At 44.5% G+C, this 144,179-nt stretch overlaps 1 protein-coding gene across 1 annotated transcript; it reads right to left on the reverse strand.

Annotated features, from left to right (window-relative positions):
• Positions 1-12,247: 12,247 nt before the first annotated feature.
• ANKFN1 (ankyrin repeat and fibronectin type III domain containing 1) lies at positions 12,248-120,901 on the reverse strand. The gene is made up of 18 exons (XM_019494366.2): positions 120,778-120,901; positions 106,934-107,138; positions 97,492-97,702; positions 90,988-91,182; positions 89,166-89,279; positions 72,353-72,450; positions 70,592-70,682; positions 63,790-63,897; positions 55,615-55,714; positions 53,940-54,072; positions 52,041-52,157; positions 40,087-40,302; positions 38,036-38,202; positions 36,045-36,195; positions 33,491-33,659; positions 29,314-29,480; positions 25,103-25,322; positions 12,248-21,607 (listed from the first exon to the last, which is right to left on the reverse strand). Exons 2-18 carry the CDS (start codon positions 107,120-107,122, stop codon positions 20,814-20,816), a joined length of 3,240 nt encoding a protein of 1,079 aa, XP_019349911.2. The 5' UTR covers positions 107,123-107,138; positions 120,778-120,901; the 3' UTR covers positions 12,248-20,813.
• Between the last annotated feature and the right edge of the window lie 23,278 nt (positions 120,902-144,179).

The raw sequence follows: 144,179 nt of genomic DNA on the forward strand, positions 1-144,179 counted from the left end.
ATAGTATGGCAGGTGGGCTAATGAGCTTGCTTTCTCCATGGGGTAGGTCTGGCTTCACTGCTGCCCCCCCGGGAGGTAGCCTGTACAGAGGAGCGCAGCATTTGGCATGTGCCGCTGTCCTTGGTGGCAACGCTGTGGTGGAGGCCTGGCTTGTTTCATTGAGCAAGGCTTTGGGGAACGTTTCCCCATTCTCGCTATATAAAAAGACTCGATTCATACCATTGTGTTTATTACCTGCACGGGTGATTGCATCCAAAGAGCTCTGCACTCTTTTCCAGCAGAACTGTATAATGTTTTGGGCAGGCCCTGTGTTTGAGCCATCCTTATTTGAAAACAGAAAGAGCTGAAAGCAAGGGACACAAATCCATGGATCCTAAGTGCTTTTCTCCCTGTCTATCACTATTGTGAACATACCCGTCGCATAATATATTAATTTTCTTTTTAAGCCTGTGGTGTTTCCATTTAAGTAAGGGGACAGAGGTCTAAAAGCAGGGGTTGTGGTCAACATGGGAAAAGGAAGCATCAAGCAGCATGCAAAGGTGAATGGGGCCCACACTTAAGTCTTTGGCTTTGAGATGTGATGTTTCAGTGTTATTAACCTATTTTTGCTTCTGGAACGGACACCAATAAAAGTGCTCTGGGGAACTGTGCGAGGAAAGGGAGATAAAAACCAAGCAGGCAGAGACACAGGCACATCTATCTACAAATATCTACTGCCTGGTTGATGTGCCCTTCGCTCTAGACATTTCAGGGATCACCTCCAAGTGGAGCTCTGGCTTAGCGCTGGCTAGGCCAGCGGTCCATCTCCTCTGGGTCTGGGATTGGATGGATTTTGGGCCGTCTGGAAGAGATCTATTTGATACCCCAGCATGACAAAAATGCTGTTGTTGCTCTGTAACACAATAAATAGGTCTCTCTCTCTCTCTAACATTTATCCTGGAATCCTTGAGTGAATCAAATGATACTCAGTGGGCTGGATTTTCATCTTCATTACACTAATTGTATTATGGAACAACTCGCAGGAATTGTTCCTGATGTGTCGATAGATGTCAAAGAAGAACATCCCTTGTAATAACTCCTCTTTTCAAGGATCTAGTTCTCATGTAGTGCTCTCCCAAGCAGAGGCCTCAAAACTCGTACAAAGGGAAGCAAGAGTGGAAACTGAGACAGAGCGGTGCCTAAGGGCACTCCACGGGGCAGTGACCATGGCACGAATAAAACGTATTTCTCCTAAATCCCAGCCCAGTGCTGTATTTATTAGGATCTCTCTCTAAGCTCCAGACCCTTTTGGTAGGAAAAGTAAATCTTAGTGCTTTGAACCACTACTTAGGCCCTTTCAGTAACGGGATAGTGCTGGACGAATCTCCATCAAACCGTCAATTGTATCGAATTTTAGGAACCAAAACTCAGTGTATGCTACATACACGGAGGAAAGAGGTGCCGATTTTACTTTTTATGTACAATGAACATATCCGAGATGCTTATTTACAGTAGATCAGTACCTAAAGACCACAATTGGCGATCAGGACCTCAAGTTAAGGGGCAGAATAAGCACATACCCTGCAACCAGTCTCTTAACAATTACTCGCCTTTCCAAAGGTAATTTGAGAGGCCAGCATGTATTTTAATTAAAAAAAACCCTCAAGTTCGAAGCTTGCAGAACTCAGAGCTCTTGAAATGAACTGGGGAATCCAGCGAGCAGCAATATATTATGCATAATTTCATTGCATTGTTGGCAAGTGCTGTGGGACCGATCTGTGGGTTGCCTTGGAAATGTTTATGGAAGGGTATTCTTTCAAAATCACTACCCAGCTTTTTCCCTGCCTTCTAGTATACCCTTTTCAGAACAGGAGTACATATGCAGCTCTCTCTTTTGCTTGGCACCTGGACAACTCTCCCACTGTCACTGCCCTGTAGTCCTCAGCTGGCACAAGGCTTCCAAAATAAATGAACGTGTTGTAATCAGGAAAAAAATATTGTGTCCTTGTGGTGTTGATGTTTTTGCAGCTCAGCTCCTCAATGGCCACCACAAGTTTAGCTGCATATTTCTTCACAAAAATATGCTTGCATTGGTAACCTGGGAGGCTTCTCATTGAATAGATATTTGAGCTACTTAAATGTTCGCTGCAGCTGACAAAGTGCTGTTGATGAACTTGCATGATGGGGAGGGGGAAAAGAGTCTCAATACACAGCTTACAGTTTGCATCTAGGGGTGTCTGTGGCACAGGCAGATCTGTTGGCTACAAGGCTGTCCAAAGCACTAGTAAAAGCCAGGAGCAGATGATAAAAGACAGGATTTTGGCACAAGAATGTCTTAAGAGCAAAGCTATTGAATAGAAACTTTATAGGCCCAGACACATTTCAGCAAGTAATTAAAAAAAAAAAATTGTCTACTGACAATTAAGGAGCATTGTGGGAAGAGCACAAGCAGCTATTTAGGAACAAGGAAGGACTCAAGCATTGGATGCTAGTGATATGTTAACTGTGCAGAGAACTGAAGGGCAAGGGAGGGGATTTTCAAGAGCCTAACTCTGCTACTTCCTAAAGGGTCCAGGCTGAATCTGAACCACCCTCCAAAAACCCCCCAACAGATCCCCTCAATGTAAGCCATCAAATCCCAGCACATCAGGGCGCATCCACAGAGCAGTCTTAGCTAGTGCTACTATACATGTGTTATACCCCAACCCTCCCATCACCCCCAAGCAGCCATGCTCAGGCCTATCAAGTGCACACTTATTTGCACTCTGACCTCTGTTTGCATTGGTGTGGATTAAAGCCCGAGCCGTGCATTACCTTGGCAAGGACTTGCCCATATCACAGTGAAGATGCAGGCCAGGTCACTCCAGTGCTGATCACCCTCCAATGCTCGGTTCCTGACCAACTAACAAGTTCTCTCACATCTGACAGGGACACAATCCTTGCCCATCTCAGCACATAGACCCATGAGATAAACCCTCGAGTAAGTGCAGAAACAGCGAGGACACAGCAACGTAGAGCTTTGCTATTTGCACACTTCTATTCATGCTAAACAAACCAGCCCCACGTGCCGATCACCTGCGCTAAATTTGTAGCGTGAAAATATACCCTTAGGAGTTCTTAAATAGTAACCTTGCCCAGAATACAATACATCGAAGACTAGCTGCATTAGAGGCAAGGAGAGGTGGAGGACATAGCTCAATTTCTCCATTGCTTTCCATAGTCTCCTAAAAAAAATAGTTCCTGGGTGATGCCACTGCAAAGGAAATCTTCCAGATGTGAAGCAAATAACCGAGGGAGCAATCTTTTCTGGAGTTTGCAGACAGCCCGAAACAATACTTGTTAGCTAATAACTCCGATATCAAGACACTTTCAACATCACCATTGTTAACAGATTCACTGCTGAAAGTAAGGAGAGGATTATTATACAGACTGACCCTGGTAGGACTACGAAGAACTAGATGGGCAGACAGCAAAGAGGTATACAGACATCTTGGTCAAAATACCCGGGGATGATCAAAGGGGAAAAGTCACAGTTGGTTTTTTACAAGAGGAAACCCAGCTTTTTTTAAAAAAAAAGGGAATTTCTGCCCTACACAGTCTTGCTAGAAAGCATTCAGCAGAGACATCTGGATGTAAATGAAGGTGCAGATGTTACTAAGAAAAAGTTCAGTTCAATTATATGGGGGTTATATAAAGCTATAATGCTTTTCAGTTCACTTTCAGGAAAAACCAAACAAAACGGGTCTTGTGCTCATCAGCTGGGCCGAGATGTACCAAATCTACATTCATTCTTTAAATGAGTTCATCTTTATTCTACTCTCTTTAGTGGCACATAAATAAGTTTGCTCATGAATAATGGATACATGGGCCAAAGATGCACAGACTTCCTCCTAACAGGTTCTTGTAGAAGTGCTTTTGAGAATACATATTGCGCTATGCATAGGTTTGGCAGGGGGTGTATTTATGTATAGTGTTACATCTTATTAGCACTGCACATCTTCCCCCTTTTCTTAAGTACTAGAAATGATTGGGTAACTTCTGGGTGAAATGCTTGCTGATTTTCATATCTGGCATAAGCTCAGAATTAAGTATAAATTTAGTTCTGTGCAAAAGGCACAGGACTCGGAGTCAGGAAAGTTGGGGTGAGCTTTACACCCCAGATTTGACCCCCCTGTGCTCTGTAAGAGGGTCAGAATGGGGGACATTCTTTAGCTACCTGCAGAACCATTCTCTGCGTGAAGGCAGAGTGATAGACAGCCGAAATGCTGACCACCTAGGATACAACCAACAGTCCTGGTGCAGAGAGCCCGCGGAGCAGTGTTGCGAGGATGGGGCCAGAGGGTCAGGGAATGAAAGCCCTGGGGGATTTGGTATCATTTAGGGTACATCTAAGCAAACTACCTTGGGGATTGGGAGCAGTCTAGGTAGCTTGGGTATGTCTGCACTGCACGGTGTGCCATCAGATAGCCCCCCTGCCCCAAAACCATCTGCCTGACATGACATTATACCCCTTTACCACTCTGTGTCTAATCTGTTTAGACAGTGAGCTCTTTTGGGCAGGGACCATCTATTACTCTGTTTACACAGTGCCTAGCACAATGAAGACCTATTCTTGGCTAGTCCTTTAAATATTATTGGCCATTTTGACAGGCCTTTCCAGCCCCTGGAGCAGTCCCAGTTTGGGAGGATGCAGAAGTAGCTTGCAAACTCCTTCCTGACCCTGGATCCTGTGGTCTGCAAGTTTAAAATCTCGAGTGACTGCTTGCAGCATCACGAACCCAGAGTCTTGCTTCTGCAGTTAATGATGATGCTGAGAACAGACCACCAAAATACACCCTTAAGCTTAAAAACAAATCCCCCACACAGCTCCATAAATTGTACTCATCAGCCCTGATAGGAAGAAAGTTTTCTCTACTTGTCCTTGGGATTCCATACACTTATTTTCCATCGTGATGGCCTGATAAAGATCTATACCTTTTTGCTTTTCTTTTCACAGACCTTTGAAGGTCTAATTAGGGAAGTAGTTTTTAAAGATGGCTTTCTTAATTTAATTGCTTTACTAGGTCTTCATCTGCAACAATTCAGAATAACTTCTGTAAGATAATTGCAAGGTATGTTCAAGTCTCCAATGGAGCTGGCTGTACAAGGCTCTATCCATCTGTACCTCCAGCAGATGTTAGAAGCAGATTGAGAATTATAAATTCACAGGCTTCATACAATCTCAGCAGCTTTAGCCTGATCCCCTGCATATAATAAAGTCCCAAGAACCTCACCTCAGAAAAACCTGAAGCAAACCCATCCTTCTTCTTGAAGATTTATGAGAGCGCCAGTTTTGATCTAAAGACTTGAAAAGGTAGCATATCCATTGCCCAGAAGTAACATATTCCAAAGATGACTGTTTTCAGCAGTGATGTGTTGTCTCTTATTTCTTGTCTAAATTTTGCTAGCCTCAGCTTCCAAATGCTGGATCTGAGGATGCCTTTTTCCACTTGATTAAAGAGCCACCTATTATCAGATATCACAGCCCACAAATTATTTTGTGGGGAAATTATCATCATACTTTTTAAGGCCATCCCTTGTCTAAACTAACGAGAATGAGCTTCTTAAGCCACTTATTATACAGGGTGCTTTCCAAACACTTGTGTAGCTGTTAATTGAAATTACAACAATCAACATCCTTTTTAAGTTTTGATGCCAGAACTACATGCAGTATTTCAGAAATGATTTCAGTGATGCACCAGTATAGAATTACATAGATTAATCTGATCTCTTACAAAGGTGCCAAGTCAAGACAGAATGGCTCAATCATAAATAAGTGACACCTTGCAGGACAAAACATCTAGCAGGGAAAAGCAGTCATTTCAACCAGGATTTAAAAAAAGGTCTTGAAAATCCTGCTGTTGCATCCAGAGTTATGCCCCTAAATAGGCAATTGCTTTGCAGAAGTGCTGAACACCTGCCGGCTCCAGTAACTGTGGAGGATGCTGCCGAGCAACCCGCTTAGTTGAAAAATAGATGCAGAAAGGGAAAGGTTTTTTTTTCCAGCATTGAACTTGAAACTGCTTTTCCATTGAACTTGCTTGGCTAATCATATGAGGTGCATGAAAATTTAGATGATTATGTACCAGGCCACAAGCCACAAAATTAGCACTCTTCCCCAGCTGGTATACCAATGGTTCCAGCTGTGCTGATCTCCCCCATCTTGCATCTTGCTCCCCAGGAGAAAAGGGCAGCAACAGCTGGTTAACAATGTTCTCTTTGAATGAGCTAAGTATTCCCTTTGAAATGATTGTAAAACACAGCTATAAAAAAACCCCAAAAACTAGCAGTTATTGTTGAATTTGGCAATACGTGGTGCTGGAAAGGCTGCTGGAGAATGGTTGGTATTTTTTTTTTAAATTGTGATTTGTATTGGAGATACTGGGGGAGTCCAGCAAAATATTCTGTAGTGAATGGGAACCCCCATACACATTCCAGCAACATAAATGCAGTTATAAGTGCTTGTTGCTTTTCTTTCTGCATGCCTACATTTTTGCCCAAGTATTTCCTCATGCATTTTGAAATAGCCAAACTACCAAGGTTATCATGTTAAGTCCAGGATTGTACGTAAATAATTAAGACCTAACCAGATGAATAATGTAAAGTCCTTTTGAACAGGTACCTCCCCAGTCTTCAGTCACCTTTGAGTTCAGCCATGCAAAGGACATTGTTCGATTTGAATATACGGGAAGAAAGCAAGCTCGGTTTTTCAGGTGCACAGAAACAACTCAGAGTGAAAGTCAACGGTTCCAAACTCATTCTCGGTATTAACCCCATTGGCTATGGCGGAGTTAAAGTGTCAGGGATGAGTTTGGTCTGCTGCGACTACAGCTACTTAATTTAATTAGCATTTACAGTCGAAAGAATCCCATTTGCAAGTGTTAAGTAATATGGTAAATATGGAACAAATTATCAGCAACAGCAGGGGAGACTTAAAATATGCATTTTGAACTGGGAGTAACTCAGAAACCTGTAGTGATGCAATCGCTCCAACAGAGTAATCTTTGTGAGTTTAACTCTGCCAAGAATGTGCACACAAGCCATGTTACAGAGAGGCAGTCTATAGGGATGACACACAGGCTGCCCTCGATTGTCAATAAACCTCACACACAGGTCTGAACTCAGATGGTTTCATAGGTCAGGTGATTCCTAATGACTTGGAGCAAGCAGTAGCAGGCCTGGGTACCCTGGGGATCCAATCCAACGGCTGCTGAAGTCAGTGGAAAAGCTCCTGCTGACTTCAATGGGCCTTGATTTCCAAACAGCAGTCAAAACAGACCCACCGAGTGTGATAGTCCATTCAAGGTGACTTGGCAAAACTCTAATTTAAAGAAAAATGAAGCGTGCCCTCCCTGAGAGAGGCATTTTAATTCCTTCTTAAATCTGCCCATACCACGAGGATCCCAGACAGAGCCAAATGTGCCCCTTTAAGGACAATTATTGCTGAAGCATAGGCAGGTCTTGCTTCCCAAGAACAGGCACAGATAAGGTCATGGCCACCAGCATCATGAAGACTCCTAAAGCGCTTCACCAGCGTCTATGGACAGTGTTTGGAGATCGCTTGGCTCATTACTAACTTGGAGCCACCGTGAGGAGGAAACCCGGCAGCTCTTCCCTAGAGCTCAGCGGTGACCTCCAAGGACTGTGTGGTGCCCAAGCAAAGGGTTAACTGAGATTTCCAAACTGGGACAAGACACTGGATCTCATGCTTCCAGCCTTACAGAAAGTTTTCCAGTGCTTACCTTGCCCAAAACTAATCTGAATTTCCCACATACCCCAAACCCAGTATCCACCACTGATTTGTATTCCTAGGGTAAACTCTCAAAATTATACTGGAGAAAGAGATACCTGTTGCACCACGTCCTGCAAAGACAGCTTCCTCTATGCTCCTTCCTTTTCATTGCAGAAGGCGCTATGATCATAGAGGAAACTAGTTCTGGCTTTCCTCTGAATTCAAGGCCCAGGGCACCACTGGTTGAGAAAGGAGGCCATTTTAAATGTGCATGGGTGAGCCACAAAGGAGGACTGCTTTATAGCCTTGTAAAACACCAGGCAGAGGCAGAGATGCAGCATTGCAGCTGCCCAGAGAACAAATGAATTGCTGAGCTCTGGGTGCCTATACATGTGCTGGGGAGTTTAATTAGAGCATTTTCCAGACAGCTGCTCTAATTAAAACACAGCAGCATCATGCATATCAAGCCCCAGTATGTTTAAAAATGGCTGCAGAATGCTTTAACTGAAGCTCATTTGATGAGCTTTAGTTAGTACCCCAGCAGCCTTTTTTACACACGTAGTGGCTTATACACATGATGTGGCGATGCTAAAACATTCTAATTAGGATGCGGAGCAGACTTGATTAATAGATCAATTAGTTGCTTGTATTGCAGTGAAGGCCAGACACCAACTAGGGATGGAGTCTTGCTAGTCAAGCTCTGAATATGTATTTTTTGCCCCAAGGAGCTTAGGGTCTGATACTACTTTGCTTTGGAGCTTGAGGTTTTAATAGCAACCTAGTTCCTTGCAAGAGTTAAACTTTACCAGAGCTGTTGCTAGTTGAAATCAGGAAAACTGATTCCATTTGGCTTTTTTTCCCCTTTCTATTTTCTTTCCTAAGAAAAATACACGAATTACATTAAATACAAACGCACAGTTGTTGAGAGAGATACAATGATACTCTGGCAAAGTCCAACCTGTGGCATCCCTTGTTGTTAGAAGAGAGAGAGGCCTTACCTGTAGCAAATGTAAAGCTTTTGGGGCTGCATGGTTACCTAAAGCTTGCTGACAACCATTTGGATTACAAGGCGGGGTCTGCTACAGATCATGTAAACGTGGAAAGGATTGCCAATGACAGTAGCTTTCTCTCGCTGGCAGGCTAACTTGGTCCGTTGTCTACACTTTGCCTATTCCAGACCCTGTAGGAAAGGTACTAGCCTGGGGATTTAGGAGCACTCCCCCATTTCTGCCACAGATTACCTGCATGACCTTGGTCAAGCCATTTGGTTTCTGTGAGTCTAGGTTTCTCAGCTGTAAAATGGCAATAGTGATTTTTTTTTTTTGTGTGGATCTGTTCAGTGTATTCAGACTGCAGGTTGTTTGCACTAGAGACTGGTTCTTAGGAGTTGTTTGCAATTGAACTAGAACATCTTTTAGGAAGACATCCAGCCTTCAGTCTTCAAAATGAAACTTTGCTCACAGAAATGGTCAGGGCAAGCAAGCAAAAGGGGAGAAGATATGGGCAAATGGAAAATCTCTTTTGTAGTTGCTGAGAGGTCTGCAAATATGTTCACCAGCTCCAGTATAAACTCAGACTAACACTGTTCTATTCTGTCCGCTGTCTTCATTACCACAATATCCAAGTCCTTTTTAGTGGAGAACTGTCAAAACCAGCAGAGTTAGTACAGATTTAAACCAATGTAAATTAGAAGAGATTGTGACCATCTGCATTTATAGTGTTCCTTGAACGAAGAGCTTTATTTTGGGGAAAGTGTTAGCATTTCAATGTACATTAGGTTGTTGTGATGGGGGGGGAGGGGGAAAGAAAAGGACTGCATTATCGGAGCATGGATAATAGATGAGAGAGAAAAGAGGTTATTTTATTTAAGATAAACAAAAAGTACCCTCTCAACCATCTGTATCCCTGTAATACTGCATGAGTGCCTGCATGCCGGCGAGTCTCCAGCCGGGGGCCGGGGCACCCTGAGGTGCCACCCCAGATCCTTTGAAGCATGCATGTGAGGAGATAAGCAGATAAACTAAACAGATAAGCCAGGCTTAGGCTTGGACGATCCCTCACCCATACTGTGCAGCCTCTGTATAAGGAGGTAAGCACTGTAACATCGAGTTTTTGAAACTGGATGCCACTCAGTTCACAAAAGTTATGGAGGGGTGCCTTGAGTCCAAAAATGTCGAGGACCCCTGATCTATGCACGCAACTAATATAGAAGGGAAGGCAGCATATTCTAGCGTGCCAGGCAGCTACAAAACTGGGGCATGATCCAAATCAGCAGAAAGATTTCCTGTAAAGGAGATTTGGATCAGCCTCGCCATGTTTCGGGTAAAATAGCATAATGTAAATATGTAAAAAGGTCTCTATGTGAGGCCGATAACTTTTTGGGTTGACTTCGAGGATTCTGGCTCTTCAACGTTAAAGGCTGCTCTGCTTGAGCTAAAACACCAGCCTGGGTATCTGGGTTGTGTCACAGGCGTACGCACCCTCCTGGGTTGGCCAAGGGAGAGTCACGCAACGTATGATGAGCTCGGCTCATGGTACGTTGTGCCTCTACCTGCATGCATTTACATGCAGCCTCTACCTGCAACACTCATCACAAAGCAGCAGCGTAACACCCCATTTAGGCAAGTACTTCCCTTTAAGGTAAGGACTGGGCTCAAACCAAGGATTGATTCCCCACGACAGAGATCAAGACTCATGCTCAGCCTGACAGGGGTGGGATGGTGTGTGTAAAGTGTTGGTAATACATACGGAGATTAGAGACAGGTGGGAATCACACAGGGGCCTAGCCGTCCTTATAAAGCACAGTGTACCCTGAGACCGTTTCTTAAAGGTACCCGAAGCTGCAGTCTCTGACAGCCCGCGGCACATGAATTTACACCGGGTGCATCTTATGCACATCTGGAGACAAGTAGCAAATCAGCGTGTGCACGGCTCAGCCCCTGGTAGTCGAAGCAGGATCCCTGGTAGCACTCATGATGGGAGGTCAGGCTCGATGAAAGAGCCCTAGTCGTTTCAGAAGCGGCACCAGCACCTCTCCTGATGGGAGGTCAAGCTCAGCGAGCAGGGCCCCCTCGTGCTGGCAGCTGAATTCCAGTGCTTGGCCGAGCTCCAGAACATTAAAATAGAGCCCTTAGACGGTCACCTCTGCAACACTGCCAGCCCCGTCCTGACAATCCTGGGGTTGTACTCACAACACGAGTCCCTCGGGAGACTGCGCTCTGCCCGAACAGCCGAGGCACCGAGCGTCAAAGCGTTCAGGGTTAGTTCTCCTGCGACTCAGACTCGGGGCAGAGAGGGAGCAGGATGGAGCCGGGAGTGGGAAGGAGATCCGAACAAAACCACCAGGCAAGAAAGAGAGAAGGAGAAAGCGTGCCCCAGAAGGACCCTTTAAAAAAAAAAAAAAAGCCTTGCTAGTTTGGGGCCAGATTCAGAGCAGACACGAATAGCTTAGCTCTGAGTCAGTGGAGGTGTATCTCGATTTGGCTCTTTTTTGTGTGTACGTTTCAGCAGAAAAAGGCCAAGGGGCATGAATAAACCACCTTCCCTGCAAAACCAATAAAAAAGGAACGCCAACAGCGATAAAACATTACTCTCAGTCCTCTGCAAATGAGGTTTGGTCCTTCAGGAGAGGGGTGAGCACCGTGCGGGTCCAGCTGTAGGACCCGGTGAGCCTGGCTGTTTCTCATGCGTGATCCTGGAAGGAGATGGATGGAGTGAGCTGACCGGACCTCCTTTTTCAGATGTGTGAGATTAAAATAGGCATTAAATAGACTTTTTTCCCCCAGAGTTGAGAAGCACCCACCGCTACCAGGAAACTAAAGGGAGCTGTAGGTGTGGGGCAGGACTAAGAATTGGGGTCGTCTGCATCTGCATGTATGTGCTTAAATTTAGGAAAGAGCATTTGAAGATTTTTGCTCAGAATGAAACTTTCAGAAGCGTCTAAGCGAGCAAGAGAAACGCCGGGCAGAATTTTCCATCCGCAACTTCTTTTTCCTCGAAAAACGCACCTTGGGGTGAAACAAAGCTTTTCATGAATTTGTTGCAGTTTTGGTCCAACACCCCCACCTGGAAACCTTTAATTTTGGTATTACTAAAGCAAAACGCTCCTGTTTTCTGATTTGTTAAAAATCTATTCAAATTTTATTTTTAAAAGTTCAAAAAATAGAAGTTTGATTCAACCCTAAGAATTTTTTCTCCCCAAAATATTACTTTCAGTCAATCTGAAACGTTTTTTTAAAAACCTTCTTGGCAATGGCAAATGGACCATAAATTTAATTGTTTATACCGTTCTAATTAAGATCACAAGTCCCCTGGACTCCTAAACTCAATTTCTATAAAGTGGGTTAATCTGAAGGTACTCGGATATTTGTCAAACCTTGGTTGAAAATGAGTTAATAAGCTGTTTCTTAATTGATCAGTAATAAATATACTTTTTTCTTATCTAATTTAACAGTATTTGAAGCATGCTGTTATTAATAAAGACGGAAGGTTTTTTTTGCGTGTTGGAAAAAAAATCTTTTATTTAAAGATAGAATTAAAAAATAAGATAATAGGTTGCTTGGAAAGATGACAGTTTACATAAGAAAAGATAACACATCTGGATAGAACAACAAAATGGTTATCTGTTGCTGTCAGAAGAACAAGTCACAAACATGCCAATAAGAATTGGTTATTTTTTTTCCCCAGTTGGTTTAAAAGCATTTCAGTATAACAGTGAACGACATAGAGGCAATTATACAACAGCACTGTCCTTCCTCTTCAATAAACCATGACAAACTTGCTGTAAAATTTTGCAAGGCTTGTAACGCTCACCTGGATATCTTCTTATGCATAAAAGAAGGCTCAAATCCCAGTCAGCAAAAATGTACAAACAACCATATCCTAAAAATGCATGGTACGTGCAAGAATGCACCACAGTCATTGGAAACACATGCACATGAAATATTCCTTCTTCGTAGTGGTGTTGTTTTCTGGACAATCCCCTTTGTTCTACCATAAATGGTTAATTATACATTTTTTTTTGTTTAGCTCAGCACAAATGATAAAACTGTAGTCATCAGAGATCAGTAATGAAGGAAGGAGAAATGACCCAGTGACATTTTATGGATATTTTTTGCCTGTTGTCTAACACCACCTTGTGCGCTATTTTGTTGTCGTGTTTTTCTAACGTATGAAAAGGTCCAAGGCTTTTGAGCGGGATGTTGTTCTGAAGCTTGCAGCGCGATAACGTGTCATGGTTGAGATACGGGCACATGCTGATTTGTACGACCAGATCTACTTGCACAGGTGCCTGCTAGAAAGAATGAATGATCCGGGGCTTAGGGTACTAACCAGAGACTTGGGTCCTGCCACAGGCTTCCTATGTGGCTCTACAGAAATCATTCTTCCTTTGCCCATTATTTTTGCCCCATGCTTCTCCTAGAAAATATGGATAATAATATATGAAACCTTGTTCGATGCTTCAATATTATGGCAGTGGTGGCCCTGAAAGGGTATGAAATAGATGGGCCAACCCTTCCGTTTCAGAAACTATGGTAAAAGAAACTCATCTCATGTAGAAATCACTTAATTTCATTATTTAAAAACAACAGTGGTGTTCTCTTGCTTGCATATCATAGGCTTAACCTTACTCCCCCTCCAGTACTATCAGATTAGCATTGGAGTCCTTTCCTGGATCCGTCGGGGAGATGTAAGAGGAGGATAAGAGAAGTTACGACAGAAGACCTTATTTCTTTTTTGGGGCAACTCCCAGGAGACAACGCCTGCCGTCTCTCGTGGCGGCGGTCAGATTGTACGTTACACCCGCCGTAATTGCTTTGACTGTAGTTTTGCAACATGGTTTAAACAGTCCGTCTGGGCGTTTGGTGCGCACAGCTGAAAATGATACGGCCTGTACGACTTGGGGGAAAGAATGATTTTCGCAGAGTCAGTTTGCCATGTGGCTAGATCCCAGTACGTCAATGGACTTGCAATAATCGTGCCTGCGTGTTAGTAGCCGCTACAGTACCCTTCTTCTCTCGACTAGATAGACTAAACAAAAAAGCATTTTGAAAACCGGATCCTGAAGCACAGCTCCTAGATCTTTATTCAGGCACCTAAATGTAAGCAGATGGATTCTCAAAGGTGTATTACATTTACAGTTTTCATTGACTTCAGTGGGGTTTTTTTCTCTCTCCAGCAACTCGGGCCAATTCTGTGCAAGTGTCTGCATAGGGATCCAGGATCCAGAATTTGGACACCCAGATTTGAAATTTTTGGCTTGAGAAGAATTAATTTTCCCCATAATAAGTGGATGGATGGGGTGAAGCTCAAGGGTTAGAGAAGCTTCTGTTTGTAACCCATCAGTAGTTTTGTGGGACATTTCTGAATATATGGTAATATTGAGCTTTAGGGTCTGAAAAGGTTATTTAAAAGAGTCTGTGTTATAAGAATGCAACAGCACTTCTCATCTTCTAAAATGCAAAAGAACTAGATTTCCATGATGTCGGATGAAACAAAAATAAATATACCATGTTAAGAACATTGTGACGACAATGATTCACTCGAATAGATCTAATATTTTCTTTTGGTGACCAATTTTTTTCCCCCCTAAAATAGTATTAAACATCTGAAGTTATCAAAAATACCTGTAGTTTTGAAAATTATTTCCATCTTCTATTTTACTTAATGTACATGCCTCATCCAGAAATTATTAAAGAAGCATGAGTCATACGGCGCTCATTTATTCTTGGCGCACAGCCATCCTCAATATACATATTGGTATTTTCAAACTGTAGATACATATGCATGAAAATATTATGTAAAGTTCCAAGATCACAGTTAACACAGCATACATTGTTCATCTGTGTATTTACAAAGTATTTAAAGCACACAAAATTGTGCATTATAATGTACCAAATTTAACAAACACTTGGTTGCATGTAGAGCAACAAGTTACAATAAAAATCGGAACAAAGACAACCAATAAACAGCCAAATTGCTATGTACAAACAAGGCAGGAAGCAATTAAACACTGCCTTGCACACTTCACTTCAATTACTTTTTCTCTGAGGAAAAAAGCAGCAGTCTTACATCTTTGTCATTTTAAAGAGTTTGAGACCAAAACCTTCCTCGGGGCAAGTCTACGCAACTCCCATTGCATTTAATGGAGGATTCATTGCATAACCTGGAAATCACATTTGGTCCTTTTTTTTTTTTTATGTAGTGTTTTAATTATGCAATATTTGTTTCCAGCACTGGACCATGCACGGCACGGCACAACACTGCAGCATGTCGTGTCCTTCAGTCCTCACTCAGGCAAAACTCCCATTGACTTCAAGGTGACTTTTGCCTGAGGTAAGGGCCCTGGATCACCTCTGGCTTTTGTCATTTTTAGACAGGAATTAATCTATTGGTTTCTTGATTCAGTCTTTGGGCCAGGTTCTCAAACTCGGCATTGAAACCTTGGACTTCATGGAGATGCCCTATGATATACCACTGGAGAATCTGCAGCGCCCGCAGCATTTGGACCCCTCTTGACTTGCATGGCACGAGAGGGGGGACTTGGGACCCAGGAACGGTAGAACGTGGCCCAAAGTGACATTAATAGAAACGCAAACACCAAAAAAGAAACCTGTGCAATTTAACAGAAAACGTGCTTAAGTAATTCACAGTTTGAAGGAAAATGAATATTAATGAATTAACATTAATTAACATTAACATTCATGAACCACAGTTAAACACCCCCTGGCAATGATAGCAAAAGGAAAACCCCATCTTTCTAAACAGGAGGTTTTCCATTGCCTAGTAATAAGATAAACTTAATAGCAGTGTACTTCTTCATCATAGGCAGACAAGGTTCTTTGGGTGAATATGATATCTTGTATTAAACCGACTTAAATAGTTGGGAAAAAAAAATGTTATAGATGAAAAATTCTTCATCATAAAATGACCAGCTTAAAGGCTAAATCTTGCCCCTGCTGACAGGGTACAGAAAGGCAGGGAGATGTTCAGGCTTTTCTTCCATCCAAGAAGTGGGGTGTGCCATAAGAGACAGACAATGAATATAAAGACTCATACATAGTAGCTCTGAGGGGACTTGCTCTGTGGGTTAGAAAGATCCCCTATAGCTTCAGCTGCCTGTGGGGCCTGATCTATAATCAATGGTGAAAGGCTGCAATTACCAGCTGGCAGGAGGCATGCCTGCACTGTGCTCCCGCAGCGTACGCTAGTGCTCATTGCCATGGTGTGAATCTTGGGGAATCGTGCCCTGACTTCCTGCAAAGGATACTATGGCCCAGTATCCTTGCTTCCCATCTCTGCCAGCAAGGACAGGATTTAGCCTCATGAATCCTCCTTAGTCAAAGTAGAAGATAAATATCTATAGATATCTATATCTATAGATATATCTATAGATATAGATATATATAATGATGTGTGTGTATGTATTTGCGAATAGACTTATGTGCTGCTATAGTGGAAAAAAACAGAGACCAGAACTTGATGAAATCCATGTTGTATGAAAATTCATGGCCCTTTTCTAAAAATACTTTTTGCTGATGGCAAAGTTCAACACCTCAGAGCACTCTGAATCAAGAACTTAGAACAAGTTTCCAGGGTGTACAGCAGATTTTCAAATACACTACACCCCTTGTTGTTTGTAAGGCTGCATTGAATTTTTACATAACAGTCATGAGCCATGTGTTTAAACATTTTAAAAGAGTTGACCAGCAACTTAATGCATTTCTTTATAACCCACTGAACGTAAAGATGCACCATCTCTTTCCAAAACATTGCTATTTAAATACTGCAAACATAAACGTTCAGGATAAAATATTCCATTCCCTTCTTCCCACCCCCCTTACTGGCTCCATTTTAAAATATTTACACTTCAGCAATGAAGTAGTAATTTATAGCTTTCTGTGCGTGTGCCTTTGCTATATGGCAAATCCAATCATTAATTAATGTGTAAAGGTTAATTCACAAAGCAAACACACAAGCATGGAAGATGGATGCTTTTAGCGATAGGTCTTTTTGAGCCAAATTGTCAGTGGGTAGACCACCTTCTTGCAGATGCAATGAACTGCGGGCGCGAGTCTCTGTACTTGCCTATCTGGCTACTAAGTTGCCAGCACAAAATCGGGAAGTTTTAGATCTACAGCTGTGAAGACATGGATCCACACAATTCGTTCGTGGGTACACAAAATGAAGGCACATTTTTCTTGCAGGCACACGTCACGTCTGCAAACGGAAAAGGTGCGGCCCAGGTGAAATTATACTCCTTTGTGAAACACTCCAAATGAATAGGGTACACTTGGCTTTATGGGCCAGGCACAGACATTACACTTTACTGGGATAAGTGATCAGAAACCAGTTTATACCCATAACAGAACAGAAGTTTGGCGCACAGATTGGTTTAAAAATGGCAGGACCCAGTGTATGACTTGTGCCCCCCGGCCAAACGTGCGTTCTGTCTGCTACCGATCTAAACTATGCTCCTTACAGAAAACTATGCAACTTAGACCAATTTGACCACAGGCTTTTTGAATGTCTATACCTAACCTATATGAATAACAGATATTTATCCAGATGTGTGTGTGGAAGCCTATTCAGGCCCATGTCTATGCTCATTTATAGCAGCTGATGATCTAGCTAGCAATATTCAGGTGCACAGGAGGCACAGACCTCTGGCCTGTCATGTGTCTATGCAAGATTCATTACAGAAGAGACTGTGTTCTGTGGGGAGTGTGGTCTAGTGATTAGATCAGGGGACCAAGATTCATCCCTGGGTTTTGTTCTTTACTGTGGGCCCTTGCTCTTGGCTCCATGACCGGTTTGTGATCTTGGGAAAGTCACTTAACCTCTCTGCCCCGATTTACCAAACTCTAAAATGGGGATAAGATTTACCTACTCTGCAGGGGATTCTTTTAAGTAGATTGAATCAGCATCACCACTTACGAAGCACTTGAGACACCCCGTCATAAAGTGCTACAGAAGTGCAAAGCACTATAACTGCTATTCTGACTGTGTTTTGTTCTTTATTATCGAAAGACCTTTTTTTTTTAACGATTCATTTAAATTACTGAGGACTTGCTAACACTCTTAAAAGGCACTGGCTTACCCAATGGCTGACTTGATACCTAGGGGCAGTAATTAGTAGGACAGATATTTAAATCAAATGACAACCCAAAGTCTTACCCCCACCGAAGTATTTATGCCCAGTACCAATCACTCATTACTTTGACCGTCTGTTTCCAAATGAAGTGATGACATGTGGTTATGCTTCTGAAAGTTAAAGTATGTGTGAGAACCTCAGCATGGAGGTAATGGGATGAAGGAAGTATGCCTTGAATGTTATTTAAACACAGTTATATGAAACAACATTGGAATCAAGATGTAGGGCTGAACTGCAACTTCGGTTTGCAATCTCGGGGTCAGATTTTCTGCTGGTACAAACAGGCAAAACTCCATAGAAATCAACCCCTTCACAGCAGCAAAGAAGTTGGTCATTGGAGTCATATTAAATGCAGGGCTGCTTCTGGAAGAAATAAAGAGCAGAGGTGGAAAAAAATAAAAGGTCTTCTATCATCTGTCTAACTAGCAGAGTGCAGCCTGTTTTGTTGGGGTGGGGAGCAGGGGGACGGCTTGTGATCACAAGCCCTAGTCGTGGGGGGCACCCTTGGAGCACCAGAGCAAGACAGGATGTGTTTTAGGAACTTCTCATTTTAGAAGAGCCCAATAAAAGAGAGATCAGAGCCCAATAAAAGTTTATTTTTATTAGCTATAACCATGGTCCTTTTGCTTACCGGTCAAATGGGTCAGGGCCCCACAGGACTAGGTGCTGTACTGTGCACTGTAAATTGTTTTGCCTGCACAGCGCAGGCACCAAATTGTCCTGGTCCCTGTTGATAAAGAACATTTTATCAATGACTGCGAGTAACAACTTGGCACAATCTTTGCCGCCAACGCCCTGGTCTGGCTCTACGGTGTATTCAAAGCTGTCTCACCTTACACACTGCTTTGTGTGATGACACAAGCTTCAGCTTGTGCTACATAAATCCACTTTAGTTAGTCTGTAAGGTGCAGATCTATCCTGCCTTCTACCTGACTTCAGACTAACATGGCTAACTGCACCTCTTTGCCTTCTAGTGGTTTGTTTTCCCCCTATCCTGTACTTCCACGTGGGGTAAAGCCTGAAACACCTACTCTTCCAGCTGTAAGCAGGCCTAGCATTTCTCCTTGCCTCCTCCCCTCTGACACGAATTTCCAGGGCAGGCCTGATCCAAAGCTTCTGCAAGTGAATGGGAGTCTTTCCGTTCTCAGTAGGCTTTGGATGGTGTCCGTGTGATAGGTGAAGACATGGATATGTATGAAAAAAACACCACTAACAACACAGGGAATTACAAATGTAAATGCCTCCGAGAAAGTGTTTTCCCTAAGTTCAGAACAAAGATACTTTTCTTGGCCTCTACATACTGCCCAAATGTTACGGGTGGGATTTTAATAGTCCGGGGCTTTATGGAAATACTAGTTTAATAAGGAGCACAGGTTATGTGCCAAGTGCTTACCTTCATCTCAAGGACTTCTAAACCTTCGTATTAGACTCAAATAGCTTTATGGGAAGCCTTAGAGTATATCCATGCGGAGGCTGAAATACTGAAAGAGGAGAAAGCTGGGCAAACATGGAGCGAGCAAATTTTACCAGTAGGAATGTGACCTATAAAACTAAGCTTCAAGAACTGTATAAGAAAAATTAAAAGTCAAATGCCTGCACAGCACCTGGGGGTCTCTCTCCACTTCTGTTAATTTGTCCAAAGCCTAAGAAGGTTTGCACTAAAATGATCCAGGGATTATGGCTCTCGTTAATATGGATTTAGCTTTCTAGGGCATCTTCTGGAGTTTAAGAGTCTGTGAGCCATACTTCATGTTGGAAATGATAAAATAATGGGACTCATTTTGAGGTGTCCTTAGGGAAGTCGAGCATGTCCAGATACTATCTTTTTCCACGACCTTTTACAGGGTGACCAGATATGGACCCGAATCAACACCCTAGATCCAAACTGCCCAAGTTTTCTCCGATCTAGATGTAAATCTAAATTTCTAAGTGTCCAAATATAAAATAATTGATTCACACGCCCTGGGACTTTAGAGGCAGACCTGAAAAAAAGACAGGCTTGGAACTAGTTTTTATGGATTCATCTCTAATAGGACTGACAATACCTGTATATAATCTGTGCAGAGGGTCAGAACAAGGCCTGTGCTCCATTTAAATCCTATTAAATCTTCGATGTATTATTCATTGACCCGTCAGGCCAGCTCAGGCAAACCTAGCTAATTCCCTTGGCTCTTGATGTTGAATGGCAATCAGTCTTCTAGGTTTGGAGAATAATACTGTCAGATATTTGTGTTTCCTTCAATCTAAGGGTTTGAAACAAATATGAAGGACCGCAGTTGCATTGGGGTATGCCAGTGTTCGGAGTTGGCGCTGACTGTATGTAGCACAAATTGCTAGATTTAATTTCTCTAGAACTGGGGACAAACTGGAAAGTACGTCTGGTATCTTCACCGTTCAGTGCCTTTAGGTGTCTACAAACCAAATCTGCAGAAAGTGCATGTTGGGAAGTGGAAACATTTACAGGGAAGAAGAGAAAACACATCTTTTGTTATCCTTCTCAAGTGACCTTAACCAGAGATGGAGAGGAGATATATCTTAGAGAGCATCTGCTAGCTTTATAGGCAAAATCATTTGTGCCTGAAATTCTGCATGCCTCAACATTTGTGGGAGTAATTAGGAAAATGTCAATGCCTAATTACCTATTTGAAGTCACAGACCATTATGTTAGATGATGGATGTCTGTCGCATGTGCCTGAAAATGATAATTTTGGCAAAACTGCAGATGCAAACGATTTTGCGCTCGCCACCAGGGACCAGTGTTTAAGGCTGGATCCTCGTCTGAAGTCAGTGTGCATTCCAGATGAGGATCTGAATTTTAAAGGTTGTTTCGAAAATACAGCGCTATATTCAAAATGCTCTCTATGCCGCTTCCGGGCAGTGAGGGGCAGTGCAATAACCTGATACAAACTCCTACAGTGTGCTACTGAATATTTCAGAGAGGGGAGAATTCGACTGGTCATCCGAACCCGTTTTTTGTCCTGTGGCGTTGTGCAAATCCCCGCGTCCTACGGATTGTGCGTTCAGGGCCCAAGGCTTGCCTTCTTCGTCCAGTAGCGTGGTCTTGTAAGGTTCAACGTATATCCTGCGGATGTTCTGCCTCGATTCCTCATACTTGCCTTTCCCGTCTTCTGGAAGGCTTGTCGTATGAAGTAAGAAAGTGCTCCGAGGCCCATCAGCGGGAAATTGCTGCTCGCTGGAGGTAGGCTCTTGGGATAATTCGGTCGCTCTCATGAGATGCTGTGTGTACACCCCCTCGGAGAGCGACGCAGGCTGAGTCTCGCTGTGCACGCGCAGCCAGCGATGGTGCCGGCTGAAGTAGTTATAGTGCTGATGCTTCCCCAGCTTTTTTTTCCCCAAGAAGCTCAGAGCCTGCCTGGAGCTGGAAGTCTTCTCTGTGCTTTTTGACGTCAGCCCTGCTATTGTCAGACTGTTCATGTACTCCGTGCAATATTCAGCGTTAGCATCCAAGGCACTGCTCGCTTTTGGGTCCTCTTTCAACGTCAGACAAGGCTTCATGTCGTGTACTTGGAGAACATCAGGTGCGCTACCACCCAGGCCACCGCCTACCTGCTGGGATATATCATGCGGGGAGGAATACACTAAATCTAGTTCTCTGGGGCTCAATGCATCGCTGGAATCGTAGTCGCTGTCGGTTGGAAGAAACACTTCAGAGCAGCCTTCTTCATCCGAGCAGGGCTGGGAATCTGAAAACAGAACAGATTAGCTACTAACCGGACATGCACTTAGAAGAGCTGCTTAAATGCCATTAGCGTATATTCTTCTTAACTTGGAAGCAAAACGAATATTGGCCAAGCTTCTGGCAATATCTGTGTATTTCCTTTGTGGAATTTTCCACCCAGCCAGATGACAGTAGCACAGACAATAGCGGTGGTGGATTTATGGCTGGTAGAGGACAGCAAGAACTAGGAAGGGCAGACAGAATTTATGTGGTGAAAGGAGGACAGCAAAAGAGAAGCACTGGGGATGAGATGAAATTTTAAAATGACTCATTTTCTGTCATTTGATTTTCACTAAATATCACGGGGCTTGACATTTTAGACACAGAGAATCCTGTCATTGGAGTCATTCTGGTTTTACACCTACTTAACTGAGAGCAGGAGATGGTCTTGTGTATTTTTAATGGGAGCGGCAAAAAACAAAAAAAAGTTTGACAGCAGGATGAACAAACTGCTTTTGTCTTTCTCGGGTTTAGAAGGCATGTCCAAATCCAAAACGGACCAATTGCACCCAGGGGTGAATGTGGTAATCAAAGTTCAGCCCAGCTATAGCACCGAAGTCATTGCAATTCTCCAACCATGGCAAAATACGGGCCAAACGCTACAGCTGATGTGGCATATGTGCCATGGCACGTTTGATTCTCTAGTGTCCTTCACTATAGGTAGTCAGTTGTATCACATCAAAGCACGTACAAACTGGGTATAAAATAATACCCATTACTCACTTTGCATTTGTATAAGCTACCACACACCATGGGGAATAACACATTAGTTCCACACAGGGGACAGAATATATTCTGAATTGCATGGTGTTAATGCCAAGTATCTCTACTGAAGTCAACAGGGCTATTCTGCATTTACTTCATGTTACGAATAGCAGAAATTGGCCCAGAGACCGGGGCGGGGGGGGTGGAGTGTGGAATCATCACTGTATAATGGATTAAACTGACATATGCTTGTACAAAAGCCACAGTTTCCACTCAATTTCTTTGGGTTTTCTTTTAATCTAATAAGAGCAGATTTACGTGGTTTCCTTGGCTGTAGGAAAATGCCACTGAGGAGCTGAAATAAGTTATTACAACTGAAATGGTCATGGCAGTTGTTCAATGCAGCGTCTGTAGCTTTTGTTTCTACCATGTCATTAACTCATTGTTAATGACAACTCAGCAGAATGATGGTTTACTTCTTTTCCCCCAAAGTCCTTAGCCTATTAAAAATATATATATAAAAATCAGGTGCTGCTGCTTAATTTGCTTCCATTCTCCGTGCTGCAATTCTTTTCTTTCATCAGTTTAATTTTCCAGCTATTCAGAGAAGCAATAACAGGCAATAAAACGGGTTTAACGTTTCACTTATTTGCTTAACTTTGTGTTCTGGAGGGTCCGTGTAGGACACGGGAGACAACAAGCTAGCCGAATGAATTAAGCCAAAGTGGACCCAATGGCTCTAAGAAGTCAGCTGTTCTGTCAAACCAAAACTGAATGATCACAGGAAAGAATGAGTGCAAAAACAGAGAACTGTCCAAAGGTGGAAGGAAAGGATGGCCAGGGGTCACCACAAAACACTTGGCTCCAGTCTTCTGCAATATTCTTTGGTGTCTCTAGGGAACACTGAGCTCTCACATAGAAGATACATTTTCAGCAAGCTTTTAGTACTTTTATTTCCCATTTTATGGCTCAAAAGATTGAATTTCTGTGGATGAAATTCATCCTTGCACAGGCCAGCCTGGAAACCAGATCCTCAAAACAGGGATTATGATACCTAAAGATACCTACAGTGCTTGCTCTGTGCATAGGGATGCATATCACCTCCGACTGATTAGTGTTTTACAGTATGCAGCCATTAATTCAGTGTACAGTCTTCACCAAAGTCATTGCCTGAGGTCACGACTAAGTGACAGGATCTAGGACATTATGCCTCCCAGTGCTGTGGTCCTTCCTACACCCACTCTGCCTCCTAAGCACAGCATGAAGTGAGGTGGCTAATGAATTCACTAATGAATACTGATCTTGGGTTTTAGGCATGGGATTCCTGGGGACAGGAGGCTGGGATATCATGGCACAGCAGACAGCTTCAGCATGCAAGGCCAATCAATAACTGCAAGTCGTTATGTCTGAATGGCTCCTAACTGCTCAACAACAGAACAACCGCTTGCCTAGCTGGCTGGCAAAACTTGTCTGAGACACATGGCTGGCTTGGTAACAACGACTATTACGTAGTATCTTTATTGGCACAGGTATATGAGAAAAAGATCCCCCAGGGAAGGGAACATGTTAGGAGACCCGCTCTTCAGGAAGGGAAACAAGACCAGGCTGGGTCCCAAGAGCTCAGGAGCTCAATAAAAGATTGTAATCTTGGCCTGTTCTATTTCTGCAACTCAAGAGGGAAACCGTAGCTAAACGAATGTGTAGTGAAGCCTAAGATTAAAATTATACTAACTTTGCTGTTTTGGAGTAATATCCCCCGTGTTTTGCTACGCGCATCAAACATTAGTTACTATCTCACTGGTTGCGAGCTCCTGCAGGTGTCCTTGATGGTGTCCTCTTAGACCTGGATGGAGCATCCCCACTCCAAGAGTGGGAGAACTGCAAAACGCTACATCAAGACAGATGGGACATGGGTCTTCCCAACTGAGGAGATGTGTTTAGAGCAACGAGCGATGAGTTGGAAGAAAGGGTAAGTTTTGAATAAAACAGCCACCCCAAACCCCGGCAGATAACATCTGTGCGCCCAACAATTAGCTACTCCAGCTGGGATGCTGAAAGGCGCCAAAGGACCCTAAGCACCAAGGTCATATTGGATTTTTTAGGTTCATTTGAAAATCCCAATGTATATGTTAATTTTGCCTTGTCTGGTTGACTTCTTATGAGCAGAACAAATGAGGGATAGAGATCTCTGTTGCCCACTGGGAATCCATCCACTGACTTCAATGGGCACTGGCCTGGAGACCCAAAGTGAGAGGCATGAAAGCAGAGAAGACCATTTTGAAGCTGTTGGGGTGGGAAAGGCATTTTGTGGGGGGGTGGGAGGGAAGTGGCCTGACAAAGCAGTATGGTGGGAATGGGGGAAGGAGAGGAATGGGTGTCACTGGCACAGCGACGGAAGAGAGTGATTCTGCAGTGACTGGACGACCGTATTAGAAGGTTTCTATAGCTATAATTGCCATAATTTGTGATTATGCAATTTGACAGGCCGCTGCTGAAGGTAGGATTGGAGTCTACTGTCATCGGATACCTCCATGCTTCCTTTAAGCTTATTTTATTCAATGTTTGGCTTAAATTAAAGAAAGACAAAACCAATTACAACCAGAAGAATTACCAAAACACCTCAATCAGCCTGGAGATAATATCACTGATGAGCTCCCAGTGTAAAATGTGGAGTTCAATGAGTTATCCTGATTTTCTACTTTGTTTCCCTGAGCAAACTGAAACAACAGGGGAAAAAAAAAATCTCATTCCTTACCACTCAAAGCTTTTCTCCTCTGGCTCCTAAGTTCTGGTGATGGTGGTGGTGATGGAAGACAGTCTAGATGGGACGATGTTGAACTTATCTTCTTCTGAATCTGTTCTTCTGAAAGGTCCACAAGTTTCATGATGGGAAATCCAGCTGATGACTGCTTGTATCTGGCATACTGCAGCGCTTCAGTGATCCACCGCATTTCACGCCAGATCTCATCAATTTGCTTCAGAGGAAAAAGAAAAAAAAAAGGGGGGAGAGAGTGGTAAAATGCTGCAAATTGCCCCATATTGAAGGTAATCATTTTGGCTTCCTTTGAAAGCCTACTGAAATTTTTTTTTTGTATGTATTTATTTTTAAGCCAAAGCTTTGAGAGGCATAGAATTGCTGCTTGTCCAAATCTGCTATAAAACTACTACAACTGATGGAGCATAGATGAGAAACAGGTCCAACCCAACCTTCAAGGCATATCCCTCTAGCCAACATTCAAGGTCTGGCCTTTCCTTAGGGTCAGATTTATTTCTAACCCAGGATGCCTGTTCATTACTTGAGGCAGCTTGAGGGGTTTTAAAAGTTGGTTTTATTCTGCAGTGAAATAAAACCAAGACTCTTTGAACATTTTTGTCACAGGGGTATGTCACAGCGCTTAATCTGATTTTTCAAGCAAAACCTGAGCTGTTCAATTGAGGAAGTAACTCTGCACGTGTTTGTGCTGAGGGTTAGGGCGCCCGCCTGGCCTGGCAGAGCCTCAGACTCAAGTTTCTATTCAGAGCAGAGTTTTTCATCCCAGATTGCTCTGAATCAGACAGAACGAGCACTTGAAAGTAAGAGTCCCACATCCCTGCCCACTGCAGTAAGTGCCAGTCACTCTGTCCCCCTTTGGCATTACTATGCCAACTGAAATCAGTGGGTGTTGTATAGGTGCACTCAAAGGGGTCCCTTTAAAGTGACGCTTCCCAAAAGCTGTGAGCTTTCTCCCTGGATCTTGGATACACTCTACTTACATTTCTTTTATAAGATTATAACAAATGTCCATTGCCGTCAATGGAAAGACTCCTAATTTCAAAGGGCTCGGGGGATCGGGTCTATAATTGGTAATGTGGGTAACAACATAGCGGGTAAAGAGTTTGAAGCAATATGTTTGCACTTTAGATCCCTGCTTTACAAAGAATGGCCTTGATTCAGCTCTCGGTTGCCCCAGTGGTCTATTGAAATAGATGAAGTTAAGTGGTGCAAAATGAGAGAATTAGGCTTGCTGTTTTATGAAATTATGGTCCAGAGCCACACAAAGAGCAACACACTAGAGAATTAATTCCTCTATGCATCCACAGAGAAGGAGTAACACAGACAACAGGCTTTTACCCTTCTCCATTTGCTGGGCTAAGGGATCTCAGCATTGACCTGCGAGGCCCAGCTCCAGGACTGACTACGAAGCAGTTCAGGTTTTCCCCCCCATTTAACCCTGGCCTTTTCAGCCGAGACGGCTGTCCAGGGGTTAACCAGCACGGTGGCAATATTCTGGGAGCTGGACCAAGTCCGCTAACATATTTCTCCAGAAGCACTAAGCAGATATTAGACCTTATTTATTTATTGTTTTGGTTGCTCTGAAAGACAAAACACCCATCTCAAACTCTAGTATACCGGTTCATTATTCATAAAGGGAAAGCTGTAAAACTGCACTGGATCAATAACCCTAAATCCCTGGCTTTATCTTCCCGTAAGCATTTTTAGTCTGCACCCATTTCATTAAGACTAATGGGAATTGGGTCTATACTGAGCCCTAGTTCCATGCACGACACCCTGGCCCGTGGCAGCATGTTTAAACCGATGGCAGGATGACTTTAAGTGTCTGTCAAAGCAAGACATGGGCCTTACTGTGGATCATGAGAGTCTTTTGATAATAGCATTCAAGGGTTATCTTTAATCAGTTCAAATGTTTTGAAGGCTAAATGGATGGCATTGCAGCTGGTTCAAGGGATGTAACAGTGGGTGCAATACCCCCCGATGCAGTACCCTTCTCTCAGATCTCTCCGGAAAACCACATCGCTGCATCCTTTTAGCACAGGCTCCTGTTCACAAGGCAAGACCGAGCACTAAGGAATACCTCCAAAAATACTTATATCAATTATCCTCAAGTCAAAGTAGTCAGACGCAACAGTAAGGTTAAGGACAATGGCAGGAGAAGGGTTCAAGTGTAAAGGGTCTAAAGTAAAATAACTTGCAATGAACTGGCAGTTGGTGACCATGCAGAAGTGAGCAGTATCCGGGTGTGCTGGGTGTGGGAAACAGAGGTGCAGTGCAGGAATCAAGTTAGTAGGAGGCTGCAGTTTATAGTGCCTGTCTTCCAGCACATTCACAGAGTTCATTTTACACTCATTTTGTCTTGGTGCAAATGACTGCAGAAGAGGCAGGACAATGAACCATCAGATCCTTTATCACACTCATAGAATTTGGCACACAGACTCCCTCCACGACAGCTGCAGCCTCTTACCCTAATTAGGATTCACAAGGGCAGTATGAAATGTGCACAGTGAAAATCACAGGGGCAATACTGCAGCTCATCTCCAAACTGCATGTGGAAAGATTAATTTCTTTATTAAAAAGCATATCCTATTGCTTTTCTCTCTGATGCCATTGTAAAGCATCTCCCAGGATAACGGACCAGTCATATTTAATGAACTGGGCGTCTTTTTCATCTTTAGAGTATTTGAAGTTTTTCACTGTATACACGATAACTCAGCTGCAATTTCAGCATCGGCACTCGAGTACACGTTTGCCTTTTCATTCTGTCTAACGTGCAGGTTAGGACTCCAAGTACCTTATCTACTATTTTATTTTTGCTCTTGCTTGCCCTCCAACTCCTTTTCAGAACAGCATTTATATAGGCTCCTTTGCTCTTTACAACGTTTGGTTTGTGTAGTGACTTCAACACTGTTTTAGATCTGGGATCACACAAATGCTCTTGCGGTTTTGTGGTTGCCACTGAAGGCTGCGCCATGTGGCGGGCTGAGAGGTTTTTTTGCCAATAGGTAGAATACAGATGGTTTTCATTTGAGAGGAAACCTGACAAGGCTAATACACTGTCACAATCATTCAGTACAAAACCCTGAGGTTTGAAATACTCTCCTGTGTTTTCCTGAGAATTCGATTAGGAATTGAAACACCCCAGAGGTGTAATACCTATGTCTATAATGCCCATGCAATTAATATACATCTGTTTTTTTTCTTGCACGAAGGGTGAAAGTCACCCTGAAGCCCTCCAGCACTAGGATTCATACGGCTGATGGAGTGCGGGGTTGAGGGGGAACAACTGAGGCAGAAGCACAATAGGACGTGCCGCCATGCAAGGCCCCATAGCAACTCCAAGGAGTCAATGCAAAGGGGGATCTGGGTACAGGACAAGGGACAGCAGAAACACAGCCAACAGGTATGCACATATATGTGCCTGCAACAAAAGCCCTTCAAAGAAGGTCAAACAGTAATCTCAGCCCCTCTTTTAATTAGTGTCGGCCCCAAAAGAAGATCATAAAGGCTGTATAGATTATTTGTGCCCTAGGTAGATTCAGTGCAAAGCCAGCATTGTGCTGAGGTTGCACCCTGGTAGAATTAATGACCAAATGGTTTGCAAAAGCCAAGCCCGACATAAAAGAACCCCTGATGGCTAACCTGCCCCTGCTTTCTTCTTTGGGATGTCACTGGAGAAGACTCTATCCAGATCATTTTCATTGCCAATAATCTCTAGATAAAGCATATGCTATTGCCAGAACTTTTCATTTTCTTTTTGTCTTTGCAACCTGGCAGTGAAAAAAAGAAAAAGCATCCTCTGAAAGAGAGAGAAGCCACACTGCAAATTCAGGCTTGCTGCCCGCGTGGAAGAGAGAACTCTTAGAACCAGAACTCGGACATTTTCTTGATAGCATTTTAGTGCAACCATCACTTGATTTTTATCCATATTTTTCTCGCTTTCTTTTTTTTCCTCTCCCTGTTTTTTTGTGAGGTTTTTTTTGTTTTTGTTTTTTTTTTTTGTGGTAAAAGCAACAAACCAAAGGAATCATGTTGTGGGGCTGGATTTCATAAAAACAAAATTGTACTTCTGACACAAGTGGTCTTTTAATAATGTTGTGAATAATTGTCCATTGAGTTTCCATACAGCTCCATGCCACTTTTGAGAAACATCTTAAAAAGTCTCCTTGAACTAGTCAGAAACAGACTGTTACCTGTATATAGTCTAACACTTGCTGGTGTCTTTGTTTGGCTGCAGCGACTTCACTGTCTGAAATTGCTTCCCTTAGGGACTGCTGGGTTTTCAGAGAGTCCAGCTCTATGACAGCAGAAAGGCGGCAATACAGACTAATAAATTTCTCCTTGTAACAGCAAAAATGAACTGTGAAAAGGGCAGAGCAAAAAAAGAAATAGTGTTATAGTCTGGTCCTGAAATGCTGAAATCTTTCTTTCTCAACACCAGTTCTAATTAACCGTACGTATTAAAACCCTTGATAGAATATGTTCAGGCAGAAATAAGTGACAAGGGCTGGATTCCCTTTGTTCATACTCTGGTATAACCGCACTGACATCCCATATAGTCCGACAAACGGCTCCTGTTTGGGGATCTACCTCTGTCGGCTGTCTCCAGACTCCGCGTTTCCCTGGCACGCACGGTGTGCTACACAGCCGCGGGCTTGCTTTCACGACAAAGTTAATTTGAGCTGGACCTCAAGTTGTTGGTCCCGTCCACAGATCAACACCCTCAACTCAAGGTGGCCGGCCCAAGGGCACCTCAACAGGTGTTAACAAGACAAGTTCCCCCCATTGAGAGAGAATTCAAGGACGTGCCACGGAGAGGTGACGCCAGCCCAGACGTGGCAGCGAGGGGGTTTTCCTGCAGTGCGGCTACCCTCGCTTTAGCTGGGCTACGCAAGGGCCCTAATTCACATGCAGTAAAGACAGTTGAGAAAACGCCAGTCTGAGTGGATTAAGCTTTTCGTATGTCCTTCACTACATATCATCTTCTGCCTGCTTATGCAAAGAGAGAGAAGGGAACCCAGAATTAAAGCTTCGCTTAGTGAAGATTTGATACTACCCTTGGGGGCTGCCTACACTGCAATCTGCATTATTCAAGCTGACTTTAATAGATATTAGGGCCTGGAAGGGACCCCTTGAGATCATCAGGTCCAGCCGCCCCACGCTTGGGGTCAGATGACCCCAGCAAGGTGAGCGTCCAGGTGTTTTTTTGAAGATCTCCAGAGTCAGTGATTGTACCACTTCTGCGGGGACTATAGTCCAGTCCCTGGCCACTCGAGTTGTAAAGAAGTTTTTTCTTATGCCTAATCTAAAGTGGTCTTCTAGCAATTCATGACCGTTAGTCCTACTCTTCCGTTGGGGAGCCTTGATGAGGGCTCAATGGAGGCCCTGATGAGGACGCAATGGAGGCGGTCTACCCACAGCAGCACAGAGCGTCGGGTAGGCTGATTTACCCTGCTTTTCAAAGCTAGGCTGCTCATGGGGGTCTCTACACCACACTGCAGTCTGAAGCATAAGCCTGCCCTAAAACTGGATGAAGGAGACCAGACATTAAAACACCATCATGTTCCCATTCACTGACACAGTCTTGGGCACAGGTTTGTCATGGCTCTGAGTGGCAGCTGGCTTGCTAATGCTGGTACCGGTCGGTCCGCGCTTTAGTCTGGGTTATTAACTATGTACCAAGGTAGCTTAGCACATCTTAGGGGTCTTTGCACCCAATCCAAAACATGGACATAGAAATAAAAGAGGGCATCTCTCTCTCTTGTGCATGTAACATGATAGTCAAAATAGAAATTAAGCCATAAAAACTTTGCTACCCCAACAAAGACCGAATCTGAGTGAAGGGACCCCAAAGACGTGAGAGCTGAAAGAGAAACTTATGCTCAGCTTTCCGCTCTTACGCCTTGGTCATGCAGAGATCTAGTCTGAATAGTGTGTGGTCTTCCAGTAGATATGCCATATGTGGTGCACTCTTGAGTGAATTACAGCCGCGGTTTCAGCTTCAGTGCTGGAGTTTCTAGCCTTTGTGGTTTTAAGTCAGACCCTTTAATGTTACTTTAACAAATGTTGCTTCAACGTAGTCTTTTGTGGTTAGGCAATTATGCATTTGGTAGCCGCCAGCTAATGGGGAATGGAAGCTTCTAATACTTTAGATGTGAATCACAGCCATTTTATAGAACATTGGGGATACAGAAGTAATAAATCAGATAGAAAATGTCACCTGTGCATGGCCATAGGACTGCTTATTTTATTTCAAATGTAGAGCTCAGCTCTCAGTGCTGTTCCTTCTGCCTCACTCCAGCTCCCAGGAGCCCAACTGTGCAGAGCGAGGTGGGCACAGACTGCCAGATTAGATATCGCCCTTGTCCTGCTGCCTGCAGCAAAGTGCACTGTCTACATTTCCCCATCCATTCCCATGGCCAGTGCCTAGGCTTTTTTCATCCTCATCCATCTATGCTCTGCCAGATTTTCTCCTGCCTTAGGCCACAGTGCAATTTAAGAAGCATCTGAAACCTGTGGCTGAATTCTTCATTCCTCCGTTTCTGCATCACAAGTGGCATTAAATGCCATCTCAGGATTTCAAATGGTTGGACTCTTACCCATTGCCTCCTGCTAGCTTGCTGCTAGACTCTCCTTTGTACACAGCCGGATTGAAAAACATGATCCTAATTCACGTTCACTACATGCTTTTAATGAATGCAGAAACTGGGCCATAGCTCACCACCGTTTTCTACTGTGCAACTAAGTGCACTCTTAAATCTCTACCTTTGAGATTGCCAACATGCAAATCTATGTGACCCACTGAAACGCAGGAGAGCTGATCAAGTGCAGGACACCCGTGGCCCAGCGAGCATTGGGCCACGAGCTGCGCTGCATATTTCCGATGGAAAATAAATGCCGTTTGTAGAGATGTGTTCTCGTGGTGTGAATCGCATAAATCAGGCCAGCAATCCGTGACAGGTTAATGGGGAGAAGGAGGTCTGCAGACTGCAGCCTGGTTTTGGTGCTTCACGCAGGGGGGGAAAAAAAAGCACCCTTAAAATCGAGGGATATATTTAAAACTATCCTGATCTGCGGTGTACAGTGTCAGGTACAAGGGGTTCCATCTTTTGCAATCAGGCTTCTCACCTGGGCCCCAGGCAGGTTTGGGAATGGGGGTCTTTGCCTTGGCAACTGCACAGAGCCACATCCCAGCTACCAGGCATTTCATTCACATACGGTCTGTTCTCGCCACCAAACTTGCATCTCGTGCTACCTTCCCTTTTCATCGCTGAACACAAGGCACCATCTCCCCAGCCCAGCGAATAGTAGTTTTCCTCCACAGCCCCCCAGACTCTCCGCCTCAGCAAACACAGCTAAAGCACGGCTTGGACGAGCACCTGGCTGGGGTTGTCTGACCCCAGCGCTCTTTCCTGCCCAGGACTCGATGGTCTACCGAGGTCCCTTCCGACCCTAAAATCTATCTAAGGGGAGAAAGAGGGAATAAACAGGGCCCCTGCCTCCCTGGCTGTGTACAATATGTCAGGCTCAGCAGCTTCCCCTCTTCTCCTGTCCCAGCCCCATGAAAAGCACTGGGCGCTCCTTCTGGTCCCTCCTAGATCCTTCTCTTGGGGCAAAGCGGGGACAGAGACCTCAGGGGCTGTGCAAGCACATCTACCTCTTCACTTCCCCATTAGCCAGGCGGGAGCTCGCGCTCCTGCGAATGCCACTCCAGCCAGCAGTGGGGCAGGAAAGCTGGACGGGTTGCCATGCAGTTACAGGTGAGAGTCACTGTCCAGTGCCTTCAGTATACAGTGATATTAGTCTCATAGCACTAAGAAGTTTACTGCATTTTGGGCCTGCCACTTCTGCAGGCTGAAAAGCAAACAGCTGCCTGTAATCTGGGAAATTTAGCCCCGTACTTCCACAAAGCTCCCATGGAGCGGGACCGTCTATAAGTAAAAAGCTGCACTAGTTCTTCAACATAAAACCACCAGCTCTTTGCCTTGACCTTTTCCAAGATGATGCAAATCCTACTTCAGAATAAAGACTTTTAAAAATTTTAACACATCTGTTTTCATCAGGTCATCCCTGGCATCGAATGGGCCATATTCTTTTAAAGAACATCGTCCTGCATAACACGTGAAGGCATGTGTTTGATAACTATGCTCCTCGCTCTATGCTTTGCATGGCAATAATGGTGGCTACAGCAGAAATGCCAGCCGCTTTGCTCCCTCTGTAACTTGTACACAGTTCTCGGGAGCGTTGCTGCCAAAGCGATCATGTGATTTATTGACTCTCCACTGGGACAAGAGGGAAAACAGATACAACTTTGTGATTTTATTATAAGGAGGCTGGGTTAATATTTCGAGGTAAAGCAAGCTACTATACCGAGTTCAAACATCTGAAGAGGGAGGTTAAGAAATCCTGAGTGTGGGGTGTAAGGATTATTCTGTCCTGGGGCAGTGCAGACGTCGTCTGAGGCGGGGAGCAGGAGAAGAAAGGAGACATTGTGACCCAGTTCCAACACCTCCTGTGTATACAGACGGAAGTGCTTAGCCTACAGAGGGACACGCGCAGGGAAAGGAACGGGAGAGAATTACAACATGGCACTTATACAAACAACACTCCCAATGATATAAAACATTAAAGAAAATTTGCACGACATCAAGCTCCGAATTTTTATAAAACATAAATATTAGGAGGCTTAAATGCGGGTTAATGTCACTACATAAAATACAGATTTAAAGCTGCAATGTTCCACATTAAAAAAACCAATGCACACACATAAACAACCCCCGCCCCCCCGAAAACAACATTTATGTTTCTTATTAGGCAGAAAATGATCACATGCCATGCGCTTTTCAAGATTATGATTGTATAATTATGTGAAAACATGAAAATGGATTCAATTAAAAACCTTTAAGATTCAATTTAGAGTCGGTTAAGAGAAATATGCAGCTTTCCCCCAACAGGGCACTGAAAAGATTTAACAAGTGCTGCAGCAAGAGAAAAGGCACATGTAGTGGGTGGCTACAGGCTTTTCTGTAACCACGATGTAAAGCGCTGTCTTTGCTCTGCAATTGTCTGGACCGTGACTTGGCCTCCGAGGTACCGCTGCAATCGAAGTAAGGGCTGCAAATAATATTTCCCAAGTACTTGGGGTGAATCTAAAATCAAGGTCCCTAATTCAGAAATAAGGTCCTGATGACATTACATGTTTAATTTTCAAGGATGTGCTTATGCATGTCATGGGTTGGTGGTGGACTTAAGCCTGGGTTTAAGGGCATGGTTTTTTTGCCTCCCTACCTACCATCTGACACCTCCAGGGAAGGAATCCGACCTGATCAACACATCAAAGAGCTACTCAACACAGCTCACAAAGACACTCTCATGGACTCAGAGGGACAGACTTCCATCTTCAGCTCCCTCTGTGCAAAAATGAAGTTTATTTCTAACCTATGGGGACTTTTTGCCATCTTGTACCATCTACACTTTTCCCAGAGCCTGACGAAGGGACTTTGATTCCCGAAAGCTTGCAGAAAAGGACAATTTTCTTGCCATTTTCCAGTTGGTCTAATAAAAGGTAGCATTTTGGAACCAAGAGTTTTGGTTTTTTGTACGTCTGGTTGAGTGGAGGCACTCGGGACAAACTGCACGCTGACTTACACCACCTGTGCACGTCACTGATTTCAGCAGGACCCCACAATTTTTAACTGAAGTGACTTGGCGCGAAGGCTGCTAATCTAACCCTGAGCAAGGATGCATTAGCATGCAGCCCTGCATTGAATGCCCTTGACATCAGTGCGGCTGGCAACGTGTCAGCATACAAACAGTGCCTTGCATGGCTCTTACTTGGATCCTGCCTGGGCAGAGCAAGACTGCACTGGTAGATTTTACATCTGAGCCAGGCTTAAGCACAACTCTTCAAAATGAAGCAAGTTTCACTGAAAACGGGGAACGTGGTTCTCATTTGCCACGGGGCCATGCTACACGTCTTGAACAGTGTAAACAGGACTTGCAAGGAGTGCAAGGCTGATTCACCGCTTCTTTTAGTCCCCTTGAAAGAGCAGCGGGAGGGTATGGACGTCTGATCCACGTGAGTTATCAGACTGCTGGGACTTACCCTGGAACGTGGCGGCTATGTGTGCGTGCAGTTACCCGGTGCTAAGTGAGCAGCTTCCCCTGCAACGGATCGCTTCCCATGGGCTAAGTGAGGGCACAAATTATGACTTGTTCGGCAGCAAGTTCTCAGCCTCTCTGAACTCACTTAAATTTGATTGTTTGCTCATAACCTCCGAGGGCCTTCCTGCGACATCCTGGCCCCATGAAAGTCAATAGGAATTTTGCTGTTGACTTCAGCGGAGCTGGGATTTCACAGACGCTGCAGGGAAGCTGGAACCTGCTCCCACCTACCATGTCCTTGGTCAGGTGATGGAGGACTGTAGTCTTCAGGACTTTCAGTCTGGAAGACGAGCTACATTTGCAGAAGCACTAACTTTGCACAGGGTGGGAGAGGATTAATAGAGAGTTTCACGCTGGAGTGGGTGTTTTCAACAGGCCACCTTATCTGCACTTCCAGGACCGGCAGGTGCCAGGGTTTGCAGGAACATGCAAATACCTACTGGTCTTGGCTGGGGAAAAGTGCTTCCAAACTACCTGATGTGCATGAAAAAGGGTTTCTATACATGTAAGTCTGGATGCCTATTCAATAGCTGCCCGTGTGAACAGTTTTATTCCTATACCTTCATAAATCCGGAAAAAGAGTCTTTCCTGAAGGAGCTCTTCCCATCATACAAAGTAGCCTTAATTAAACTTCCCTTGCTTTTCTTTTGCAACAATAACAATGAATCCCTTGTAGAAATATATAGGTTTTTAGCTTTCGTACAATTTCCCAAGCAGCAGCTTTTTAAAAAAAAGTGATAAATACCACCAAGCATAATACCTGGTGTAGAGGTAGATTGATCTGTTTAAGGAGTGCTTTCACTGCCATCTGGAGCTCATAGAAGAACAATTGAGTAGGGCAGTCTGATGCGTGATCCATACTTTCCACAGATTCTGAGCCAGAAAAGGTTTGGATCCATTCCCACTCATCTCTGTATGTTGAGTCAAGTTAAAATTAGAAATAAAACAAAAGTTCAGTGCGCAAGGAAGAATTTTACTGTACGTGCATTTGGGATCTGCTGATAGTTTTCTGCTGATCTTCATATAGTAAAATGTTCTAAAATTATCCAGTCCTGGTCGTTTGTAGTTAAACATCCAATTTTGAAAAGCATCCTATTTAATTGCTCTAACACGTGCATCAAGTTGAGCATTCTTGCTAGCATCTGAGAATCAACACATTTCCCTTTGAAATATTTCAGTAAGCCTTTCCCCCCCAAACATGCACTCCAGTCTGCACCTTCTACTACCTTGTTAAAAGCAAATACTGGATGGACTGTAGTGGTATACAATGATGATTTCAGTTTTATCTCTGCCTCCTGTCCTCCCCGTCTCTGGTTAGATTTCAACCCTAGATCCGATAAGCACAGGAATTTTCAAACCCAGGGTCTAGTTTTCCATCTCTGACAGCAGCCAGATGCTTCAGAGGAAGGTGCACAAAAACCTCACAATAGGAGGGATAATAGATGTGAGGATAACCTACCCTTACATAAAGGGCTGGTCCTAATCCTTAGTAGTTAGAGGTTGCTTTAAACCCTGAAGCATGAGGTTTTATATTGCTTCCAGAATTGTTGTTAGCCTTTACTACTGTGCTCTGGATATTTCTGCTATCCACATAAATATCCAGCTGCCCTCTGAACTGCACCATATTCTCGGCTGGTTGATGGAATCACATGAAATTAAGAAAAGAAAAGAAAATACACTGCCCCATGCACGAGATCTTGGCAGTCTCAACCGGAAAAAGCAAAACCCCATACCATCCCAAAGCATGGCAGTTCCAGAGCAGATAGCATTGGTTTGAGCATGAGCTTTCAGTCCTCATGTAGCTGATCTATTTTTTTAGGGACAGAAAGAGGCTAGATACAACGAAGGTATCACTGTGCAGAGGGTTCAGCCTCCTGTAAGCCTACATAACACACGCACAGACCCTGATCCAGTGCCTCTGGCAAGTCAGTAGAAAAACTGTCACTGAACTCACCGGGTGCTGGACTACATCTGTGGGCATGGATAGCTTAGTTGCTCTGGAGACCCCTTGCACTGAATGCAGACTCCCTAGATCATGGTGTTAGGGCTTGAGGGATATCCTTTGGAAGTGGATGGCATTTCTGACCTGTGTGGGCTTTGGATGAAGCCCTGAGTGTATTGGAGGGATGGACATGAACACATGCACATTTGAAACCGGTAATGATCTCATTAGTACACAGCTTGCACTAAACTGTGATGATAATATACTAGATCAGCCAACAGCAGATTGACTGGGGTTACCCGGTTATGGCAGAGAGGAGAATTTGACCCTTTGTTGGAATGAGTAGACCGCCATCCTGGCAGACTGTTGATAAGCAATGTGCAGTACAGTTCAGAAATAAGTAAATAATAGACTCCAAGGGCTTGATCCTACAAGGCGCTAAAGTCCCTGGTCCTGATCCAGAAGATCATGTAAGCGCATGCTTACTTTTAAGCACACGAGTCGTTCTGCTGACTTTGATGCTTTGGTGCTCAAATGCCTCTATAGTTCACAGCCAGGTGTCTCAATGCCTTGCAGGATGTCAGTCTCTGAGTTCATGTTTTACCTATTTAATTCTGTACAATTCTTGACAACACTATTATGATGATAAGTATTAACATTTAGGCATCTGCATCTTCTGGTTCTAGTTATACTGTGGATTTCACACTGGGTTCCCACACAAACAGAAGTGGTTCACACACTTGGGATTAAAATTATTTCAATTCAAGCAACTGCTTCAGGCTTACTGGGAAAAAAAAAAAGGCACTTACTTGGAAACGTTGCTGTTGTCTCGTATTTTAACATGACACAGGATGTTGGGCAGCTTTTGCAGGACAAGAACTTTGATTTGATCGACAGAGCTGCAGAGTTTAAGGTAACCCAGGTACAACCCGGGAGAGAGGCGCTGCTGACTTCTTTTGTGATAGGAAAGTATGTCCTGTTTGAAGAGAGAGACAAAAATCTGATTTTTTTTGTCCTGCACAAGGGGAAGGGTCTGGAATAAAAAAGCAACTAATGGCTTTTACAGCAGGCCAGTTCAGCAAAGCAAACCCCTCTTCGGGGTGGAGTTGTTCTCCTCGATGCACCAGGGGAAACTGGTCCATGAGGTCAAGCACACATGTAATTGTTTCACTGGATGAGATGCTGGGAGAGCTCCACTGCTTGGAAACAACCGTCCTTTGAAACAACTATTCACCTGATACAAGAAGTAGGTTGCAGTGTTGAGACTGTGTTTGCTGGTCTGGGCTCTGGGTAAAGCGTCTAGGGAACTTGTTCTACATGGTTCTCTGTATGCATCAGTAATGAAGGATGTAACGTTTAGCAGAAAACACAATTTACTGTCGAGTGACTGGCGGCATTTTCAATACAATGGTCTTTGTCATCAGAAAGAGCTTAGAAAGAATTGGCACTGAGGGTCCGTGTACTGAAGCCATGAGACATTTACTGGGCTATTTATAGCTTTCCCCAAAGACTGTTTTTATAAATGAAGTTGACTGCCATCCGGAGTAATGTGTGCCTTTGCAACGGGTGAGGATTAAGCCACCTGGCTTTATGCCTTCACCCTTGGAACCATCAAATTATCTGCCAGTGCTATGCTTGGCTCTCACCGGTGCAATTAGATCCTCAGTTTCACAAGCACTTCATGAACAAAATACCCACATGACGATTAAACAAGTAACACAAGAAAGGGTGGGCATTAGATAGGAATGTGTAAGCCATTAGGGCAAAAATTTTTTCCACTAGGATCTCTGTGGAAACCTGATCAGACTTGTATTTGGGGTTTCCTAATATAAAACTTCTGCCCAGATTGGGATTTTTCTGCACCTATAACACATTTTAAAGCCGTAAGTCTAGTGTAGGCCAGGTATATTTTATTACCCTTTGGAAATCTTTTAACTTACCCCAAACTGTAACCTGATTACTTGTCAGTTTCTGGTACCTGACAGCAGAGAAGAAAGTGATGCTAATTAGCCACAGTAGTCAATATTTAATTGAACTAACGAGAGAGGCAAGGCAATGACTTGGCTTGAAGTATTTCTAATGACTCTTGTGATCTGTTAGGTTTAGAGATCAGAGATATTTTGAGATGCGCCCTACTGTCAGAAACTTCTATTGATTTTGATCTGATTTGTGTGCATAATGCAATAGAAGGATGAATCTCTAATAGACGTGATTCTGCCCAGTGCCGAGAACTCCCCAAATCCCACTGATGTGGGATAAGAATCGAGTGTGCTAGGCACCCTCCAGGATTAGCCCATTATTCCAACATCAATCCAGCCTAGAAGCCCGAGAAGAATTTAACCTGAAAACTAATGGGAGGATGGGTCAGGAATGAATTTAGGAGGGACTGATGGCAGGGGAAATTGAGAACTCTTAGCTCCTTATAGCAACAGCCATTAAGTGAGGTTGTCAGATTTCAAAAGCAAACATGGTTTTCACAGTCAACGTAGAAACTACTTATAGAGTGCAGAAAATAATAGGTGCCCCTGTGGGCACCTGGGGCTATCCTAGATAATTTAATGGAACATTGTGTTTTTTGCTATACGCTTCTACAGCTAGGCTCCAAAAACCAATGGAAAAACGTATCATTCTCTAGCAGGTCTTTAAAGTCTAGATGTTCTATAGATTTTTATTCATACTAAAGGCCCAACCCAATGCCCACTGAAGGCAATGGATGCCTTTACTCTCAGTGGGAGCCTGGCCATTGATTTTAATGGGCCCTGGATAAGGGCCTAATTCTAAAGAACTTTTCCATAAAGCAATGCTCAGTCATAGGCTTTTAAAAATTTAACAGCATAAAGTATGTGAAGCAAAGTGCTACCTGGATCGTTATGAGCAAGATGTCTAGTGCCGTTGGCTCCTCTGGAGTTGAAAGGGATTTCCTCTGGCTTTGCAGCTTGGATATCTGCATCCATTTGCCATTAAAAAACGAATAGAGAGTCTCCACTTCTCGTATTGTAACTATCAGGATATTGCCGTGTCTGTCTTTGATCGGTTCGTAATAAACTCTGCCCAAGTTGTGAGTTCCCAACAAATTCTAGAAAACAAATGGATCACACAAAGGGCAATATTAACCATCTTATGTGAGCAGAGTGGCATTTTCCAGAGCACTGAATGGAAACTTTGCTCTGTTCCCATCACAGTCAGCCTGAACTTTGCCCTGGCTTTACTGGGGGCTGAGTTCACTCAATGCATAGGGTGGTTGTTTTTTTTTAAATCCCACCCTCTCTCCACTTCACTCAGTGCAATGCAGCAGGGAATTGTGCCCTGGTTGTGTCTGCAAGCTGCATGGAGAATCTGGGGAGCAGACCACTTGCTGGTGTAAATGGAGGTTAGTGGCAAAGACTAGCCCGATGATTAGGAGCCAAATGTCTTCTTGAAGGACCAAACAGCAGTGTCACTGGCTTGTACAACCTGGAACAGAATTTCCTTCTAAATGCAACGAGTCATGTGGCTATCAGGTAGGAAGTTCAAAAGCATTCAGTGCTAGTCTCAATGCCGTCCCATTAGCGTCAATGGAGCTATGTTGGTTTATGCTAGATGTAGATCTAGATATGCCTCTTAACCTGGCTTGATCCCAACATGAAATGCAACAGGTGTCAAAGATGCAAAGGGAGAGGCCCAAAAGGTGGAATTTTCACGTTGGAAACTTAAGTTTCTGTCACAGAGCATGAAGGTGCCCTGCTCCTAGAGAGGGGAAACTGCCAGGGAAAGAGCCCTAGCAGGGAATAAGGAGCCCAGCTGTGGGTTGCCAGGGCAATCAGGAGGTCAGCTGACTGGAAGGGGCAGGGCCTGGCTCCTATATAAAGCACAGACAGGAGGCCAGAGGCAGTTCCCTGCCAGCAGCCAGAGAGGCAGGAGCTCCCTAAGCCAGGATGCAGGAAGAAGCCTGACCGCAAGTACAGCTTACGGCAGCTCTAAGATGCTTGAGCAATGTTGTTACAGCCAGGCGGCTTATGTTTAGGTTATAGCCAAGAGGCTCGAATTTCTTTTTCATTGTGTTGTTACACCGGTGGTTTGGGTGAGGCTATTAGGGGTTGGAGGAGGCCTCATAGGGAACCCACAGTAGCGTGGGGACCCCAGCGCCAGTAAGGGTGCAGCGTACAGGGTACATAGATCCCAGCCCCAGAGAGGAGCATTTGAGAAGCCCCAGTGCGGGCGTGGCGAGCCCCAGAGAGGGGGCACTATTGAGAAGCCCTAGGTCGAGCATGGCGAGCCCCAGAGGAGGGGGAAACACTTGAGAAGGCCCAAAGAGCGGGGCAGCGTTACAGAGAAGGCCCCAGAGAGGGTCAGCTTTACTGAGGAGTCTTAGAGAGGGGGACAGCCTTACCGAGGAGCCCAGTGCGGGCACGGGGAGCCCCGAAGAGGGGGCAGCATTGCTGAAAGCCCCAGAGAAGGCGCAGTGACTGAGAAGTCCCAGTGTGGACACGGAGGCCCCAGAGAGGGGGCAGATCACTGGAAGGAAGGCCCGGAGAGGATAAAGAGGGGCCCGACTGTGATAAGGCTGGGACAATGGCTATTCCATTGGTGAGGTGTGGACTGCGGTGTAGGGGAGGAAACGGAGCTGCAGATAGTGCCCCCTGGCAGCGGGGCAGTACAAGGGCAGCCTCCCGCTAATTAACATCAATTAATTAATTAACAGCAAGGCATGGCAAGCAAGAAGGCAGGCGGTTGCCCCAGGAGCAGGTGTGCGGGCCACATTTTAGCCCGGCCCCGAGCGGCTACCTGTTACAATGGTGCATTGGCCGGGAAAGTTTCGTACGGCCGTATGCATCATGGGACGCTGGTTTAGCCGTATGAGGAAAAGAAACCTTGGGTCCAGAAAGAGAGAGAAGGGAGGGCGGATGCCTAGCCCAGATCCAGAGTTACAACCACAAGTTGTAGTGTTGCTACAGCAAGCAATACAAGGCCTATGGGAACAAGCTTCTAGACAACAGGCTCTGTTAGCCAAAAAAATGGAAAGCATCCACACACGACCGGTGATCCAGGTGGGGATGTGTGGCTATGGAGCTAGGATTGGCCCCGAAGTGGGAAATGAGCCACCCACGGTCACGGTTGAAGTAACAATGGAGGGCAAAAAAGGTACGAGCTATGCTGGATTCAGGCTCATTGCAGACCATGGTGCAGAGTAAGGTGTTACCGACAAAAGAAAAGGAGATAGTGGATCAGGTACAGGTGCAATGTTGTTGCGGGGACTCCCTCGGAGTCGACAGGGTAAGGGTCATGCTTCAGGTAGGCGATAGAACCCGGCAGATGCTAGTCGGGGTCATCGAGTGTTTACCCTACCCAGTAGTACTGGGTTGCGACTGGCCTGAGCTGTTGGGGGAGATAGCCAGGGCGAGGTCGAAGGAGAAGGTTGAGGGTTTCGTGGTAGAGACGGAACAAGTGCCCCCTGAAGAAGAGGCTAGATGAGAGGTGGATGTCACCGCTTTATGGGAAGATGATGATTTTCAGCTAGAGCAGAGTCGGGAGGCAGACTTTCGCTATGCGTTACAAGAACACCTGGCTCGACGAGATGGCGAGGTCTTACGGCCAGAGCTGATGAAGGTGACACCGAGATTCGAGGTACAGAATGGTTTACTATACCGAATTGAGCAAGGGAAGCCTGGAGGGGAAGAGGTCATACAATTGCTAGTACCTCGGCGGTACTGGCGAGCTGTCTTGAAGGTGGCTCATGAACTCCCTTTGGGGGGACATTTGGGCCGAGACAAAACCGAAGCCCGCATTAGGGCAAGATTCTTTTGGCCCGGACTGCTGCGAAAGGTGGCAAGATATTGCGCCTCCTGTCCGATGTGCCAAAAAGCAGACCTGAGGCGCCCCCCAAAGGCCCCTTTAATTCCTATGCCTTTGATAGAGGTTCCGTTCGAGCGAGTAGCCTTGGACATCGTGGGGCCACTTCCCCGAAGCAGCACTGGGAACCAGTATATCCTAGTACTACTAGATTATGCGACCAGGTACCCGGAGGCTGTGCCAATGCGGACAATATCAGCTCCAAAGGTGGCAAACGAGCTATTGAAAATATTCTCTTGGGTAGGACTCCCTAGGGAATTGCTGACGGACCAGGGGACAAATTTTACTTCCCGCGTCTTCGAGGGAGTGAGTAAAGCCCTAGGGATTAAACATCTGAAGACAGCTGTCTATCACCCCCAAACAGACGGACTTGTGCAACGTTTTAATCAGACTTTGAAACAGATGTTAAAGAAGTTTGTGGCCGAGAGCCCGCAGGACTGGGATAAAATGATACCACCTTTGCTATTCGCGGTAAGAGAGGCGCCCCAAGTCTCAACGGGGTTTTCACCCTTTGAGCTATTATACGGCCGACAACCCCGGGGAATACTCGATTTAATTAAAGAAAGTTGGGAGGAACAACAGGATAAAGACCAGAACTTGATACAGTATGTGATACAACTGCGAGAGCACCTTGAGGCTGCTCGGAGTGAGGTCGTAGGAAATCTCAGAGAGGCACAGCAACGCCAGGTGAGATATTACAACCGAGGTGCCCGGGAAAGGAAGTTTGAGGTAGGGGGCCGCGTGCTAGTTCTATTACCGGACCGGGAGAGTAAGCTGCTCACCCGGTGGCAGGGACCCTATGAAGTTATACGCCAAGTGGGGCCCTTGGATTACGAGGTGTTTCAGGCCGACAAACAAAAGAAGCAGCAGGTATACCACATCAATCTGCTGAAGAAGTGGGAAGACAGAGAGTGTATGTATCTAGCCTCTCTTCTGGATGAACTGGAATTAGGACGCTCTTTGACAGGGGAAAGTGGACTAGGCGATGTAGAACTGGCCTCGCGATTATCGGAGGACCAGAGGGGACAGGCGGCCAAACTAATCAGGGAGTTTGAAGATGTGTTCTAGGGAACGCCTGGGGAAGCTCGGGGTGTGGTACACTGGATAAAAACTCCTCCAGGCCAGGTGATTCAGGAGAGTTGGAGACGGATTCCCCAGCAACTACAGAGTCAGATAAAAACAGAAATTGAAATGATGTTGTAGAAAGTCATCGTATGGAGGTCCCACAGTGACTGGCAGAGCCCCATCGTGGCAGTACCTAAACCTGATGGAAAAATTTGTCTATACGTTGATTCCCGGAAGGTAAATGCGGTAGTGAAGTTTGACGCCTACCCAATGCCGAGAGTAGATGAACTGATAGAGAACATTGGTCAAGCTCGCTACATCTCCACCTTAGACCTGACAAAAGGCTATTGGCAGGTGCCAGTAGCACCTGAGAACCAAGAGAAGACAGCATTCACCACCCCGTGGGGGCTCTTCCAGTTCCGACGCATGCCGTTCGGACTACATGGAGCCGCAGCTATGTTCCAGCGTCTAATGGACAGGGTTTTGGCCTCCCATATGGGTTATGCTGCAGCATATATAGACGATATTATTATCTATACTGAAGAATGGGCTGAACACCTCAAAGCACTAAGGGCAGTGGTACAAGACTTGAGACGGGCCGGGCTGACAGCCAATCCAAAAAAATGTACCATAGGGAAAGAAGAAACGCAGTACCTGGGTTTCCTAGTAGGAAGTGGGAAAGTGAGACCACTATTAAGCAAGGTGGAGGCTTTGCAAAGGTACTGAGCCTCCCAATCAAAAAACAAGTGAGGGCTTTTCTGGGGCTAGCCAACTTTGTAGTCCACTTCGCAGATCTAGTAGGGCCGTTGACAGAGATGACAAAGGCGGGGGCCCCTGCCAAAGTAAGATGGACGCCGGAGGCGGAAAAAGCATTCCAAGCAGTGAAGGAAGCATTGTGCTTGCAACCTATGCTATATACTCCAGACTTTAATAAACCCTTCCTGGTGCGGACCGATGCGTCAGAAGCGGCAGTTGGGGCGGTGTTGATCCAGCTAGAAGGGGAAGAAGAACGCCTCATAGCAAATATAAGTAGGAAGTTATATCCACCAGAACGGAATTACGCCACGATAGAGAAGGAATGTTTGGCAATCAAATGGGCAGTGGAAACACTCTGCTACTATCTGCTAGGAAGACGGTTCACGCTAATTAAGGACCACGCGCCCCGATGCTGGTTACAGAGCATGAAGACTGACAACGCTAGACTGATGAGATGGGCCCTTAGTCTGCAACCCTATTGTTTTGAGATAAAGCATTGCCCAGGCATTAAGAACATAAGTGCTGATTTCTTCTCGAGGCAGTATGAAGAAGTGGGGCCAGGAGGAACAGAAAGACCGCGGCCAAGAAAGAGGAGGGGGGGGTCAACCCTTTGTAAGTGGCGAGTGAAGAAGGCCGAGGGACGGCCGAGAGATGGACTCCTAACCGTTCACAATTAGTTAAAGGGCGTAGGCGAAAAATAGGCCGGAACTGCACCCTACCAAGGGTGGCTAGTGTGGGGGGACTACCTGTGGCAGCGTAACTCCTGACAAATCCCGCATGGTGCGCCCTTGGGTAAAAGGCGAGGAAGAGGCACCTGAAAACCTCTGCCTCCTGTATCCGAGTTGCTGGGTGTTAGAAGAAAAGCCAAGGAAAACCCCAGATAGGAGCGACTCCTGACCAGAGTGAAGATCCGCCTCGGTGAGTCGGGATCTCAGAGGGGGAGGTGTCTCTCAGAGCATGGAGGTGCCCTGCTCCTAGAGAGGGGAAACTGCCAGGGAAAGAGCCCTAGCAGGGAATAAGGAGCCCAGCTGTGGGTTGCCAGGGCAACCAGGAGGTCAGCTGACTGGAAGGGGCAGGGCCTGGCTCCTACATAAAGCACAGACAGGAGGCCAGAGGCAGTTCCCTGCCAGCAGCCAGAGAGGCAGGAGCTCCGTAAGCCAGGATGCAGGAAGAAGCCTGACCGCAGGTACAGCTTACGGCAGCTCTAAGATGCTTGAGCAATGTTGTTACAGCCAGGCGGCTTATGCTTAGGTTATAGCCAAGAGGCTCGAGTTTATGTTTTGTTGTGTTGTTACACCGGTGGTTTGGGTGAGGTTATTAGGGGTTGGAGGAGGCCTCATAGGGAACCCACAGTAGCGTGGGGACCCCAGCGCCAGTAAGGGCACAGTGTACAGGGTACATAGACCCCAGCCCCAGAGAGGAGCATTTGAGAAGCTCCATTGTGGGTGTGGCGAGCCCCAGAGAGGGGGCACTATTGAGAAGCCCTAGGGCGAGCGTGGCGAGCCCCAGAGGAGGGGGCAACACTTGAGAAGGCCCAAAGACGGGGGCAGTGTTATGGAGAAGGCCCCAGAGAGGGTCAGCTTTACTGCGGAGTCTTAGAGAGGGGGACAGCCTTACCGAGGAGCCCAGTCCAGGCACGGGGAGCCCCAAAGAGGGGGCAGCATTGCTGGAAGCCCCAGAGAAGGCGCAGTGACTGAGAAGTCCCAGTGTGGATGCGGAGGCCCCAGAGAGGGGGCAGATCACTGGAAGGAAGGCCTGGAGAGGATAAAGAGGGGCCTAATTGTGATAAGGCTGGGACAACGGCTATTCCATCAGTGAGGTGTGGCCTGCGGTGTAGAGGAGGAAACAGAGCCACAGATAGCGCCCCCTGGCAGTGGGGCAGTACAAGGGCAGCCTCCCGCTAATTAACATCAATTAATTAATTAACAGCAAGGCATGGCAGGCGAGAAGGCGGGCGGTTGCCCCAGGAGCAGGTGTGCGGGCCACATTTTAGCCCGGCCCCGAGCGGCCACCTGTTACAGTTTCATATTGCTGATGGACATTATTCTTAGCAAGAAAAAAAGACAGGATGTCCCATCCATGCCGAGCGCAGCTAACTGTGGATCTGAGATGAACAATGTCTCCTGACAGAAGGTAACTTGGGGAGGAATGGATCTAGCCTTTTCCCTTTGCACACCACAAGTATGTTTGATGAAAACAAACTAACAAGAGATCCTAACCAAATACAAGGGCCAAAGCTTTGCCAATGAAAAAAAAAAATTAAGAGCAAAATGATAATCACCTTGGTCAAAATCCTCCTTCCTTTCTAGAGCAAGATATTTGCTTGCTGGGGTGAGCACACTAACTTCAGTGACTAGCCTCCGAGGAGATTCCCACGTCTTAAAGAAAAATGCTTACCATTTAAAATATTCCCACTACTTTGGGAGTTTTCAAGAGATCTACAGTAAGCTGCTAGGGGGCAGGGGTTGTTTAAAATGAAAAACTGAATTGACAATGCAGCACATTGTATGTTTAGGGAAGTGCATAGCTGAACATTAACTTAATGACATTCTGCACCGATAGATTACCCGGAGTGGACTTATCTGCACTTAGCAGACACTATTTACTTATAATCTGTATTATTAAATTGTTTATAAACTAAGCACTCTAAGTAGTCAGTACAGTGGCTGCCATTTATAAGTGGCTTTAAGTAGCTAGTTTAGCTTTATGTATCCCTCTCCAGGGCATACTGTACAAGTCTATAGCCCCACATCCTACTCTTTCTGACTTTTCTGCCTACAGAGATAGTCCTCAAAAGCCACTTGCATGATGCTGGGCATATTTCACAGCAATATACATGCCCACTGAAAGGGATGGGAGGCATTATGCCATCTTTTCACTGTTTTTAATTAAAACTGTTGTAGTATACGGAAAAGCCGAGGTCAATGGGCAAATAGCTATCATTTCTTATTGACAATGCTGGATTCTGAACCGCATTCCAGTAGGTAGAATGGAAGAATCTGCAATGACTCAGGAACATGTTGCCAAATGACAGGATACAAAAAGTTTTTAAGCCCTTCTGGCTTGCCATTCCACCCCATGCATTTTATGTGCTCTACTTGTCTAACAGCAGGCAAAATTACAGTCCCCAGGGTCTCAGAGTCTACTGATCAAGTCTCTCACCAGCTGTGTTGTCACCAATCTCTTTCATTCGGTCCTGAATGCCTACGGAGTCAGGCTTTTAACAGCCTCAGTAAAATGTATTCAACCGTATACACTTTATCGAGATCCTCATTGGCAGATCCCATTAGGCGGCATACTGCTAATAGGTTGGCAGATCAGTGTCAAGCCGATATTCCTCAAGGGATTGAACTGACAGAGCAAGCGTTTAGGACGATAAATTTGCCAAAAAGCTGGGAAGCAATAGACCACAGGGGCAAACATACCATATTTCGGGGCCGGAAACTCTACTCTTATCACTGCTGGTAATGAATAGCAATGCAATCTACACGGAATCTCAAAATGCACTTTAACAGTACTATTACCAGTGGCTTATTAAAGATGATCTGCACTGGGAAAGTGAAAGTGAGCTAACCACAGGGATATGCGCTACATAAACTCTGCGAACTGCCCTGGAGGGAGTATTCGGCAAACAGAGTGAAATCTGTCTCAAGCGACAACTCAAAGAGCTGACAAGCATCTGCTTCTTAATGCAGGTGGTCCCCTAATAAAGCTATAGCAGGTTTGCTCTCTATGTAGTTGAGGGTGCTTTGGAGAAATCAAACAAGACAGGTAGCTGTCTGAGAAGGCTGGTCTTTTGTGCAGCTATCATTGTCGACGCACATAAAATTTGCCTTATGTTGCATTCAGAAGCTTGTCTAGGTCTAGCCAAACTATGCAGTTAGTCCAGTAAAAGATATCACCCATAAAAGATATTCTTGCTTCATAAAGATATTCTCAGTAATGCCCATAACGTGAAAGTTTCCCACAGTGTTAGGCCATCATGTAGGTTATAAAAGCTCAGTTACTGCTTGAGTCTCTTGAGTAAAGCACCTGTCTAAAACTAAGAAAACCTGAGTTTTCCCCATGTAACTCTGGCAATTCCCTCAGCCATTCTGTGCTTCGGCTTCCCTGTGTGAAAAATGGAGGTGGGAGAAATAGCCCTTCCCTACCTCACAGGTGTCTTGTAGACTACTGAAACAGCAGAAGCCTAGAAAGATGAAGTGACTTGCCCAAACCCACATGGAGTGCCTGTGGCAGAGGTAGTGCACCCCGTCTTGCAGGGGTGACACTAGTGCCTGAATCACGAGACCATTCTTTCTGGGGCATCAGTAGCGAGTGCTGCACGTGGTACTGATTAAAGGTAAAATCTGCTGCTATGCTGTCGAGGGTGAGCACAACTTTTGTGCACCACTTAACCCGCACTTAATCTCTATTTTAAGGATTTAACAAGGCCTCAATGCTGGCTCTCTGCACAGAGGCGCTTTCACCCCCAATATCTTGGCAGGCTCAATTAAGAACTTAATGAAAGGTGCATTCATATTTATTTCCATGCTGACTTTCCCACAAGGTTTGGCCATTGAGGGTATTCAGCACATCCTTCTATGCTTAATGCGTAGCTCACTTTTTATGTGCCATCCCTTATGGAAAAGCTCCATACAATTTAATCTGGGATGAACCACCTGGGGATCTATAAAAAAGTAAATAGGTTGCAGCAGAAATTGTTCTAAGACATACAGCATTTAATAGAGAATGACCTACCTCACATGTAGGTTTTAGCTCAATCTCTAGGATTTCCCAGACAATTATATCCCTGTGTAACAGGGAACCCTGGCCCTGTTACTAGAAAGCGGGGCAGCCCCTTTAAGGACAGAGTCTTCAGGGCACAGCCTGCCACCAGAGCAGGGGTTAAAGTCTGGCCCGTGGGCTGGCAGTGGACACCATTTCCCTGCAGCCCCTGCTTGCATGGCTGGGGCTGGTCTCCATGGAGACCCCAGCCACACCTGCGTTGTGATAGCGCAAGGCTGGGGTTGCCATGAAGACCGGCGCCAGCTGTGCTGGCAGGGCATGCAGCAGACCAGGGCAGGGAGCTGCTCTGGAGCTGCTGCGATCTTGTGGCGGGGGCAGCCTGGTCCAAGGCCAGGGCAGAGCTGTGATCTGCAGCCTGCATGCTACGGGCAGGGGCATGCAGGCAGTGGGTTGTGGCTCTACCCCAGCTCCTTGCAGCAGTGACAGTCTGGTCTGAAGGCAGGGAAGAGCTGCAATCTGCTGCCTGCACACCCCTGTCCAGAGCATGCAGTCTGCCCTAGCCCCAGACCAAGCTGCCCCCACCACAAGATCCCAACGGCTCCAGAGCGCCCCCCTGCCCTGCCCTGCCCTGCTGTGTGCCCTGCTAGCGCAGCCTTGCGCTATCACAGCACAGCTGTAGCTGGGGGCTCCATGGAGACTGGCCCCAGCCATGTGGGCAGGGGCTGCTGGGAAATGGAGTCCAGTTGCCAGCTGGATCCATCATTTTGCCCACCCCTGGGTTAAAAGGTAGCCCTGCAGGCCGATCAGCTGGCTGGAGACTATCACCTGACTAGGAGCAAGCTCAGGCTAGAGCTACATAAGCCCTGGGTTGAGACAGTGGGGGCCAACCAGCCCAGGCTGAGGCAGTGTGTAGGCTCCAGGAGACCAAAAGAAAATAGCTCTGTAGACACAGGAGAGAGTGACCCAGAGAGAAGGAGCCAAGGGGGAAGCAGGTGCGCTGCCTCGATTATTTGGTTTTTAGTGTTTATGTTGTAGTTTCAAATGGAGGTTTGGATGAGGCTTAAAGTGGAGGTTTGGAGGCCTCATTAGTGCCCAGAGGCACATAAGTGCCTTGAGCCCTGCCAAGGGCAGGCTTAAGGCTCCAGTGAGAATTGAGCCATAGCGGAGCCTGGCAAATAGTGCAAGGCCCAGAGAGATATGGTGCCAGGCTGTCTGGCCCCTAGGTGTGCAGCAGACAGGGGCCAGGTCCCCAGCGGCAGGAAAGGAGGGAGATGAGCTAGCGCCTCAAAGCCAGGTCCAACACAGTGGGCTTAGGCTAGACAACCTAGCCACATTAAAGGGGCAGGGGCTGAATAGGCCGAGGCCCCAACAGAGGTGACAACAGTCGTGTAACACCTGCAAGGCATGGGGCATGGTGTAGGGTTCGTGTGGAGCCATGCAATTAGCCCTTAAGGCAGGAGCTCCTCACCTCCGGGTGTCCTCTGGAATGAGGACCCGATCTGGGAAGCTCTAGGGCAGCATCCCATTTGAGAACCAAAAGAAATATCAAGACGTGGCAGGCGAGTGAAGAGGCGCCTGTTCCCAGAAGTGGATTGAAATAAAGGGGACTCTACAGCACTTCTAAGAGTTCTTAACAGGGCATGATGCCCTGTTACACCCTGCTTTACAATTGTGCAGGTTGCTTTAAAAAAGTAAACCTACCAATGTTTGCTAAACTCTATTCAATTCTATCAGCATCTATTGAGCAAGGGTGGTCTTTGCATTTGGCACCACACTATGACTGTGGAGAGCAAGATTCAAGATTCCCACTAGCCAAACAGACTTCATAGGTACCCTTGAGATTCCCCTACTATTTGATAGGATTTGGCTGCCTAACTCCCTTAGGCTCCTCTGACAATCTCCACTTTAATCTGTCTATACCATAGAGATAATTATGTTTTACATTTTAGTCTGGCAGCATTCTGGGACAGAAGTTTTCTTCTACAATGGATGTGCCTGGCACACATCATGATGCAGCCCTCAATGCAGTAAGCAGTAGATGCTACTTTAACTGAAAAATTGGTAAGAAGTAGGCATTTACTATGAGAGGGATTTTGCTTTTTAAGTGACAAATGGGTTACAACTGTGGCAGCCTCCACCTTACAACAGTTTGCAGATTTACTGCAAATTTACTGATAGTATTTGCTGCATCATGTTGGTTTTTGCTGCTGTCATTATTTTTTCTTTTCTTTCTTTTCCTGAGATTTACTTTTAACATAAACCCCTTCCTTCCATCTGGGAACACAGGCTCAGCTGCTTGCTTTGTAGTAGGCAATACCGCTTCTCCAAAGAAAAGGCCTAGTGGGAGCGCTGAAGCAAAGGACAGCTGGCAGCAGCTTCCCCCAGAGACCATAAACGCACTAAAGTTAAAGGCTGAAAATATGCAGTGCAACTAACCTGTAACTGTGCTGCTGCTGAAAGCATCTTTTGCCTGGCTTGAAGTGCTGTTGACGAGGACACGGATATGGACATATTCTGCCTCAGCCACCTGATATCATCCCACATGCAAGACAGCTGCAAAATACATGTCACAGTTTAATCTCCTTTGCTTTCCATATTTACAAAACCAGCATAATTGTCTGTATGTGTGGCGGGGGAAGGGACAGAAAAGCAGACCGCACTTAGGAAACAATCACCAGATATTCTTCACCTTGACTTTCTCTGAGTGATAATAAAGCATCTAGTCAGACTTATAAAGCATCTAGTTTAGTACAAATCCATCAGGCTATAGAAAAAGAGGTGATTCCATGACAGCATGTATTTATTTCAGTTAGTCTGCAAATGCTCATGAAAGTTTGTGCAGCATCCTCTGGGGTTCAGCGATGCCCTTACTCCCTAGCACAACCATAATAGCAACTCTTAAAGCCTCTGATCAACCATTAACATTCATTTAGTCTTTCCTTTTTCTCTGGCCTGCAAAAACCCCTTCACATAACCCTGACTAGAAATAGTTTATGCGAGTTTAGATATTTTTCAAGGAATGACTGCTGCTGTGGCTAGAGCCATCCACACTGATTGACTGGTTAAGCGGGGTTTAACCCTTAAAAATGTCATAGGAAAAAAACCCCTGTGTTAACCAAAGCAAAAAATAAGGCAGATCATCACTGCCTTATCGACATTTACTAACAGGTTAGACAATGAATGTGTATACAATGGTTTGGATAGGAATGATCCTGCCTTCAAGCAGGGGGTTGGACTACATGTCCTCTGGGGTTAGGAACAGAAGTTACACATAAACCAGTTTAAGTCTTCAGAAAGTGGTTTAAACCTGTAACAGAACAGAAGTTCAGTACACATAAGCCAGTTTCAAAATGGCTGAAATTGGTTTAAGATAAACTTGGTTGAATGTAGTATCAGACATAATTGATTTGGATCAAACTGGTTTATGAAACTTCTGTCCCAGACCCCTTCCTAGTTTAAGTTAAATCAGAGTCCAGCATCCCAGCATGCTATCCAGCCCTCGGCTGTGCTGTTCCGTCTGCTCTGGTGCTGCCTTAGTCAGGGGGCATGTGCCCCTCCTGTGACCTATCCCACTGACTGGGGGGGGGGTCCCCATGTGGCTGATCCTGCCAACGGGGGGGGGGGTGCCCCCATGGCCAATCCTGCTGAACTTCTGGGAGTAGTTGCAGCTGCTTCTGGGAGCAGCTGCAGCGATCAGCTGACGCTTGCAGGGGGGCACCAGGGCGGAAGCCAGGGGCTGCCCCTCACAGGCAAGCCCTGTCTGGGGTCTGGTGCAGGGAGGAGGGTTAAACCCAGCTTCTCTCAAATACAGCACTTCCCTGCTCTGCTAAACTTACTGAAAGTTACTGCTGGCTGCAACTGTGGACTAGAAATCCAAGAGGCACCTGGAAGCAGGAAGAGGAAGTGATGAGGAACCCTGAAGAGTCCTGCTGCTGTGATTCTGGACTGCACATCCCAGAGACCTTGGGAAGAGCAGCAAGAGGAAGCAAACACACACCTCATGCTGGACATGTGCCAGAGAGCTGTGCTTTAGTGCCCCCCGGCTTCTGGCCTGAGCCACTGCAGGCATGTGGCTGCATTTCTTGAATCAAACGTAAATGTGTGTCCAGTTGTTTCTCAGTTTAATCTCTGCAATTTAGACTAACCTGGAAAGACTGAATTGACTCAGCCTCGAGCTTTTTAACTGTCTGTACTTAGCCTGGAAGTCTCTTCCAGCCCTACTTTTCTATGATTCTGTGATCACTTAGCTTGTGTTCTGGTAACAAACATCCAACATCTCTGCAACTTCTAGTACATGACAGTGGGAAAACACATATGAAATTAGGTTCCTGTTACCTTGGTGAACCACAGAAAATCATGCATAATGGAACTAGTATGAGAGTCATCGATTTCCACAATTGGGATTTGATCTTCATTGGTTACTAACAAGTTGTCTTTGTAATAAAATATAACAGCTAAGTAGAGCCCCCTACAAGGAAAAAAGAAATATAATTAGAGATCTCTCACGGTGATATGAACCAAATGCCCCGGATATGCAAAACAGAGTAGTTTGTAAGGTCATAAATGGATGATTTTGATTATCTGATTAGACCCGCTGCATAATCAAAGCACTGAACTTCCCCTACTGATTCAGGCAAAATGTTTGTCATTGCAAGTGGTTGGAGACTACTACAACACAGTTATCTAGGGACCTGATCATGCACTCCCTGCCCATGTAAAACCAGAGCAATTTTGCCCAGTTGGGGTCATTACATCATTTTAGATCAGAATATTTGCTAGTATTTTATAACAACAATGGGGTTCTGTTGTTGTATAAATCTGGAGACACCGACAGGATAATTATGTAACCCTGTAACCACATGATTTGGCCACCAGATCTGAAAAAAGGTTTAGAGAATAAATACTGAGAGGAATCCTTTCTCATACTTAGTTACATTCATTAACCAGTCACTGCAGAGCAATGGAAGATCCTGGAGGGTTTGTTCTTTTGTCAAATTCTTATCAGAATACAAAGAAGGAAAAGCAAACTAAGTGCTTCTTGTAATGAAAGAAGAATTAATCCAGTGTGGCTAACTTCCAGTGGCTGAAACCAAACCATTGTGGCTTAGAGCTGCCTGAGTCGTGCCAGGTTGCAGAACTAACCTGAAGTCCTTGGGACTTCTCAGGGGGTTGCTTGCTGCTTACAGGGTATTAAACATATATGTAAACGGGTTGTGGGAGCCCTTAATTTTATGTTCCCAATTATGAAATCCCATTCATGAGCAGCAGCACCAGAGTTTCAAGAATATTAAAATCACTATACTGTAGGCCTGTGTGAACTAGCTAGTATTTGCTTCGGATTTGGACGATTTGGGGGACAGTGATTCGAATCACTGTCCTGAATCGATTCAGACGAATCTGATTCAGAGATTTGGGGGAGTGGGAGTCAGGGGGGCTGGGGGTTGGGGAGGCTGGCAGGGGTCCCCCCCAAGGTCCCCTCTCCCCTCCCCTAGTACTTACCATCTCAGAGTCTGCTGCAGGTCCCTGCTGCAGCTGCCGGGGACTGCCCAAATCATCACAGCTCTCCAAATCTTTTCCCAAGATTCGGAGAGCTTTGAATCAATTCGGACCTTTAAACTGGCCCCCTGATTTGATTAGGATTTGGAGATTTGGCCACCGAATCCGGCCAAATCTCCTCCAAATCGAATCAGCACCCGAAGCGTCACACAGCCCTACTATACTGTATTTTTGCATAAAGGGTGACAATTCCAACCCAGCTCCCACTGATAACAGTGGAAAGATTTCTATTGACTCCCAGAGGAGCTGGATCTGGCTCAAGGAGCTTGAATTTCCATCAGACATACCAGTTTTCCACCGATGTAACCTTATCACAGTTATTTCTGATGTCCTGCCATTTAAATCAGAGGAGAGGCTGTGTGATCTCATGTCAAAGATGCCAATCGCTTTTGGATCCAGACATCAATTTTTAGCCAAACTCGGCATATTTTAGAAGTGAAATCAATGAACAAACCGTTTCAATGTCTTCACAAACTTGTTTGAAGAGTGGAAAAGATGCTTCAGGCTCCTAGAGACTGATTGCTTGCGCCCGGCGTTCTGCAACTTAGACCCTTCTAAAACAGAAAAACAAGCAAACAAAAAGAGGAGACATCAATTGCAGTTTCTATTTAAAGAAAAACCTTTTGTCCCTTCTATTCCTGATACAAAATTTCAAAATGTGCCTGTGCTGATTTCTTACAGCAGACAAGGAATGCAGAAACTCACCCGTCTTTGCTTATGTTGGCATAGACTCTTGGTGATAAGATAAAAGTGAACTCCTCATGCCAATGAACTCAGACCTGGAAAAAACATCCCTGTTTTGTTCCCCAACCAGAACAGGCCTGACCCATAATCATGCGTTTCTGTTTGGGCCAATCAGAAATGGAATCTGAACTTTGCAAGTAATCTTTGTAATTACAACGGGCAGAAACCAGCTGGGAAGATCTCATTTTGAGGTTGTCTGGTATTTTCTGAATTGTGCAGCTTAAGCTATCGGCAATGTCAAAGCTGCTAGTAACAGAATGACAGGTCTCCCACTTCGGCTCTAACAAATGTGGTGATACCAGGGAGAGATTTAACAACGTATTTGTCTTCATTTCAATGACATCAGCTGCCACTTGACTGAGAAAGATCATTTCCATCTTTTTCTAAGCAACAGTTTGTATTTTCATAAACTTTTTTTCAGCAAATTCAGGACTTCCTAAGCTAAATTCGTTCTACAGTTACCAAGAGTCCAAGCAACAGCCATCGAAGTTGTCCTTCAACCTCTTCACATCCAATTGGAAGTCTGTGATAAAACAGCCAGGCTTCGGATTGGGTAGAATTGGATTCACGTTCCAAAAGATCCAATCGGATTCCAAAAGATCAACGCATCAGCGTCAGCCCGAAATTCAGTCATTTACTGAGGTTCTAAAAAATTATATTAACCATTTATTGTTCAATTGCGTTTCACTTTTCCAGATCTCTCTGCTTCATGGTATTCCTAGGGCCTGACTCCGCTTTTACGTAGGATCCAGTTTCCTTTGAAGCCAATAAAACAATTCTCAGCGGGAGTTGGGACCATTATGAAAGCTCTCTACGCTGTGGAAATGTAAATACTGTTAAAGGATGTGCCAGTAGATGGTGATCAAGAGTACACAGCATTGTTCATGGCTTTTGAACGGCCGCTAGAAGTCATTGTCATTGCAGAACTGGGAAGTGCAGTATGCCATATGCAGGCAGCCCCTTAAACTGGTTTGCTGTTGAGGAAACTCCATTGACTTGAGTTCTCATTCCTGTTTAATACTGGCATATGAAAGAAAAGAATCAGTCCCAGAGACATAAGTCTTAGGGCAGGGTGGGGGCACAAATTGGCCCTGCACCCTCCCCAAGTGCCACTCTGATCCCCTTCCCCTCCCTGATCTGTTTTCTGCTTCCTGCCCTGTGCTCTCTCCCAATCACTTTCTGCTTCTTGCCCTGTTCCTTCTGTGCCACCTTCCCCCTTCCCAATCTGCCACGGACCACACAGAGGCTGCCCATGCCACTTGTGGCACCTGCACTGCAGGCTGGCCACCTCTCTTAGGGTATTACTGGTTGACCTGGAAAGAAAGACGCTCAGAAAAATGTAATTGTGAAATGACATCCTGCAGGGCCAAGATGTTCCAGTCATTCAGGGGACTCATTCAGGGGATGTAAGGATAAGCATGCTTGAGCCTCCAAATATCTGGAGGTTAACTTATCTCAGTTGGAAAAGCCTATTATCTTCCCAGGTCTTTACAGAAACCTACTCGCAGCACGTTGCTAATCTGTCTCCTTGAATGTTCCCAGAGTAACATATTTCCCTTGTACCATTACTGCTAAATAGGAGGTGTCTGACTGTGTCTCCTTAGCAAGTTCTAAGTTTGAACATTTAAAGAACATCTAAATTTGTTCTTGTCAAAACCCCATCTGTGTAAGTGTTCAATATATTTTTTAAACGATGAATAAATTTGCACCATAATTTGCACATCGAAGACCACAGAAAGAAGACACATTGTTAGCATAATTATTGCTCTGCTGAACAGCGAGCACAAAGAGAACACGCTTCTAGTGGAGGTGAAATTATTATAGAATCAGACAATTCAGACACGGGAAAGACTTATTAGATCACCAAATCCGGTTTCTTTCCAGTGCAGAATCGTTCTCAATGGTATTTTCTCCCATGGTCTAGCCCCGGTTTAAATGCCTCAAGCAAAGCCATAATGACAAGCGCATTCCTTCTCTCAGACTCTCTCTATACTTCTTTCTTGATACTAATCTTCTGGGTTTTGTTCCTCAACTTTTATTTCGAGTTACACCCCTCGCTCTCTCTTCAGTATTTACCTCTTTCAAATGTTGGCTCTACCTGCCCTCCATTAGAAAGCAAATATCTGGAGAACATTTACATGGCTCATTCTTACCTTCCTGTGAAGCTACTTCAGTGCAGCACCCTAATGTAAACCAAATGGTAAATGCATGTCTCAATTCCCCTCCTCCTCCACTCGGACCAGTTTAGGAATACTGTTTCCAGCCTAATTATGCAAGTTAGATTTTCTCTTGTATATGGGGGGAGGAAGGTCTGAGTTGCTAAAGGCAAAGCAACATAACTCCACATAAAACACCCAGAGATTATAGCACTAAAATAATAGGGCATGTTAAATGTGAAAATATACGCTATTGGGCTATTCAGTGGTTTGGATTCAGTCCACAGCTTCTTATATGCCAAGAGCAAAAAATAAAAAAAGGTAAAACTACACTAAAGACCATAAACTTCCCCACATTGTTCTTTGCTTTTGTTTTACAGTCTTGTCTAAGTAAGAAGCCAGAAAAGCAGAGCTGGGATTAGTGGATAATTTGGATCCATGGGAAATGGAATTTTAACAGTCTGTTATTTAATTAACTAATAAATAACATGAATTGCCCGGAATTGTAAAATATCAGCAGTAGCAAAACAAGGCGGTTTTAATAAATGATAAGGTAATCGAGTGTTGAGCCTTAGAGCCAACACTCCCTAGACGAGATGAGGGGGGTGGTAGCGATTGGGTTTAGGTCACAAACCTTAACACCGAGATAGCGTCGAGCAGTTAATTCCAAGGGTAAATTTATGATTTTTGCAGGTTCTCTCTTTTTATTCTGGACATATAAAAGTATCTTTGTTGTTTCCTAAATACAAGGGGTATATAAAGAACGAGATAAATAGGCCTGTGGAGGGATAGGAGAAAACTGCACGCGGGCCCTTCCGGGACAGGAGTGGGAGCACTGGGCTGTGAAGGACGGATAGAAAGGGCTGGATGGTTTATAATCCCAAGGCTAGAAAAGGGAGTACCACTCCCATAACTGGCCCACAGAAGTGAACCGAACGGTGTAAAATCAGTGAGAGAGGAACATCTGGCCCACAATAATCCCTGGGCTTGCCTACCAGCTCTAGTCACTTTGGGCGGCATTCAGCGAGGAAGAGGTTAGCCGGACACATGTACACCACTATGAGCCCACTTCAACCCTTTTTTGAGGGCATACGTGAAGACTGGACTTTGCACCGACGCTGTCTATGAAGCTGAATTTTCCCCTTTGTGAAAAAAGATCTCACAGTTGGACGTTGATGCCACATACATTCAGATGAGAAATAAGGCCACAGCTTGTTAGCATGGATGGCAGATAACCACGGGAACAACTTACCTAAGACACAGTAGATTCTTTACCATATTCAGTTCGTAAATCAAAGCTGGGTGTCTTCCTAAAAGGGATGTTATAGCTCAAGCAGAAGTTATGAGCTCAAAGCAGAAATTTACTGGGTGAGGTTGTAGGGCTTGGGTCAGATGCAGAAGATCCAAGGCAGTGATCATAATAGTTCTTTTTGGCCTTAAAATCTTCCATCTGCAATTCTCAGCTCACAGCACAGCATAAGCCCGTGAGTTTTATTGCTGCATATTCATGCTAATTATTTATTCCATATAAACTTTTAAAATGGTCTGTGAAATCAAAGTCCTCTCTCTTTGGTAAATACAGTAAAAACAGGTTTTCCTGCTTATGAATCAAATGACTCTTAAACTCATTTTCAAAATTAACTTCTGACTTGTCCAATAAAATATATTTACAAGTAAAGCTCAGAAAGAAAATATTTGGGAAGCATTTCAATGAAGGTGCGGGTTCCCCTCTTAACAAAGCATCACGTAATTACTTAATCTGCACAAAATTTGTTTGGAATGAATGATCGGCAGGGAAAAAAAACACTTAAAAAAACCCAAAAACATTTGAAGTGTTGCCAGGACTTGTAATTGTAGTAACTTGGTTATGCTATTCTGCAGCACGGTATTATGAAGACAAATGGATGACTTTGTTGTTTGTAATCATCACGGTTTTCCAGAAGATTAAACATATGAAAGCGAAGCTTCCTAAGCGATTCCTTGAGATAATTCATCATTTCACAGAGCAGGTTCAAAAGCAACAGCTGATCTAATTCCCAAACCTCTTGAACTCACTGTACATTCCTATGTATCCTTCCTGGTGTTCTTGGGAGCCTGTTTCCTTCAGCGTCTGAAGTGCTTTGGGCCACACAAATGAACAAGGTCTGGGCTTCCCTGCACAGCCCAAGTGAACAGACTTTGTGCGGGGGATCTCAACGGAAACTGGGGAATTTAATCCTCTCTTGTCCAGCTGCGACACTGGAGCAGCTGCTGCTCTTGAGCTCCTTTTATAAGTGGGGTTTTGGTAAGCACATCAACCAAGCCACTCGTCTTCTCTGGCCTGTCTTTCCACACTTCCAGTACCCCTCCCTTGCACTCAGAGGGAGGATGAGACATGCATGCCCAAAGGGGCAGCATTTCTGTATGCGAGGGCAGGGGCCAAGAGGGCCCCAGTTCGAATCTTTCCTTGGTCATTGTCTCACGTTAACTCTACTGCTCGCTAAACACTAGCCCTGATCTCACTCTTATTTAAACCAGTGTACATGATAGGATTCACACAGGGAAAAAACAGTGGTCTGGGATCTGATTCTGGCCCATTGTTTAGTTGTGCCTCACAAAGAATGGAAAAGACAGATGCACTCCATTGGGTCCTTAGCTGATGAATACTAGTAAGTGCTGTAGCTCTCCATGGACTTGTGATGATTGAAACCAGCTGAGGATTATGAGTATAAGCATTTAGCCTGAGGGGTACTATGTGGTGTAGCATTTTTCATAGGTGACTTCTAGGAGGGTCACGGGGGGGTACGTGCCCCCCCTGAAAGGGCCATCCCCACCACCGACACTGCTGGTGGCTTTTGCGGGTGCTTGCCAGCCCCATCCCCGCTGCTGCCACCAGCTTCTGCGGGTATTTGCCAGCCCCGTCCCTGCTGCTGCCACCAACTTCTGTGGGTGCCCCCCCAGACTCAGGCGGCACCAGTCACCCATGGTAGATTTGGCACAGGGCTGTTTCAGAAGACCAGTATCCTGATACGGACTCAGTCATGCAACTGTTCTGAGCCTCAGCCTCTTCCTCTGAGAGATGTGATAACAATATTTACTTGCACAGGGCTGCTCAACCTCTTGCCGGAGGGCTAGGTCTGGCTTATGAGGCCATGTCTTCTGGGGTTCTCTGCAGGTCTGAAAGTTTGGCGGCTGGGGAGCAGTGGCAGTGTTAACTGCAGCTCCCCTTCTGCCAAATTTCTGGACCCATGGGTCAGATGGCATGGCCCTGCACACTGGATTGCACCAACTCACAGTAGACAATTGAGCTGCTGAGTGGATAGATCTAGTGGAAGGGGGCAGCTGGATCGCACTCATGGGCCAGCCCTGCATGCCAGATCTGGCCCCTGGACTGGCCTCACACCTCTGATGTGGCCCACAGGGTCAGAAAGTTGAGCATGACCCTTACTGACAAAAGTAAATAACAGGCCAAATCCTTCAGTTGGTGTAAAATGGAACAGCTCCATGGACAACTCTGCAGCGGTGTTGGTTGATGCTCGCAGACGTTCTACATCACAAAGTTTTACACGAATGGAAACAATTAAAGGACTCATGAGATCCTTCTGGCCCTGTGCTCCACCCACTAGCCAATCATCCTCCCTGGACCAAAAACACTCCTAGCTTTCAGTTCACATTGACAGTTCCCAGCTGCAAATTTCAGAGGAAAAGTAACGTTGTGATTCCTTCTCCCCTTTTCAATGCAAAAATGTTTCCAGTTTCCCAACATTTCACAAAACTACTAAACTGCTGGCGCAGACTTGGAGTTTTTTTTGTCTTCCCCCCTGTAGTGTGAGGTACGGTCCTCTTCCTTGGATCTCTTGAGTATATTTTAATAAACTACTTCCATTCCTTGCTAGAGGATGTTGACAATGGCCTCAACCTCAGCTTTATCTGTGGCAATTTAAAGGGCGCTTGTGATGTTTCAGGCCTTGTGTCGGGTACTTGTGTGTCGGTCATTTCCAAAGCTTTTAAGAACAGGTTAGACAAACACCTGTTTCAGGTGGTTTTGACAGGGATGATCCTGCCCTGAGCAGGGGGTTGGACTAGATAACCCGCCAAGGTCCTTTTCAGCTCTATTTTCCAATGATTCTTGTGATGGGGATCACATCAGCTGCACGGCTTAGCTACGCCTCTAATGTGCATCGAGAAGGCCCTTCGTAATGGTACAATGCGGATTCAGCCACATATCTAATGGCACGAGGAATTAATTTTACATGGCCAAAGCAAAAATATTGTTATGATAGGCACCACCAGATGGCACTGCTACCCATCGTCTTCTAAGGGGGTTTTGGGTTGGTTTTTTGTTTTTTTGTAAGCGTGTGAGAAAATGTTCAGTCTTTGGAAGACTGCTACAATGGTGTTAGGGTTTTTGTTCTTCTAAAATTCAAGATCAAGGGAAACGTAAGAAGAGCGGAAGAGTCTCTCAATTCTTGGTGAAGCTCTCCCCCATGTCGAACTGAAGACTCCCGAAAGAATTGCCTGCACGTTGGTTGTGGACATTTTTTGTCCCTAGACTGGGGTCCAGGTGTCATTCCCGTCACACCACTTACTACTCTTTGATGAGGAGGCTGATCTGGAAAGGCCTGGATATGCACTAACTCTCAGGAGAGAAATGGTACCATAACAAAATGCCCTACCAGATTATCACATAGGAAGGAAGCTATTTAAGAGCCGTAATGTGCTACCTCCACCTTCCCTTCCAAAATCCCCTACAAATATTCATGTCTGTGTAAATCCTAATGAGAGGAACATGTGCTTTCTTTGCAATATCTCTTTTCCCTGTCCAAATGACAATAGTTTAAGTTGCCATAGTTACAACTGGGTTTTGGCAGACCTTTGATCGTCATGATTGTGGAATATTTGCATACGAAGAACTGAAGCCGAACCTATCAATTTTAGCCAGATGATTTTAGCCTTAGGTACTTGAATTGCTTGTTGCAGTTTGGAATATAACAGGCAAACCAGCAAAGAAAAATGATAGCTTCGTGGCAGTTTGATTCTTCCTTTTAAACCAAGTTCCTTTGCCATTAGGCATTATTCTGGTTAGAAATCTTAGCTTAAAACCCCCCAAATAGTAATATTTCTACAGCCCACATAAAATGAGGGCATTTAAAATGCTTTCCAAAGAACGCTAAGTAGCTGCTGCAGCCTGCGAGCCATCACAGACCCATGAATGAAAGAGCACTTAAGTGGCTGAGATTCAAACCCTCTCCCAGATTTAGGTTTTTTCCATTAGAAAATGTAGCAAACTTGCCTTCACACAGGATAGTGCAACTATTTTTCATTACACATCGGCACCACCTTTGCTAGAATACACAGTGCCTTCCATTTGGATGCAGCCAGGTCCTCTGTTGATCCAAAACATTTGTTAACTTTAACTGGGGTTGTTTTTTTGGGGGGAGAGGGGGAAAGCTCCTTGTAACATTTTCGTGGATTCTTGCGTGAAATGCAGGGAAAACAATTAAATACGCACGTGGAATATAAGGGGGAGGGTGCATTTGTGTCGTTGCTGGCTTTAAAAGTGGGTTGCCTATTACTTATTTTAAGGGTTAAAAGCAAGATAGCGCGCTAAAGTGATTCCAGATGGGCCAATATTAATATCTTTCTTTTCCTGATGAATGAGAAGGTATGACCTAGTTAGGAAACTGCTAAAATTACAGGCGCCACAGAGGCTTCGGCTGGTGCCTACCGCACAGATATGTTATCCTTACCTCTGCAACTGTAATGCTGATGAGACGCTCGGACCTGCTGAAGGAGATGTTCCAGGGCTTCAGTGTGTCCCCTGTGTCGAGGGTCTCTTCCATCATAGTCTTTCCAGTCTGGTGAACAAAAGAACCAAGCAGAACTAAGTGTAAAGGGACAGGAAAGGGGGGTTTAAATGGTTTTCTCGCTTCTGATACTCCTGAGCTTCGGAAGACATTTGCATATACGCAGGCAGGCGGAAACAGCAGCTGCTTTTAAGTCTGTTGCCGCCGCTTACGCAATAAACCTTCCTCTGCAAACCAGATGATAATATGAATATATAGGTAGGTACCTGTTCAAATTTGATCAGCTCCCAGGAGCTCCTGTTGTGATAGCTGGACACTGTCTGTCAGATCTGCTATATGGCTCCCATTACTCTGGTCAGCGCTTCTCAGTCATTAATGTAGTCACCCTCCCAATGCCCCGGTGTGGTAGGGAAGTGCTTTTATCTCCCTTTTACAGTGCAGGGACGGAGGTACACAGAGGATAAATAATGTTATCAGAGTCACACAGGAAAACAATTGCAGAGAGGAGGGTTGAACCTTGGTTCCCCACGGCTGAGTCCTATCTCTGTGGGACCATTCAGACCAGTTTGGTCCATGCATGGTGGGGAACCCTTGAACTTCCACCCGTGGCACTGACTGTGTGCCAGGCACCGTCCTGGTAAGACAGGGAGCCAGAGTTTCTCCCCCGAACGCCTTCAGTCTGAAAAAAAGGCTTTGCTTGTGTGCTCTCACTGGCTTCTGGCTATGTTCTCAGTCTTAATAAAACCTGTTAGCATAAGTTGCTTTAGTCTTCTTGTGCTCTCAGCCCAGATCAGCCAGGCTGCTGAGTTTGCAGCACACAGGAGATTTGCGATTTCAAATGGCATCGTTTCAGAAGTTGTTTTCATACTTTTTAAAAAGAAAAAGAAATAATAAGCTCTCCCCGTCTCCCCCATGAAGTGCACCCGCCTGCCTCTCCTCTGTTGGCACGGGGGCATGTACAGATTCAGAGCCACCAACAGACTGTTTGCTCACTTGCTAAATATACAGGGCTCGTTTATGGGGCAAGCCCAGTCCGTGGGCCTTCCTAAGCCAGCAGGTATAAAGATGCCTTTTTCTTCCTTGTCTTATGCTTGCTACAATGATAACAAGCCCCATGCCAGGATGGTTTTAATGGCCAGGTGGTACTGCTCCAGTACTCAAGGCCTAGAAGGCCTGTCCCTCAGGGTATGTACTGTGGTGGACGTCGACAGCAGAACCTACACTGAGAGGTCAATTAGCAGCTTGGTCCACTGTGGGCAAGCTATGCAGGGATGGATGAGGACTGCAGCATGGATTAGCTGGACAAACCATACCAAGCTTGGTCCGGCCCCACAAGGCATATCTACCAGCCAAAGACTGCCAGAGCACAGCAGTGTTTTGCATATCCCATGTCCCCTTTTATTGCCCCAGAATGAGAATAAGGGCATTCACGCTGAGTGCACTGTGCGGGGGTGCACTGTGCGGGGTGCATTGTGCATTGGGTGGGGTGCATTGTGTCCAGCACTCATTGAGCCTCCATGCAAGAGGGACCTTCGGTTGGGAGGACCCACTGAATCTATGGCTGCTCAGTGCCAGAGTGGGATTCAGGATTGGGCCCTGGATCTATAAATCTGCCAATCATTGCTGATGCGTAGGGGGTGCACACAGGTGTGCGTGCACCCCCCTGAGACTGGCTGTGCAGCCCCTGGAAGCGCCAGTCCCAATGCCCCCCCAGACTCGGGAGGCACCAGTCACCCATGCTGCTAATATATTCTTCTAGCCATCATTAGAAATGGTTTTATGGCATGTGAAGTATTTTAAATACAACTGACAGCTGAGGGCCAAATTCTGCTCTTTTATACCTGAGCAGTCTCGGAGTTGCACAGCTCTTGCCAAGAGCACAGTCTGTGAGTTACTTTTATAACCAAAAGTGAAGGCAGCCGCCCTGGACAAGGCTTTTCCCGCAGGGATAAGTTCTGCAGACAGCAGATGCCCAGTAACAGAGCAAATAGCCTGTGGCATTTCAAGCTGAAGCTCTGATGTTAATGCTACCTAAAAAAAGAATTTGAATTCAGGCTGTAAGGGTCTCGCTCACTGAAAAGCTTAAGTATGTGTCACTAAGGATACTTAATGAAAATACCGCAGACTTGCCAGCTATACGCAGCGATCTGGACTTGCTTAATGCTACAATGCTCGCTGATGAAGAAAACATACATATATGGCCATGTTGAAATACTGCTCTTTGCCACACAGAGACCCAACATAAATTCCCATGTGTACAGACCTACTACTGTTCTCGCGTGCATCACTGCAAAGGCTTGGCTTGCCGCATAAAAGCAGCCCTGCTATCATTTGCTGCGTATGTCCCAAATGCTGTTGTGGCTCTCATGTCATAGATGGCACAGCCTGGGAGGAGACGGGCAAACATGACCCAAATGTCTTTGGGCTCTTGCAGGGAACAGAGTGGCATTAGCTTTACGGGTGTCCGAACTGCAGAGTGCAGTGCCATGAGCCCAAGCTCACGTCATCAGATGTTGCCTGCAGTCCTGTACTACGAACACTCTCCCCTGGGCCTCCAGGACACCTATACTCAGCCGGAGGCTGCAGCAGAAGCTGTAGGATTCTGGTTGAGGCTGGCTGAACATTTGGAAAAGGCTGAGGAGAGAATATGAAGACAGTGGCATTCTCCAAAGAGCAGGACAATGCAATGTCTGCAATACTTCAATCTCCTAACAGGTTGCAACCTTATGATGCCACCTGCCTTGCCTCCGATTCCCTGATCTGCAGGGTGTGTTTTCCACTGAATGACACCGAACTCCTGTAAAACAGATAGCTTCTTCCTTAAGGTGTCAAGGACTTCTGAGACGCCGGGGGCCAAATTGTACACAATTATAGCTGTACAAATCTAGAGCACCTCCAAGCAGGGGAGTGTCTATTAGAGTAGGATTTTATCCTAGTACACTCAAACAGAAGATTTAATTAGAGGACCCCTGGATCCACTCTGGTTTAAGCCCCAACAAAATTTGGTCCACAATAAGAAAACAGGACTTCATCAGGATGAGGACGCCAACCCCTGACTCACTGCAAAACTCTCAGCTACCTTGATTTTCTCACATTAGCATTCAAGCTTATTAAATTGTTACATTAGCTCAATAAAAGCAAGTGCTAATGCAATAAAGTAAAAAACTTTACTGCACTAATCAATACAAGGGAAGCTGCAACGTGCCTAGCCAAGTCAACAGCAAAGACTTAGCCAGGAAGAGTTACTAACAATAGGATGCCACTGTGATAGATTAAAAAGTTGTAAAAATAAAATTATAGCCCTGACGGGATGACACAAAATATGATATGGCCTTTGAAAAGGAAGGAAGGTTTCAGCCCTGTTTGGAAAATTCTAGCTACTACTTCAGGGCTTGATCCTGCAAACCTGGAGGTGCATGAGTATTTTACTTCCCATCAGCTTCAGTGGGACTTGACACCTGTTCTCACCTTAGGATCTGGCCCACAATGCTTATATTTCAGTGCAATGCACTGTGTATAATTGCCTGCAGTATCACTGCTTTCCAGTTTGCAGTTCAGAGTATGCTCTTACACTAGCAAGACTTATGAGGCAGGGCTGAAAGAACCAGGGGTATTTAGTCTGGAGAAGAGAAGACTGAGGGGGATTTGATAACAGTCTTCAAATACATGAGGGGCAATTACAAAGAAGATGGAGATGGACTTTTCTTCATAGCTGTGTGGGAAAGGACTAGGAGCAACAGCCTCAAGCTTTGGCAGGGGAAATTTTGGTTGGAGATTATGGAAAACTTTCTGAATACCAGGGTGGTCAAGCATTGGAACAGGCTAGAGAAAATGTGGACTCTGCATCCTTGGAAGTTTTCAAGAACAGGCTGGACCGACAATCAGCTTTGATGATTAGGCAGGGATGATCTTGCCTTATGCCAGGGGCTAGATGACATGGTGAAATCCCTTCCAGCCCTACTTTCCTATGATTATACAATGTTCCATAGGAGAGAAGTCTATGGAAAGGCAGTGAAGTCAAATTCCTTCCTTGTGTGCTTAAGCGCTTGCAGGATCAGACCCTTGGTAGACAATACAGTGGTAAAAGATTGGAAAAATGGTGGGAGTGGAGACAGCATAAGGACATTAAAATAAGATTTGTATGTGTGTATATACACACGTGTAATACACGCACACAGACCTGAAGAGCTCGAAGGATTATCACAGTTCAAAGTTACGATGGATTTGGACAATGAGCCTACATCAGACGATTTGCAGGAAGCCATTAAATTGATTCCTGGGAACAAGGCATCTGGCAATGACTGTTTGCCTGCTAAAACATACACACATGCCAACGGCAAATGACTTTGAAAGCTCTGTGATGTTTTGTTATACTGCTCTGTGGCAAAAGGAAGCAGTACCACAAGATTGCTGGGATCCTATGACCCCAGGTGACTTCCTGCCCTTTGGGCGGGGGCCTGGACTCGATGATCTTCCGAGGTCCCTTCCAGCCCTAATGTCTATGAAATCTATGAAATCTAAGATATCAGAGCTGAACAGTCTGTACAATTACACAAGGACAAGGGGGATAGAAGTGACTGCGACAGCTCTAGAGGTATCTTCCTGTTCAGCAAGGCTAGAAAAATGGTTACTTGCATCATGCTTCTAGGCTACAATCTCTAGGTGAAAGGCTATATCCTGGAAGTCAAGGTGGTCTTCACTCAGGATGCTCCACCATTGATATGATATATTCAGTCAACAACTACAAGAGAAGTGTAGAGAAAAATGAGTACAACTGTACGTAGCCTTCATCTATCTGATGAAGGCCTTCAATAGAGTCAACAGACGGGGCTGTTTTCTGTTCCAAAGAAACTGGGTTGTCCTCCCGCAAAATGTTTAAACTTGCTCATCACATCAAGGTATGAAGGCAACTGTAGTGTATGATAATAAAGAATGAAACACCTGTGACATCAAAACAACAGGGTGAAACGTGTGCGTTTCAGCGTCCATACTTTTCTGAACATCTACTTTTCATTCCTGCTTCTTCGTGCATTCGAAGACAGCAATGATGGCATTTATCTTTGAACCAGACTAGATGGAGGCTTCAACATCTCAAGGTTTAGAGCGAAAACCCAGGTGAAAGAACTGAGTCTGAGAAAATTCCTGTTTGCAGATGATGTGTTCTTGGTTGTCCAAAGTGAATCTTCCCAGCAAAATGTCTTGGGCATATTATCTGAATCATGCAAGAGCTTCAGGATGGCAATTCATCTCAAGAAGACTATGATTATGTACCAAGGGGTGGAAGAACCAGTGCCTGACATCACTCTGGAGGAGAAATCTCTTGTTCTCATTGACAGTTTTTGCTACTCGAGTCCTACAATCAGCAGGAATCTGGACCTTCAGACTGAGCTGACTAACAGAAATGGAAAAGCAGCTAAGAATTTTGTGCATGGAATAAAAGAAAACTATCAGCTAAGGTGAAGATGCAAATCTACGAGACGTGGGCTGTCATCCCGCTTTATGGTTCAAAAATGTGGACTACATATGGTAGGCCCATCAAGAGACTGAACAGCTTCCACAGGAGATGTCTGCATAAGATCCTGAAAATAAAGTGGGAAAGCAGAATACCAAACACAAGTGCTGGAGTGCACAGGACTGGCACACGTAGAAAACTGTATCAAGAAGAGAAGGTTGCGATGGATCAGTCATGTCAGGGAAATGGGGGAAGACTGTATCCCCAAGAATATTTTGCATAGTGAGATTCAAGACGGCTCTAGAAAGTGGGGTTGCCCTCTATGGTGGTACCATGATGCATACAAAAATGATATGAAGTTGCTCAACATCAACGTAGAAAGTTGGGAGGAGCGTGCAAAATCCTGCCCAATCTGGTGGGAACAGCTGGCACTGGGTGCAGCTCAACATGAAGTGGCTTTGATCCAGAGGATGGAAGCGAAGCAAGAAAGAAGAAAAGCAGCATCCTTTAAACTCTGGACTCCAACTCAGACAACATATGGATCTGTGAAACTTGTAACAAGCTGTGTTGCTCTTGAATTGGACTTGTCAGCCACAAATGGATTCACCAGGCATCTGACTAGACGTGTACACCATGATCCAGAGGATCGACAGTTGCCTACCATATATCTACATACATGCACACATATATGTATGCAACAAGCAAAGAAAATTCCAACACACACACACACAGTTTATGTATTTATAAACTATAGTTATTTTTATGTATGTGTATGCATGAATGAATTAATGAATGAATGTATGAATATGTATGATTTTATATTTATGTATGTATACACACACACTTATAGGGGTATATAAAAACACATGCCTTTATATATAGTGTGTGCATGTCTGTGCATGTCTAAGTGTGTGTATGTATGTATACACATGCACACACATATACACTCATATACACCTATATACATATACAAATACATATACACACATACACACCTATATATATATACAAATACATATATATACACATATACACACATACATATATACACACACACACATTCTCTGTGTATATACACATGCACACTGTGTGTGTGTGTGTGTGTGTGTGTGTGTGTGTATTTGTTTGCGGGCCTGAATTTATATTTCATTTACTGCATTCCCATCTGGCTTCCCCACCTGGCCTTTGATCCTGGAAGAGTGGATGTTTACAACCTCACTTTTAAAAGGGGCAGATTCTGAGAAAGCAGCAGTTAGGAATCAAATACAGTAGATGTAACAGCTCATAACCTACTGGATGGAGAAGCGGAGGCAGGAGTAGTAGCTTGGGACAGACCCCATCCTTTCATGTTGTAGGCAGAGACTTGGACATAATACCTTTGGCCCTGCAAATGAACAAAAATGGAAACAAAATGCATTAAACCTTAGATATTAATTTCTTTGCACTTTGCTTCTTTAACATGCCATACCTATCTTAACTGATATGGCCTTAAATTAATGACCTGAAAAATTCCTTCTGCTCAGTTTTTTACCCTTCTGCATCTGTATGGATTGGTTCATGCTAGGAGAGCGTTACTGGGGCAGGAATAGCAATGAGACCGGGGTTCAATTCTCTCAGCAGATTGAGGGGATTCAACCCCTGCATCCTCTCCTACTTGCCACGGGAAGATCCCAACCTCCAGGCTACAGGATACTCCCTCCCTCTGTGCTGAAGCTGCCCAGAAGAGTATGTCAGATTCAGGGGGACGGAAAGACAGCGAGCAAGGAGGAGCAACTCTGCAGCAGAGTGCTTAGGGCACTCTGTGTGCAAGAGAGAATTCAGGGTTTCAGTCTCTGATCTCACGATTATTTCCACCATTTACCCACTGCCTTGGCAGGGACCACAAACAGTGATGGGAGCAGGGACCAAAGCTCTCTCCTCCAAGAGATTTCAAAGAAAGCAAAGGTAAGCCAGTGTGAGCCCTATTAAAAACCCTGCCGTTCCTGTAAAGATGTTGCATCCTCATACCTGTGCAGAGCTAAAGGTATAACAAAGTTCTGCCCTCAGCATGCATTCTTGGAAGTGACTGCCTGTTTAGCTGATTTGTATTTTAGTAAAGCTGTTTTATATTGCTGGTAAGAATGAAAAGGTAGAAGATGCAAGCAAGAGCCCACCAGCCTGGAAAAATAACGGGCTTCAAATCAAAGCTCTCTCCAGACAAAACGACTGAATAAAACAATCTCTTCCCAAACCGGTGCTGGAAGTTTTCACATTGTGCCCATCCCTGGACTCCCAGACAAACCTATTTAAGAATTTTAACCTTAGGGCACAGTCAGATATCTGTACCAGCCTATGCTTCAGGCCAACGGCCAAGGTTTTTTGACCCAAATCTCTAATTCAACACCCAGTCAAGTCAATGGAAAGACTCCTATAAACTTTAGTGAACTTTGGATTGGGCCCCTAAAGAAGGCTTCCAGCACAAATATTTGTGCAACTTCTGAATGAGGCCAGCATTTGTGAACCAAAATTTGCTTCTACAAATGGTCTAAAAAGACCTGGCAGAGCAGGGTTATAGACACATGGCTGAAGTTAGACTCTGTAAAAATCCATGTGAATATTCATGACAAGTTTTCTCCGTCACTAACCCTGTTCTTATCTGCACAAACACACACATCCTTTCTTTAAAAAGAAAAAGACGGCAGTCAGCAACTGTGTTCCTGGATGCGGTGGAGAGATAGAATTGTTATTTTAACCATCAGACATGGAGTCAGGACTGGATCACTCTGGAGCCTTTGATCTGCACTGAGATTATCCCGTGATCCAGAGAGCAGGGGCTTTCATTCCAATCTTTTCTGATCTCCCCATAACATGACAACTTACAAAACAGTTCATGCTGTTTGTCTATTCCTCTGTGACTTCCAGATTATGGATACCAGACATATTATGCTTAATGACGGGCAGTTGTTGCCAGAGGAATGGTACTCTGCTGTTATTGCCAAGAGGTCTGGACACAAATGTCAGGGCCCTTATATCACCGGGGGAGTTAAAGATCTAAATTAATGATTTGGCCTTTACCGTTCTGAGGCCTGTGATGATGCACCTCAAAGACTGAAGATTATCCATGATAATTTCCCCGGCCAAAGGAGAAAAGTCTTCAGAGCAGCTCCATTCCACTAGAAAATAAATAGCCAAAGAAAAGCAAATCAGATTTCAGGGAAAGAAAATTGAGGCATTTTATCACCTTGGAAATTAAGTAGCTGCCTTTTCTCCCACCATTTACCGATTAACTCCTCCATGTGGCTAGAGCAAGACCATATGATGATTCACAGCGTTTTGTACGGCGCTCAGTTGTCTGTGTGTGTGTGCGTGCCTGTCCGTCTGTCTGTCTGTCGGTCTGTGCGTGTGTGGGTATTGTGAAAAAATAGCTCAAAAGCTTTTCATAAAAGTATGTTTAAAAATGCTTCGGCATGTGAGTTATAGTCATTTAAGCAATTTCCTTTTAAAGAAAAAACAGCAGCAGGAAAGAGAGATTGTGTGGAGAACTGAAAGCCCAACTAAACCAACCTATACATCAAACTGGACAGAGAGCCTCCGGCTGTGCTGCTAAAGCCACATGGGTGGACTCTCGGGCCTGCATAGAGCCCCCCTGGCTCTCAAGGCAATGCCATTGGGGTCAGTGGCATAAGGAGGGTGGAGTGAACAGGGCAACCACCTCAGGTGCAAAAAAAAAGAGTGGCAGCTGCTTAATTACAATTGTGATCGTGGTGGTAACCAGAAGTCACTGCTGCTTCTGGGCCCCAGGACCTCGGCTGCATCCTTGTACTGCCGATAGTGGTGCAGAGATCTGTACTTCTGACGGTACTCTGCACCAGATCATAGGAAAGCAGGGCTGAAGGGACCTCGCAAAGACATCTAGTCCAGCCCCCTACTCGAGGCAGGATTTCTGTGGCATAATGACAGAAGTCACGCAGACCCACAAGACAAATCGTTCATTATGGAGGGAAAAAAAAATAATCAAGCAGTGTTGTATTAAACTGCCTTTTGCAATCAGACAGGTCCATCCTTTAGATGTAAGGATGTGGCTGCCCTTCCTGAAGTGCTCGCAAGCAGAAGAGCTGGCAAGCTCAGCCCCGCTGCCATTAACATTTCCCCCTTTACGCCTTGCATAAGTGAACGGGAACACAAGAATACTTTAAGTCAGAGACGGGCAGATCTAGGAATTCGGTTTTCAAATGAGCACACGTGAATGGTGAATTGTGACTGCTGACAGAGAAACAGCCTATTTTTCTGAAGTGATATGCTAGGAATGGCGAATTCCCTGGTTGTAGCGTAGGGCCAGTTACTACAGCAGACACATTTCTGGGATTGAATAGCTTGCCCGTTTCACAACCCGTCTGGCTCCACGGTGTGGACGAGCTGTCAGCCTGGATGTCTATCGCAACAAGTCCTTGCGGAGCTCGCAGGTGATAGACCAAATTCTCCTCTCGGTTATGCTCATGTCAGTATGGACCAATGTCATAGACGGTCTGCGTTTACACAATGGATTTGGCCCAGAGATTTCTTTCATTTTAGATCCTCAAAATTTCCCGCAGCGGCTATTATTTTCACGTGTGTAATTGTCAAGAGCTTCAGCTTTCGAAACCGAAGCGCTAACTAAAGATGTATTTGATTTCAGAGCATGAAATTTTCACACATCTCAATGGCGAAGTCGGCTGTGCCCTTTTGGCATTTCGAAAAAAAAGGAACATTTCTCGCGATATTTTTGGCTCAGCAGACACCACAGTGGGTTTCCACAGTATTTTTGCAGGGTTACCAGAACAACAAAGGGCTTGCGTGATTTTCTGCCCTCTGCATGGCTTTCCCCCTTCTTTCTGACTGCACCTTGTAATCTCACATGTTGTACAAGTATGTCCTGAAACACTTTAACATTCACCACTAAGAAAAGCATATTGGTTTTCTCTATTGCCTTTGCCCCTTTTTAGATACAATTTCCTCGTGTTCCAGGGGGTTTTAACTACCTAAACACTGCTGCCTTTAACAGCAGTCACAGGGCTATCTCTATCCGCCACTATGAAAATTTAGAGGTTATTATTGTAGCCTGTTGTGAAGTTTTTGCTGAGGATTTAATTATAGCAGGGCCTGCGAGTGCCACTGTAACTTGACGGCCTGTCAGAGTTTCCATTGTAAACCGCGATTTTTGCAGGGTTTTATAACTCGGCTGTATTAAATCACTCAGGACTGACACTTGATCTGCATCATGCTGCTAGTTCGAACATGTTTCTCCTTTCTCGTCAACTGGAGAAGCCCTTCCTCAGCTGTCGAACGTCTAACAAACAGATGCGTGGTCACTTCAGGTTCCTTTTGTTCTTCCTCAAATCTGGAGAAAACAAGTTGGCATCACGTGGGAGCAGCTTCAGCTGCCACAATTTGTGCAGGATAGTACTTTACTCCGCCAGAGTCAGTGGAGCTGGCTGGCCAAAGGACCATACTACTCATCATGAGACATGGTGGGCATGCTGTGCCTCCCGCCGACACAAGCAGAGTCCATCCGCTTTTAAGCAATGCTTGTACCTCTCCGATCCTGGGCCGTTCTGAAGTCTGGACCATGCCCAAGCTCAGGGGGCCTGAGCTTGGGTGCGCGGCCTCCCCAGGGGTTCCCATGGGCTGCAGCCTTCCCAAGAGCCACCTCAACACTGCATGCTGGGACCCAGTCCTTGATGCATCTCTCCTGCTCTTCTACCTTTCCCAGGAGACCTCCCTCCTAAGTGCTTAGGTGAGGCAGGTAAGGAAGCACTGTAAACTCACACGGGCCCACATACATTGACTGAGTGATGTAAAAAGGCTTTGGCATAAATGAGGCTCAAGTCCTGCATCTTTTGCAAGTGTATGTCCATCAGTGAGCATGCTGGGGCCTCGTTCTTGAGTGGGACCTTTGCAAGAAAATGCCAGCCCTGTAGTAGAGCCAAAGACAGTTTCAACAGAATTTCAAATGCTGACAAAAACACTCTTCATATGTGTCAAAAAATATCCCACGAGCTTTAAAAAAACATATATTTTACCCTACTGATGGAGTTGAGTGGTTTTGCATGATTTTTATTTCAAAATTTCAATGCAAAAAGGTCATTAGAACTATCTGGCATTTTCAAAATGTTGAGTTTTGGGGCCCATTTGTCATAAAAATATTGATTTTTGATGGAATGCCAGTCCTTTCCATGAAGTTTTTTGCTGAAGATTTTCATCAGTGCAGTTTGTGCGTATATATATTTGCTCAGCCTTTATTTCAACAAGCTGGTTTTCACATTTTTGATCAGGTCTACTGAACGAGGTGATGACACAAGAGAGAGCACAGTTTTTAAAATAGGAAAAATAATTTGCAGATGAGGGAGTCTGTATTCACTTTGCGCACACTGCCAATCTCTACCCTATGGCTATCTAGCTAAAAATAAGTCTAATTTCACCACTTTATTCTTATATGGAACTTTTCATCAATAGATTTCAAGGATCTTCCAAAGGAGTTTGGAATTGTTTTCCCCATTTTACTGATGAGGAAACTGAGACGCACATTAAAATCATTTTACTGCATAATTAACTTTGTTCTATGGCTTGTTCGTTTACTTATTAGTATTTTCACATCGCACAGTCTCAACAAAAAGAAGCCAGTTTGCCTGTAGCACAGAAACTGTAACACGGTAGGACTATAAAATATACAGCCAAATCCACATCCCATGCAAGTTATAGGGGGAGCCTTTCTATTGACGTCAATGGGCACTGCATCAATCCCACAATACAGAAAAATAATTCAAGATCCTGATGCTTATTGGCGCATCTTATCAGAGTGCACTGAGAAGAGTTGTGTAAGCCCTTTCGTGCTATGTAATTTTTACCGTGCAAAAGCCTGGTTGAAATGAACAGATATCTGGCACCATTGATTTCAATATGATTATTTTGACCGTAATATGGGTAACAGGAAGTAGCATGTTGCAGAAAGGTGCTGCATGACAACAGAAGTCATTGCTAGTATGATAACGTTCTGGAGGAACTCCATTGAAGGATACTGAAAAGGAAATTGAGTATTAATGACGTATCACAAGCCCCAGCTATAATCTAGCATCCACACAGATGCAAGGAGATGCAGAACCCAATGCCTCATTGCACTCCAGCTTCTGCATGTCATTCTAGGCGGGCAAAGAGGCTGCAAAATCCAGTGGATCTGGTCACTGGAGAATGCCTCTAATGCACTGGTTGTATAAGGGCACAAACTGAAACGCGGCCAGACTCTTCTGTGCTTTGCCTTCCCAATAACTGAACGTTTGAAGTGAACGATTTCATCACCTATTCTTGTTACTAAGCCTCCATTGTCAATGGGGATTGCACAGATTGTGGGTATGTACTGAGATATGCACTTTGTTACTTAGCTGCTGAGCCACCAATGAAATAATGTTGCTTTTGAGCGGGGCGGGCAATTATTTTGGGTGGCGGGCCGCTTACTGAGTTTTGGCAAGCCATTGAGGGCCACATGACAGGCAGCCCGGGGCAGATAAATATTAATTTTCTTAATTTTGGGAGGCCCCATGGGCCGGATAGAATGGCCTGCTGGGCTGCAATCGGCCCCCGGGCCGCATTTTGCCCACCCCTGAATTTGTAACACTTAGACACTGCCCATTGGAAGGGTTTTTATTTATCTTAGTTTTGGAATAAAAGGTTTAGAGGTAAAATAAAATAAAACAAAACAAAACAAAAAATAAAACAATGAAGACATTTCCACTAGATTACAACACTTTAAAGATTGGCACCATTACAGCCTTGACTTAGACCTGGCAGGATATTTTTGATGAATAACTTCTTTGCTGAAAAATGCAGTTTGGGGCTGATCAAAACAATTAGCTAACTCATACCAATTCAGTGACTGGCTTTGGCTGGAAACCCCCCCCCAAAAAAACTGGAAACATTTTTGAAAAGTCAAAACATTTCACTTTGGCATTTTCAGAGTGAAAAATGTCAAATTTCAATTTTCAAAATAATATCGTTTTGAAATTTGCCCAAAATGATTTATAATGAGAGGTAATTCCCTTGAACATATTTTAGTTGACATGAAACAATATTTTTCTTTGCTTTTTTTCCCCCCTTTTGTTTTCCCAAGGACACTGGAAAAAATACACTCCAGATCAACTCCAAACAGTTTTTGCCCTTGATATTTTCAGTTCCTGCCAGTGAACTAAAAACCTAATTATTTGCACATCTCTACAAAAAACGACTTGTTGGAACTTTAAGAGAGAACAAAACTCAGCCTGAAAGTCAGCACTTGAAAAGTATGATGAGTCTGACTTGAATCTACAAAAGCACGAGCACAAAAATTTCCAGATGAAGAGGGTCTTTTATAAGAGCTCAAGAACAAGAGCTGGTCTTATAGCCTGTGCTTAGCTGTGGAGTACCCGAGTGCGGCTGGGCGAGTTAAGGAAGGAGCATGCTCCAGTCCTGTTCTCAACACGCGAAAGGCCTGCTTTGTCTTGAACACTGAATGTCCTGGCTGTTGCAGGTTTCCATCTCACACTTAACGTTATGTCAGAGCACGGTTTTTTTGTATTTAATATATGGGTGACTATGTGTTTTTAATGAAGGTGCCCTGTATCCCAGAGCTAGCAAATGCATGATGTGTTGCTGCGATCGCCAAGATAAGTAGTAATTTTTAAATAAACAGCAGTATAAACAGTTACATAAAACGCCTGTAAATTGCTGGCATATAATTTTAGACTGGCTTAAGTTATGTAACCTACTTCTGGCCAAGATTTTTTTTTTTTTTTTAAATATCCAATTCATCCACTTTACAATTTTAGAATAAAGGGGCAGGCTTCTTTTCACCTGTTTCTTTTTAGAACAGATCACTTTGCAGATGGACAGACAGACGAGAGGGAACCAACATGTCCCAATCATGGGCTTATTCGGGAACGCTGGGGCCCCTCCTCCTGAGTAATATAAACTGAAAGCATCCGCCACAGCCGCATCTTTGCCACTTCTCCTGACATTTGCTCTAACATGCACTTTGGTTAATCACCAAGTTGTTCTCTGAATTCATTAGATCCAAAGATTTTGTGTCATGTTATGAAGATAATGTGATTTAGTGAAAGATCAGACCAGACTGGGATTCTGGGTGCTATTCCCACCATCTATTGGTGGCCTGCTCTGTGACCCTGGACAAACCAGCAGGTCACTACTGCTTTTCACACTTATCTGGAATCCAAGCTCTTTTTGGGGTGAGGACTGTTTCCTTCTCTCCTTTCTCCTCACAATGCTCAGCCCAGGGAGCCTGGATCTCAATTGGGATCTGCAGGTGCTATCATAAGACAAGCAATAAGAATTACACTGTGTGCTGTGTTGCACAGAAACGTAAATGCAAGCTGTAACGTGGCTCAAAGACTCCCATTAGCCAATGCAGAACTAGTACTGGCTATTTTACAGCTGTGGAATTGAAGAGGTTAAGTGGCAGCAAGCGAGTGTTTGAACAACTACAACCCAGGAGTGCTGAACACCTTCCTCTGGCCAACAATGTCTGACATGAGCAGTTTGGCTCTTAAAAAACTAAAAGCACTCCACGAGTGGAAAATTCCCTCGTTTTGGTCTGAAATACCCTTGTTTTATTTGTGTGTGTGTGTGTGTGTGTGTGTGTGTGTGTGTGTGTGTGTGTAGATTATATATAACTGAAAGTATGAAGTGAATGATTTCATCACTTATTCTTGTTACTAAGCCTCCATTGTCAATGGGGATTGCACAGATTGTGGGTATGTACTGAGATATGCACTTTGTTACTTACCTGCTGAGCCATCAATGAAATAACGTTGCTTTTGAGCATGTAACACAGGGGTGGGCAATTATTTCAGGTGGAGGGCCGCTTACTGACTTTTGGCAAGCCATCGAGGGCCGTATGACAGGCAGCCAGGGGCAAATAAATATTAATTTTCTCAATTTTGGGGGGGCCCCGTGGGCTGGATAGAGTGGCCTGCCGGGCCGCATTTTGCCCACCCCTGAATTTGTAACACTTAGACACTGCCCATTGGAAGGGTTTTTATTTATCTTAGTTTTGGAATAATAGGTTTAGAGGTAAAATAAAATAAAATAAAACAAAAAATAAAACAATAAAGACATTCCCACTAGATTACAACACTTTAAAGATTGGCACCATTACAGCATTGTATACACACACACACATACATATATGTATGTGTGTGTATATGTATATATGTGTTTGCGTGTTTATATATAAATATACACACACACACACACACACACACATATACATATATATACAATTATTATTATTTTGGTACTTTTATTATTATTAGATTGGCACCATTACAGCATTGTATACACACACACACACGTGTGTGTGTGTGTGTGTATGTGTATAAGTATATATGTGTTTGTGTGTTATATATATACACACACACACACACACACATATAGATAGATGATGATGATGATGATTATTATATTTTCAATGTATCTGCACATCTGGGAATCCAAGTGAAACTGGGACAGAAGTCAGGAGGGCCCACAAAGCTAAGGGAAGGAACTTCCAGGATTTCCTTCAGCCCGATACTTCATCTCCTCTCCATGGCGCCGCGCAATCTGTTCTGATGGTTTTGGCCAACGAGGGCTAGACAGGACTCGCTCATGAGAGGTGTTGCTTGCTCAGATGGCTGTGTCACACTGCTCGGCCCCCACCCCTCTGTACGCGGGACTCTCCACCCCCTGTGGTGCTCCCCTATTAGTTTGGGCAGAAACACCAATTCAGTTTCTCCACGTTTCACTGGCACTGGATCACTGGATTAGCTCACTGCATTAATGAGCTATCTTCCTTAGGCAGTTCCCCAACACATTAGTATCTAATGTAAAGAAGTTTGTACTACTTGAGGTTTTTGGTGGTAAGGCACTTGGAAGATCAAAAAAATCTATAAAGTGTGCACATTATTAACTATTTTTTTCAAAGACAAGACTGGTCAAGAAATACCTGGGGGTGTTGCTGGAAGAGACGCAATAAAAGTGCATTCAAAAACAAAAAGAGCAGTTAAGCAACTGTACTCCAAAGTCTGTGGTTGTCTTCAATCAAGGAGAGCGAAAGGAGCCTATACACATGACTTTTTAGGGAGAGGTGGTGTTGCAGATGCACTCAAGGACTGTAGGATGTGGAAATCCAAGTCAGCTCCCCTCTCTGAAAATGATTCCCTCTTTGGCTTTTTGGGCAACATTCTGCCTTTCTTGCCTATCAACAAGTTGCTATTGACACTTGCTTATCTAATTTACATGAGTATTGTGAAAATTAATTAATTGGTTATAGTTTGCAAAGCATTTTACGTGGCAGAAAAAATCCAGGACCAGGCGTAATTGAGAAAGGTAAAGCAGAGGGAATTACTTTTTTACTTGGCCTTAGATAGGAATGAAGGCATTGGCCTCAAGGACCCTTGTTTGACTCTGGCCGACATCATTATTCAATGAATCATATCAATTACCATTTGATGGTCTGAAATTAGGGTTCAGCTCCTAATGGATGTGCGTCTATGCCTCAAGAAACATCCCTAGAAAATGTATCTTTGATCTTTTAGTATAATACCGTGCAAAAAAGATTAATTTGATTCTTGGATGTATAAAGTAGGTGCGTCATGTAGAAGCAGTATGAGGAATTACCTTGCCTCTGTATATAGCATTATTAAAGACTTGTACCAGAATCCTGCGTGCAGCTCTGGTGTGCACACTTCCAGTATGTTAAAATACTGGAAGAGTCGAGGGAAGGCCATAAGAGTGATCCAGGCAGCGAACAAACTAAACCTCCTGATGGGAGGTTTAAGGAGCTCGACTTACCTTATCAAAGCAAAGAGTGGGGAGTGACTCAATCCCTGTGCATGGAACAAGAGGAGCATTACAAGATCGGTGGCTGGAAGTTGCAGTTAGACCACACGCTGGAGCAACTTGCCAGGGTGAAGCGATGGTATATAAGATGAGACTCCTGCGCTCCTGGAGTCATTGCTGTGTTTGGGACGTGAGCAGCAGTGACCTGATCTCACTCTTCATTTTACTATGAGGCCAGGTGTTCCCTCCCACCAGCAAGGATTTCAAGGAGGCAGGTAAAAGACATGTCTCCCCCATAAGCCAGTGAAAAAGGAAAGGACTGAGAAGACAGAGAGAGAAGAAGGTGACCCAGCTAGGCTCAGCTATGCATCCAAATCTCAGATAAATGTTCTCCATTAACCCGGGGGGTTTCCAGTCTTCCCTCTGCCGCTTCTCAGTTAGAGACAGTCCCACATGTTATGCTGGGAGTATGAATACATTAAAGGTTGAGAAATGCTCTGATACTATGGTAATGGGAACCACATAAGTATCTAATACAGGCAGGCAGATCCATTGCCTCCCAGTGTGGGCTAGTGGTTACAAAGCCACAGTTGAGCTCTGTACAACTTGGGGTCTGAGTTTCAGTTATACTATGACCAATGTGCGCCACTCTGGCAATGCAAAGAAGTTTAAAAGTGAGACCAATTAGATACTAGAACACTGAGAGGGAAACTTAGTGTGAGGCCGACCAAAAGTCGGCGTGTCCTCGAAAAGCACAACGGGCCCAATCTTACAAACTGCCATTCGCAGCAAGTAGCTTTAACTCATGCAAGCAGCTGTACCAAAGCCAATGGCACATCTCAGGAAAATAAAGGATTACTCATGAGAGTAGACCACGCGCGCACTGAGCTCCGACTCTTTCTAAAGCACAGCATATTTAGAAATTCCAATTAAAGAGCACGCTCATAAAAATACCAACAAAAAAGTCACCTAATCTGTACAGAGTGCACATTTTGATACTGAAACCTTTCATAGCAACATCAACAGAGAGAAAGAAAACACAGAAACATCCACCCACTTCCATTGTTTAAGTCAATTCCAGTTCTTTTCCCTTAGTGCTACACTGAATTTTTTTTTTTTTTAAAAAGGACTTATTTGTACAGAACATGAATTGCTTATATTTAGGGCTTTATTTTTCCTAAGTTAATCCCTAAATTCTTTTTAAAATGCCATTAGATAGTGGTCAGGGATCAAAGAAATTCTCAGCCCAGCATGGGGGCTGCCTAAGCTGTGAAATCTTACTTTCACCAGAAGAAGTACAAGACAGCGGAGATGGAGGAAGAGGGTCAGGGGCACTAGAGAGTGCAGAAGATAATGCAAACATAAAAACAGCCCTGCTCACAGAACATCACTTGCTCCTTACTGTACTGGCCTTACTGGGAGCACAGGGAACTTGTCCATTTGGGGGAGGTGATGCAAGAATGGGCATAGGTGGAAGCAGGGCCTGCATGCAAGATTGTTAAATGTGGTTTGATGGCTGCTGGGACTGAGAGAGAGAGGAAATTGGATTTTAGTGCAGTAAAGTCCTGGATCCTGCAAGTTAGAGCGTGGTTTTTTGGATGGTTTCAAGGCCCCCAACACCCCAAACTGAACAATGGGTATACGGGGAAAGGGGACAAAGACCTCTGCTACGGTGTCCTTAGAGAACACCCTGCCAAGCATCTTACTATTAGTTGGTGGGTGTCAAGTTCCTTAGGGAAATACTTCCAACCCCACAAATCTGCAGAAGCTGGAGCTAGTCTAAAGGGGCTTGGCCTGCCTCACTGACAGGCAATGGGGCCTGGAGGAATGCAAATAAGGGCAGCAAACAGCGGGCCTTGAGTTCTAATCCTGCCTTAGCTGCGGACGGTCTATGTAACTTTGGGCAATTTATGTAACCTTTCTATCCCATTTTCCTAAATGAGAAAATACAGATAATAGCACTCATCTGACAACATCAAAGGGGCACCATAAGGGTTATTCAACTAAAGCTTTTACAGTTCCATAAAATGCTTATTTCTAAATATCATCTACTTAAAGGTATAAAGCTATATTCTCGCACACTCAAAGGGAAGATGGGATCAGACCATAAGTGTCTGGGTTTTCTCATTGCCATTCAACTTGAGCTCCTGCTCAAAATAATCCTAAATCACAAATACAAATAAGAACAAGCAAATGGAGTATTTTCTGTTTTATCAACTACAATAACCTTCATTTAATATTTAATCCCAGAGGGATGGTCTCGCTAAATACTTGCAAACTAATCAGAAAGACTTTTTTTTTTTTTTAAGTCCAAAGCATACTACAAAAGCTGAGAGGATTTAGAAATAGAAAGGTTTGTTTTAACATTACACATTTTTGTACTTGCTGGGCATAAAAATAGAAATCAAATTGCACAGTCCTGTTAGCTACCAAAATATAATGTGCAAATAAAGCGCCCAGGAGACCTAATAAAATGCCATAAATGAGCTACTGTAAAAATATCAGGCCACACCTATTCTGCAGGATAAACTCCAGCATGTTACAAAGAAATGTATTCTCCTTCATTTTTAATGGAGAAAAGAATTGGTTTGGGGATAGAAAGAATGAGTTTTAGAATTTACAAAAATACTGTGATTGGTTAGTAGCAATGGCATAAGGGCCCATTTGGATGACGAATGCCATCACACCGGGTGCAGAATCAAGTTATGTAGAATTTGCTACAATAAATTATAAAAGATTCATGGAAATCAATATTAAAGCATTGTGCTTTCCCACATAAGGGCCCAATCTTACAAGCGTATCCCACTTCCCTCCACTCCCCTGGGAATCCAAAAGCGCTGAAGTATGCTTTTTTGAATCTCATATTACATTTCCTAATGTGATATGGAAAAAAAGATGCACGTGTCATAACTTCATGTAGAAAAGGGGTATATGTGGAAATTCTACTGAGACACAAATTAGGTGCAGTATCACAAGAACTACCTGGGTGTGTGCATATATATATATACAGGCAGACAGAAGTCAAGGGGATTACTTGATTGAGTGAGGATGGGTTTAATGTGTTACATCAAAGGAATTCCCTAAGTTGTTTTAAAAATCTATCTGAGATTTCTTTTCAAGGCAAAGTGTTCAACAGAAGACTCATATTTACCTCAAATGGACTTTGGAGCAGACCCGTAGCTCTTGGGCTAGATACAGACAGACAAAAAGCCAGAGGCTGAATCAATTCAGTCTTTGCAGGTTAGTCTAGGATGCACAGATTAAACTGAAACAGAAGTGAACAGGCATTTCCCTTTGATTCAGGAAATGCAGCCACATGCCTGCAGTGGCTCAGGCCAGAAGCCGGGGGGTGCTAAAGCACGGCTCTCTGGCTGCGTGTTTGCTGCCCCTGAGGTCTCTGGGACTTGCAGTCCAGACTTATATACCCAGGACTCTGCAGGGTTGCTCATCACTTCTTCCTGCTTCCAGGTGCCTCTGGGATTTGTAGTCCACATTCACAGCCAGCAGTTAGTTTGAGCAGGTGAAGGGGTGTTTACTACATTCAACCAGGTTTGTCTTAAGCCATTTTCAGCCAGTATGTGCACTGAACTTGTGTTCTGTTACAGGTTTAAACCAGTTTGTGATCACTTCAACCAGCTTGTGTAACTTCTCTCCCTAGCCTTGGTGAAGGGCAAATGATTGAGAGCCAGTTACACTGAAGTTCGATGGAGCTACAGAATATCTATAAAATAGGCTCACTGGAGTAAGATTCTGGAGATCCCAGACTCTGACCTTAAAACGTTCCTCTTGTTGGTGCAAGATGGCATTTCACTCTCCAAGTCCCATTCAGCTCCTTCTTCCGAGACTTCCAGTGCTGGTGCTGGGGTTACGTGGGCGCTTAATTCTCGGAGAAATGGTCTAAGCCCAATATAAACTCATTTCACATACCACCAAACCAGCTGTCAGGTGGGAATGAATTTTGGCCTCTTACTTGGGACTTGCACTATACTAATGCAAACAATGTTGAGGAGAACCACAAATTGCCCTGGAGGAAGGGAGGCAGGGAGTAAGGTTTTTTGGCAAAAGCTATGCGAGAAATAACTGTCTTTTCCTGATCTAACATGACTGGCTGACGTTTTCAAAAGAGCTATAACACTGACATGAAATAAGAACATTTTTTCCATCAGGCGGGAGCCCTAGAAGGCTGTCAGGCCACACGGACAAACAGAAATGTGTAAAATGGTTTGCCAAGAAACAAACCAAAAGAAGGGCAATACATGGGGATAAAGTAGCCCAGACAGTTGCTCATCATCAACCCAACTCAATGCCAGGCAGGGAAGTGACTTCAAACCCCCAGGTGAACTGTGTGAAGCTCTATTAGAGGCAATCCTGCTACTGGAAATGCATTTTTTGTATCTTGGCATGTGGGCCCTGGGACTGCTGTCTGCTGAGAGGGTCGAGTGGCTCAATTGGCCAAGTCAAAGGTAGCTCAGAATTTCTCTCTATCTGCTAACATACCTTCACTCAATCTAATTAGTCAGCTTTGGGCACCGTAGCTGCTTCTCTGTTTCTCACCAAGAGATGGATGTGTAGAATATGTCTTTGTTTGGGAAAAACAGATAAAGGAAACGAAGTATACTGTACATTGAATCTCTCCATATTTCATATTAAGTTTTCATCAGTGGCTATTCTTAGCTCTACATCTATTCTTCGGTCTTATCTGAATCCTTAAACCTCCTAGCACAATGATAATGACTTCTGATAGGAGTGTATACTGTATTGTGACACCGCTCAAGAAGAAGTAATGCACATCTGAACCTGGACCTGTGAAGGGGCAAAGCAAAAACAAATCGGATTTAAGGCAGGGAGAGGAAAGCTTCATTTTTTTCCAGGTTTGCAATGCTCTATTGTCATTGCTGAATTTCTCAGCAATATTTACAAATCATCTTTTGTCCACGATGAGGAAAAGGGCTTTTCATTTAATTAAACTGATTTGTGGTTGTGCACGCATGTGTGTGAGAGACGCAAGTGACACACATTGCAAGGGTAACTGGTTAAAGCAGCGGCTCTGAAAGATTCTGGGCCTGTGAACACATACCATCAGACTTCATTAGGATCACATCAGGATCTCGCCTACACTGGAGGGTTTTTTGCATCCAAGTAGTCACACTGATGTAGCTCTGCTGGGCAAACATGTAGCATACAAGAATGCACCAGTGTAAAAGTAACACACCCTAGTAAGACTCATCTCAGCTTGAGTTTGTAGGAAGTCACTTTTTGGATCAGTGAAGCACATTTATCCCAGGTTTTCGCTGCTTGTTCACCAGTGTGAGAAAAAGCAGTATAGCCAAATTCAAAGTGTTTGCAGAAACAGGTGCAAAGTTTGTCCCTAGAGCATGATTATCCAAATAGATAATTTTTAATGAAGTATTACCATGCTTAATGAGCTTCCTAGAACTTTGTGCTGGAACTGCTTTTGACTCTTCCCCTCCCGCTTGGAGAAGATTACTACTATCATCATTGATTCAAGCCTCAACACATTTTACCAAATTACAATATACAAGGGGAACATTTGACTTTTCAGCCACCGCCATAATGCACTTTTCTCTGGAAGGAAATTAAGAGGATCGCGCCAGCAACTTTAAATAACAGTTCAGCGTAGGAGTAACGAATACCCCAGCTCCTTAAAGAAACAGCTTTACTCCTTAAAGAAATAGCTAGACAGAATGCAATCACTCAGCTGGATTCCAGCTGGGACACCAAAGTCAACACCCAGCTATCTAGTGTGATTAAATTAAATCTCTTAATGAAGCAAGCTGGTTTCAGTGGGTGTAGTGTGAGGGCAAAGTATCATTCTCCTATATTAATATTTGTAAATGAGGTAACAAGGGAAACCTCGCACAGAGAAAAACAGCCAGCGGATTTAGACTATGTTCTGCTACAAGTCTCGAAACAACATTGAACAGATCGGCATTTGGAAAGCAGTCTTCCACAATGCAGAATCAAGCCCCATACCAACCATTTTTAGAAAAAGATAATATATTAAAAGGAATTGTCAGCATTTGTCTCATGCAATGAAGATCCTTAGAAAATAACATTATCAGCATAAGAAGGGAGGCTTGACCAATGACAATATATTACTAATTCTTCTGGTGCCTTTTTTTTGTAATTAAGTATTAACCTAGAAGGAAAGGGTATGATCCTCAATTCACAAAACACATAACTGGATTACTGAATTATGCTTTTGGCTAAAAGGTCCTTGGTCAAAATGATGAAATTTTGTTTATGGGAGGAGCAGCTCCTACCTGGTTCTACTAATTCTTATGAGAGATCATTTGAAAGGTTTATTTCATGGCCCTTCAAATGAACAAGGATCTCACTCCAAAACATCATAAACAATTTTACATGCAGGGTTTAATTGATCCCCATCAGTTACTCAAGACTCATTAAAGTTTTTGGGGGTTTTTTTGCTTTTCTTTTTTTTTTCCATCCAGCCCTAAGTATTCTGGCCTCCTGGGTAAAAGGACTTTAAAAGAATATTCTGGTACAATTAATTGTTATCCTAACCAGACATAGAACAACTGGCAGTGTAGATAACTCAAACAAATGCACGAGAGAGCTAGTTAGTACAATTTACAAAAGCTTTGTCAAGTTGGATAACATTTTTTTGCTTCCGCACTTACTGAGGAGGACAGAGGATAGGGACAGATGAACAAATTGTATCTAGCTAAAAGGGAGAAAAACGAATTTACCACGTATCAGCCTTTCTGTCCTATCTGCTTCCATCTTGTAGTAAGTGGACACTGAATTGAAGCAGCTTCCCCTTAATGAAACACCCACCCCAGAAAACCTGGTGCTCAGAGACCTGCTTTGCCAGACTCAAGTCCCTCCTTTGCCTAATTCATATGAGGGGACGAGCCTGGCTTTCCCACACCCCTGGAAACACTGCCAGGCCTTTGTCTATCCTGGGCTGGGGATCTTTCAACATCTTCTGTTAGAGCAGATCTGTTACATAAAATTAAATCTTCATTCAGCCCAAAAGAAAGAGAACAAGGCAGACTAAGTCTATATTCTGGGACTTATGGCTCATGTGTAGGCTGAGACCCACCTTCAAGTCTCTTCTCCAATAAAAGTGCTCCAAAAGAGGATAGTGAGAGAGACCCAGCAGGGTCAGGTTGCAGATACCCCTTCTATCCAGCTCTGTGACAGTGGCCTGGAAACCCCAAGATTACCTGTAAGAGAGGGCCTCTCAGGCTTGGGCCAGATATCCTGGGGACATAGGGGCATGTTAGGGAACCCCCCTTCCAAGAGCTAGAAGCAGAGGCCTGCTCCATTTAGTTTGGGGAAAATAGAATGGGTCCATGCCAAAAACTTCTTATTTTGGAAAAGCAGAAGGCCCTTTCCAGAGGAAATCCCCCAAATTCTAGGTTTTGTTCCGATTTGTAATGACGCTTTTGTGAAGAAAATGTTACAAGCTCCCGAGGAATAGAAAGTCCTCGTTTCGATTGGCTCTACTCATCAGGGCTATTCAGATGGAAGTATTTTCCTATTCATTCCACTTTAGGACTAACGGGTGCCACCCAAAATGTCCTGCTCTTCCAGGAATGATGTGGCAACACTGGAACAGCTAAGTTGGCCGGGCTGTGATGCTGCTGCTGCCAGCAGTATCAGCTTCCAGAGGCATTTCTTTAAGGAATGGAGGTGTGGGTTTGGCATACGCAAGCCAACACATGTTTTAAGGAGCACACAGACACTAAAGCTTAGCTCATGTTTTCTAGCAGGCTCATCTTACCGAGCTGCTGTCTTAACCACAATGATTCAAGCAAACTGCTTCAAGAGATCTGTGGGTAATGGCTTGGGTAAACGGTGCGCGCGCGTGCGTTTGTAACCCAGAACTCCATCCAAATATCTCAGTGGTGCAAAGTTAACTAAGGAAATATTTCCATCCAAACATGACTTGGAAATATCTGAGAATGGCTTAGAAAAATAGCCCCTGAAGGTAAACATCAGCACTAAAGGTCCCGTGCATTGTTAAGAAAGGAAAAGGAAATGCATGCAAATCCAGTACCTTTATATTTGGTCACTACAGCTGAGTTGACGCTAAGAGGTTCTTGGAAGGTGACAGTGAGTGATGTACTGCTTGTTACCATGAGACAGACGTTGGTTGGCGCCTCGGGGGCTCCTGGGAGAGAAGAAAAAACATCAGATCCTCAGCACAACAAATCCTATTCAAACAATGTTTTTGTGTCTTCAAAGAACCAACTGAAAACCACACGGCAATTGTGAGCTTTGGTTTGTAGGTGTTTGTGTTCTCTGCCTTTTAAGCATTTTAATTAGTGCCCCAACTAACTATATCCTGCAGGCACCATTTGTTTCTATCATGGTCTTCAGTTCCTTTGGGTTAAAAAGATCTTCCTGTATGTATGTAAGCATGTAACTCAACAAAAGAGAATAATGCTAATTATGTCCATGTACGAGCCCTATAAATCTCTTGGGGTGAGGGGAAAGAGAGAGGGGACAAAACCACGAAGAGCTAATTAAACCTTTAAGGCTTCCCTGAAAGATTTAAATCTATTAAATGACAGGTTTCTACATTACCAGGATTCAGAAATCACAAATAGCAAAAGGGCCAACTGTGGTCATTCTAAAATGTGCTGTCGACTGTGGCCATAAGTGTCTTTAAAAATGATTAGTTTAAAGAGTATCTTTGATACAGGAAACATAATGTCGGTTGTATTACTTATCGTTTGCAAAAACAACTTTAGGCCCTCTTGAACCTGCAAATAATTCGGAGGCAGTTCCATGGATGAATGAAGACTATGCAGTTATCCAGTTTTTTACATTTTATTTAGGATAAGAGAATTATGAAAACTATTGTGAGTTAAAGAAAAACAGAGTGGCTAAGGGCAAGGGCACTGGCCAAGGTCTCAGCTAGTGTCAACTGGGTTAAGTGAAGCTACCATAAATAGTGAACGTGGCCTATATCTTTTCCATTTCTTTATTGCAAGTAATTAATACAGCCATATTTGTTCCATGCTTTGTATCACGTACAGAGAACACTACACATCTATCTCAGTAAGTTTAGTACGTGATAACCTTCAAGACGTTATTTTTGACGACATTTTTGTAAAGGTACTTTTAAGAATATTAGTGGCCATGGCTCAATTACCGTTCATGTAGCAAAGCAAGCAGAATGCTTGTACCAACAGAATAGTTTCAATCCCTAGTTTATTCCTTCCCATGGGCCACAGCCTACCCAGCTTTTCGAGTTGATCAAAATACTGTCCAAATTTTGACTAAATTTGTCAAAACATCAGCTTTACATATGCCCACAAGTGTGTGCGTGTGTGTACGGGGGTGGGGAAGTGAGAAGATTCAAAGTTCTTTGGGAGAAAAATTAAATTCCACGGTTTGACCAAATCTAGAGCTGCTGAAATGCTTCTCAAGTTACAGTGAAAAAAAAGGTTGGTTTCCCCCCATGCTTTCTCCCCTCCTTCCAAAATGGCTCCATTTTTCAACCACCTTGAATCACATTCAGTGAAGTCAGAAGGAAAACGTCAAGGAAAAAAGGCAAGGAAAGGGATGTGTGTTGGCGGCATAAGCATTAGACATTGTACCGAGAGCTTACGGGCCTGACCAGCCTGTTGGCTTTGAGCATACAAGTCCCTGTACATAAGTGTCAGGAGACTCAGGCCTCTCCGATTCAAATACCCTCCAGTCTCGGGCAAGTCAGTCATTTTTTGTCCCTTCATTTTCCCACCTACAACATTTACGTGCCTCACAGGAGCATCAGGAGCATCTGTGAACATCGGGAACCACTCTGCCAGTGCAACTTAGTCCCGTGTGAAGAGCACTCCACAGACTCCCATAACCACTTCAGTGCTACTTACTGGCATGCTCGTAGCCTGCTTTCATTCGCTTGTAGAGTCGGTATCTCCACTCCCACGCTTTCAGTTGCTTCTCTTTTTCTGCGCTGTCCATTCCTAGCCCTTCACTCATCACTTGTGTAGACAGTTCATTCACCCGCTGCTGGGCTTCCTGGACCAACGTGCTCAAATGCATCAACCTGCTTTCCATGGTAACAACTGTCGGAAAAAAGGAAACGTTAATGACAGCTGGGTCATCTTAGCCCCTGGCATGTGTTCATTTAAAGATGCCATGGATCCCCAATGCCTATGGGAGGAGGGTGCAATTTTGGGATCAGATCCCAATCGTGTCCTTTCTACTTGTCAGCCTGGGGGTCATGAACATCTTTTGTGTATAGGGATCACCTTTTATGGGAACTGAACTGACCTTGCCAAAGTACATGTTGCCAGAACCATGTACACCTATAGTCAAGGATGGCTCACAACTTTTCTAAGAAGGCAAAACCTTCCAAATTTTGGAGCCAAGACTGTGACCTGTTTTGACACAAAAACCACACCGAAGGGTAAAAACGGCTACATCTGGGATATAATAAAACCTTTCATAGATCCGTTGATATTCTGTTATATCAAAAAGTGAATCCAGGAGCTCAGCAGTGAGCATAATTTTTGCATTAGAGTAAAATAAAATAAAAATCAACAGAGATACTTTGGTTGGCACGTGTGTATTACATGCATGTTTTTAGTCATAGTCTCTCTCAAACTGGACTTAAGCCAGAAGTCCAACCCCCCCCCCCCATCCCCTACAGACTAATGTGAACATACCATGGGATTTTTAACAACTCTTGGAAGAGAACAAGGAATTTTTCAATGCCTCTGACATCCCATAGATCTTTGAAGAATGCTCATCTCTGAGGCTTTGCTTTCCAAACCTGGCGTGCAGCCACTCTTCTTCAAGTATTCTTCATACGGATATGAGACAGATGGCCATGCTACCTGGAATCTGCTGGCACCTTCAGAATGAGCTCTCTTTTGTGAGGCCCTATGGTGACTGGACTTCCTGAGCAAGTGTGGTGTGAGCAAGCGTGGTGTGCAGAAGGAAGATTTTATGGGCCAGAACGTCAGCTGATGCACTTACCATTTCCTTTGAGATCTTCATCCAGAGTTGCTGGATGTTGGAAAGGTGTCAAATTAGCCAATGGAAACATTAGCTGAAGAGAGAAACAGTTGTCTAGCGTAATGATAGCAGTGAATGTAGAGAGAAGTCTGCCTTCCTTTTTATATTGTAATGTAAATGTTCAGCAAGCTGCACTCTTGGCTGCCATGTTTAAGTGCCTAAAAGAATGTCAGGGTTTCTGCACGGATGTTATTCCACGTGAAATGGGGAAAGGGAGTCTTTGCTTTCCATGGCTTTATCCCATATCCTGCTTTTGTATTTTCATGTGGCAATGAAAGTAATGAATCTGAGAGGTGTATTAACTCCCTCTGAGCCTTCCCTTAGGGCTAGTACTGTATATAGTCACAAGAGAACCCAGTTCATGGTAGTGTTTCTTTCTAGGAGGGCTACTCCTAAAGATACATGAACTGGGCTCTTCGATGGCTGTCTCATTTCAATTCTTTCCATCGTAGGTAGGAGGTGTGAGGACTCCTGTCAACCAGGCCATCTTTGTTGTTCCTTTTGCTGAAGGTCTGTGAGGGAAGGAAGAGGATATGCCCTATACAATCCACAACTTCTGCCAGAGGAAATGGCACAAGAAACTCTGCAAGATGATCCTCAGGAAGGTTGCCTCACCCTAACTACTTCCTATGTCTTTCTGGTTTTGCTGGGATGGGTCTGGGAGTAAGACAACCCCTGCTTTAGCAATCAGAAGCAAGCTTCCAGCAAAGAAACCATAGGAGACCATCAGGAATTGGCTCATTATAGAATCCAGACCAACGGAAAAGGAACTCAGGAGGTCAACTAGTCCAACCCCCCGCACAAGACACGATCCTTCCCACTTAAATCATCCTGGACACATGTTTATTAAGAGTGCTATGAATGGCTCTGGAAGACACGGTCTACCAGGACTCTCAGATGCACACTTGAAACCATCAACTGATGGGACAGGGTGATGGCCTGGTTGACAGGAGCCATCACACCTCCTACCTACGATGGAAAGAACTGAAATGAGGCAGCCATAGAAGAGTCCAGTTCATACATCTTTAGTTACTTCCACTCACCTTGCAATTGTGTACTGGTGACGAGACAGCATTACAGCCCCGTGCCCTGACTTTGAACTGGGGGAGATGGGATTTTGTCTGCATTCAGCTTGTGCAGACCTTGATCCAGCGTGTACTAAAGTCAACATGAATCTTTCTACTGAATTCTCTATCAGGTCTATGGAGCCCAGATGACCTGCAACTGGACTAGACTTCATTCCAGCAGGGTTGCTTGAACACAGGCAAACAGAAGTGTGGACATGGGGCAGAACAGGAGAAAATAGGAAGCGACTGCTGCCTGCTCTGAACAATGGAGACAAACACAGAGATGTTGAAAACCATTGTTCTGAGGGATGACTGCTTTGCTGCTTGGTTCCAAGCGGCAACTTGAGACCCTTGAGGACAAAAAAACCCCTAATAATTTGATTTTGATTGAGCAAGCCTTATCCATTATTGCAAATCAGAAAACTAAAAATCAAGATAAATGAAGTGGAAATTTGGTGGGTATATTTTGAAATGGAAATGAGGTGGTTATATATTCATATTCTCTGTGTTCATAGGCGTGTTTGCATTAATTACAGGAAATGAATACTAATTTATGATTGCCCCTGCTCACCATCAGACTGCATTTATTTACAGATGAGGTCAATGAAAAATTAGTTTAGTCTTTTTTACTGCTGTTTAGAACACTCAAGACTGTGTTTTCCTCTAGATTTGTCATGGTTAATGAATGTTGCTTCAGCAGTCAATCATGTACTCTAAATGCTGTCACACTTTTTTTTAAAGCCTCAGTCATGAACCATGACAGAAAAATAAACAAATAAATATAAAGCTAAAAAACTCTTTTCACTGAGCAGCTACACTATGCAAAAATCTCCTGGGAAGGTTAAAAGAGGCCAGAATAAATGATAATATAAGTGCTGTGGACACAGAAAAGCAATAAAGGTGTACCAACACGGAGGGGCTGGCAAAACAGCTCAATGCACATCAACACACGCACACAGACACACACACATACATGCACTCATGCACATGTTCACACACTCTCCAGTGAAAAAAATTGGCAATGCTAGTAGCCTCAAGGTGCAATTTCCTGCAGCACCAAGATTGACATGCCAGGACTAAATGCTGTTAATTTAACTAACTTCAAATTAATGGCATAGAGTCTGCAGTGGCTGAGCCCCTCCAACACAGCCTCGTTATAGCCTTGCTGGGAATGTCCTAAATATAGGCATTGACAGTTTAAAACAAATTCGTATACATTTGTGTATTTTTAGCCACAAGTAAGGCGTCAGAGTTTGTGTCATGGTTTAAGGTTGATTAATTGAGTTGGTAAGTCTCCCCCCCACCCTTCACTTTTAAATTATGCATAAAAAAGGTCCCATGAAGGAAGACAAAGGAGAGTTTTATAACCACAATAAGTGCTATTGGTGTTCCCGTGCTGTGCGGAGGTGTATTTCATGCAGGGATTTCATTGGTAGTAGGTAATGAAACTTTACTGAAGCCATGCTACCAGTTCTTTGCTGCAGCCTTTTATCACTATGCTTTCATTCAGTACGGTCTTGATTTATATAAATGTGTGAAGGTCAATGGGAAAACTCCACTGGGCCTTAAAATTTCAGAAGTCTTATTTTAATGGGAGTTAATGCCCAAGTTATTGGAAGCAATATGCTTAAACACACCTTACTACATCCTGGAGACCCCTTTTCTTGGAGCAGAGACTTGGAAAAGCAAATTATTCCATACACATAGTAATCCATTGTCATTTATTCCCTTATCATGAACTCCGCATCATCTCTGTATTATTGGCTTGGTCCCTAACTACATATTTTCTAAAGATTTCTATTCTTGCTACACCTGAGCTAAACATGCTAGGCCACTTCTAGACCATGGAATTTGCATGCCAGTTAGCACCATCCTCGCTACATGCTGAATTGCTCCATAAGACGCATAATCACACCTGTAAGGCACAGAGGCTGTACTGAGAAGCACTGCTTAGTGACAGAGCAAACTACCTTTCCCTTGCACTGCACGGACACAACCACACGGCTGTAACTTAATCCACAGTGCACCCATGTCTAGGAGTGCGTGTACACGTTACGCTGTTACCATACACATGTGACAAAATTTTCCCTTTGTGTGGCTTAATGGCATCACACTTTACACATACGCAAGTTTTGGGGGTTTTAAATGAATTTGTGTTGTCACAAACTAAGCCACATGCCGATATAGTTTAGTTTGCAATGTTGCAACTTGGAACATTGCAGCCATTAATGTATCAGCTTGCCCCCGAGCTGCGGGAAGGGCAGGCAGGCTCTGCAGAAAAAAAAGGATCGGGCCCCTCACTACTTCTGCCTTCAGCAGGCACCTGCAGCTGCCAGAACACCTGGGGCCACCCAGGAATGGGCTGGCCCCTGGGAGAGCACAGGGAGGTGGCAGGAGGGCAGTTGGGTGTGCTGGCAGCAGAAGGCAGCAGGACTGGTGCATGGGGTGCTGGACACCTGAGCCAGCTTAGGGAAGAATTAGATCGCACACCTCCAAGCTGGGGCAGCACTTGGCCCGCTCGCAGCCTGCCTGGACGGCCCCAGGGGGTGCTGCCACTGTGCAGGGAAGGATTGAGGCCCCCCACAGCTCAGGGGCCTCTTGGCCTGCCAGCAGCTTGCACCCTGGCCATGGGACAGGCGGGCAGGCTCCTCCAGGAAAAAAGGGAACCGACCCCTTGCCACTTCTGCCTTCAGCAGGCACCTGCGGCCACCAGGACAACGACATGTATACAGTGACGGAAAAATGAAACCCTCCTTTCTCAATTAAAAATTCAGCATTTCAAAATAGAGGGCACAGAATGCAACCCTGAAGGACTAAACCCCCGTCACGTGTACAAGCGCCCCAAAATACTGTGGAGTTCTGATCTCCCATTCCCAAAAAGGATACCTAGAGCAGTACTAGGAAAGGCACAGAGAAGGGCAGCAAAGATAATCAGAGTTACGAAATGAAATAAAAAAGACTGGGACTCTTCCCCTGAAAGAGAGATGGCTGAAGAGGGAGAATCTGCCCTTTATAAAATCATGAATGGTGTGGAAATGCATATTTATATAGATATAAATATAAAGCAGTAAGGGACACTCAATAAAATGATCAGGTAGACACTTTAAAATAAACACACACAACACCGAATCAGTATCTGGGGCATAACAGTCAGGGATACCACCTACCGATAATAGGGAGGGCTTGATAAAGGATCACTCTACCCTGTTTCATAGATTCATAGATGTTAGGGTCGGAAGGGACCTCAATAGATCATCAAGTCCGACCCCCTGCATAAGCAGGAAAGAGTGCTGGGTCTAGATGACCCCAGCTAGATACTCATCCAACCTCCTCTTGAAGACCCCCAGGGTAGGGGAGAGCACCACCTCCCTTGGGAGCCCGTTCCAGACCTTGGCCACTCGAACTGTGAAGAAGTTCTTCCTAATGTCCAGTCCAGTTTCTTATATTCTTCCTTAAAGCATGTGCTACTTGCCACTGCTGGTGACAGGACATTGGCTTACCTCTGGGTAGAACCCAGCAGGAAGCTAGAATTCGAGAATTAATTTCCTGTTCTGCAAAATTGTTGGATTAAAAAAAAAAAAGCTTTTGGTTTTGGCCTGAACCAGAAAGAACAAACAATATTTCAGAGTTTCTAGTGAAACAATTTCCAAAAAACTGTCTGGGTCAAGCAAAACAGTCTGTTTACATACCTTCAAAACGTTTCATTTCATTTTGACCTTTTAAATTTGGCCATAAAATTAAGTTTTGAAATGACAAAGCAAAGCCTTTAACTTCAAAACTGACAAGATGAGACACTTCGACGTTTTAGTCATTTTTTCCAAAATAAAAAAATGTGCAAAAGCCAGTAAAAATTGTGGAAAACGTTTCAGTTTTGTCAAAAAGACAGTTTTCCAACAGAACACTATTTTAACAATATTTTTTCTGGCTATAAGTTGTTTCACGGTTTCAGCGTGGTTCCAGTGTTTCACTCTTTCAACCGTACGTGAAACACGAGCGAGTGACTGCGTTGCTGAGACCACTCCCGCAATATCCCATTCCTTTCCAGCCAGTTTCTTCTCTGCAACGCACAGCTCGAATGTCTTAAACACTGCATCTCTAGCACCTTTTAGTACCAGCAGATAACATCTACTGAGCTTGTGCTCAGCAAACAAATATCCCTGCAACTGTTGTCACGGTGACATAGCTGGCTGTGTCCACATTAAAATGAAATCAGTCAAAGTTTATAGGCAATTTAATTAAACTTCCCCAAGCGGGACGCAATGCAATTTGTAATTCTTCTTTACTTACAGTGCGGACTCTCCTTTGCTCCGATCCTCAGAAGGATCTTCGCGATGGGCACGTTGTTTGTTAGGATGGCAATGTCCAAGGGTGTTAAACCCTCGCTATTTGGTGTGTTTAGATCCAGCTCCTCTGGGGTGTATTGATAGAGGAGAATCTGAACGGCATCCAAGTCCTGCTGCTCCACGGCCTCGAACATGGCTTCGTTGCACTGGAAATTCTATGCATCAATAAAAGCAGAAATTAATTACCATTTTTCATATGGCACCGAAATGCTTTCGTATCATTTTGGATCACATTAAACCACTCGCCCGCTGGCACCGAAACCCAAGCTTAAGGGCTGAAGGAAGGACCTGAGCTTCAATGACAAACATGCAAAATCCGATTCCCTTTGCTTTGGGTTTCACTACACGCGTGAACTCAGTTTGGGTTTGCTGGCAGGTTCAGTGAGGTTCACAACCTTTCCAAAGCAAATCTGCATTGATTTACAGGCTTGTTCTGCAACCAAGCTACAGGTGTGATCTGTCTTGGTCTCAGTGTGAAAACGGATGGAAGTTTGTGGTTTTGGCAATGTTTGACTCTCAAGTTTGCTCAAGCCCCAAACTCAAAGCAAAAATCTGGGGTGTATAAACCCAGGTGGATCAAAATCCAAATAAAATAAGGCAAACCTCAAAATGGTTTTTCACAGCTCTTGCATGAGCTGGTAGGAGATGCTTATTCAGATGTTTATTCAGCGATTCTGAACGCTTCACTCTTTTTTTAAATTTTTTTTTACTTCACTTGTCATTTCCCATTCGGCTTGGAAAAAGGAGTCTTGAAATTCAGCGGAAATCGTAGTCCTTAGGTAAAGGCTAGGGGAACAAGACTGACGCAGAATACCTGCTGATACCCCCAAAATACTGGCAAGTAAGAAATTGCATGCGTCTGGATGGTGCCTAGAAAAATCCAGCTAGGGTAGATAAAACCCTGGAAAAGGTACAAGGCATTCACATCTTTCACGCACTGCTCGAAGCTTGAAAAAGAATAGTTGGGTTGTACCACCAATCTGTCCAAGAACTAGGAGGTAAAGAAAGAGTTGCACGATGCAAAGAACATCATTTCCTAACAGAGCCGGAGGAAAGCAGGTGCAGGGAGACAGCATGGCCTGCAGGTTTGGTTGTTTATGAGAACGTCGTTCTAACGTCTACAGTGGTGACATGTCATCTGCCAAGTTTCTTCAAATTCCCTTTCAGTGTCCCTTTGTGATAATTACCCAATCGCATCCTTCTTTTAAAAATGAATGATTGGAAGCAACGGGCCCAGCTGTGCAGGGAGAGCTCAGCACGGTGCGGTGCAAGGGAGCGAAGATCCACGTGGCTGCGCTGTACTGATGGATGTGTGAAAGAAATGCATCTACAAGAGACAGAGAGATTCTGCACTGAAGCTGTAAAGGAGGAACATTGCTGACAGCTGCATTCAGACCCTTGTTGCTACAGGAGAGCGTTAGGGAGGCAGGGGACAATGGAGAGTAACACGTGAATTTTGAGGCCTCTATCAGAAAGCAATTTCTAGTCCTGAAAGGGATAGCCTAACACCACTGACTGGAGCCAGCTGTAGAGCGGTCAAAGGGACATCCTTGATCTTGGGTTACTCTACATGAGATCTAAGATCCAAAGTGAACACATCCACCCCGGCAATCTTCAAAAAGCATCTTGATGCCCATCTTTCTGGGGTCCAGTGGTCTTTCCTGCCCAAGTGCAGGGGTGCTGAACCCAATGATTTCTAAGGTCCCTTCCAGCCCCTAAGACACCTGCTACTGTTCTTATCATGAGCTACTAGCGAGCTGTGTCTCAGGAAATCGGGCCCAAGAAATCTCAGGTTTGGCAGCCAAAGATGGAGTGCCCCATATGTGGGCAGTTAAGGCCTCTACTAGCTCCGAGACACCTCTAATCTCCATCCGTAACATCAGCCAGTGGTGTTGTGGCATTAGTCTTCTCATACTTGTGCCTTTTAACATTCGTTTGCATGACAAAATAGAGTGAGGGCAAGACATTTTGAAAAATGTGTTTTGCCAAAAATGTCAGAATAAATGGTTTTGGGGGCAAATTAAATGCGCTGTTTTGATAACATGGCGACACTGTGCTCCGATATCAATTTCAGAAATGTTTATATTGTAATTTAGACTGTAAAAATCAATCAAATGAAAAACGATGCACTGCAATCCTCAACGACTGAAATGGAGTATTTCAACCTTAGGCAAAGGCTTCACTTCAAATTAATTTTTTTCAAAACAAAATTTCATTGAAATCAATATTCCCGAAGAACACATTGATTGCAAAAACAAACAAAAGAAAAGAAGCAGCAGCCATTTTTGGAGGGAGTGAAGTTCTGTTGGAAATTTTTTATTCAGCTCTAGCTTTCACTACAGCAGCTCTACACATCTGCTGTTCTGCTTATGTAATACTTGGGGGCTCAGAAATGCCAAACCTCAGAAACATTTAATCCATATGCAATAAATTAATTGAAAACAGTGCGATAGGGCTGAGGACCACCTGGTCAGAAGGAACATGGACACGGCTTTGCACAGGAAGTATCAGACACATAACAACAAATGAGGTGATGTTATCTGAAAGGGCAGCCACCGTAAGCTGTCTTCACTCATCAGTGTATTTGGTTGCCCAACAGAAAAGAGGTTACAAGCCTAGTCTACATGCTGTTCACCCCCTCCACCCCCGCTGCATTTAATTTTATCTTTAACATATCAAGCACAGTTGTATTAGGCCTTTCCACCCACTGTAAGGAGCCTGGCTTTCTCTTTTGTGCTTATCCTGAGAGTTCAAAGCACAAAAGAGAGGCAAACACTTAGATTCATAGACGTTAGAGGCTAGAAGGGACCTTACAATAGGGCTCTGTGAAGCTTTGGTAGCTGATTTGCTTTGGAGGAGGTTTGGCTGGATTCGGCGGCCGAATCTCTGAAACCGAATCAAATCAGAAGCCTCCGAATCGATTTGGAAAAGATTCGGTGCCACTTCAGAGATTTGGCCATAGACTAAACAGGCAGCAGTCCTCACCATGCTGGTCACAGCTGCCTCCAGCTGGTAAGTCTGTTGTGGTGGGCAGAGGGGGGAGGGAAGGGGCGAGGGGGAGGGATTGGGGCTGGGACAAGCTGCCCAGCTGGGGCGGGGATGCGGGCATGGGAGTGCTGGGAGTGGGGGCTATGGCCTGCTGTCACTTGGCCCCTTCTGGAGCAAGCCGCACCTGCATTGCATTGCCCCCTACCCCGGTGAGGCAAGTGGCAGCAGGGCATAGCCCCTGCTCCAAGCACCGCTGCGCCCACATCCCACAGCCCCCTGCCCTTCTCCCCGAGTCCCGCACCTCCGTGGGCAGCTTGTCCCAGCCCCAGCCCCAATCCTTCCCTTGCTGTGGGGGTGTTGATCTGCGCCCTTGCCCCCCATGCCCCTTTCCTCCCCCCTCTGCCCACCACAACAGACTTACCAGCTGGAGGCAGCTGTGTCCAGCATGGTGAGGACTGCTGTCTGTTTAGTCTATGGCCGAATCTCCAAAGCGGTGCCAAATCTTCAGATCTGATTCAGCCAGATCGAATTGGGACAGTGATTCGAATCTCCGAATCGAATCGCTGTCCCTTCAAATTGGCCGAATCCGAAGCGAATACTTGCTGCTTTGCACAGGCTATCTTACAAGATCATCGGGTCCAGCTCTCTGCCTATTTCCAAGGAACTCCATTTCAAGACAAAACTTGGAGCAAACGATGCTCAGGGCACGGGCCTCTAGTACCTAGCACTGCAATTCTAGGATCTTGATTTCATCTGTGCACAGAGTACGCTGATGTTATCATGATGGTGCAAAAGGACAATCTTGAAATGAGAGGCAGATGAGTGACAGGTAGCTAGACAGATGGACAATGTTACCTAAAGCAATTTTTTAAGTTTTTCAAGGCAAGCATTGTCGTTTAAGAGGGGACATCTAAAATCAAGGTAAGAGAGAGACCTTGCAAGTTTCCCCAATTATAGGGAAAATCCTAAAATTACATTGTTTTACTGCAATGCAGCAGAGTTTCCTTTTATTGCAGCAGCTCTACACATCTGCTGTTCGGCTTATGTAATACTTGGCTGCAAAGAAACCACAGCTCAGAAGTTGGGTGTAGCGCAGCCTTCCCCTCCTTTGATTCAATGCTGAAACAGTCTGTTTAGAACGAGGGAATCGTGCTCATTTGTGGTATGATCCTGAAACACGTGAAAAGTCATCAAACCCCATGAAATCAACGGGAGCTTGAGGTTATGACATACCTTTGGGAGCTGCCTGTCACCAAGCTATCGAGGCATACTTGACTCAAATAAGGGTGTTAGCCTTAGGGTTAATAAGCACACTCCTTTTCTCTCTGGTTTATTGCCCTGAATGGAGAACTGTCAACTATATCCTTCACAACCCTGCTTTTTGTTAAGATTTAGAGCTGGCTATAAATGCCATTTTAACATGAATATTTATTTAAACTTTAAAATGAATTAATTCTGGCTACATCTGCACCCCTTACAAGTTCATTTTATGTAGGCATTTGCACCCTCTGTGTTCATGGCATATATACAGCTAAAGCAAATTTCAGGGGAAGCATCAGAACTGCCGGCACATTCATCTGACGGGAAAAAACAAACACTATCAGGTGCCGGGTACCACCGCTGTGCAAGTCAAGTCAATTGGCAATCAATTCATAAAGACATCTCTACAACTCTTTATTAGCTGAATGAAATGGAGTACGTACTCTTGAGAAAATAATGATTGATAGTCAGTGCGCAAGCAGGAAAAAAGACCAGGCGAGACAAATCGATGGTTCAGTACTTCCAGGGGGCAGGGGCTCTAGTGGGGTGAATACAGGACTAGAAGCCACTTATTTCTTTCTGCCTTCAAATCCTCTCCCGACACTGAATTCTTCTGTGATACAAGGTACAGCCTCAATCTCACTTTTCTATAAAATTAACATGAGTTCTTATTTAACCTGACCTCAAAGCATATGGGTGAGGATTCAGCGTGAGTTTTTATACAGCGCTATTCAAGTGACAAATATCACCTTATTTTATATTCAAATTATACCGAAAGTCCAAAATCTGTATTGTGCCAATTATATCACATTGCAAGGGGCAAACCTGGGTTTTAGAAATAAGCCAAACAATCTTTTTTTTTTTTTTTTGGTACAGCTTCAGTATTTGGGGCCAGTTCCTGCAATTTGAATACTGTAGCTGAATGAACTCCATGGTGTTTACTATGGATGTACAACCTGAGGCTAAGAGCATTAAAAAAATGTATAGGTCTACACTATCAGATGATGTTAGGTGCCATACCATGACTGTACCCATCCCCAGAGCCAGGTAAATATTGCAAAAACATTATTGGAGATTTTCTTTTTAATTTAGTTCAGTTCAGGACCGTGATTCAGGTACCTTTGAAAATCCTACTAGGTGCCTATCTGTAATTTTATATCTGTACATCAGAAATTCTGGGCATGAGCGTTTTGGTGAACACGACTTAAGCACACACTTAAATGCCTTACCAGAACAGGCCTAAATTCGTTTCTCAAACATTAAAAAACCTACATTCATCCAAACAAGGAGCGGAGCACGCAGTATAACCCATTTTCTGTCTCTTTTCCAAATCTCCCTGTCACCAAACTACAAAAATCAAATATTCTAAGTGAAAATTCAAAGGGCTGAAGTACGCTGGAGAGGACAAATTGTCTCTTAGTTTGGAACAGCGAAAAGAAAAATGTTACATCTAGTTAGAGCTATTTCGACATACAAAAGCTCTCATCACTGTAACAGTTGAGCATCTTGTCTTCATTAGTAGGTTTTAATCTCGTGATACTACGGCAAGTTAGCAAAAATATTGATCCTGTTTTTTAAAACGGGGACACAGTAGAGTCAGTGGTTTGCCCTTGGTCACACATGGCATCTGCATCTAAGCTAGGAACAGAGCTCTTGAGCTCCAGACAAGTGCTCTGCCGACTAAACCACCTTTTCCCAACTGTTAGTTTGCAAACAGAAACCCAGAATCTCTTTGCAGACTATATTTACCGCAATTAGTTGACACACACTATTTAAAACATTCTTCAGCGCTGCAGTGTTATTCAGTCATCTGCAGCTCGGGGGTATGCAATTCCAATGGGGATAGGAAGACGACACGATATCAGGCCCACATGTTCCATTTCAGACCAGCTGGTATTGTCAAAATAATTCACAAGAGCCTCCTGATTTCTGCCAGCATTTGCATTCACTAGACTATTTTTCCCGACTATGAAATTACCACTGGGTGCAAAAGGAACTGGAAGGCGCTTTTGCAAGTGATCCACTGAAGTTTGGGGTCCGTTTTCCCGTTTCTCCTCCTTGAACGGATTAGAAGCTGCCAGGAGACTTGACTTGAGACAGCTGCGCTAAGGGATAGATTTATTTAGCTATTACACACATTCAGAAAGCTACATATTGAAAGGGACCACAGTGTTGCTTTGCTGAAAGCAATAACCAAGTTCCAGTAAAGTGATTCAGTGCTAGGGTGTTTAAGAATGCTATCCTCTGTAGCTAATTAAAATGAAGTACCCCTTTCAAGTTATTTGCTTTAGGTTAGCTTGAAAAACTCCACTATGTGCTACCGGGGTAGGAAAAAATGTTAATGCAATTCCAGCAAATATTTGTTTTGATAAACACGAGTTCAAGAATACTGCTATTTTGGGGTATTGCTATGCCTGTCACAGGACAACAATTTCTTGAATTGGAAAGCGCTGCAGAGAAAAAGAAACTGGAAAGAAAAAAAGTGTTCGCTAGCAGAAGGTGAAGAAAAACTAAAAATGCTGCTTGCTCATTTGGAAATTTGATTTTAGTCAGAGGTGATGATTATGCCACAGATGCAGTTATCAGAAAATCCAGCAGCAAGCAAGCAGTGAAGTGTCATATTTCTACCCTATTTTAATGGCTGTCGTGTTGTGTTCTAGGGGATGCTGGAAGCAACAAGAACTTGGAAGACTTAATGTCTCCGTTGGGACCTGATCCAAAGCCGCTGGGCTCAGCAGGAGTCTTCTCCTTTGACTTTCAAGGGTATGTGATCAAGCTCTGAATTGCTAATGGGATACAGAGAGTTGCACCTCCTGGCACTTACCACTCACTACAGGTCAGTAGTGACCAAAAGCTATCAAACTCTCCTGGGGTGTAGTGGGGTCAGGGGAAATTAATTCAGCAGGTTTCACTCTATTTGCCAGTGGAAAACTGCTCATGTCACTGCTGATAATAGTCAGGGGATGGCCAAGGACTGAACCCAATGCAAACACTCCCAGGCCTAGCGAGGGAACCAAGCGTTCCCAGCTAAGGAGAAGCAGAGAGCAGATGCCGAAGGGGGCCAGGAGAGAGCAAGTTTGACCTCCGAGGATAACACAAGACTTCCATCTCCAGAGATGGCAGCTGCTCCTTTGGAGCCAGGATGCACATGGTGGATGAGCCTTCTTCATCCACCCCACACATCAGTTTGGTCTCTAGGACTGGCGCGCCGTGTCCTCCTCCTGCTCCTCACCACCTCTTGACAGCATTAGGCACACAAAAGATTAGTGATTAAAGAAATGGTAAGAAAAAAGGGAGATGGGAAGCATGACCAGGCAGGGCTTTCCAACAGCTCACACTTCAGGTCTGCACCAAGCTCCTCGAACCCCAAATTATCCTCAGATTGGAAGCACTGGCAGATGCTGTGCCTCAAGGAGACATGCCTCCTGGATAGACAGAGGCTGCATTCCCATTACCAAGTGTGGTAAGTACTTCCCACTGCCTCCCCTGCCACAAGGTCCAACAGTTCCCCTGAGCAGCTCACGGGGTGATAGCAGGGTGCCACGGTCCTATATTCCCTTTAGGGTGCCACGTCGCACTACAGTAGTACGGACGCAGCCGTTCTTCTAGAGCTGTGGAGGCCAACCTTGTTGACAGGTGTGTCACAAATTGTGCCCTCTCCAAGAGCCACTCCAATTCCTGTCCCCTGCCTAATCTGCTGCTCTGCTTTCCGCCCTATTGCCGCTGTGCTGCCTGCCCCCTCCCCAATCTGCCACGTGCCACCACGGAGGCTGTTGGGCCACTTGTGGTGCGTTGCAGGTCGGCCACGCTTGCCCTACAGCAACATAGCTTTTCCATGGACCGTGCCAGGGAAGACGAGGGCTTCTTTTGGCCTCTCTGTCCCCGTAATGGAATCAGGCAGAGCCTGGTCCCAGGACTTCATGCAAGTCCCCCTTAGCACGATGCAATTGTCCTGAATTAACTCTCAAAGGGCTTCAGTCCTGGGACTACTGCCTGCAGTACTGAGCAGACTTGTGTGCATTAGGGAACCTGAACCCGCACGTTTTTTCCAGGTTGAACATGATGTTCTCATTAAGCATCCCAGCCCCCTTAGGAGACCAGGCCTGCCCTGTGCTGAGCACTGTGATCCACTTAGCTAACTTCAAGTAAATGCTTGGAGGGACAGATTCACAGTCCCAGCAGGTGTTTCTTGGCACATCCCCATGCAGCTCTGAAAACTCGCTGCTCCCCTAGGGTGGGGGGAGCCATCTTTCAGGATATAATTCTGGCAGGCATCCACATCTGTTCTCCCTCCCTGTAGCTCAGAGGGAAAATCATCTTCTCACAGCAAAACCTGAAGTGTGAGGGGAGTGGCCCTCCTCCAGGGTACAGAGACCAGGTTTTGCTTGTGTTATTAGTCCAGGGTCTGCTGGTTTTTCAGAGTAGATGCATAAGGTTGCCCAACAGTAGTCCCATTGACGTAACTGGGACTACTCACATGGGCAGGTGGGACTAGGATGCTCAACTATAAACACGTACTCTGTACCAGAAGACAAGTCCCAGGCCAAAAGCCTTGATTTTTGCATGGTTTTTTTTTTTTGCAAGGGGAGGCAAGGAATCCTGGGTTCTTCTGATCTAGATCCCTATCTGGTGCCAGCATCACAGCACCCAACTTGCCTTGCGTTTCATCACTACGTATTTGAGTCTCACTTGCTCCGTTGTTTAGAAAAGCTGATGCCTCAACTCGACTCTTTGGGATGCCCCTAATCAAAAATTATTTCCTCTGGGTCCAATGTAGGCAAGGCATTTTTCATCGACGTAAGGCCAGATTCTGTCATGTTTACTCATACAATCCCTTGCTCCTGGAAGCAACTGTGAGAAAGGTAGCACCATCTAGACCACAAGGAAAAAGCAACCCCTGCCACCCAAACAGCTGATTTCCAAGCACAGCACTTACTACTGGAGCAATTCCTATTTGTAGGACTTTTTGTGTTCCTGAAGCTGGGAGTCACCGTGTGTGTGGAGAGGGCCCACAAACAAACAAAATGCAGATGAAGAGTTAGGGAAAGGGCACAACTTTGAAGGAAAGTGATTTAGGAGACATAGGGGAAATCAATGAAATTAGTAAGTGGATAGTTTGATAAGTAGGAAGTAGTTACCACTGAAGTCTTCCGGAGACTGAGTCTATCTGATCTGGCTCTGAAATATGCTTCGTCGAAGGATGCGTGACTCCCCTTCAGCTTCTCGGAGAGGTTTCGGTAGAGCCGTTTCGCAGCGTTCGGAGAAGACGGCCCGCTGCCGCTCTTTTTCATCTGGGAAAGATTCAAGTTCTGCATTTGCTGCGTCATGTTCACGTGGCAGGTCCTAGAAAGAAGGCAATGCAGCCATTTGACAAGGGGTTGCTCCACTTATGTTAGCCATTAAAACTACGCCATTGTAACCCACCCTGCACAGCTCAGATGCCACATAACTTTCCACAAATGCTGGCCAGCTACACATCTGTTGGGAGATCAAGACTATTTAGGGCCACATTTTGAAGACTTTGCATTGCAGGTTGTTTCTCGCAGTATAGTCCCACTGATTTCAATGGCATGGAGAGATCGGAGGCAACCGCATAAAAACTGCCTTTTACTGGGTCAGATCATAGGTCCACCTTGCCCAGTCTCCGGTGTCACACAGCGCCAAAGAGTGGATGCTGAAAGGGAGAGTGAACTGGGTCTGACCAGGGGTTTTTCCACTGTTTCTCTCTCACTTGCAGCCCCCTGCGTTTAAGGTCTATGAGCAACTGATAATAGTTGTGAGGAATAAAAGATTTGATATCTGGTGGATTAGATGATTCTCTTTGAGAAATAATTCTGATAAAGATCAAACGAAGTTTGGGAATTGGGGAAAGGGGTTTATACTGCATTTACAGCGCATGACCATTCTCTTTATTTTGTCAAAGCATTTTATTTTTAAAAACTCTTCAAACCAAATGGGTTGCTCCAGAGCCATACCTACCCCTAGGATGGGGTGTCTATGTTGAGCATCCATTATGAAGGGAGCTATTAGGTGTCAAATGGTCCTTTCTGATACAATAAGCCAAAGTGGCCTGTTTTAATGCACTAGGTCAAACTCTCTTCTGAGCTAGACCAAAGTAAATCCGGAGTCATGGCACTGAAGTCACTGCAGTTATTCCAGATGCTGTGCTGACCTTCATTTCTAATAATTCAATCACCGCTACTGCACACAGGTACACGTTCAGGGGTAAGCTGAGACCCAGCCAGAAAGCTGCCCAAATAGTCAGTCTCTAAGCCCATTTCCTTGATCCTTTTGCACCTCTCTATACCTCCCTTCTTTGTTCCTCACTCCTTTCTCACCAAACACAAGCTGCTTCTCCACACTCTAGGCGTGTGCTGTCCGTCACGCTCATGCTGCCCCCATCCCTTGGAGGAAGTCCTTAAAAACATCTGCAGAGCTACTTCAGCACCTTCTTAAAACTCCTGCTTGCTGTGATCCTGGCAAAAATATTGACAACCACTGGGCTCCTGATGTGCTATGACTACTGCCTATCATCTTCCAGTTTCCCTGTGCTCCCTCATCTGTCTGCAGCAATCAGCTATATCTTTTCTTATACTTACATTTTAAACTCTGGCTCATGGGACTCTCTTTGTTTGGTGTTTGAACAGCACCTGGCACAAGAGGGTCCTGGTGGGAACAAGGTGGGATTGATAAACTAACCCTGCAGATAAGACAACCTTTTATTTTCAGGTTCAGTTTTAGGAATAAAAAAGCTTTTTCCCCTGAACATAAGTCGATAAACTCCAGATAAAGTCCTTGAAGCGTCACGGCTTTTATGAAACCTGACAGTGGAATCAAATTACTTAGGAAAGGACCTAATGGGTTCAAATGCATAAAAAATACTAAAACTAGTAAAATACAACTCCAATTTGGTATTTTTATTGTATGCACAAACATACTGCAATCACACAGGCCAAGATTGTTAGCGGTCTGAGAACAGTTTGATGCTGCGTTTAAGTCGTATGCAATTTTTATGGCTTAGTAGCTCCTCTAAAATCAGTGATAGGCAGGGACCTACCTAAATTTTGGTTTTGCACATTTTGTGGAAACCACAGAAAACAGCTAGGAAATCTGGCGTTGGTTGAAATTTCCTGCAAAATCAACCAGCCTGCGGTAGAGATGGAGACTGAATGGAGGTGGCTCTGCGTGCCGCAAAAACCCCATTATCTCACCGTTACTTAGGTAGGTCCCTAGTGATTGGTGTTCAGGGCCGAGGTGTAAGTGCCCACTCCTACAGTCACAGAAATTAATGGCAAAACTCCCTGTGATATGGGTAGTAGCGAAAGGGAGATCCCTTTGTTCCAGTCCTGCCAAACTTGTTCACAGGAAACATCTCAACAAGACTCTCATGCCTGTCTCAAGGGCTTGAACCCAACCCAGAGCCTCAGTGCATGGACCTGTGGAGCTATGAACTAGGGTTAAGTAGCTGGGACCATAACAGATTTGCATCCAACAGGGGCAGGCTGAGAGAAGCGCATGCAATACACTTGGACCACTGGGTTACTCTTAATCATGCAGGAACGCCACCGTCGTGTTGGCATCAACAGGTCTCGGGGCCTGGGAACGGGATACTCTGCTGCATTTGGGTTTCAGGCTCACACCCCAAAACCTTAGAAAAGCAAAACTGCTGTTGCTACTTTTCCCCTGCCGCAACTCGGGTTGTAACAGGCTTTTTAGTCTAACATGCCCGTGACCAACAAAGGTCTAGGCTATGGCAGAGTATGTTTTATAAGTCAAATACATCCAGGATTTTGAGCCTTCCTGCTAGCCTTTGCATAACGAACCGGCACTCTTTGCTTGACCATTGTGCTCCTTTCTCGTCCCCTGCATCTTCTGCCTTATCTTGAAGAGCTTATGCTCCAAAGAGACAAGAAATGCCTCCGCTTCTTTGTACAGTGCTTAGGAAAATTAGGCGGTGCTCTTGGCTAGTCCCTAGGCACCATTGTGAAAACGGAAGCAGTGATATTTTCTACGTTCTGTGGTACCGGGCATCTTTCAGTATTAGGATCTTTTGAATGGCGGTTACATGTATTTTGAAGTCGCGCCATGCCCATTTGCGTACTGCTTTTCACAGCAGAGGACTCTGAACTGCTCCCTCGGCTTTCTAGTAGGAAGTCTATCGAGCATTTCCTCTGGGGGCTGAAAAGCTTAGACCTGTGAACAAGGATGCAACATTGTGAGGCTGAAAATTACAGAGGGGAATTTGGGTAAACACGTACAACCCCCACAGGCGTCCACGTGGGATAAAATGTGGGTACGAGCCGAGGTATAACTCCCCCCCACCCAACACTTCCTTTCCAAATGCAGAGATCCATTAATGCGTAAGGCACCAGACCCACATTTGGAAGAGATATGGTGGTGGTCCAGAGAAGCTGATACTCCCAACCGTGCTTTCTTTCAACCGCTGGTTGCCAGGCAAGAAGTGAAGTGAATTACAGTGGAAGTCGTGCAACTATTTGTTGCTGTGGACTCTCAGCCTAAACCCTGTGCAAGGAGGCTTTCAGGATCAGGACCCGCCAATCAGCTATACCATTTACCATCATAAAAGCCTCTATTAAACTCTTGCCCTGTTACTGAGGTTAGCCTTTGGCATAATTTGCCTTTACGATTTAAGGCTCAATGCCAAGTCTCACGAGTCCTTTAACTCTTCCGTTATCATTTGTAAACGGTGGCAAAGCAGACAGGCTGAACACAAAAGGATCTGATTACAAATAACCTCGCACATTTTCTGAGCTAACGAGGTATTGCAAAGAAACAGGGTGCCTGAATGAGGAGCATATGCCAAGAGCCTGGAGATAATTGGGGTATGTGACAGGGAGATCTCTTTGTTAAATCAGAATGCCGATGTGTACCAACAGAAGAATAGCAATCTGGGCAAGCCACGTCCTTGGAGCTAATGAGCAAAAATGGATGTGGTGAGAAGCAGCCCCTCGGAGGTTTCATGGAGCTGCAGTCCTACAATGGTCTTGGATTGTCTTTCTCTGAGCATATGGGGGAAGACGAACACTTATTGGTGAGGTTCCCAGCGCTCGGGCACGGCACACAACCGCTTGCTTTTTAATTACTAGTTGCATTTCAGTAGAAGACCCGACTGCAATCACTCAGCACTGCTGAGACACACAGGGAGAGTCCCCAGTCCAGAGACAGATCAAGGTTGGCAGAGGAGACTGAAGCAGAGAGAGCAACGAAGCCCAGCAGATTAGCGGCAAAGGCAGTAAAAAGAACCCAGGTCTCTCAAACGACAGTTCAGTGCCCCGGGCACTAGAGCAAGGAGCGTGCAAACATCATATACTGGCATTAAAACATCAGCGACTGCCAGCTCCAGCCTCAGAAGCATATCTGAAATACTGGGCAATCTTTCCTATTGACAATAAACGATTCACTGCTCACTCCCCACCTCCTTTCCCATCCCGTTCCCCTGAGCGGTGCAGTGGGTAGCCAGGTTTAGCGGCTTCTGTAGAACCAGGGGAGGTGGGAAAAGAAAAGACCCTCCCTCCAGGCTGCAGGACAGGGGACTACCCAACCTGTGATGCTGCGGTAGCTTTGACTGTTCACGTCCCCAGCTGGGGCACTGCCCAGTGGATCCCTGTACTCAGAGATTTACCCCGACCATATCCCAACACAACTCACAGCCTGCAGAGACGTCTATGGCAGAGACGTGCAGGCTCCACAAATCATCTCTGCCCCCACGGTGAAATCACACTGAAGTTATCGGCGCTCTCAACACCCCTTTGTCCAAGCAGTCTGGGGGTGGGGGGCAGGTGCTGAGTTTTAACAGCAAATACCCAAATTGTCATCTTCACGGACACAGTGACTGGATCAATTAGAGGGCTAACGGCAAGCACAAGAGAAGGTGTTTAGTGAAACACGATGGTTTTAAAAATGGCCAGAAGGCTGTGCTCATATTAGCCCCTTTTAGAGTCTCTTAGTACAATTCAGTTTAAAGGAACGTCTTTCGATGAGTTTCAAGAAACGGCTGGATCTGTTATTTTGCCCCCAGAGACCTTAATTTTCTGCAATTGCCTGCTATTAGCAGAATTTAGCAGAGGCTCAGCAATTTACCCAAAGCAATTTTGTTCTGTCACTCAGACTCAGGGTAAAAATCCCTCTGGAGCACTCCCGTGCCACCCTGCTCTCTGCTCTCCTACGAAGCTGCATGCTGGCCTGCACAGGGCTTCCTCTGATACCTGCTTTACCTCCTGTCCCTAACGGATGGCTCTTCCATTACACCAGATGCATGCAAGGAGAAACCATCCCGAACGCTACGTGTAAAGACTAGGAAGGGCTCGGCGAACAAACACCCACCGAGAGCAGAGCTTTTAGGTCCTAGTGCTGAAATAACAGCTTCATATCCAGTCCACTACTCTGCTACAACTCTCCGTGAGCCACGGGATGATTCACTTACAAAATGAACTCTCACGAGCATCCTGTACTTTAAGGATATTCTCTAGTAATACAAATGTAATATTTAAGGACCTGGAGGATGGTGGCACAGGGATACTGCTTTTCCTGGAAGATGTCCAGAAAGGTGCAAAATCACAAGCCAACAGGACCTTCTCCTTTAGAAATTCAGGTTATGAAGGAGAGCTGCCTATTCAGAGCGTGGCGGTGATTTGAGAAGGAGGTGGTCTCTTGAGCTCCTGGCTTTTTCATTTGATATATTACTAATTATTGGTGTCATGACCCAATCGAGACCAGAGACCTAGTGCATGACACATTGTACAGAGACACAGCGAGAGAAACCCTCTTGAGACCTTACAGGCTGAATGGACCAGCCAAAAAAAAGACAAGAGCAGACAGGGGCAAAAAGACACCAAGTGACACGCTGAAGGCCACAGAGCAGGTCACAGGCAGGACCGACATCTCCCATATCTCCGCTCGGTGCCACGTGCTGCAATAAGTATCAGTGTATTCCTCCAGAAGGTACCTGCAAGGCCTCTAGTATTTTCACTCCCTAAAAATTCACAGTTCATGGGTCATGTATCCCCAGAGTCATAAGATGGTTTAAAACAAATCGGAGGGTATTTTTAAGCCATGTATTTTGATTTCTTCTCATTTGCTTTCTGGGTTTTGGAGCTGCTAAAGTTGATGTAGAGCCACATTTTTAAGCTTTTCTTTGAAAGCATAAGGACTAGAAATGTTATTTTTTTTAAAGTGAAAGTTAAAATTATCCCATAATCATTCAGCTGTAAGCAGCTGAGGCCTTAAATGTGAGACACATCTATCCATGCCATTATCCACACTACATGCACCCAAAACAAGGCGGGGGAAAGACACCCCAGACACCGTTAAAGAATTCTGATGAAAAGATAGCTAAACACACCCGTTACACAACACTCAGAAGATTTGTCTGTATATTGAACCTTTAAATCTCTAAGGCAGGGACAGGCAGCTCTTTTCATGCTGGGCAAAGGCTGGCAGAGAAAAGCCATTTTTCCTTTGTTTGTTCTCATTTTGCCATTCTCTGTCTAAAACAAAGGTCAGCCTGGCCACCAGTATCCATCTGCTTTACGTGTATGGAAGAACAACTATTACAAGTGAGAGGGAACCTGCACGCAGCCAGCAAGGCAACACAGAGCTCCCAGTGGGGGCAGGTTTTCAGCCCTTGTCTTCAGGGATTGCTTTATTTCTCAGTACCAGACCTGTCCAACACAACTGCAACATCTCTCGCTGCTTGACAACCCTCCAGGTCTTTGCACCCGATTCAGGACCCCTTGCTGCAGCCTACCTGCTCCTTGCAGGTCTCCATCTCGGTATCTTTCTCTGTCTCTTTCTCTCTCCGTAAGTCAGCCGGTCGCTGATTTTTTATCTCAGAACTAGGCGACTTGCAGGCGGTCACCTAACCCCGGACCTGAAACCCATGATCTGGGGGACAAACAGTTGGCTGCAGGGAGCAGTAAATCCAACACCCTTAAGAGACTCTTTGATATGTCTTCTTTACATACCTTAATATGAAGATTAGGGAAAAATAGCAGGGGGTTGCTCATGCTAGCAAAAAACCCGACTCTTGCAAAACAGGAACTCCAGGATGACCAGTGCACTGGGTTGGGAAGGTCCAACCAAACTCATCTCACTTCCAGAGCGGTTCTCCCTGTTGAGCGCAGGCCCTTGGTGTATGACCAAGGGGATATTAAGGATAATGACAATGAGCATTACTTGTTGTGCCTACTTCTCCCTGAGACCTGAGGAAGGGCTGTATGTGCCCAAAAGCTAGTCAAACCTTGTCTCCCGACTACGCAGTTGGTCCGATAAAAGGTATCACCAAAAACTCTGGCTTGATGAATGCTTTGACACCGTTTCATCACAGATGCCTATGACACATCTCAAAAAGTGCATGGGCGTGACTGCATCTCAGATGTAGATGGAAAGAATATAATGGATACAGACTTGATGTCCCGACTGCTATACTATGGGAGAATGACATGGCTTGGCTACGTGACCAGGAAAAATCCCAAAGCTGGTTTTGCAATAAGGGACAAGGAAAGAAAGGAGAGCGACTGACTTGAAAGACAAGCACCTGAAGAGGCTTGGAGAAAATCTGGCTGTCATGGGAGGAAGTGCAGTGTGCACCACAAAAAAAAGAAATGGGTCGGGGGGAAGTGTAATGGATGCAGGGAGAAGCATCTTGCTCTCTTTAGGGAAGAAAATTAAAAAAAAAAAAGCCAAGACAGAGGCTCATGTCAGAACAGATCTCAGATTAAACCCTTTGAGAGGGGTTCAAGGAGGTGAACATTTCTACCAATTTATTTTATTTATGGAGCATTCTGTATTAGGTTTCTAATTTCATAGGTAGCTCTCTGTTCCTCAGCTGCAGCAGGAGTCTCCTTACCTGCACGGCTGACAATTGAATAATCCGGTCAGCACGGGCAGTGCTGGGAAGGTTGGGGGGGGGGGCTATAGCCACCCCTAAATTCACCTTAGCCCCCCGCAACCACCCCTCCTAGTGCTGCCCCATCCAAGCCCCCCCCCTCCCGCCAGAGGCACGGCGCTCCCAGCCTGGCCCGTCTTTGCAGCCCCTCCAATTTTCTGCCTAGCCCACTTCAGCCCCGCCGCCCCAGCAGGAAGAGCCTGATGCCACCCCTGCCTGTCAAGCAGCCCCCTCCGGTCTCGAGAGGAAAACGGGCTCTTCAGGAAAGCTCGCCGAGGAGTTCTGAAAGCCAAGCAACTTAACAGCAGGATGTGTGCACATTTAAGAAAAGAAACAGGAGTGGGAAGGTGTGAGAACGACACAGAGAGTGCAAAACACACCAAAAAAAAAAAGGAGCGCCAGAAAAAGGGTGCAGAGAAAAAGAGCAACAAAAGGAAATGAGAAGAAGAGCAAGAGACTAGTGGAGCAGACCTGAACCTGATGGCTCCCAGAAGATGACAGTTTGCACCGGCTGATGATCAGCTCTCAGAAGTACAACGCAAGCGCAGTATAACCCTCGCTCGAACATACGTCCTACTGCATAGCATTCAGCAAAGTTACGATTGCTTTAGAAAGGACAGTTGGACTTTTTTTTCTTTTCAGTAGTTCAGAACAGTGAAGTTTTTGTATATAAATATTCCCGGTTCTTTGCTATGGACTTTGAAGGCCAAGGCACAAGACGGCTCACCCGGGAGGTAAAAGAACGTCAGTCCTGGCATTAGCAGGTCACACGCACGTCGTGTTAAGTTTTAGTCAATGTGGTTCTGTTAACTTGAACCTTTCCAGGAATGAATAAGCTGCAGCCTGTTTGGATCCTGCAAATGCTGGTTTTTGGTTGCAGAGCTGCACTTTGGTTCCACCATGTTTGCTTCCCGCCTTGTTTGGCTCGTTTCGCATGAAAGGATTTTTGCTTACATGATTAAGGAATGCAAATACTTGCATTTGCATGCTTCCAACAGTGTTCAAGCACAAGCAAGAGTGTTCTCTGCTATTGCTTATGCATTAGTTTACTTGCTTTTATGGAGCCATCATAAACCATCCAGAGCTTAAAAACAATTTGGGCAAGTAGGAAGTCAATAGGATGTGAGCACCCAACTCCTGAGAAACCTGTCAACTATTCACAGAAATGAGGATCTGTTCACAAAGGATTCAAGAACAAAAAGAAGGTAAAAGGATCAGGCTTATTCACTCTGAGCAAATCAAGCACCTCTTGTACCCAGGGGGGCATCTTAGTCCTAGCAACACTGTTGTTTTACTAATTAGGAACGAGCAATGGTGGCGCCTGGTGCCTGTTCCTTCAATGAAAGAACTCAAGCCAACAGCATGACCACCCATTAATCAGGGCCAAGTAACTACTTAGATATTCACTGCCAAACCACCTGCATATTGATCAATCAGCAGCTACTCGAAGCCATTTATGGAGAGTACAACAGTTGAAGAGGAGTTATTCATAGAGAGGAAGATGACATGGGAGATGTCAGTAGCTATTTCTTCATATTGAAATATTAAAATTACATCTGTATGAGGCTGTAGGCTCCCCAACTTATAAAATTAGTATTGCAACACACAATTAGTATTGCAAGAAAACCCTACCTAGGATTAAAATAATCATAAAAAAAAAAAAAAAAAGAAACTCTGCCAGCCTGACTCCTACAAGAAAATCTCTCTTCCACCCCTACGTTGTTCCAGGAAGCATACCCGCATCCCTCTCCAGAAACACAACTGAACAGATGTCTTTGCAGCATGCCTGGAAAGTGACCAAATTCAGGCTATTTTGGACCAGCAGGAGAAGCAAATTTCAGAATCCCAGAGAACACCCCGACCACGACCCTCTCTCTCCTATTAGGCATTAGTATCTCTCTTGGTGGCAGACAGCTCTTACTTCTGTGCAGTGGGTGCCAGCAATGCTGGTTTTCCGTGAAGTCTGACTGTCAAGTACTGTGTAGGGTATATTCTAGCCCGCGGTTTAGATATGGACAACTTGCATGTCAGGTCCCTTGACCTCGGGAGAATTTCCACATCGTGGAACTAGAATAAGGCCTGGTAAAAACAAATCAGTAAGATGCCAATACAGCCTCAGAAAAAAAGTGCAAGTACTGTAGAGCTGCTGGACTAACAATACGTCCCAAGTCTGTTCAGACCCTTCTTAAAGACACAGGTTATTCTTCAAACAGCAACAAAAAAAGCCCTATAAACTTCCAAAAGCCTCCTGAACACTAAGCAGAGCAATGTGCATTAACTGATTAGAAACTTCTCTTGGCTTTGTCCTGGGATAGCTGTTCTTCATTCATAGGACTCCATGTTTCTCAGGGCCAATTGCCCACCTCAAATTCTCAGCCATCAGTGCATCCTTCCATGCTTGATGCACCTTGGAGGAGTCTGCCCCTGTGGTTGGTTTAAGTGACTCTTTCAGGGGATCCTTGCCTTGCTGACTCTTGGCTGAAACAGCTCCTCACATGATTGTACTCCATCCATGGGAACGGTTTAGGTGTGTCAAGACTTATCACGTGGCCAGAATTTCCTTGCTGCTGCTGTACAAGGTCTTCGGCGTTGCTCCCTCTTGCACACAACAAGATGCAAAATGTTTTGGAGGTAAGAACAACCCTACAATGTGCTATGGGAAAAGAGGGGAGACTAGAAGCGCTATTAATGCCGTGGCCACTGCAACGGCAGAGGTTAAATATGCTCAGATCTTAGGGAAAGAACCATACCTCCTGCTGCAGGTAAGGCAAAATGCCTCGTGGTCTTTGCCAATTTGAACTGAAGGCAAAAATTCCTTCTTGACCCTACAGTCAGGTACCTGAGAAGTTTCTAAAGTATTTCATAGACTTCATAGATATCACAGACATCAGGGCTGGAAGGGACCTCGGAAGATCATCGAGTCCAGCCCTCTGCCCCAGGGGCAGGAAGTCAACTGGGGTCATAGGATCCCAGCAAGATAGATGTCCAAACATTTCTTAAAAGAGTCCAGAGTAGGTGCTTGCACCACATCTGGAGGGAACCTATTCCAGGCTGTGGGGGAATAAGAAATTTTTCCTTATGTCCAGCCTAAAATGGTCTTGCAGGAGTTTGTGACCTTGTCATCCCTTGGAGCTCTTTGGTGAACAGGCGTTCCCCCAGGTCCTGACGCACACCCCTTATACAAGCATCAGTGCACCTTAGCTTAATCCACTCAAGCTGTGGCCTCCCAGAGAAGCAGCAGAAATCGCTCCACCAGGTCCATGGTTCTCCGTACTGTACTCACCGCTGGACACCTGCAGGCCCTACAACTCCCAGGCCAATACACACAGGCATACTCTGCAGGGAAAAGGTTTCTTCAGGAAGTGGTAATGATATGCCTCTGAAGACGCTCTAGTCTGCTTAAAAAGTCTTTCTCTTGGGATACAACCAGATAATTGGTTGCTCAAGGCTTGGGACATCAGCAGGGCCTCTTCCATCATCAAAAATGGTGCTGTAGCGGCCACACAAGTCAACATTTCCAGCCAGCAGTACTGGCCACCCACTCAGAAAGTCCTCAGTATTACTTCTTGGCCCTACCTTTATCAACCCAGGACCAAGCCTGCCCAAAGCTGTCCTCTCCATGCCCAGCGAGACTCCCTGGGGCCCACTTCTCCAGTTGTTGGTGCTTCCTGTCGTTGCTACTCAGTGGCAACCTGAGCCTTAAGCGGTTTCCGTCGAGCATCAGAAGCATCTGGCTCTGTTGCCATTGCTCCTCTGGTACGCAGAGATCATCCCCCATTTTTTTTCCTTTCTACTGAAAAGCACACGGGAAAGGACAGAACAAATGACTCCTGCCAGCTGTTCTGCTGGCCAGTATCCTTTTCTGCAGCTGCCACAATGTCCCCGCGGTTCCAGGAGCTGATCACCCGCCCGCCTGTAGAGCTACTGGCTTCTCCTCAGTCAAGGAAGGACTAGCATCACACCAAAATACTTCTTCCCTTCCTCTGTGGTACAGCTAATTCTTCAAATAGAAACTCCACCTAGATCGTCCCTGCAACTGCACACTCTTTACCCTTTAATGGGATCACCGAGAACGGATAATTGAACAAGGCTGTCCGACTCGAGTCACCGTAACCCATACACGGACAGACCACAAGGTTACAGGTACCAGTGATACCCTTTCAGCAACTATAACGATAGGACCTCCATATTCCCCAGGGAGGCCACAGCTACTCTTTTATTACTGAAACACAAGTGCAAGGGCCATGAAGTCTTTAGGAGTCAAAGACATGTTGTCACCACACGACCTCTTGGGTGTTTTTCCTCATCCCAGGAGACAGAAGCCTGAGAGGTGAATGTAAAACTCGCAGTGATTCAGTGACAAAACCGATGGCACCTTCTTTACGTGGCTATATTACAATGTCCGCACCGCTCCTCTAATACATCATCATCACCTAAAAATTCTCAGTGGGCTACATTCTGCATAGGAAACACTGCAAAAACAAAGATTTACATGGATTCAATACTAAACACACAGATAATAGAAAACAGCATATTTTAAATTCTCTGTAGTTCTGACAACCAGCATATTAATACAGTATTCTGTAAACTCCAAGACATCATAGCAGGTTATAGTATTTAAGAAGTACATATGCAAACAGGGGGTGTAGGGTGAAAAAAGAAGAGGGAATACCTAAGTTATATAACCAGGGAAAACTTTCTATCAGTATGATCTGATTAAGGCATAGAGCTGATTCCCAAGGGAAGCAGAGTAAACTCGATTGAGCAAAGTCATTAGTAAATGTACAATAAGAAACAATCCTGAATGGGAAAGGAGGTGGATTTGATATTTTCCAGGATCTCTCCAGCTCTCACCCATATGATTCTGTGATTCACAAGCACTCCAAATCTGTATTTAAATTGGCCGATAAATATATAGTTAAGATCTAAGCTATCCTATAAAGACCATGGTTTAGGCCCCTTGATAAGAAATGTATGCAGGTTACGCTTCATAACCGTGCCCCCCTCTTACCAGTCAAGCGAAAAAGAAAAACGTGCATCATTTCCACTGAAATTCCACATACCTTCGAGTATTTAACATATAGCAGACTGAAGATGTGCTAACGTGGAAGGTGAACGACTGCTGCTATGAAAACAGATATTACAAAAGGCTAATATAGTCGGCGCTAGGTGGAGCACTGGGTCGATATATGTGCCAGACCTTCACCTCTAGAAACCCCTGCACAGATCTTAGTTTAGGTCACCAATTAAATGGGCCAGGTGATCTCAGTGTGGCTCGGAAGAGATCTCTGTGCACATCACAATATGTGACCCAAGTGGCTGGTGCTTCTCGGAGCAGGGCAAGCACGCAATTGTAAATGAGCTGCAGGGCTGGTGGGGCTTGGACAGAGCTGTGCTGGGCAGTGTGCAGAACTGCTCGCATTGCAACAGGCACAGTTGGTGGCTCGCTTTGCTAAGAATTAAAAATCATGTTTAAAAATGCTTCTGGCTATGGTTTCAGCAACAAATGTCTAAATCACTGGGGAAACCGTCTCCTGCGCTACTGTGCTTGTAATAATCACCTCGTACAGAGTCTAATTCTCACTATTATCACCCTAATTCAGCACATAATAAGAAGCCAGGAGGTAGAAGTTCCCTACTGGCCACCACATAACCTAACCTTTACAGTCAGGTTTCTAGTTGTGCTAAAGTAGCCTTTTCCAACAGGCACATGCTTTAAAAGTAGATTTTAAATATAATGAAATACAAACAACATACCCTTGTAAACATCTTTTGTGGCTTGGGGAACACTGATGAAATATTCATGCACCGTTTCTAAAATCAGCTCAGAGTGGGAAAGACCTGAATTATAGATTTATGTTTATTACATGTAACACATGTACATGCTGCATGCACAAACCAGACACAAACAGTACAAATGCACAAGCAGCAACTTTGCAAGATTTTACAAAGACACACGCAGAAAATGAGAAACCACACGGCAACACACATGTTTATGCATCTGTTTATGAACTCATTTCATTCTCCAGGTAATAGGTACAGCACATATGCATTAGAAAATTAAATGTGACTTACCAGATCAGGCTGTATGAGGCAAAATGTGAACAAGTTGTTAGTAATTGTCCACTATCTTCATTCAATAAATCACATTGGCTTCGCTTTCTCGTCTGGCTCAACCTCCAGGCAGAACCAATGAATCTCTTTTTTATACTGTATAAACAATCAGAAATGAAAAAGCTTACCGTAAGCAATTAGTGAAGTCCAAGATCACAGATTACATCTCAGTGCTGAACAATGAGCAAACAAAAAATAGAAGCAAATAATGTAACAGCATAGGTAAAACATTTGATGCCTTAACACGACTTGTACTCTTAGCACTGCAGCTATAGTAATGACTGGTATCTAAGGCTCTTGCTTCTGTAGTCAAAGATGCCATGACTTCTATGTGCTCTTAGCCTGTTGTATCTCTTAAAAATGATCAGCAGCACAGCATGCAAGTAGAGCAAGTAATCACTGCCCAGAGTCAACAAACCTGCAATTGTAATCTAGCCTCACAAAGTACGAACACACGCAACAGATTAATGCAGCCACTTGAAAGCAACTCATTTTGTGTTAAATTAATAAAAGAAAAAATGATCATAGCCCTACACTGTGTCCGGTGATACAAGATTGCATGTGATGTACTCTTTCTTCCTTCTTCAAGCTACCAACACAGCTGTCTGCAATCATAGCAACAAAAGCAGCAACCACATCCATAGCTATGGGACATCTGCAAGATCATTTGAAAGCTCCCAGCATGAACAGGTTATCTGTAAAGGGTATTAAACTGGGGGGACCCCCCCCAAATGATGCTTAAATTCCAGGAATTAATCTGTAAATATTTCTGGTGACAGTAAAATATTTGCAAATGAGCTTTTTAAGATCTCCAGAAGAAAATGTAAATCCCAATTTCTGTACAAAAAGCAAAACAAAGCAGTAACATATTACAAAGTCCAGACAGGTTATAAGGCTGCAAAACCTCAGAATGATACAAATATGGTTGTGGTGAGCCGAAGATAAGCCAAAGTGGGTAAGGCAAGCATTACGGAGGATTGCCTCTGTGGCGAAGAGGCAAGAGACCTAGCAGGCACCTAGCAACAGAATACAATTCAGAGAGGCTGTGGGCACTCGGTTCAGGTTTGTCATTGCCCGTTGTCTCTAATGCTGACTGTAAAGATGCACTGAGTTTGAGACATCTCAGTGCTATCGCTGGGAGCCTGGAGTAGCTACTCTGACTCACTGGGATCACTCGGGGTGAAACCTGTTCTTGAATCATGTTGAGCAGCTCCTGGAAATGGTAAGCGGCTTTGATTCTTCTGCATTTCAAAGTGAGCTGCGCTTGCTTAGTACCCCGTGGAATTGTGTCCTCAGGCCACCGCAGCCCAGAGCAAAATCCAGCCTCGGGTCTGAGGTTTCTACATGACATGGGGGGTTTGTGCTTACCCCTCGAGCAGCTGGAGAGCTGAACAGAGCCCTTGCCCTGAGCAGCAATAGCCAGGGGCCTTGCAGTAGCAAAAGCTGTATTTATCCAATTATGTTCTTTGAGTCTTCATTAACCCAACACTGATAATCAATCTGGACCTGGACCAAACACTCGGATTAAAAAGCACACCCACTGGATTTTCGGGTGTTTGATGCACGGCTCGGGCCCATCTCCAGCTATTAGTCAAAACAATGATCTCTGGAGTATTTGTCTAACAAAACACCCCACGCTTCAAGCACATATGGTGAAAATACCCAACCCAACCACCTGCAAGTCATCCTGCAACTAGGACTTGCCAAGTGCGATTATGTGACTACTGAGAGCAATCAGGACTCCTTCTTTCATGCTCTTGCAATCAGATGATGACCCTGCTGTACCAGCTGCAGTAATTCTTCTTGCGCCTTTCCTGAGGACCGCTGGTCAGCAGGACGGCTGCCTGCAGTCCCTGCTCCTGGCTGACTGAACCACAGGAAAAATCTGGTATAAAATCAGTCCTTTCTGATGAAGGTCTTTGGAGAGCAGCAGGGACTGGAGTACAGGAAGGGACTGGGCAGAGAGAGATGGACTGCTGTGCTACTAATGAACCAGGTGGAGGGCAAACCTAGCTGGAGACTGAAGGATGGAGCTTGTAGCCTAGCAACTGCCCACTGGGACAGTGATCTGCAAAGAGAGCATAACCACTGTGACTGGCAAGCAAGACCGTAGGCAAACTGCACAAAACAGATCGTGGCACCGAGGTTTGGCTGGAGGAACCAACCGGCCGGCATTGAAATGGCCTCTAAAGGAACGACAAACTAGACAGGGGCCCCCAGGTCCTAGGTCTGAGAAGTCCTATGGCTTTGCATTCCCACGGTGGACGGCCTGAAGGGCCACAGTAGGAATCATCTGTTATTGGAAATGACTCAGCTATTGCGCCGAGGGTACTTGCACTCTTTCCTTTCTTGTAGCCCAAAGAAAATGAACGGTGCTCTGTCCATTTGAGTTCTTCATTGGCACCCAACAAGTACTAGAGTCCCTACAACCTTTGCCCCAGAGCGCGTGATACACATAGCATGCTCTGAAGTACCTGAAAAGGCTTTGAAGGCCACAGCACTCCATAAGCCTCCTAAGAGATGAACAATTATAACAGAAATCGCTGTTGATCTACTCTGCAGAACTTGTGCAGTGCATAATAACATCTCCAGCCTGACTTTGGAAACATGTCTGTATTGCCTATGGGCTCGGCCCAGGAGCCTGTCCAGCCCACTCATTGAATGGATGCTCAGAGCCACTCTCAGACACCCCGTCCCGGGGAAGCGTATTGTCCTGTGATCAGGATTGTACTATAGTGAGCACGCTGCTGGATTTCTGGGATTTGATGTATGTGGTATAGGAGCGAGTAAGCGGGCCCGGCGTGCTTCTGGATAGCACCCTTTAGCTCATCACAGAGGCAGGAGTGACTTGTCTTTGCTGTCAGACTGCAGACAACACAAAGGTATCACATGGGCTAGAGTCTGGCCTGGGGGTTGCATGTTTGACCCCCCTGCCTTAAAAGACAACTGAGTGGTGCTTATTTAAATTAAAGCAGCTGTTGTTTGATTACATCAAATGTCAAAAGGCAATGATGCTACATAGGAACTGGGGGGAAGGTTCTTGCATCCTCGCTAGACCCAAGACTAAACTGTGATTTGTCTTCAACCAGAAATAGGAAAGCTCTTCCCTACAGCTCGAGTGAAGGGAAGAAGTTTGCATTGCCGAACGCTGGCGCTGCAATGACAGAGCGTGTAGCACTCGCAGGTTTGCTGCCTAGCGTGGACACGATAACTCCTTCTGGTTAACCAGTCAGACCACTCAGGGTTTCCCAGAAACCCTGGAACACCTGGATTCATTCTGTTGCCAGCTGGAAACCCAGACTAGGTTTGTTGCCAGCTTTGCCAACCTGTGCCTAAGGTTTGACCCTGGAATGGTTCAGATTTGATGGTAGGTTTGCTTTGGGGCTCACTGAAGTGCAAGACTCATCGCAGAATTCCTCAGGGGCAAATAATCCACATGAGACTTGCAACTGCCAGTGCCCAGACACATCCTCATTTGAACCCCATTTTGTTAGCAGCGGAGGCAGGACCATCTGGTTTGACAAAGGAGAGACTAGATGCAACAGACATTATTCAAAAACTTTGTCTCTGGGCTGACACGCTAAAAACAGCCCAGCACAATAGCGAGTCTTCAACACGCTCACGCATCTTTAGGGGGAAAAATAAATTCCAAATGTGTATTTCATAATTACACAGCGGCCCCTTTATTACACTGAACTCCCTGGTTCTCCCCAGGTTATTCATTTAAGTTGCAAATACATAGGGGCCAAAGCATCAGCTGGTGTAAATTAAAGTAAAGTGAGCTATGCTTATTTACCAGCAAGGCCCTCGGTGTAGCTTTATGGACTTGAAAGCCTGTCAAAGTCCTTTCAAGTCAATAAAGGTGTAGGTGTTACAGAGGAAAACAGCAGCCCTACTCGCAGCTGAACTCGTGTGTTCTGCGCCGGCACGGTTAAGTAGAGCGAGCACCTTGCAGGTTTCTATATCAAAGCCAATATGCAGAAGTTTTTGGCCACTGGCCACAGAAACTGGAGATGAGTTCTGTGAACAGCAGCACAGTCTGTTGATGAATCAATCCCCAAAGTTATCTTAGCCTCGCAGAAAGTACTTTGTGAGCTCGTTAGTTAAAAAAAAAATGCAAACAAGCAGAAAGATTTGCTAGCTTCCAGTTCTTCACCATATACCCAGCATATAACTTCACAAAAGCACCCACCCCTCACTAAATGGCAAAGACTGAGGTTCTACCTGTTCTGGGTTTTAAATGGATTAAAAGTATTTTAAAGCAGAAGTGAAGTGCTTACATGTTTGCATCAGAAACATTTGCACATGAACCAGACAGACAGACACAGGCCTCCTGACCCTTTGAACAATGGCTTTACTAGATCACACTGTAATGCCTTCTCATAATAATGATTACTAGGAAAGTATTTTTAATGACCTAATTTCTGGCCTGAATTGGTTTTCCCCCCTTTTTTCAAATAATAAAGAGCTGCAACAAAATAGTAAGTAAAGCAGTATATAATGGGGAAAATGCTAGACTATGAATTATGGAAATATGGTGCCATTTCCTGTTGCACGCTGGGAAACCCTTTTCGAGAACACACGTCAGAAAAAAACGTAAAGGAAGAAGAGGTTCCAGGAAACGTAACAATAGCGGGGAGACTGCAATGGCTCAGCTCCGTTTGAGAAATACGCTTACGTTTGTGCTTAATATCGTTCTTGTTCCAAAATGCACCATGTGAACTTGGTTGGAGCGAGACACTTTCCAAGTTAAGCTGCACCCAGTGCCGCCCTGAATAGGACCGTTCTCTGGGACAAAGGTCCCTCCTCATCCATTCATGAATGGAAATTGTACCACCTGGCACGTGTGACCCGCAGCAGCTACCCAACACCAAGCACTGGATGTCCAAAGAGAAAGGTGCACGCTGCATCCATAAGCATGTAGCAGGGGACAAGGACACTCTCGAGTAAATTCAACCACGACACGCATCTGGGGAAAACCGTGATCCACTCAGATGTTCCCAGAAGCACGGGAAATGCCTTGATTCCTCCAGCAAATGAGGCAGGGTAAATGATGCACCCTGGGTCTCGGCATTAGCCTGGCGACGTGGCCTTTGTCTCGGTTGGGAGTTCATTTTGCTCTCGCTGCCTATTTTTGAGCTAATGCACTAATCATCAGCTTCGTACACCCCAAGTAGTTTCTACAGCCACCCATTATGGCGTGATTATAATTGATGATAAAAGATTACAGCTGACATTACAGATAAAAAATTACAGATGACAGGAGTAACAATGCATAGGCCTTACTTCAGCAAAGCACTTATGCCTAAAACCCAGTCAAGGCAAGGGGACTGATGCACGCTCTTAGACGCTTCACTGTAGTGGACAACTAGTACAGGCTCAGAAAGTATTTATTGCCAAGCCCATAGGGAAAGTATGTGTCGTCTCCAACGCGGCAATTCCTCCTCTGCTTCTTCTTTCCCCACCCACCCCACTACTTTGGGAACCCTCTGCGGGGCTACTGTCCCAGTCTGCCTGCACCCCCTGGCACATGCCTGGGCATCGGGTATGCCCTGCCACATTGCAAGCTTGTCTTTGCAGTCACCAAGATTAGCTGCTTCCATGTTTAAAATGGAAAGGCCCAGCAGAGCTCTCCAGAATCTTTTCCTGGTCTGTGGACCACAAATATATTGCATGGTCTAGTTTGGCCAGTGGGTTGGATGTTTAATCCCTTGGCTTAAAAGACAGCTGAGCGACGTTGGTTTAAATTAAAGTAGGTGTTGTCTGATCATTTAAATGTCAAAAGCCAATGATGCTACATAGGAATGGGGGGAAGGTTCTTGCGTTGTCACTGGACCCAAGATTAAACCTGACTCCCTGTCTCTTCATCGGTTTTCTTTTTGTGGGCAGCTGTGGGAATTGGTCTTTATGCCTGATCTTTTCGTAGCATCCTATATTTCTCAATCGTCTTCCATACAGATATTATTTGGTAGAACAATAAAGTCGAGGATGTTTTCTTGTTCTTTCTACACTCATTGAACACACCAAACTATTTTGCTACCATTAACTGAGAGTTATAAATTGAAAACACTGCCTGTCACATCGGCTCAAGTCCATTAGTAACATGCTGAGAAAGAAGCGGCCAGAAAGCAACATTTACTAAAGGAAGTTATGGAAGGATCCAGGTCATAACGTCTCAAGAAGGAGAAAAAACACAGAATAAATTTTAAGGAGAGACAACTGAAGAAAACTATAAATGAGCAAGAAAGACACCTAGATTTATTTCTGGAAATGGAAAAGGAACAAGTGTCAGAGAGAACAGGAAACTGAGATTAAGATAAAACAAACACCGTTGGACATGTTGGGTTGTCTTGGCACACAAACTCGCATATCCGTAGGCTTTGGTGATCCCATTAGTAGACCTACAAACGTCAGCTGCTTAATATTTCACCTGCCTGTATTTCATACTTAATTAGCTGAATATTTCAACTGCTGTTGCCCCCAAAACACGCACCACCTAAGCGACACATCACAGTAGAAGCTTTTTGGTAACCTTCTTTTGATCGTGGACAAGTTAAGCTGCATGCAGCTGGCCACTAGCTGAGCTACTGCTACATCTCAGCGGGGCACTTTCACTTTCCAGTGGATGTGAACTTCGCAGCATGCTTTATGGAGACTTCCCTTATTTGCTGACTGACACATTTCAGCATCACGTTTCCCCGGTATGAGTTCCAGTTTTATATGCCGGAGCTACATGAGCAGCCAAGCTGCGCGTTTCATTGGTGATTCATTGCATTGATCAGATTTCATTCATTTCTTCGGGGCGGTGATAATGTGTGTCACATTTGGGTAAGCAGAACAGGAAGCTCAGATCAAAACCTGTCAACTCACAGACCATAGTGAGGGCTCCAAGTAGCTGGGCAAAAACTGAGGGTTTTTTTCCCCATCAATCAACAGGTGGCAGCATTCACCTAATCCTTCAGAATCAGGACAACAGCCCATGGACCAGCAGCAACGCACAGGTATTGTATTGTCCTGAGCACCTCATGTCCAACTCTTGCTTATCAGCTGCATTTGCACAGGATACTTCAGCAATAATCATCTGCACATCAGCCACCTCGGTTAATGCAAGACACCGTCGCTCTCTTGCAGTCCATGGAGCTGCCTGACCCGAGAGGAGAGCCTGACTCTACGTGTACAGAAAGTTTGCAAAAATGCTCGGAAGGGCAGTGGGGTCGCGAAGCTGGGCGCCGAGTTAGAAACCTACCTGAGCACATCGGGATTTTAAAACCTTGCAGGACTCGATTTTGTCAGTGGCAAGACTTGTCTGCCACTATCAAACCCAGCTTGCCTGACCGAACAAGGACTAGAGACGTCCCTCTGAAGTGACCCGTCACGGACAGCTGGCTTCCTGCACTTGACTTTGGGTGGGATCAACACCCCCCTCCGCCCCGCTGGCTGCATCTCTGAGCCCCCGGTCTCTCACCCCGTCTGCTATGCAGCCAAGCTCTCTCACTTTGGCCATCCCTGGCCTGTGAGGTGGTGCAAGGGACTCAGAACTGGACTTTCCAAAACAAGGTATTCGATTAGTATATGCAAAGGTACCAAGTATGCAGAGAGAAGGGTAAAAACAATAAGGTCTGACATGCCTAATTCCCTTTACTGGACCTTGGTTAGCTTCATACGGTGTAGCCACCCCAATCACTTCCGTGTCTGGATTGGGAGAGAAGCTGCTACCATTTCTGTGCGTCTCTCCCCTTAGACCTATTGCTCAAGGCTCCTGTTCTTTTCTGGGGCTGGGGTCCTCTACAGATCTAACACTCACCTCTTTATAACCTTGGGGAGGGTAAATCTGTCTGGGTGGAGTTGGCAGGGGTATTCCCTAAGAAACAGCATCCCTCTCGCTTCAGGACTCGTATCTGCGTGCCATCGTTTCACTTTTCCTGCTTGGCTCCTTTAGCAAGTCCTTCTGATCTAATTCCTTTACCCCCCCCCCCAACCCCCCCCCTCTATATTCATAATTCATTTCCCCATTTGCCAGCCCATCACTGACAGATCAAGGGAGATGTCAAAGCTCTGGGTGGGAAGAGGTGGGGTGGCTGTTCAGGTTGAAAAATGGAAGTCAACATTTCACAATTTCCCACCGAAACACACCCAACCTGCCTCCTGGCCAGATGTACTTGAACGCTGATAACAGCCCTAGGATCGGGAGGTACAGAATTGCTTGATTTTTGTATTGTTGCTTTTTTGTTATCACTCTGGATCAGTAAATTTGCCTGTTATCAAATAGAAAGGTCGTGGTCAGTCTAAAAGTTGTACTCGCCCAAAACAAAGGTACAAGGGCTGGGGAGGGGGTTCCTAAATCCACTGCCAAAAGGAGGTGTCAAAGCTCTGGGGTGGGGGGGGAAGAGATGGGGAGGTTGTTCAGGTTGAAACAAAAAAAAAGTCAACATTTCCCAATTTCCCACTGAAACAAGCCATTCTGGATCAAAAGCAAGCTCACTCCAGGCTCCTGCAGCTTCTCCACGCTGCTTCCCACAATCTGGCGGTTTCCGAGATGAACCCGTTTCACAGAAAACTCCTGACAAGTTCTGCTCGTTGACCCCCAGCGTTGTTTTCCAACCACAGCTAACTACTGGGTCATTTAGGATTTGGAGAGTGGAAGATTTTAGAGGCTCCTTCAAGATCAGTGAAGGCCCTTTGGCGTAAAAGCAGTGTAGGAGAGCTCCTAATCGTACCCTGGGCAGCCGTCCTCAGCAGTGACTGCGAATGAAAAACCCATCACCGGGGCCATGAGTGACCCACATAGAGATCAGAATTTCTCATTAATGTTTCCTGCTGGAGACACTGCCCTGCCATAAACCAGTGAGCATTTCAGGGCTGTTTACTAATGGGTGCAATAATTGCTTCCCATATTAGGGTAAAGCTAAACGTGAGGGAGCACATTCATCTTCGCAAAGATTGCAAAATTACATTTGGGCCATTAGATGCATCGGAAGATACTGCTGTTCCCCTGAAATAAATTACCCAGCTGAATATCACAGAAATAATGAAGTTGTCAACAGCAACAGCGCAGCTGTGATGTTTTGTCAATCACACGGCGATTATGCCCGCTATTCAGCCGCTCCACGTGGAGATAATTCATGCCATATATTGTTCGGCCGTGACTACTCCCAGCTGCAACGCAACGAACGTCGATACCCAAGTTATCGGAGCCCATTTTACAAACAAAAATTAACAAGCTTTCCATAACCGGCAATTTCTACATTAGGAAGAAGAAAGAAAAGGCTCCCGTCTACTAAAACAAGCACGAAGGGAGTTCAGATCACTGCAGAAACTGGTTCGGGAAAGACTCCAGAGACATGCAGCAAAAGGAAGTGTGTTTTTCTCCCAGGGATGAAGTGACAGCATCTTCAAAATCAGAAAAAGTCAGACACTTCCAGGCACATTTCTTCAGGTTGTGAAACTCTTGCACAAAAGAGGAGTTTGGCACAAAAGGGCATTTTTATAAGAAGTGTGCGCGCAGGTAGCGCTACTGCCAGCTTTGGAGTTGGCAGGGAGATGGCCCTATTTCTGGAAGTGGAGTATGTTTTTCCTGTAACTTGGTGTTGGAATGGAGTCTATCACGTGGCACTGAATAAGTGCCATTGTGTTTCACTTTGAGCGAAGGTACGGATTTGACAGCATCTGGAATGAGTTGCTTTCCTGAGTCCCAAACGTTGTTCATCCCACAGGACACTCATTCGTACTTGGCTGCTTGTTTCTGGTAAAGCTGTGGTGCAGTATGATGTCTTCGGTGTTTAGTTGCGACAGGAAAAAGTTTAGTTTGCTAGGAATGAAAGCCCAAAGACTATCCCAGTGAAACTGTGATGTATGGTCATTTCTGTAGCATAGAAGCCTGGCACTTGCTGGCTGTGCTAGCTCCACGCAGACTAAAGCCCGTGGATGCTTGAATTAGCTGAACTGCTATAACTTCATTTATTTTTTTAATCTGAAGTATTTCCCCCTGCCCCCAATTGGAAACTCTGACCTAATAGGAGCAATACAGGGACCTAGACAGCACAGAAGTGATGACTTACGACTTGTCTAGTGCAACTTTATTTCACATTGAATTAAAAACCTCATCTGAACATTTCAGTTCTGCTGGCCATTTACAACTGGTTTCACATCATCAAGTGTCCAGTTGAGATTTGGGCTCCAGTGTGCATCTCCCCATTTTCTCACACTCTGAATAGGAAGAGGAAGTATTATTACTCCTATTTTATAGAGGTACAGAGAGCTTAAGTGGCTGGACCAAGGTCACACGGTGACTGTGCTGTTGCAGAGCTGAGAACTGAACTGCGCTGCTGAATGCCAGTCCAGGATCTTGACCACAACATGCTCCTTTGCTTTTCTGAAATAAATATAAAACATCCCATTTTGGATAAGGATAAGGCGACTGGCCTACCCAGGCCAAACCTTTGAGTAACTTTTCCAGGTAGAATTTAACAGCTCTGTCACATGTCCCTAGCACAAGACCAAACCCCATCTTTGCCTACCTGAGAAGAGGGGTTTAATAGCTACAATAATCATTGAAGCAAGGAGCCTCTCCTGTCTTGATTTAAAACGCAAGGTCCATGAATCGGGTTTTTTCAATTACAGCTATGCCAGTCCCCCAGCAGCAATCAACACCATTAACAATTCCCTGCGTAGGCATCAGTGGGCTACAACTTCACAAACACAATCCAACGCGGCATGGAAGGTAATCGCTGTTCCTTAATAAGTTGGGTTGTCTACCTTTGGTTGCAATATGCTCACAGCTCGTCTTTCCACTCCTATCTATACCCCCACGGCCCCGCCAACTGGGCCTGAGTTATGAACCAATTAACAAGACACTGGGAGAGAAGACAAGGAATCTGAACTACCTTCTCACTTTTCACCTCCCAGTTTCTCAGCACGGATTCCTGCAGGTCCTTTACTTTGTGTTTCCCCTTTCAGTCGAGGAGAACCTACCCACAGATAATAGGATGCTCAGGCCTGATTTTCCATTTAAAGGCTGATTTAGCAAGGAACTTTAAGTATGCACTAGGAAAGAGGAGATTGGAAACCAGTGGTAATATCCTGGGGGTGGGAAGAGGATGGCTACAGCTAACACCACGAGACGGGAATAGCAGGACTGATCCCCATCTCACATGCCAGGTCTCCACTGCCCTAACAGGAGACCTGGTACCTGCTTTACACCACTCAGTCTTTCCTAAGGGCGGGAGAGATTCTGGACTAGACTGGAGGTACCGTGGGGGTACGGTGCATGCCAACAACCCCTGGGCAGTGGGGAATCTGAAGGTTTCCAGCATAATAGAGCCGCTCGCACGCTGCTGTACCTACGAGCTGGTTCATCCTCCAGTTGGATCCAGGATCACAGGAGAGATCTAATATCCCAGCTGCTGCTAAGACCATTCTTGGTCCTCGCGCAAGAACGATGAGCCGTTTTCGAGACATTCCTTCTTTTAACAAACTCCCGTAACCCGCTTGGTTCAGGCATTTCATTCCACCTTTTTAACCAGTTGCCCACGTGTACATTAGGGGAATACATGTTTAAGGAGAAGATGGAACAATTAAATGCCAGATCAACTTCACTATGCAACAAGCTTAAAAAAAAATAAAAAATCCAGTTTTTAAAAAAATGTGTAAAAATATAACAAGCTGCTATAAATATTTGCTAAATATATTATTGTAAAAAGAAATCCTTTAAAAATGTTTGCACTCCGCCATCCAAATATTAATTTAGTTGGAGGTGTCATATGAGACATATGGGCAGAATAATTTGCCATTATGCTAAGTGATTGAATATCAATTCGAAAACAAGGACATGTGGTCCAATGAAACACACATTCACTTGAGCGAGAAGTGCTAATTTGAGTTCATCTGAATTGAGTTAATAAATGTTCGCAAGAGCAGACGGCTTAGGTGGCTTAATTAAGAAAACACTTGCTTTTCACCTTTAGGAATTCATTTCCTCTGGGGTCAGAGTTTGGTGGTCTTACAGCTATCAGACAAACTTTTGCACAATTTGGAATGATTAACAGTCCCTATTCAGAAAAATTATGAGGTGCTATAAAGGGAAAAAATTAACTGAATTCACACAAATGCTAAAAATCTGTCTGAATATCTTCTTTTTTTTTTTTTGGTAAAACTAATGGTGTGTGTTCTTTCTCTTTTTGTTTGTGCTACGTACACCTAGAGAAAAAGCCTATTTACACACTAGTATCATAGTCAGCCCCACTCCTTGAAGCGACAGTGAGATAGATGCATGCAGGCACAATCCTGTGTCAAATGGACTTCTCTTGAAGATTAATTTTAAGCTGCTGTTCATACATCACTAATCGATAAAAAACACCCAAGTTCAGATACAAGGTAAACCCATCTCAGATTTAATTTAAATTCACTGTACCAAGGGATAGAGAATGCTTTTGTGTTGACAGTGTTTTCAACCGAACCGTTTTGGAGAATTGTGGCGATCGCTCAGATTTTTGAAAAAAATAATTTCCTAATAACTTAAGTCTCATATGACTGGTAAATTGTGAAGCACAAGTCTGGATTTGTCGAGGGCAGTCTTCATGCAAGGTTTGAATTCATTTGTAAACACAGGTTGTGAAGTTCAGGCTTTAAGACAATTTGTAAGTGGAAAGAATATTTTCTGAAAATGTCACTGGCTTTTTCGTCGTGATACATATATCATAAAAGAAATGAAAAGGTGAGTCTGTGCCACCAGGGGAGGACTAAATAATTCTTAGGCTATCTGAAAGCATGAATATTGCTTCTGTGAGGCTTCAGTGATCCACTTCTATATTACCTTTACAATGCTGTTCATGAAAAATAGACGTTGCCGTTCAACATAAAGGTTTGTCACCCGCTTTATAATAGTGGGAAATTGGAATTTACTGTACTTGAAGTGCTCAAGGGCTGAGAAATAAAAACAGCAGCATGTGAATAAAGTATGTATAATTAAGCATGCATATATATTGCTGGTTCTCAAGAAAAACCACTCGAAATCATGAGGCTTTGGATAAAATCATGACGTTCTCATAAAGCAGAGTTAAACGAGAATCACAGCTTTCATAAAACAATACAAAAACAAACAACAGTATTTCTAGTCCTTATGGTGGCAAAGAAAATCTGGAAAAAATAACCCAAGTCTACGCCCTGCGGATTTAAGGACCAGAAAGTAAATACAAAGAATTCACATTTCTGTATTTTTAAACGTCATATTTTTTAAAGCAACTCCATAATTTTTAAGCCTCACACCTGACATGGCGACATTTGAGGTTGGCAACCCTGTGATTATCCATCAAAATCAAGCAAACAACACAAGGAAACAGTCTGCTTTGAATGTATGAGGAGAGAGAACAGATTTCCAGCTTCAGTTTCTACTAATAGTTATTAATTAGTATCAGCTGAATTGAGAAGCACAAAAGCAGTGACTCTGGCATGAAAAAGCAGAGACGCTCCTCCTTTCTTCCCCTCTCCAACTTTTATAACCCTAAATCACCTTCACATTTACATCTCTTCTGCTTTTTCTAAAATACCGCTGTTACCAAATGCAAAAGTTAAGGAGAATGCTTTTCAGATTACAATTAAACTGATTCTCTACCCCTCCCCCCCCCCAAAACCATCCTGTAAAAATTGACACGTTTTAGTTTAAGGTTTTCCCCATACAGATGTGATCTGCCAGTTTGAGCAGAGCTTCTAAGTTTTTTAAAAAACAAAGCATATAAATAATATTTTATATAAAATATGTTATTCTATTATGCTTGATACCCTATGACAGTTTTAAAACATTGGGATATGAACAAATGACCTTAATTGACCTGAAATGCGGGTGATTAATAGACAGTGGGAGGATTTTGAAATTTATTTTAGGTGTTCCCACTTCCCGTGTTTCACAAGAGGGGAATCAAAATTGGACGACTTGGTACAAAATGGAAAATCCAATTCTTGCCCTGCTGATCCACAGCTTTGCAGGGTAAGCCCAGGTTTTTCCATTTTATTTGCTCTTTCTCTCCCACTTGTTCAGCTTCTACACTTTTTAAAGAGCTAGTTCAACAAGTTGCCTACCCGTTCTTCTTACCACCCTCCCGCTTCCCAGGCCCCTGCTATCCCTACCACGGCAGCCTTCATGGAAGAGCTATCGTCCATGGGGGGTGACAGTGGAGAGGAAGAAACATCGACAGTCATTTGCACCATCACCTGCTCTGACCTCCTGTGACTCTCTGCTACCCGCTTCTATTTAAGGACCATTGTGCAAGTCTTCTGGACGACACCATAGCGCACCATTGCCAGGCCTTCTGGATCTGAAGAGCGGAGACATCAGCACCTTTCAATGAAATCTCATTACGAGTTCCCAAATTCCCAGTGTAACTGGGTTCAGGAGAATGCCCCACAACCATGAATGCTGTGACCAAGGATTAATCTTAAAAAGTGGTCATCTGAAACTACTTCCTTAATTGGTCTTATTAAGTGGTGGAAAAGAGGAAAAACAACCATGTAAAGCAAAAACTGCTGGCCTAAAGCACGCGATATACAGTAACAGAGTTATAAATATTTAAGATGGTCAGGAAAAGGGATGATTTTGCAAATTTATTTCAATTAAGAGAGAAAACTGTTACAATTCACTAAGGAAATGCTTTGGCCATATTCTACATGATCTAATGCAGTGCAGCTCCTTCGAGTCACTGAAACCAGAGCAGAATTTGGCCCGGTCTCTGAGGATACCATTTTGCTTTGATTCCTACTCTAAGGCCTCAGCTCTCTGTTCACCCTGTCAAGTGAGATCCAAAGCTCTGATGCAATAAGGTCCTTACGGTATACGGTAGTGGTATTTGGCTAGAAATAAAGCTAGATAATAGCTTGGAGGATTTCACCTTTAGCGAGATCAAGTTTTCTCTCTAAGCCAGCTCAGCAGAAATGAGCAATGACCAATATTAGGAAATGCGTATCTTGTCTTGGAAGGTGATTACCTATTTCTTTCCGTCCTTTGGTAACAACAGAGTACTCTTTTTCTCTCTGAGGCACATGTTACGAGCCTATTAACCACAAATACTTCTGAAGCCTGAATTTTGAAGCATGCTTATAAATTTATAAATGCAATGTGCAATGCTAGCAAAGAAGGTTCACACATTTTCATTTCAAAGATTGCAAGGGAGGGCAAGAGTTTTTCAGATGCAACGACAGGATCATGTAAGGGCCAGGAAAGGATGCTCGGAGGGTTAATGAACAGGGCTGAGGCAGTCCAGAGACCGAGGTTACGGCACCAGTTTTTTTGTGACCTGGGGCATGTCACTTGATCTTTCTGCACCTCCATTTCTGAACTGTAAAATAACTACCTGGCAGGGGGATAGCACAGCTTAAATCACTACTGCATGTAAAGGGCTTAGGGATGCTCAGATGGAAAGAAATTATATTATCTACAGTCCCTAACATAAGACTTCATGCTCTAACATTGCATTTCATCTGAAGTTTTCCAGAGTTTGTGTTTGACAATATAACAATACACTGTTTTTAGTTAAGACCCCAATGAGAGATTTAGAATTACCCCTCTGCCTCAATAAACACACTTTTACTCAGTAGGACTGGCTGTATTCTGCAATAGTTCTTCCCTGTCAGTTAAACAAATGAGAATCATAACAGACAATTTTTCACAATGAAACACTGAGAGTTTGCAAACTCTTAGGAAATGCATCTTATGTGTCCTCAAGGATCATTTGGGTAGAGAAACATTAAAAAAAAATAGGACAAACACGAGGGGGGCAGACTGACTTCGGTGATACTGGGGTAAATCCAAAGTCACGCCATTGTAATCAATGGGATTACAGCTGTTACTATTAGTTATAGTGATATGACATTAGCTCCTAAAGGCTGAGCTCATCTAATCAAATGGGTTATAAATGGGCAGGAGAGGAAACAAAGGCATGTGGAACTGAAGTGACTTGCCCAAGGTCAATCAGAAGCTCAGTGGCAGAGCTAGGCTCTGACTCCAGATGTGCTTGTACACTAGCTGCCTACCTGAGGGTCTCAGCATCTTTCCCAAGGTTCGTTAATCTGCAGTTTTCTCTTTTAAAATGGTAGGGTTGAACTGCTAACCCTCTTCTGGTTGAATTCTCAGCCATTCACTTATGAGGGTGATGGCTGTGATACAAAAACAGATATTAAATCAAATTAGGCTAGATCAGACATATGATTTAGAGACCAAAACATTGATAACGTATCCTCTCTATACGATTTAGTCAATGCAACCTGTCAGTGCTGGATTTAGTGGTGAAAGCACCGGCAATACAGAATCTCTGAGCTCTTAAAATATCACTGTATAAAAAATGCCTTCTTTTAAAGCATAGACTGTAGATACACAGGAGCAGAAAAGTCACCGATACAGAGGAGACACGTTCAGAGAAGTAATTCGGCAGATTGACGAACCCATTATTCTAGCAGAATATCATGGTTTGAATACAACTTCCTGCTCCCCGAAAGATACCCAGGCAAGCTTGAAAGCACCGCTAGTTATTAATGAAGTTCAGTTTGTGGAACATGATTCCTGAGGAAGACGGTAGAGAGAAAAAATAAAGGAAAAGGGAAGGTAGCTAGCAGTCTAAAAGAACATTGACAATGTCAAGACTGTCTAAAAATAGACTGTTCTTACATGTCAGACACAAAGTACACTGGGAGAACGTTAAATCGTGGCACACACTGACAAAAGCAAGGAAATGATAGGTTAAAGGGGAAATACAGCACATTCTCCAATGCCTAAGAACAAAGAGGTCCCGTCTTAATAGCTCTTAACATACTAGGTTGTACGTGCAATACAATAAATTCCCCCTTTAAAATCATCCTCATTTTGCTTCAGTTGATTTAGTTTGCTTCAGACACTTCATATGTTTAATGTAAAACAGCAACAAGAAGAATATTTGACATTTCGTATCGTGCAAGTGTTTGAAATATGTCTCCCAGTACATTTTTAGTGGGATTGTTTGAAGGTCTTTAAGGAAACAGTTCAGCGTCCGCCACCCTTTACAACAGAGTGCTTTGCTCCCCCATCACTCCTTCAAAGAGAGAAGCTGTAAAGCCTTGCTGCATCTTAGCTAGGGACGCAATTCTGAGATGTAGTGTCATGCCTGTTAACTAATGGAGAGTTGCAATGTGTTTTGATTGGGAAACACTAATGGATCCAACCCTTCACATGTGCATCCATACTCAAAGGTGAGGGACACCCCCCCACATATACCAAAGTATGAGCCCACATCTCCTAGCACAGTGGTGACCTGCTCTCCTGGGCTTTAGCACTGCTATTCCACAGTTTTGTAATGAAGACAAGCCTCTTGTACCTCCATTCAGCTGCAGGACCAGCTGAGGTCAGTGGAAGAACAAATTGTGATGCACATCTGAATGCAGCAGAAAGAATAGAGAACATCTATGGCCAAAGACAGTCCTGAGAGAGGCCCATCTCAAATTCAAAAGAGAAGAAGCTGTAAACCCCCCCCCAAAACCACCCTTGCATCATGCACTAAATAAAATTCTAGCAAAGGTGACATTGCACAGAGGTCTGGGCAAAAGGATTCCCATGGCAAAAGAGATACGTGTAGGTAATCTACATTGCTCCAACATACCAGACCCCCCTTATCACACAAGAGGCCAGAGAGGGCAAAACCTCACTGAATGGGATAAATAGATACTTTGCCTTCTTTTAACCTCAATAAATCAACCAAAAAAGAAAATCATAGGCGGCACATGGATTATTCCAAGGAACTTCGGCATCATTAAGTGGCTGCTGTTCTGCACTGTCAATCAGTTGTCAACATGTGAAAGAAAACTGTCTCGAAATTCAGGCAATATTTCAAACTCTACACATGGTGCTAGAAATACATTTGGCATGGGGAATCAGGAAGTACAGGGGTGATCACAGAATATACAACAGTCGCAGTGATCACTTTTGCAGTAGAGATTGGCAATCCGTAAGGGGTAAGCAAGGCCTTTGAATGGACGGTGTCCCCACCAGAAAGGCAATGCCCTTTTATTAGCGTGTCCCATCCCATTGTTCAGGCAGCATATCTGAATCAGATTTCCCAGACAATTTTCATAGACACAGTTAATGAACACTGCATATTTTCTAGTGGGATTTCGCAAAGGTCAACCATTCTTTTCCCCTGTTGATAAGCCATGGGAGAAAGCTGCTGCAAAATCTCCAGTGACTACCTAGTTTGGCCAACATTGTACCGCTTATCATTTTTTATGTTTCTGAGCTCATTGGCCTAAATCTGCAAGGGACTAGTGAGTTTGGGTGCCTATCATGTGATCCTTAAATGGATTTTGAGCTTAAGAAGCAAGTGCCGTAGCATTTTTGGCAAAAAAAAGAAAGCAAGAAAAGCATGCACCTTTAAGGTATCTGGAGTTCAGAACTCAAAAATCTACGATCTCTGCATAGACAAAAGCATCCACATGAGAAACCTAACGGATATTTTGGCTTGCTGCCACGGGACAGAATCAGGCCACGGTTGATTGATCTGATCAAAACTAACTCACTCACTTTAAATGAAAATATAAAATACTCACCATGAACTGAAGGTGCCTGACCACCAAACCGGGAATATTCTTCACCTAAACCAGGGGTGGGCAAAATGCGGCCCAGGGGCCGGATGCGGCCCACCAGGCCATTCTATCCGGCCCGTGGGGCCTCTAAAAAATTTAGAAAATTAATATTTATCTACCCCCGGCTGCCTGTCGTGCGGCCCTTGATGGCTTGCCAAAATTCAGTAAGTGGCCCTCCAACTGAAATAATAGCCCGTCTCTGATAAACCATCAGATGACTAGGTCTGAATAAGTAATTAATTTGAGGAAAATTTTTGCAGCTGGCAGACAAATCAAGAACACAAAGGAAGGTAAAATTCATTGAATTATTTGCTGCAAATTATATGCCCAAATCTAATTACTGTTTAGTGTTTTTCAGCTTAGGGTAAGTAATACAGTTATAATTGCATATACATGGGCATGAAGTGAAAATTAAGCTAGTTGAAATAAGAAGATTTCTGAAAGCAATTACAACATGATTTTTATTCCACTACCTTCATATAAGAAGTTTTAACTCATTTTCACCTCTGGTTCTAGGAGAAAGGCCTAGCACACAATGACACATAATATTATTTCACATATTTCGAATAACAAAGTATTTTATACTGTTATTAATCCAGGAACAAATGGGAGAGAAAGAAAGAAACTCTTAGCTGTAGCGGTCAGATTATGACAAAGGAGGTCATCAAACAGTGGCATTTGTATTATCTGGGCAGTTATTAAAGTAGTAAGTGGCAGACACTTAGATGTGCAGATTTGCTCTATTAAGAGATAATACTTGCAAAAATATAAATAGTTTAATAAAAAAGAAACCTGAAAGCATCTCCTGCTCCCGGTGATATTGTGGTCCCACCAGCAAAAAAGCCTCGTGACTCCCAAGTGGTCAGAAACCATCTATTTTAGTCATTGTTAATGTGCTTCTCACTTCACCACCGTGGGTGCTATTCTGGTTGGAGTCCACAGATTAGGCATGCATATAGAAAGGAGATGTAGACACCGATGCTATCCACCCTAGAAGAGCAATTGCATCTACAGAGAAGTGACTGTAAGACTTGTGTTCTGAGTTACTAAAATGTGCATTTATAGGCCAAATTTTCAGCTGGCGTAAACTGACATACCTCATTTGGAGGCAATGAAGCTATGCCAATTTATACTAGCATTTGGATCTGACTCGCATCTTAAGAACAGTTATATTTTTCCTTATCATGTGTAGCGGTCTAGATCCTAATCTGCCTCTAAATTGGCAGATGTCAGAAACCATGCATCTCACCCGAGGAAAGTGATTCTGTTACATCTAGCAAGGTGTACAGCTCAACCTCTCCTATCCAGGGCCAGCCTAGTGTGCTTCCAAAGCGTGCAGGGAGTCCCCTACAAGTGAGCAATAAGAAATGCTGGGTGTAGATGTGAATGTGATTTAGGGCTCTACATTACTTATCCTCTTCGTTTTAGGATAACACTCTGTTCTGGGGAGATGCTCATCTGAACAGTGGGGAAAAAAGGGCGGGGGGGATCTACTCACTTTTTGCCCAATAGCCTAGTAGTTGGGACACCTATACAAGAAGAGGGAGACCTCCCAGTTATCTACCAGTTCTTCTACCCATAGGTTCATCTCAGCCTTAGAGGATGCCATAATCACCAGAATATGGAAGATACCCTCCATCCCTCCTGTGGATGCTAGGCCACTGGGTAAGAAATGCAAGAGTCATGGAGCCAGGAGCTGAGCAAGAGACCTGATGCCAATGGGAATCATTTCTTGATTTGAGGGGACATTTTGAAATGTTAATGAATTCAAGTCAGCAGTAGAAAGGCTTAAACTCAAGGTGGAGTGTTTCAAAATTATCAGGTGGGTCCATCTGATTCAATGTGAATCCTTGGCATGATTCATTTGTGAAAACCTTCAAGGTGGAGAAAAACCTTGAAAACTTGTTTTTCTTCCTGCTCTTATTTCATGTTATGTCTTCTCCAAGTGATGCTCTGGGGTACCACCGCACTATTGCACAAAAGAAATAGAAATGACCTGAGACCCCTGAAGCAATGGAAGCAAGTAGAGCATAAATATTATGTGCTATATCTCTGAGGAAAGTTGTCAAAACACTTGTCTAAGAACAACTGCCTTTGGGTGATCCACGAAGTGGTGTTATGTCCTGGAGGAAATCTGCTTACTCCGCTCTCTCCTCCTTGTCTGGGCATCAAGAGTTACAATAGCAACTCCTCTCCCAGCATGCCATTTATCAAAGGCTTCTTGTGGACTGTTTTTCCCTCATTTTATTTGGTCATTTTTAAATGCTCCTTATGAATGAAGAATTGAATACTGTGGGCATTAACAAAGATGCCATTGGGTATTTCACACTTTGGGGACCTAATAATGAAGCCTATTTCTTGAGGTTGCATAGATCTCATAGATTTTTAGGGATCTGCTGACCTCAGCAGATCGAGTCTGACCCCCTGCCCGGGGCAGGAAAGAGCTCTGGGGTCAGATGACCCCAGCCAGGTGCTGGGCCAGTCTCCTCTTAAAGACCCCCAAGGTAGGGGAGAGCACCACGTCCCTTGGAGGGCTTTATCTCCAAGGTTTGACTTAACCTAAACTGATTAACTGTTGGTTGAGTCTTGGGTTCAAATCACTTAAGAGTTACTTGCGATGAAAATAACAGCTAATAAAACAGAGCGAGAAGTGACTACTGTAAGAGACACACGCATCCACTTAATGCAACGGAATTGCTCATTGGCCTTTTCGCCTGCCAGAAACCTAGAGCTACAAGTTGCCTGTTCAAAGGGGTAACTTCACTCTGGGACAACTGGATGACAATGGATTTATACTGATGAAAAACCCAGAAAGCGTTTGTTTATGCGGGTCAAGAGGCTGAAAATCCCTCGCAGGATGAACCACGCTCGAGTCTTTTAAGGAATTCTGCACTTATAACCCGCTCGTCACTGGAGAAGCCAACAGCCTAATGACTATGTTTCCTTCTCAATACTTCTGAGTTCTATGAAAATGTTGAGTGTAAAACCAACAGCTAGTGATGTGGGAAAGGAGGATAAAGAAAAGCCTCTCAGCAAGGCCGTGGTGTTGAATATTTTTGATAGATGAGTTGATCAGTTTAATTTGGTTTTAACGGTCCTCATCACTTAGCATGTGACCATCCTGACATTTTAGGTGCTCAGAAATGTTATACAAATATTGCGTTCGCATTGCACATAAAAATCGGTGGAATAATATTCTTCAAAGATCGGGCAGCTGACGGGCAGAAGACCAGATTTTCAGGGGGAACTAAACAGCTGAAGGTGCAGATAGGCACCTAGTGAGATTGTAAAAATACCAGAGAAGATAAGGTGACCAACTCCATGGATTTACATGGACTGCTTTCTGTCAATGGAGTTAGGTGCCTAACTTGCTTAAACAGGTTTGATAGTCCCAAAAGGCATCTCTTGGGCCTCTTTAAATATTTAAACCCCTTTACAGAATCAGGTTCACAATGGTTCATGTCACAGACTGGGCTTGTGACAACATCCAGAATATGAACAAGCATCCTGACTCCTAATTTTATGTTCTGACTATACTTTTTCTTCTGTTCCAGGAACAATAACAGTTCAGAAACAGCTGGAAAAAATTGCTCATTCTGTCCCACTAAGCGCAGCATGCGGCAGGCACACAGTCCACTGTCTTTCCTCAAAAATAAGTGAAGCATGATCACAAGGAACTGAAATATCTTTTCCTTTTTACTGCAACTTGAAACCGTAATTTGACAATGGTCGGACCCCTGGGAGCTCATACATATGTCTGCTCCATCTCAGCAGGAAGGCCGCAAAAATCTCAGAGTCATTTACCAATTTACTGAAGTACTATCCTAGGGCAGACGATGCGACTAATATCCGTTCATTGAAAAGATGGACAAGCAGCATTTAGAGATGTCCTGCAGGATAGCCGTTTGGCACTCGGAGGCAACTCTCACACCCATACAATTGTCCAAACTGCAGTTTTCCGTCGCAATTTGGCAGGCATTTATTAACATTCGAAACAAGGCCCAGTAAGTAGCTTCTGCTCTGCTATTGGGCTGGTAGATAACAGATCAGGGACCCCCCGCTTTCTAAAAGCTGCATGTGCGTTACTAAAGCAAATGTTTGCATAGCAGTTAAACCTTTTTGCTCTTGAAAAATCAGGCTTCTGGTTTTTCAGTGGTTTGATGCTGACCTTATATAATCATCCTGCAGCCTACACAGAAGTCCAGAAGTCTGGAGCAAAAACACACCTCACTGCTCTTCCTGCTAGTTCTGCTTTATGCAGAACAGGTGAAAAAGATTAAAAATGTGGTGCGTTTGGTGAGTATTGTTATATTTTATGCTCATGCAAACGCTTACTGTTAAATAGAAACTAAATAGAAACTAAAACATAAGGCTGAAAAGTATTCTTTGGTTACTTATCTAACCTAAAGTTATGCTAAAACGAAGCAAATTTATGAAAACCGATTGTGACCCAGAGAGACAGGAAGAAAGAAACTATAGCCTCATGCTTGTGATTATGTCAAAACACTTTTAGAGATGAGCTGGGGAAACTGTACTCCATTTTTGACAGGCTATAGAGATTTTGCTTCCATTATGCTGTTATTTCTGCAGATCAGTTTTAAGGCCAAGTATTGAAATTACCTGTCAAATAGCATAAGCTTTACTATGGATCTATTATCATAATAGCAACTGTCCAAACTAATTAATTTCCTAAACATTTTATGGTTGAAAATTCTGAACTATAGTCAGAGGCGACTAAATATAGGTATAAGTTACACATTAGTGGGAAG

Source organism: Alligator mississippiensis, chromosome 8 (genome assembly GCF_030867095.1).
Source record: "Alligator mississippiensis isolate rAllMis1 chromosome 8, rAllMis1, whole genome shotgun sequence".
NCBI classification, from domain to species: Eukaryota; Metazoa; Chordata; order Crocodylia; family Alligatoridae; genus Alligator; species Alligator mississippiensis.

Coding starts and splice junctions, on each gene's coding strand:
- ANKFN1 (XM_019494366.2), bottom strand. CDS start 107,122: ATGACGCAGCAAATGCAGAACTTGAATCTTTCCCAGATGAAAAAGAGC. Junction 40,303..52,040: donor CAGCAGCAGCACAGTTACAG/GTTAGTTGCACT, acceptor TTTGTTTTCTAG/AATTTGTTGGGAACTCACAA. Junction 25,323..29,313: donor AAGTGTTAGACTATATACAG/GTAACAGTCTGT, acceptor TTTCCTCTGAAG/CAAATTGATGAGATCTGGCG.